Source organism: Arachis stenosperma, chromosome 3 (genome assembly GCF_014773155.1).
Source record: "Arachis stenosperma cultivar V10309 chromosome 3, arast.V10309.gnm1.PFL2, whole genome shotgun sequence".
Classification (NCBI taxonomy): Eukaryota; Viridiplantae; Streptophyta; class Magnoliopsida; order Fabales; family Fabaceae; genus Arachis; species Arachis stenosperma.
In genome coordinates this window covers 39,729,120-39,873,298 of record NC_080379.1, presented here as the reverse complement: position 1 = coordinate 39,873,298, position 144,179 = coordinate 39,729,120, and the positions used below count along the sequence as shown (strand labels likewise).

The window sequence follows — 144,179 nt, the reverse complement described above, 5'->3', positions numbered from 1 at the left end:
GAAACACAAGTGGAGATACAATAATTATTCCATGTTTTAAAGTTTTGAAATTGAAATCCCAGCAAGGAAGCAATCAGAGTTGCAGACATATCTCCCACCCTAAGGCTAAGGCTAAGGCTAAGGCGAAGGCTTTTTCGCTCACATAAGGTACAAAACAGTGCTTTGAGGTCCATAAGCTAAAACATTATTCTGAGTAACCACTAAAAACTAGTAAATACACAAACATATGGTAAATTTGTTAGTGCTGTTAGGCATATGAATTGGATTAATGTCAATCCTATACATCATACATGTCGTTGACATTTTGTGATAGTAATAGTATACTACAGTGTGCTTGTCTTTTTACCTACACACGCAAGCACCAATTTTATTTTTATTTTTAATCACCAGTTACACTAACCAATTCCAATTCAGTGTCCTTATTACAATTATTATTATTATTGTTATTACTAGCACTATCCTGAAAGAGTGTTTCCATTTCTTCTAAGCTCTTGCCTTTAGTCTCAGGCATAAATACATAAAAGAAAAGCGTAGCCACCACCATGACCCCTCCCAGCACAAAGAACATCCCTCCAAACGTTATCTTGTTAGAAATGCTGAGGAACGACAACGACACCACCCCGCTCACCAACCTATTCACCGATATTGCAAGGCTTGAACCTTGGGCCCGCAGCCTCATTGGAAATATCTCTGATGAGTACACCCATGTTATGGGCCCAAGCCCAATTGAAAAGAACGACACATCAGCACACGCGGCCACCACACACAACACTATGGCCCAAGCTGGCTTCCTACTTGACTCCCCAAGAAACTTCGACCCAAGGCCCAGACTAAACAAGGAAACCGCCATGCCAAGCGAGCCCAACAATATAAGAGGCCTTCTCCCAAACTTGTCCAAGTAGAGTGCGGAAATCAACACAAATGAACTCTTGGACAAGCCCATGATCACATTAACTCCAAAGAGCTGTTTCTTCCTTTTAATCCCGGCGGCCTTGAACACCTCCGGGAGGTAATATATGACGGCATCGTTGCCGGAGGCCTGCATGAAAAAGTTGATCCCTATGGCGGAGATCAGCATTCTCCGAACGGGCCAAGAGGGCCTTATTAGAAGTTCCTTCCAAACACCCTGCCCAGCCCAATCTTCTGCCGTAGCAACATGGGCTGCGGTTGGGCTTCCAGTTGGGCCTGTGACGAAGGACGCAGCCTTGGTTATTTCACGGAGCCTCAATTCAGCTTCGTCAGGATTGGATGAGATCTTGAGCAGAACTTTCTTTGCATCATCCACTCTTCCTTTCATGGCCAACCAACGTGGGGACTCGGGCATGGCTATGACGCCCAAGGCAATGGCAACCGCGGGTACGGCCGCCAGGCCCAACATGAGCCTCCAGCCAAGGTTCAATGGAAGGCCCGTGAGAGAATAGTTGACGATGTAGCCTAGGAGGATCCCAAGAGTTATGAAAACTTCGGGGAGGGAGGTGAGGAAGCCACGTTTCATGGCGGGGGATAGCTCGGCCGTGTAGAGCGGTGCAATCATGAGGGCTATGCCGACGCCGATGCCGGCGACAATTCTTCCGGCCAAGATGAAGTGGAAAGATGGGGCGAGACCCATGAAGAGTGCGCCCACTAGGAAGGTTGATGCGGCAAGGACTATGGTGTAGCGCCTTCCAATGAAATCGGAGGTTTTGCCGGAGGCCAGTGAGCCAATTAGGGAGAAGATGTTTAGGGTTCCGACCAAGACTTCCTCCTGCACCGACGATATTTTGAGGTTCTCTTTTATGAGCATGGCTGCCCCACTCATCACACCAATATCTGCATCCAATAATTCAAATATATAATAATAATTCAATTGAAATAATAAATAATATATATAGACTATTACTGACACTGACCGTAGCCTAGGAGGATGGAATTTGTGGATGCCAGAAGAGCACATAGAAGTGTGAATCTGTTGAGGCCACTCTTGCTTTGTCCACATGATTCTGCCGCCGAACCACCATCTTTGCTTTCCATTAATTCTTTATCGAGAGAGAGAGAAGTGTGCGTTTTCGAGATTATAGTAAAGAGTTGATTATTGGGGATGGGATCACAGGATGATGTAGCAACAACTAACAAGGGAGGAGATACGGACAAAAAACTGCTTCCTTCAAGCAATAAATGCATGATCCAGATGATGTGGCGAATTCGAACTAGGCCCCATTTCTGTCCAAACATACACACTCATCCCACGTTCACGGTTTTTGCTTACAATTACCTATGGCCATCCCCATCGCCATCGCTCACACTGTTTCCTTACTCCCTTTTCGTATTTTCGGTGGACGACACTTACGCACAGTATGGTGCAGTTTCATAAAGTTTTTAAAACTATTGTATTTTGAAAAGAATATACAATTGATGCATTTGTAATTTAAAAAAAATTATAAAAGTAGATATTAGATTCATGTATTTAAATAATTTTAAAAATAAATTATTTTTATTGACAAAAATGTTAGACAATTAAATTTTTTTAACTAACTTTTTATGTTCGCTTTGATTTTGGTTTTGGTTTTTTTTCTTTTTTTATCGTCGTAATCATTATATATCCCCCTCTTCCTTTTTTTTTCTTTATTCCTTTTGATTTTTTTAATTATTATCTTTTTCTTTTCTTTAATTTAATATCACACTATTAGTTTCGGAATATGAAAAGTAACATAAAAATTTTTTATTAAAGACACAAAAAATTTGTTAAAAATGACACAAAATTTTTTTATAAATGATTCAAAAATTTTTTAAAAAATTTTAGTGTCAAAATTAAATTTTTTGTTATGATTAAAAATTATTAGTGATAATTTTTTAATAAATTTTACATAATTTAAAGTTTTCATTCCTCCTCTTCCTGCTCTTTTTCATCATCATCATAATTATCTTTTTTTTTCTTATTTCACATTCTCATCATTTTTATTTTACTATTTTAATAAAAATTTGTATTACGATTAAAAAATTCTAATGTCAAAATTAAGAAACTTCTTATGTTATAATAAAAAATTTTAGTGCTATTTTATTGATAAATTCTACACAATTCAACTCATCGTCTTCTTCCTTCTCCTTCATCATCATCATCTTCTTCTTTTTTTTGTTTTCTTTTTTTACTCTCTTATAGTTCTTTTTATTTTACCATTTTAACAAGAATAGAAAAAAGCGAAAAATTAAACAAAGAAAAAAAATAAATAAAAATGAGCCAATAACCACTTGAAAGAAGAGGAGAAGAAATAAAAAAATAACAATATTAATACAACAATAAAAGAACCATAATAAAAAAAAGACGCACGAAGAAAAAAATAAATAAAAAAAGAAATGCGTGATTTATGGTCTTGCTGCTAATTTAAGGTGTAATAAATGTTTTATTATTCCATTCAGATTTTAACTATGAGTTATCTAACTTATATATTTAGGACATAAAATAAAGTTATAAATTAAATTTTTTTTTATAAAAAATGATGTAAAATTTAAATTTTCAATCTATTTATTATGCATTTATTAAAGTAAAATATTTAAAAATTTTATTACAAGCAACTTTAACTTGTATTTTTATGACACAGATTAATTAAACCCTTAATTAATATATGTTTTAAAATTATTAATTAAAAAATTCGTATAATAAAAATAAAAAAAATTAATTTTTTAATATATTTATTTTTTATTTGTTAAAATAAAAATTTAAAACTTTCATTAATAATAATTTTAATATATATTTTTAGAATTTAAAATTTAGAATATATATTAATTAAACTCTTTTAAAATGACATTTAGAAATAGGGTTTAACTAATATATATTTTAAGAGTATATAATAAATTTATTATTAATAAAAAAATTTAAATATTTTTAACTAAAATTTTTTTAATTTATAAATTTAACATATGCACTTAAGATACAAGGTAGATAAGCTCTTAAGAATATAAGTTTGTGCATATTAATTAAACTCTTTTTTAATGTACTACAACAAGTGTTACTGAACAGGAGATTCCATCTTAGGGTGTGTTTGGGGTTCACGTTGAGAAACAAAAAAGCTCGTTTGAACGTCTTGAACGCTACATTGTTATGTTTGGCAATTTTTTGGAACTCCTAACTCAGAATTGCTTTCACCTGTGAACGTACGTTCATGAGAAGCTAAAAATTCAAGCTTCTGCGTTCACGTTAGGAAAATTAATGACCATTGCAAGAGTTAAGTAACAAATTTATTTCATATCTACCAATTGTACCCTTCCTTTCTTCTATAAAAAGGATGTCTATAACCATATAATTTCACACAGTAGTAGTTCTCTTTATGTTCTTCGTTACAGAAACTTTTTTTTTATCAAACTCTTTTTCAGATTTGTTTCTATCACTGCCAAGTAAAGATTTTAATTTTCTTTTTAGTATTTTTTAGTTCTTTTTTTCATATTTTAATTTTTATGTTTTTTATTGTATTTTTTATTTATATGATAAATATTTTTTATATTATTTTTTTAGTGTTCTGATGTTATTTTTTTAATTTTCTATTGTTATATTTTTATTTTTTATTTATATGACAACTATTGTTGATATAAATTTTATTTTTATTAATTTTTATTATGTTTTGTTTATATAAATTATTTTTTCTATCCTTTATTGTACTATATTTATATTATGTATAAAATTTTTTATTTTTTTATTTGATTATATTCATATGAATTTTATTTTTTCTCTTTTATTATATTTCTTTTATTCATATGATATATATTGTTGGTTTTATATATATTGTTCTTATGAATTTTTATACATGAATTCTCGTTTTATATTTTATTATACTTTATTTTTGTTTTGGATGAAATTTTTTATTTTTTATTCGACTATGTAAAATTTATAATTATAATTTTCATATATTATATTTTATTGTAACTTTTTTTATAATATAGATTATTGATCCCATCAAAAAAGACAAACTAAATAAAAAATATTCATAAGTATTAATAAAATTATGAATGTTGGATGTCAAAAAAATCTTATAAAAATAAAATTATTGAGAATATGGTATAAAAAGGTTACATATTTAATTAAATACTCTTATATATATATATATATATATATATATATATATATATAATTTATATATATAATTTATATTTTTTAATAGAATAATGAATAACAATGAATTAATAAGTAAATATTAACTTTATTATAAAATAAATTAATAAGATATATTCAAATATTTAAAATAAAAATAATAGAATAATATAAAAAATTATTTTAATTGATGCCTCTTTTAGTAATTTTTCATCTAAAAGTGATTTTAAATAGTATAACCCAAACAACATTTATTTTACTATAATCAATTTTGATATAAAAATTGCCAAACATAAATCACGTCAACACAAACTTACTTTTCATCAAAAGTAAGTTTGCAAAATCACTTTTATGCAAACTCTCGTTTGCAAACTGAAATCCAAACACACACTTAGTAAAAATGCAGCGGCAGATTCCAAATTCCAAGCGACCTTTCCTGTGAGACACCTACTTGAAACTCAGAGAATCAGAATCATTCGGCAGTGTGTGTCCCTCAGGCCTCAACTATGCCTTCTGTAATCCAATACAAATGCATGTGCTATTTATGTATTAACTGTGCCATCCTTTTTCCAACATGCAATCTGTTATTTACCTAAATGCGATTCATGCTCCAATTCCTTTCCAAAAACATTGATTCCTTTTTCTAACCTAATGCTGGTTAGCAAACACACAAGTAGTAAATAAGTAGACAATAAATTTAAAATTTAAAACAAAATAAATTTAATTTAATTTATATTTTATTGCATCTTAAAAAGATATGAGATATTTAATCATAATTTCTTTTTTTTCCCCTCTAAACCCAAAGAAATTAAAAATGTACCGTTTTGTAGTTTAAAGATTTTAAAAGAATAAATCATTATTTTAACTATCAAAGATTTAGAATTTTGATACTAACAAAATTAATGATAAAAAAATAAAATTAATATTGTATTTATGAAAATTAAATTTTGTTTGACAAAAATATATATCAAATCGTTAACTTTTTGTTTATTCTATCAAAAAGACAAAAAAATGGAAGGGTTATGCTAGGTAATCAATGACTTTTTTGAACAACATGAACAACCACCAATCAAATAAAAACACGCTACACCTCCAAATTACTAACATAAATCTTAATATTAGAATAATCATCCGTACACCAAGTGAAATGAACATTCGATATATCTATTATTCACATTGTTTAGTATTTTCATTGTCTACCTATATTTTTCCAAAATTAAAATGACTTCAACGACTCTTAAGATTCACTCAGAGACTCTTTTGGATACCTTTTGCTTGGAACATAGAAAATAATAATACTCATAAGAAAGGAGGACGTTCTAAAAACTCCTTCGAACCTTCAAGAGACTGAACAAATGCCCAGAAATTTAGATGAAGTTGAGAGGGTACATCATTGATTTGAGTTAGAACTTAGAACCCCACACCACACTAGATCGAAGTGAATAAAAACTTCACACCTAATTCAGTAAAGAGTAAAGACATATGTATACATATAAAAGTATGACCAATCTCCCTAATTTTCACATACTCTATCATCCTATTTACATAGCATAAACTCAAATATTGCTTTTTCCTCATCCCTTACCCAACATCCTGAATCCAACTTTATGACAGATTCGACGTCATCAAACAAAGATACTTGAGTTTTTACATCGTCATTAACCCACCTATACAGACCATCACCCTTTATAATTTTCTTACCTGTATTCTTTATTATTTATGAAAAACCAAGACACACATCGACCTAACAGATGACACTCAGTAACGGACCAAGAATCTCGGGCTTACCCACACAACGAGTAAAATATCACCTATAAAGCCGAGCACACAACCCCGAAAAAAGACAGGTTTTGCTTTGAGTTTTATATTACCTTTATCGCACTTATAAAACCTCCAATTAACTTGAGCGTCGGAGTATCTTTTGTAGGTATTTTCGTCGTGGTGTTTTGACAAGACCAACGTGTAGCTCCCCAGCAGAGGCAGTACAGTGCTTGAAGACGCTATAACTCGGCGATCCTTACTCAAACGAACCACTTGGCGCTCACCGTGGGGCCGGAATTTATCTAATCCCACTATTTTTTTTGCCTAGTTTTTACTCTTTTTTGCAAGATTTCCAATCCTCAAACATGGCAGATAACGGGGTCCAACAGCCCACGCAAGCCGAGCTCTTAGCGCAAATCGCTGAACTTCAGGCCAAAGTCAGTAGACTGGCCAAACTATCCTCCAAAAATCAAAACGGAAAAAATGTCGAAGGAGATCCCAAGGGGTCGAACTCTTCAAACGCACAGCATAACTCCACGGAGCCATAAGAGATTATTCCACTAAAGGAGAAGCTCACACTCGAAAATCCTTTCTCTGAGGGCGTAATGAGTTTCCAGATGCCGAAGAATTTTGTGCTGCCAGCCGGACTCAAACCATACGAAGGATTCGGAGACCCAACTCCACATCAAAAAGTTCCAATCTATAATGTTCTTCAACGGTGCCTCTGACCCTATTCTCTGCCGATCCTTTCCAACTTACTTAGATGGTGTTATTTTACTTTGATTTTTTTAAGGTTACTGCAAGTTCTATCACTTGCTTCGAGGAGTTGGTGAGATCTTTTATTGACTACTTTGCAGCTTCTAAAATATATGTACACAGGTCGAACTATCTCCGCACCATTAAACAAGGTCCTCAAGAAAGTCTAAAGGACTACATGACGAGGTTTGCCAAGGCAACCATGGAAATCCCAGACCTCGACCCTAATGTACATCTCCACGCACTGAAAAGCGGCCTCATGCTAGGCAAGTTCCAAGAGATGATAGCCGTAACAAAACTCAGAACACTAGAAGAGTTTCGTGACAAGGCTGTGGGTCAGATGGAAATAGAGGAGTTCCGAGAAGCCAGAAAAGTGGACAAGCAAAAGCCTAGGTATGACGAAGAAAAATTCTCCAAAAGCACACGGGATAGAGACCTCAAAAGGCCCTTTAAGCTTATCCCAAAGTTCTACACTTACACCAGATTCAACACAAAGAAGAAAAACATAATAAAGGAAATCCTCCACGCCAAACTAATCAAGCCGCCTACCTGAGCAGGAAATTATCAAAACCAAAGGTTCATGGACAGAAGCAAGCATTGCTCCTTTCACCAAAAATACGGACACACCATGATGAGTGTGTAGTGGCCAAAGACCTACTGGAGAGACTGGCCCAACAAGGTCTCCTGGACAAGTATATCGAAGGACGTAAGACCAAAAGAGGCCAATTCTGACCGAGATGAAAATCCAAAAACATCAACTGAAAAGGACAAAGGAAAATGGGTATCTCCCAACCCACCAAGAGGCATCTCCAACTACATATCAGGAGGCTATGTGGGTGGAGGTAAAACAACCTCGGCAAGAAAATGAGGTTATCGGGCGATGCTAGCGATCGAAGGAACAACACACCCCAGAAAGGGAAAGTATCCAGACATCACAATAACATTCACTCAATCCGACCTCAAATTGACGAGCCCTAACCTCGATGATCCAGTGGTAATCTCCATCCAAGCTGGAGAACTGTTGGTAAGAAAAACATTACTAGATCCAGGTAGCAGTGCCGACGTCTTATTTTATTCTACTTTCAAGAAAATGAAATTATCAGAAAAAGTAATACAACCATCCCCTGAAGAACTGGTCAGTTTCTCCGGAGAAAAGGTCCCCATCATGGGACGTATATGGTTGAAAACGACAATGGGAGAGGACCCTTTGTCAAAATCACTTGATATCCAATATCTAATAGTAGATTATTATTGCCCTTATAATATCATCATCGTTCAGAGCAGTAGTGCCTACTTTATATTTGTGTGTTAAGTTTTCTGTGCAGGAAAATAGGATCGCAATTGTACATGCGGATCACCAAGAATCTTGCCAGTATTCTAACGCTAGCCTAAAGCAAAACTCGGCAAAGCAGACACCTCGGCCGCAGGTGTAGGTCATTCATAATACTGGCGAGGTCTTGACACTATCCAAACTTGATCCAACGGAGGATTTCAGAGAGAGACCTCGACCAATGGACAACCTCCAGCAAGTAATATTGATCGAAAATGAGGAGCAGTTCATATACATCGGAGAAGCTCTGGAGGGGGAAGAACGATCAAAGTTAATTTCAGTACTCCGAAGCAACGCCGATCTATTTGCGTGGACACCTGCCGACATGTCCGGAATAGATCCAGAGATCATCTGCCACAAGCTAGCTATCGACAAGGCAATCCGATCGGTTGCCCAGAAGAAAAGAAACCTCGGGGAAGAGAAAAAGCATGCAGCACTAGAGGAAACCAAGAAGCTCCTCAACGCGGGTTTCATCAAAGAGATCCGCTTCACCACATGGCTTTCCAATGTGGTAATGTTAAGAAAAAGCTCAGGTAAATAGCGCATGTGCGTCAACTTTACAAATTTAAATAAAGCCTGTCCTAAAGATGCTTATTCATTACATTGCATTGAAAAATTAGTAGATAATGCTTCCGATTTTAATAGCTTAAGTTTTATGGATGCATACTCTGGTTATAACCAGATCTTGATGCATCTAGAAGAACAAAGCAAAACGGCTTTCATTATGGAACATGGGAATTTTAGTTATAAGGTAATGCCCTTTGGTCTAAAGAATGCAGGTGCAACATATCAAAGACTAATGGACAAAGTATTCCAACAAATAGGTCGAAATATGGAAATTTATGTTGATGATATGGTAGCGAAAACACCAGCACAATGTTCGCATTGTAACGACCTATTGGAAGTCTTCAACCAAGTTCGAACATACAACATGAGGCTCAATCCAGAAAAATGCGCCTTCGGAGTCCAAGGAGGAAAATTCCTCGGCTTCATGCTGACTTTACGAGGAATTGAAGCAAATTCAGAGAAGTGTGATGCAATATTGAACATGGCAAGCCCGAAAACAAAAAAGGAAGTCCAGCAACTTGCAGGGAGGGTGGCTGCCTTGTCACGTTTCCTACATGTAGTAGCAAATCGATCGTATCACTTTTTTCAAACAAGCTCTAAAAATAAGAAGTTCGCATGGACCGAGGAATGTGAGAAATCTTTTGTCGAATTAAAACAGCTCTTAACATCACCCCCAATACTCCAGAGGCCAGAAATAGGTAAACCATTAAATTTATACTTATTAGTATCTAACCATGCTATAAGTTCTATTCTAATTGTTGAAACAGGAAAAACACAAAGGCCAGTGTTTGTCAGCAGAGTACTATAGGCAACAGAGACGAGATACTCAAAGATAGAACAGCTTGCACTAGCACTAGTCACCACAACAAGGAGACTGAGGCACTATTTTTAGAGCCATACAGTAATAGTACGAACTGATCAACCTTTGAGGCAAATATTAACCAGACCCGAGCTTGCTAGATGATTAATCAAGTGGTTTATCGAGCTCTCCAAGTTCGATATTCAATACTAGTCAAGAAAAACATTAAAATCGCAAATACTAGCCGACTTCATCTCAGAAATGATTGCCGAGATACAATCTGCAGAGACAACTTGGAATTTACACATAGATGGAGCATCAAACCGAGAAGGAAGTGGAGTAAGTGTACTACTAAGAGAGGGAGACAAAGTAATAGCCGAGCAATCATTACAATTCTGTTTTACTGCAAGCAATAACCAGGCAGAGTATGAGGCTTTACTGGCAGGATTAAAACTCATCCTACAATAACTTCGGATTCCTCGGATCACAGCCTACTGCGACTCTTTATTGGTAGTACAACAAATCAAAGGTGAATTCCAGGTAAAAGATCTTCTGTTAGAGAAGTATTGGCTCATAACAAAGGATCTCATTTCAAAATTTGATAAATTTGAAATCATTCATGTAAACTAAGAACAGAATACTAGAACAAATGTATTATCTAAATTAGTTACTACTAGACAAACAACACACACCGGCACTATCACAATTAACACTTGAGAAACCGAGCTTTGAACTAACTTATCTATTGAGCATCATACAGATAAAATATTGGAGGACACCTTTCCTTGAATATATCAATGCAGGGACCATACCAGAGGAAGAACCAAATCTAAATCTCTTTCTAAGAAATGCAAGTTTCTACACAATAATAGGAAACACCTTATACAGACGAGGATACTTATAACCACTCCTGAAATGCATCAACAAAGACGATGCCGATGTAGTAATGGCAGAAACACATGAGGGGGTATGCGGAAACCATATCGGAGGCCGAGCTCTAGCTGCTAAAATCTTACGAACAGGCTACTATTGGCCGACAATGAAAAGAGACTGCATTGCTAAAGTCAAGAAATGTGACGATTGTCAAAAGCATGCTACAATCTCAACAAGCCCATCCGAGAACTTACATACCCTAGAGGTAAGCTGGCCTTTCGACAGGTGGGGACTAGACATCCTCGGACCCCTTCCGAAAGCGCTAGGACAGGTAAAATTCCTTTTAGTATCCATTGATTACTTCTCAAAATGGATAAAAGCACAGCCATTGGCACGAATAACAGTTGAAAAGGCGAGATCTTTCTTATGGAAATACATCATATGTAGGTATGGCATACTAAGAGAAATAATCTTTGATAATGGAAGACAATTTACCAATCATAACCTCGCCTTGTTTCTGCAAAATTTTAATATTATACATCATTTTAGTTTGGTCAAACATCCACAAACAAATGGACAGGTCGAATCAGCTAACCGATTTGTTTTACAGGCTTTAAGGAAAAAGCTCGATGACACTAAAGCTGAATGGGCCGAGCTCATTCCAGCAATCATATGGAACTACAACACAACAACTTAATCAGCTACAAGGGAAACCCCCTTTCAAACTGGTATTTGGAGCAGAGACGCTCATACCTGTAGAGGTCGGCACACCCACCCTAAGGACCGAGCTATATGACCAACACCAAAATCCCAGCATGAGGATAACTGATAAACCCTATTTTTAGGGCTTATCTTATGCTTAATTTAGGGAATTTTATAACCTTTTACCCACATTTATGCAATGAAATAGCATGGTTTTGTATATTCTCCTTTAATTGTGCTTAAGAGTGAAAACATGCTTTTTAGGTCTTAAAATAGCTAAATCTAATTCACCTTGATTCCATTAGATGCCTTGATATGTTTGTTAAGTGATTTAAGGTTTAGGAGGCAAAGATTGGATCAAGGGAATGAAGAAAGAAAGCATGAAAAGTTGGAGAACTCATGAAGAAATGAAAGAATCGGAAAGCTGTTAAGCCGACCTCTTCGCACTTAAACGACCATAACTTGAGCTACAGAGGTCCAAATGATGCGGTTCTAGTTGGGTTGGAAAGCTAACATCTGGGGCTTCGAAACGATATAAGAATTGTCATAGTTGCATCGTGCATAGGGGTGCGCACGCGCACGGTACGCGGACACGCCGATGGTGGCACATGACCCACTTAATGCAACACGTGGCCAGCGAATTCTAAAGCCTTGTGGGCCCAATCCAACTCATTTCTGATGCTATTTAAGCCAAGGATTGAAGGGGGAATAAGGAGACTTTTCATACTTTAGAAGTTAGTTACCATTAGTTTTAGTTTAGCTTAGTTTTTGAGGGAAAGTTAGTTTTAGAGAGAGAAGCTCTCACTTCTCTCTAGGATTAGGATTAGGATTAGGTTTAGTTCTTAGATCTAGGTTTTCATTCATCTTCTTCTACTTCTATCTTTTAATTCCTTGTAGTTACATTCATTCTTCTTCTATTCTTTTGTTGTAATTTCCTTTATGTTGTTCTTATACTTTGTTGTAGATCTACTATTGTTCCTTCCATTTTCTTTCAATTCAATAAGAGGTAATTCATAATAATTGTTCTTCTTTGCTTTTCTATTGTTGATCTCTTGCCTTTGTAGTTAGATCTATCTTTAATTCTTGCAATTTATGTTGTTTACTTTTATTGCCTTGTATGTGTTTGTTGAAATGTCTCTTCTAGATATAGTGTAGATTTTGTTCCTCTTGGCCTAGGTAGAGTAATTAGTGACACTTGAGTTATCTAATTTCTTTGTTGATTGGTAATTGGAGAGATTGCTAATTGGTTTGGAGTACACTAAAGCTAGTCTTTCCTTGGGAGTTGGCTAGGACTTGTGGCTCAAGTCAATTCATCCACTTGACTTTCCTTTATTTAGTAAGGGTTAACTAAGTGGTAGCAATGAACAATTCTCATCACAATTGAGAAGGATAACTAGGATAGGACTTCTAATTTTCATACCTTGCCAAGAGCCTTTTATAGTTGTTAGTTTATTTTCATTGCCATTTACTTTCATGCTTCTTATCCAAAACCCCAAAACACATTTCTAACCAATAACAAGACACTTTATTGTAATTCCTAGGAAAAACGACCCGAGATTTCAATACTTCGGTTTATAAATTTAGGGGTTTGTTTTAGTGACAAACAACTTTTTGTATGAAAAGATTATTGTTGGTTTAGAGACTATACTTCAACAAGATTTCAATAGTGAAATTCTAAACCGTCAAAAATCTAGTCATCAAAATGGCGCCGTTGCCAGGGATTTGCAATGGTGTTATGTTATTGGTTATTGTACATATGTGAATATTGTGAATAGGTTTATCTTTTGTTTGTTTCCTAATTTTTGTTAGTTTTATTTTGTTCTCTCACTATGAATTCTCACTTTGGCTTTGAGTTTCGTTCTAATTGTGTTGTAGGAAATATGCACTTTAATGGCAACATGTACCATGGATGGAACCAACAAAGATGGGAGGAACCTCAAGGAATTGATCACTCCTATTGGCAACAACCTCCGGATACTTATAGGTATAATTTCCATCCTAATGCATGCCAATTTAACGGCTATGATGATTCTTTTTGTGACACTCAACAACCACCATCATATGCCTATGAATCTCATCCTCAACATGAACCTCAACCATTCTCACAAGCCTTTCATTACCAAACACCGCCCTATGACCCATATCCATCATATGACCAAGCACCCATACCATGCTCTTATGACCATTATGAGCAAGAACCCTTAGAACCACCACAACTCTATCAAGATTACTCCCAAGAACCACCTCAATACACACAATCTCCACAACCTTACCAAGAAGAACCACCTTCCTATTATGAACCCTCTCTCCAAAATGATGAACCTTCCTACCCACCCCAAGCCCCAATAGACGATTCTCTCACTTTGTTACTTCAAGGACAAGAGGCCATGAAGCGGGATACACTTGAGTTTGTGACCAACTTGACTAAGGTAGTGCACTCTTTAGCCTACCAATGTTTTAACACTCAAGGTACTTCCGTAGCCACATGCGAAAAATCTAAAGAAGAGCAAAGTATGAAGGAGAAATTGGAAAATTCGGTGGAAAAGGAAGAACCAAGTTTTGTTTTGGAACAATTGGAGGAGCCTATGATCATTGAAGAAAAGGAAGAGGTGGTTGAAGATTTAGGAGATGTTGAAAGTCCAAGGGAATGTAGCATCATAGAGCACTCTTCCAAGAAGCTTGATATTGATGTTGAGGAGGGTGCGCAACCTCCAAGGCATATCATCGTTGGAGACTTGGAAGAGGCTTATCAAGAGATGAATTCAATCATGGACGAATTTCTCTCTACAATGGAATCCTCTCCCATTGGACATGGAGTTGAAATTATAGAAGAGTGTGCACAACCTTCCAGACCCTTGGTGAGCAATGAGAAAGAGAGCTACCAAGAGGAAAACGTTGGCATGGTGTATATCGAAATTGAAGAATATGAAGAGGTTGACCAAGAAATGGATTCATTCATCAATGAATTCCTATCCAAAATTGAAACACCTCCCATTAGGCAAGAAATCAAAGTTCTTGAAGACAACACCAAGCCATGTGATAAAAGGGGAAAGGTTGAAATCGAGGAAGCTTGCAAAGAGGTGGAAATACACAAAGAAGAGCACAAGGAAGTAGACCTTGCACTGTCTAAGTGTGGGGAGGTCTCCCTCCCCAAGTCACCATCCAACACAACATTCAAGTGGGTAAAACTCTTATCCCTAAGCTTTACTTTCTCACTTGAATATGGTTTAATTGAAAATGATGGTCAACTTAGAGCTTTTTGTGGAGTTAAGAGTAGGAAAGAATTGTGTAGTGGTTGGAAACATCATTCTAAGCTCATGACGGTTGTAAGCTCAAAATTCAATAGCAATGGTTGGTGTAGAACCAAATTGCATGGGTCTAGGAAGTTGTTTGGAAGCTTCTTTGAGAATTCTAAGGTCATGCCACCCACATGGACTAATAATGATCAACTTAAAGATGGGTATAGAAACAAGATATGGGATCCCGGTATACATGAGGATCAACTTTGGGAGCCCCAAGCTTGTGAAGAACTCCATCAACACTTGGTGCAATGATAAACAAAATTTATCATGCCGATATAGAATTCAATAATGGATATAATCGTGAGTATAGTCTAATCGACACTCAAACTTCGCATCAAACAATCCTACAATCTATAACCGAGAGTACTAGTCTCCCGAGTCGTCCTCCCTTGGAATTGCTAGAGAATGCATCTTATTGATTAGGAAGCCTTGTTATGATTCTTTGAAGGTTTAGCAAAATAGATGACAAACAATCAATCTTTAGAAAGCTTGGCCTAGGGTTGGCATTAGAAATTCTATCCTTATAGTTCCTTCAATGATGATAACAATTAGGCCTTGCTTCATTTAGTTAACCCCTAGGTATAGAAGAAAGTCAAATGAGAGTAACTAACTTGAGTCACAAGTCCTAGTTTTACCTTAGGGAAATCTAGCTTTAGTGCACTCCAAATCAATTAGCAATTTCTAATTCCAAATCAACAATTGACATAAACTATTCAACTCTTTCTAATGGTCCAAACCCTATGCCAAGTAAGAAAATTTTACTCCATAACTAGTGTTGGCATTTTATCAAACAATTGATGAGCAAGGATGAAAGGCATAGTAAAAATGAGAAGAAAGTAGAATTGAAGTGCTTCAACACAAGGAACTAACAACAATTAATAAAGAACAACAATGGAAATGAACTTCTCAAGAAATTGATAAAATCCAAAACTACAAAGTTGAATCTAGGATCTATGAGGATTGAGCAATTACAAGCACTAATTGAGATTGGAGAAGAAGATCTATAACATGAACAAAGTAAATTGAGAATTGCAATGGATCTCACCAAAGAGTGATTGAAAATTCAGAAAATGGATGAAGATGAACCCTAATGAGAGCTTGGAATCTCTCTCTCTCTCTCTCCAAGAGTGTAACTAACAATAGCAAAATATCTAGAACAATCTAAAAAATGAGCAAAAGTCCCTTATCCCTTCAACCCCTGGTCTTCTTAAGCTCTTCCCGCCAAGGCACTTCCCCAAAATGAGATCTCCAACTGTCTCCATGCCCAGGTCACGTGACTCTTTAAAAAAAAATCATATTCGAGCATCGGCGCGCACGCGCAAAGCACGCGTGCGCGCCATTGGGGCATTTTGCAATGCGAGCGGAGGCGCAACGTACGCGCGCGCGCCCATGGGGATTATGGCCTAGCCGCTACGCATGCCGGCTCGTGGCTTGGCTTCTGGCTTTGACTTCTAGCTGCGTAATTCACGCAGGCGCGCCAAGTACGCGCACGCGCCCTTGCTGAAGTTCCCAAAGCTCAATTTCTCATGCTCCTTTCCTTTGCGCCCATTCTCCTTCTCTCTTCTGGTTCATCCCTGCCCTATATTCTGAAACCACTTAACACACAGGTCACGGCATCGAATGGCACCAAGAGAAGATTAGAAATGTATCTAATTTAGTGCAAAATAAGCATGTTTTCATCCATGAGGCAAAAATTAGGAAAGGAACACAAAGTCTTGTATTTTCATATGAAAGCGTGTGGAATCATTGATAAAACTCCTGAAATTAATACAAGATAAACCCTCAAAATGGGGTTTATCAACCTCCCCACACTTAGATTCTAGCATGTCCTCATGCTTAGAGAAATGCAAAAGACATGCCAAAGACCGAAGGATCATAAAGGTATAAGACTCATGATGTGCAACCTACTTACATGAATGCAACTATGACTAGTGATACTATCTACTTGGTTAGGAACAAATCAACCTTCCTAAGATACATGCAAGCATGTAGGGTACGATAGTGGCCAACATGTGGGACTTACCAATTTTCTGGCATCAAGTGCAATATACGCAACTTTGCATGAAGAATGCTCGTGAGAGCCGGGAACAAGAATTAGAGCTTTCGAACCCTCACCAGAAATATTTACACTCTATTCACTCAAGTGTTTAGGGTTGATTCTCTCAATTTTCTCCTAATCATGCTTTCCAAGGTTTGTTCCCCATCTAACAATCAACATTTATTCCATGCATGTGTACAAATATCATGAGGTCTTGTCTTTAGGTTGTAATGGGGCTAGGGTCAAGGTAGGATGCATATTTGGTTAAGTGAGCTTGAAATTTGGATCTTTTGATAAGCTTAAACTTCCCACCTAACCTATGACATCCTATACAATTAAGTTCTAACTTAACTACCCATTTTTCACTTTTGCACATACTCATGTATTTTCCTTTGATTATCACACATATGCATTGATTTTATTTGAACTTTACTTTGGGGCATTTTGTCCCCTTTTTATTTCTTTCTTTTTTTTCTTCTTTTTCTTTCTTTTTCTATTTTTTTCTTTTCCATATTATTTTCCTCTTTTTTTCTTTTCTTTTCTTTTTCTCATTTTTCTTTTTTTCTTTCTATAAACAAGAACCTCAATGCATAAGGTTTTACATTACCCAATTCCCAATATTTTCAATAACAATACAAAACTACCCCTTTTATTTACCCAATGTCCCAAGATTCCCACACTTGAATGGTACTCACACACACTAGCCTAAGCCAATCAAAGATCCAAATTAAGGACATTTATTGTTTTTCGCTTTAAGGCTTGTAATGTGCTAAATTAAGAACAAAGTGGGTTAAGCGTAGGCTCAAAGTTGGCTAACAATGGAAGATAAAAGGTAAGGCTATTTGGGTAAGTGAGCTAATGAAATGATGGCCTCAATCATATAAATGCACGAATACAAGGAATAATGGACATATAGACTCAAACAAAGCAAGGATCACACTCATAGAGAGAAAACAATTGCACACAAGAAGGAGAATAAGTGACTATAAGATGTAGCCACAAAACAAGGCTCAAAGCTCACTAGCTTGTGTTCTTAACTCAAAATCTATGTTCCAAAATACAATTCTTCAAGCAAGTTTGGCATCAAAATATTCAAAATTGGCAATGTCAAGGTTGCCCCAAAGTATTAGTTTCCTAAGAGAGAGTTTCATTGTTCCAACCAAGTAAACTTATCATGCAACCTATCCTGACTACAAATGAGTTCAAAGAACGAAAATTTATTCGGGTGTTACCTACGGAGATCGGTCAGCCGACCTCCCCACACTTAAAACTTAGCACGGTCCTCTGTGCTATAGGTGATGCGCAATGGGTGGCCGAGTCCCGAGTGTCCTTCATCTCCGTTGTCATCGCTATTTCCGCTTGAAGTTGCGGTGGATGTGGAGATATCAGGTTCCTCCATAGGTGGGGTGACAATGCTTAGAAGCTTCTTCACGTGAGCATATCGGCGCTGGTTACGCCTCTCATAACGATCCAACTTCTTGTGAAGGTCTTCAAGGCGTTGGGTGGCAGATTTTTGTGGTGCGGATGAGGTAGTGGTGTTGCGAGTTGAGTTGGTCAGTCCAAGGTCCTTGGTGACTTCCGGAGGCTTGAGGCACCTCTTGGTCGGAATAACATCTCCCTCGACCGGGATCGAGGTCCTCCTATCCTTAGCCTCTTGGTGGACATCGGCTGCCGCTACTAATTCGGTCACCATAGCAGGGAAGGATAAGTTTCCCTTAACATGAATACGCCCCATGGATTGGCGAATGGCATGCGAAATGTCGACCGGTTTCTCGGTTAGGATGCACCACACCAATAAGGCAAGCTCGGCGGTGATGGACGACCCATGGGTGCTCGGAAGCACGTAGTGAGCTAGGATTTGGGCCCATACCGCGGCTTCTTGAGTGAGGAAACGTGCATCTAAACCCTTTGGTCTTTGCTTTATGGTTCCCCGAATCCAAAATGCTTCAGTTAAAGCTATTACGCGAAGGATCGCGCTCCAATCAAACTTACGTTCGTTGCATGCTGACAAGACTTCTTGATAGGCGTCATATCCATCCGCTAATGGCCCAATATTAAGTACCCCTTGGATGGCTTCCACTGTGACTGACACTTGCTTTCGGCGCACAAAGACTGATGTGAGAAGGGGTGAGTGGTAGTTGGAGTAGAACTCCACCACCCATGATAAATTGACCTCCATTGGTTGCCTCAAGAGGAACCTCCATTGCCTCCGGTCAATGTGTGGCATCACTATCGGAGTGAGGTGGGCCGGTAGGACTAGAAGAGGCTCCGGGTGATAATTCCACTCAATCATCCTCGAATAAACAAGTTCACAGTAGCGGTTAGGGAACTTGTTTGAGTCCTTTGGAGGGTTGTTCTTCTCTAAAGCATCAACGGGGCCCGTAGCCTTCTTGAGGAGGGGCTTGACTGTTGGTTCTTGGCGCGCTCTGTTGACAGTTGGCTTCTTCGGGGCTTTCCCTTTGTTCTTTTTGATGACCATCCTGTGATAGTAAAGAAAGGAGATAACATTCAACCCAAAGAAGCGTAATTGAATGTGATTATGCAAATGAGAAATTGTGCCGTAAGAACATGGGTATCCTTATTACATGACAGTTGCAACATGTAACTAAGATAACATGTGATAAGCAAGGCAAATCATTGGCATGTGGTATAGGGGTAGTGTAAGCATGCAAGGAAAAGGCATGAGAAGCATACACCCTCAAATACCAAAAGCGGAAAGCAATTTATGAAATAGTGAGTGGGTAGATTGTAGAATGTGAGGGTGCACCCAAAAGTGACTAGTTAAGAAGCAATGAGTCACAATGAGTTCAAAAAAATCATGTATGCTTTTCCTCAAACACTTGGCGTGCATCCTTTTTGTAGTATGCAAATAGATGAGGGGGGGAAGCAATGTAACATTCCACAAACCAATATTAATCACTACAATGCACAGTGGTTGTAAGAAAATCATGCAACACATCTCATCTATCAATGCAAGAGAAGTTACGACCCAAGTGCCTATGAAGAGTTAATTGGAAAAGGAGCAAAAATACCCCAAAGAAGTGAGGGCCTCAAAAGAGGGAGGAGAAAAAGAAAGAGACTACCTAAAAGAGAATGAAATTAACTGACTGAGAAGCAAAAGAGAGAAGTAGAGCAAGAGGGAAGCCTAGTATAGTACCTTGAGAGAGATGGAAAAGGGTATGGGAGGGGAAGTTGTAGAGTGGAATGATGGGGAATGGAGGGAGCAATGTAGGGACCACCGGAGGTGGGTGGTCGCCAGAGGTGATGGTAGGAGGTGGGTGTTTGGAAGGGGAAATGGTAGTAGGTAAATGGGTAGTAGAGGAGGTAAGAAGAAAAAGGGAGGAGAAGAATGAAGGGAGCAAGTGTGCTCCCCTGTTATGTTTACGTCGGTCACCCACGCGTGCGCGCACGGTGCGCGCCCGCGCAGGGGAGCGGGATGGGGTAGTGGTGCGCGCGCGCACATTGCGCGCAGGCGCCCATGTGTTTGTGCTAGTAGCACAAGGATGGCTCAGAGGCGGCACAACTCTCTGGAAGGGGTACCAGAAGTTGGCTGCAGGGATGTTGGCGCGGGCGCGCACGGTGCGCGCACGCGGCAATGCGATTATGCCCCAGGCATGAGATGGGCCTGGGGTTGGCTTAACTCTCTGTGGTGTGGCCTAGAGGTTGGTGCAGGACAAGGGACGCGTGCGCGGCATGGGCGCGGGCGCGTGCCTTGTGTTGTGAGCATATGGACGCATTGGCGCCTAGTGCACGCACGCGGCAGAGGTGGTGGGCTGGTGGCTCAGTGCAGGCGCGAGAGTGGCCCAACTCTCTGGAATATGTACCAGGAGTGCACAGGGGCGATCGGCGCGCGCGCGCAAGGTGCGCTAGCGCGTCGATCTGCGGACTTATCAAAGAGTGCGTACGCGCCATGTGCGCGTACGCGTGATTGGTCTGTGCCTCAGGCATGGTGCTGGCGTAGTGTGGGCGCAACTTTCTGGAAAATGTATGTAGGGGTAATTTTTGCAATCCACGCGTCCGCACACGTCGCGCGTCCGCGTGGATTGTCGAAAATGCTTCATGGGCGCGTACGCGCCAGGTGCGCGCACGCGCGGAAGGGTGCTTTTTCAAAGTTTTCATGTTCTTGCACCACTTCAAGCATTCCAACCCTCCAACCAGTCACTTAAGCACTATAGAAGGATGATTTAACATGATAGAGTGCCAAATGAACTCAACAATTGAAACAAAATTTGAAATCAAACCTAGCTACAACGTCATCAAATACCTAGCTACCAAACATGAAGTCAAGTATTAAGCAAGTATCAATCAAAGAAGAATTCAATGGCTATGTACAAACGGTAGATCTTACCATGGTGGGGTGTCTCCCACCTAGCACTTTTGTTTACCGTCCTTAAGTTGGACTTCCACTAGCTCAAAGTTCTTGTTCAAGAGATGCATCCCTCAAGAGGAACACTTCAAATTCCTTGGAGTTCTTTCTTTGCTCACCATCGTACAATTTGAGACGGTGTCCATTTACTTTGAAAATGTCCGGACTTGATGGGTGGCGCAAGTGGTAGACCCCGTAAGGTTCTACTTTCTCTACTTGGTAAGGTCCATCCCATCTTGATCTAAGCTTTCCGGGTAGTAATCTCAACCTTGAGTTGTAAAGGAGGACTAGTTCACCGGGTCTAAATTCCCTTCTCCTAATGTTCTTGTCATGAATGGCTTTCATCTTTTCCTTGTAGAGTCTAGAATTGTCATAGGCTTCTAATCTTAAGCATTCCAATTCCGCCAATTGAAGCTTTCTCTCTACTCCGTCTCCACCCAAACTTAGATTGCATTCCTTTATGGCCCAATAAGCTTTGTGTTCGATTTCTACCGGTAAATGGCATGCCTTGCCATATACAAGTCTAAAAGGGCTCATGCCAATGGGCATTTTGTAAGCCGTTCGATATGCCCATAGTGCATCAGAGAGCTTAGTGCTCCAATCCTTCCTATTTGGCTTCACAATCCTTTCCAACACATGTTTAATTTCCCGGTTAGAAACCTCAGCTTGGCCGTTTGTCTGAGGGTGGTAGGCCGTAGCAACTTTGTGTGTGATGCCATACTTCCTCATGAGGCCGTCCATTTTTTTGTTGCAAAAGTGGGATCCTTGGTCACTTATGATTGCTCTTGGGGAGCCAAAACGACAAATGATATTGTTCCTCACAAAAGAATAAACAACATGAGCATCATCCGTTCGGGTGGGGATTGCCTCCACCCATTTTGACACATAATCGACGGCTAACAAAATGTAGAAAAAGCCATTGGAATTTGGAAATGGTCCCATGAAGTCGATTCCCCATACATCAAAGATTTCACAAAAAAGCATATTTTGTTGGGGGATTTCGTCCTTCTTAGAAATATTTCCAAACTGAATGCATTGGGGACAAGATTTGCAATAGAGGGAAGAATCTTTGAGAAGGGTTGGCCACCAAAATCCACAATCAAGGACCTTTCTTGACGTTCTTTGGGGGCCGTAGTGGCCACCTCCTTTGGAAGAATGGTAAGCGTCCAAGATTGCTTGGAATTCGGTTTGAGGTATGCACCGTCGCACTATTTGGTCCGCTCCACACCTCCACAAATAGGGATCGTCCCAAACATAGTATTTGGATTCGCTTTTCAGCTTATCCTTTTGATGTTTGTTGAGATTGGGAGGGAAGGTGCGTGAAACCAAGTAGTTTGCTATTGGGGCATACCAAGGAACTACTTCCGAGATTACGTGCAAACCATCTAGAGGAAAGGAGTCATTGATAGGAGTGGTGTCGCCTTTTGTGTGTTCGAGGCGACTTAGATGGTCCGCCACTAAGTTCTGGGAACCACTCCTATCCTTGATCTCCAAATCAAATTCTTGTAACAAAAGCACCCATCGAATTAATCTCGGTTTTGATTCCTTTTTGGCCAACAAATACTTTAATGCCGCGTGATCCGAGTACACTACTACCTTGGAACCAAGAAGATAGGCTCGGAACTTGTCCAAAGCAAAAACGATAGCTAAGAGTTCCTTTTCGGTAGTAGTGTAGTTGGATTGGGCTCCATCTAGTGTCTTGGAAGCATAAGCTATGACATAGGAAATCTTACCCTCGCGTTGTGCTAACGCGGCTCCTATCGCATAATTCGAGGCATCGCACATGATTTCAAATGGTTGAGTCCAATTCGGTCCTCGCACAATAGGAGCTTGTGTCAATGCCACTTTAAGTTTGTCGTATGCTTCCATACATTCCTTGCTCAGCTCAAATTCAGTGTCCTTTTGTAGTAGTCGAGAGAGAGGTAAGGCCACCTTGCTAAAGTCTTTGATGAATCTTCGGTAGAATCCTGTATGTCCAAGAAAAGAGCGGACTTCCCTCTCGGAGGAGGGGTAAGGTAAATGATGAGCGGATAATTTATACGCTTTTTGGCATTGTTTTTAGTATGTTTTTAGTATGATTTAGTTAGTTTTTAGTATATTTTTATTAGTTTTTAGTTAAAATTCACTTTTCTGGACTTTACTATGAGTTTGTGTGTTTTTCTGTGATTTCAGGTATTTTCTGGCTGAAATTGAGGGATCTGAGCAAAAATCTGATTTAGAGGCTGAAAAGGACTGCAGATGCTGTTGGATTCAGACCTCCCTACACTCGAAGTGGATTTTCTGGAGCTACAGAAGCCCAATTGGCGCGCTCTCAATGGCGTTGGAAAGTAGACATTCTGGGCTTTCCAGCAATGTATAATAGTCCATACTTTGTCCGAGGTTTGATGGCCCAAACCGGCGTTGCAAATCAGCCTCAGAATTTTCAGCGTTTAACGCTGGAACTGGCACAAAAATTGGAGTTAAACGCCCAAACTGGCATGAAAGCTGGCGTTTAACTCCAGAAAAGGTCTCTACACATGAAAGCTTCAATGCTCAGCCCAAGCACACACTAAGTGGACCCAGAAGTGGATTTTTACGTCATTTACTCATTCCTGTATACCCTAGGTTACTAGTTCACTATTAATAGGATCTTTTGACATTGTATCTGTACCTCATGACACTTTACACGTTTCTTTGTGTACTTCTTACAGCATGAGTCTCTAAACCCCATGGATGGGGGTGAGGAGCTCTGCTGTGTCTTGATGGATTAATGCAATTACTACTGTTTCTTATTCAATCATGCTTGCTTCTGTTCTAAGATATCACTTGCTCTTAACCCGGATGAATGTGATGACCCGTGACACTCATCATATTCTCAACTATGAACGCGTGCCTGACAACCACCTCTGTTCTACTTTAGATTGAGTAGATATCTCTTGGATTCTTTAATCAGAATCTTCGTGGTATAAGCTAGAATTGATGGCGGCATTCAAGAGAATCCGGAAGGTCTAAACCTTATCTGTGGTATTCTGAGTAGGATTCAATGATTGAATGACTGTGACGAACTTCAAACTCCTGAGGGCGGGGTGTTAGTGACAGACGCAAAAGAATCATTGGATTCTATTCCGGCCTGATTGAGAACCGACAGATGGATAGCCGTGCCGTGACAGGGTGCGTTGAACATTTCCACTGAGAGGATGGGAGGTAGCCATTGACAACGGTGAAACCCTACATACAGCTTGCCATGGAAAGAGCCTTGCGTGTTTGATGAAGAAGACAGTAGGAAAGCAGAGATTCAGAAGATGGAGCATCTCCAAAACCTCAACCTATTCTCCATTACTGCATAACAAGTACTTATTTCATGTTCTTTTGCTTTTCACAATCAACCCTGATAATTTCTGATATCCTGACTAAGATTTACAAGATAACCATAGCTTGCTTCAAGCCGACAATCTCCGTGGGATCGACCCTTACTCACGTAAGGTATTACTTGGACGACCCAGTGCACTTGCTGGTTAGTTGTGCGGGGTTGCAAAAGTGTGATTGCAATTTCGTGCACCAAGTTTTTGGCTCCGTTGCCGGGGATTGTTCGAGTTTGGACAACTGACGGCTTATCTTGTTGCTTAGATTAGGACTGTTTTATTTTTGTTGGTTTAGAGTCTTTTAGTTGAGTCTAGTTTCATATTTTAAGTTTGGTGTCAATTGCATGCTTTTGTTTTTCTTCTAATTTTCGAATTTGCATGTCTTTAGTCCCTTTTGATCCGTAAAAATTCTAAGTTTGGTGTCCTCTTTGTGTTTTTCCGTTAAAATTTTCGAAAAATTGTGTTTGATTTTCTAAAAATTTTAAGTTTGGTGTCATTTTGTGTTTTTCTCTTTCTTCATTTCAAAAATCAAATCTTTTTCATAAAATTTTCCTCAATCATATCTTTCTAATTGCTAATCTCAAAATCTTTTCTATTAACTAATTGATTCAGTTTTCAATTTGCTTTGATCTTATTTTCTTTTAATTTTCGAATTTTTATTTTATTTTTCTTTTGTTTTATTTTATTTTATCTTTTTCGGATAATTCAAAAAAAAAAAAACAAAATTTATCTATTTGCAATCCATATCATTTCCCTTTATCCATTATGGACCTAAGTGGGATTGATCAGTCCAGAAGGACTCTGGGGTCATATGCCAACCCCATTACAGCTGCATATGGGAGTAGTATCTGTACACCTCCCATCAAAGCAAGCAGCTTTGAGCTAAATCCTCAACTCATTATCATAGTGCAGCAAAATTGCCAGTATTCCGGTCTTCCACAGGAAGAACCTACTGAGTTTCTGGCACAGTTCTTACAAATTGCTGACACAGTACATGATAAAGAGGTGGATCAGGATGTCTACAGACTATTACTGTTTCCATTTGCTGTAAAAGATCAAGCTAAAAGGTGGTTGAATAACCAACCTACAGCAAGCATAAAGACATGGAAACAGTTATCAGACAAATTCCTGAATCATTTTTACCCTCCAAAGAGGATGACACAGCTAAGGCTGGACATCCAAGGCTTTAAACAAGAGGATAATGAATCCCTTTATAATGCCTGGGAGAGGTATAGAGGTATGCTAAGAAAATGCCCCTCTGAAATGTTTCAGAGTGGGTACAGTTAGACATCTTCTACTATGGGCTTACAGAAAAAGCTCAGATGTCTTTAGACCACTCAGCTGGTGGATCTATACACATGAGGAAGACAATTGAAGAGGCTCAAGAGCTTATAGACACTGTTGCTAGAAACCAATATTTATACTCTAGCAATGAGTTCTCTCCAAAAGAGGAAGTCATGGCAGTAGTCACTGATCCTAATCCTCAAGAACAGATGATTGAGCTTAATCAACAATTGCTCCTGATGACAGAACAGTTAGCAGAATTTAAAGAGATGCTCCATGAAACTAAAGTTGCTAACAAGAACATAGAACTGCAGTTGAATCAAGCAAAACAGCAGATATCTAAACAGATAACAGGAGAGTGTCAAGCAGTTCAACTGAGGAGTGGAAAGACACTGAACAACACCACTCAAAAGAGTAAAAAGTCAAATAAGGAACAATTGATAGAGGATAACCAAACCACTGTTCAAAATCCCTCTGAGGACAGTAAGAGCCCAGAGAGAAATGCTAGTGGCGTTCAAACGCCAGGAAGGGAGGGAAAGCTGGCGTTAAACGCCCATTCCCTGCCCAGTTCTGGCGTTCAAACGCCAGAAAAGGGGGAAAAGTTGGCGTTTAACGCCCATTTTCCACCCAATCCTGGCGTTCAGACGCCAAGGGAGGATCAGACACCTGAGAGTGCTGACAGTAATCCCTCTAAAAAGGAGTCTTCAACCACTTCTGTAAGGAACAAGCCTGCAGCAACTAAGGTTGAAGAATATAAAGCCAAGATGCCTTATCCTCAGAAACTCCGCCAAGCGGAGCAGGATAAGCAATTTGCCTGCTTTGCAGATTATCTAAGGACTCTTGAAATAAAGATTCTGTTCGCAGAGGCACTTGAGCAAATACCTTCTTATGCTAAGTTCATGAAAGAGATCTTAAGTCATAAGAAGGATTGGAGAGAAGCTGAAAAAGTATTTCTCACTGAAGAATGCAGTGCAGTCATTCTGAAAAGCTTACCAGAAAAGCTTCAAGATCCAGGAAGCTTTATGATACCATGCACATTAGAAGGTGCTTGCACCAAGACAGCCCTATGTGATCTTGGAGCAAGCATCAATCTAATACCTGCATCTACTATCAGAAAGCTTGGGTTGACTGGAGAAGTCAAACCAACCCGGATATGCCTCCAACTTGCTGATGGCTCCATTAAACATCCATCAGGCATAATAGAGGATATGATTGTCAAGGTTGGGCCATTTGCCTTTCCAACTGACTTTGTGGTGCTGGAAATGGAGGAGCACAAGAGTGCAACTCTCATTCTAGGAAGACCTTTCCTAGCAACTGGACGAACTCTCATTGATGTACAAAAAGGGGAAGTAACCCTGAGAGTCAATGAGGATGAGTTCAAGTTGAATGCTGTGAAAGCTATGCAGCATCCAGACACACCAAATGACTGCATGGGCGCTGACATTATTGACTCTTTGGTGGAAGAGATCAATATGACTGAAAGCCTAGAATCAGAGCTTGAAGACATCTTCAAGGATGCTCAGCCTGACCAAGAAGAACCACAGGAAACAAAGGAATTTTCGAAAATTCCTCAGGAGGAGGATAAGCCTCCCAAACCTGAACTCAAACCACTACTACCATCCCTGAAGTATGCATTTCTGGGAGAGGGTGACACTTTTCCAGTGATTATAAGCTCTGCTTTGAATCCACAGGAAGAGGAAGCACTGATTCAAGTGCTAAGGACACACAAGACAGCTCTTGGGTGGTCCATAAGTGATCTTAAGGGCATTAGCCCAGCTAGATGCATACACAAGATCCTGTTGGAGGATAATGCCAAACCAGTGGTCCAACCACAGAGGAGGCTAAATCCAGCCATGAAGGAGGTGGTGCAGAAAGAGGTCACTAAATTACTAGAGGCTGGGATTATTTATCCTATTTCTGATAGCCCCTGGGTGAGCCCTGTCCAAGTTGTCCCCAAAAAGGGAGGCATGACAGTGGTTCATAATGAAAAAAATGAACTGGTTCCTACAAGAACAGTCACAGGGTGGCGTATGTGTATTGACTATAGAAGGCTCAATACAGCCACCAGAAAGGATCATTTTCCTTTACCATTCATAGACCAAATGCTAGAAAGACTAGCTGGTCATGATTATTACTGCTTTTTGGATGGCTATTCAGGTTACAACCAAATTGCAGTAGATCCTCATGATCAAGAGAAAACAGCATTTACTTGCCCTTCTGGCGTGTTTGCCTACAGGAGGATGCCTTTTGGTCTGTGTAATGCTCCTGCAACCTTTCAGAGATGCATGTTATCCATCTTCTCTGATATGGTGGAGAAATTTTTGGAAGTCTTCATGGATGATTTCTCAGTATATGGAGACTCATTCAGCTCCTGTCTTAATCACCTAGCACTTGTCCTGAAAAGGTGCCAAAAGACTAACCTGGTTTTAAACTGGGAGAAATGTCACTTTATGGTGACTGAAGGAATTGTCCTTGGGCACAAAATTTCAAGCAGGGGAATAGAGGTGGATAAGGCAAAGGTAGAGGTAATTGAAAAATTACCACCACCTGCCAATGTTAAGGCAATCAGAAGCTTTTTGGGGCATGCAGGATTCTACAGAAGGTTCATAAAGGATTTTTCGAAAATTGCAAAACCTTTGAGTAACCTGCTAGCTGCTGACACGCCATTTGTGTTTGACACACAGTGTCAGCAGGCGTTTGAGACCCTGAAAGCTAAGCTGGTCACAGCACCAGTCATCTCTGCACCAGATTGGACATTGCCATTTGAATTAATGTGTGATGCCAGTGACCATGCCATTGGTGCAGTGTTGGGACAGAGGCATAACAAGCTTCTGCACGTCATTTATTATGCCAGCCGTGTTCTAAATGATGCATAGAAGAATTACACAACCACAGAAAAAGAATTACTTGCAGTGGTCTATGCCATTGACAAGTTTAGATCTTATCTAGTGGGATCAAAGGTGATTGTGTACACTGACCATGCTGCTCTTAAATACTTACTCACAAAGCAGGATTCAAAACCCAGGCTTATAAGATGGGTGTTGCTTCTGCAAGAGTTTGATATAGAAATAAGAGACAGAAAAGGGACAGAGAACCAAGTAGCTGATCATCTGTCCCGAATAGAACCAGTAGCTAGGACGTCCCTCCCTTCTACTGAGATCTCTGAGACTTTCCCAGATGAGCAACTCTTTGCCATTCAGGAAGCTCCATGGTTTGCAGATATTGCAAACTATAAAGCTGTGAGGTTCATACCCCAGGAGTACAGCAGAGTGCAAAGAAAGAAATTAATTTCAGATGCCAAGTACTACCTATGGGATGAGCCATATCTCTTTAAGAGATGTGCAGACGGAATGATCCGCAGATGTGTACCCAGAGAAGAAGCACAAAGGATCCTATGGCATTGCCATGGATCACAGTATGGAGGACATTTTGGAAGTAAGCGAACAGCCACTAAAGTCCTCCAATGTGGCTTCTACTGGCCTACTCTCTATAAAGATTCCCGAGAGTTTGTGCGTAACTGTGACAGTTGCCAAAGAGCTGGTAACTTGCCTCACGGATATGCCATGCCTCAACAAGGGATATTAGAGATAGAATTGTTTGATGTATGGAGAATTGACTTCATGGGTCCATTCCCACCATCATACTCAAACACTTACATTCTGGTGGCAGTGGACTATGTATCTAAGTGGGTAGAAGCAATTGCTACACCCACTAATGATACCAAGACCATGCTGAAATTCCTCCAGAAACACATCTTCAGCAGGTTTGGTGTTCCCAGAGTACTAATCAGTGACGGGGGCACTCATTTCTGCAATAGACAGCTATACTCTGCTATGGTCAGATATGGAATTAGCCACAAAGTGGCAACTCCGTATCATCCACAGACAAATGGGCAAGCTGAAGTCTCTAACAGAGAACTAAAAAGAATCCTAGAACGGACTGTGATAGCCCGAAGAAAGGATTGGGCAAAGAGTCTGGATGATGCTCTGTGGGCATACAGAACAGCATTCAAGACTCCTATAGGAACCTCTCCATACCAACTGGTGTATGGGAAGGCCTGTCATCTGCCCGTGGAACTGGAACATAAAGCCTACTGGGCAACCAGATTCCTAAATATGGATGCTCAGTTAGCTGGTGAAAAAAGATTGCTCCAGTTAAATGAGCTAGAGGAGTTCAGACTCAATGCCTTTGAAAATGCAAAAATTTATAAGGAAAAGGCAAAGAAGTGGCATGACAAGAAGTTGTCAACCAGAGTCTTTGAGCCAGGACAAAAAGTTCTGCTCTTCAACTCTAGGCTCAGATTGTTTCCAGGAAAACTTAAATCCCGGTGGAGGGGTCCGTATGTGATTACAGGAGTGTCACCATATGGATATGTTGAACTTCAGGATATTGATTCTGACAAAAAGTTCATTGTTAATGGGCAAAGAATCAAGCATTATCTTGAAGGCAATTTTGAGCAGGAATGCTCAAAACTGAGACTTGAGTGATTCTCAGTAAAGGTCCAGCTAAAGACAGTAAAGAAGCGCTTGCTGGGAGGCAACCCAGTCATTAGCAGGTTATATATTTTGTTTTTACAAAGGCAAATATCAAAAATGAAGGAATTCACAGAGTTACAGAAGGATTCAGCGCAAAAAGCAGAGAAAAAGAGCTTACTGGCGAAAAAACGCCAGTAAGGGGCATTTTGGGCGTTAAACGCCAAAATGGGCACCATTCTGGGCGTTTAACGCCAGTAAAGGTGCCATTTTGGGCGTTAAACGCCAGAATGGGCACCATTCTGGGCGTTTAACGCCAGGTGTGCAACATCCTGGGCGTTTAGCAAAACGCCCAGTGATAAAGGGAATTCTGGCGTTTAACGCCAGCCAGGGCACCTGGCTGGGCGTTAAACGCCCACAATGGGCAACAAATGGGCGTTAAACGCCAGAATGGATGCCATTCTGGGCGTTTAACGCCAGAAAGGTGGGGGACCAAGATTTTGTTTTCCAATCAAATTTTTTTCAATCTTTCCTTTTTTTACCCATACTTTTCCACATGAACCCATCTCAACCTTTCATCATTCACTTTCAAATCCTCAAAAAAATTAAAATCATTCTTCAAATCTCTCTCAAATCAATCCCAAATCTTGTTCAAAAACTTACCCTTCTCTCAAATTCTCTCCATATCTTCTCAAATCTCCTTTCAATTTCTTTCGAAATCTCCTTCCCCCCTTATAAAAACACGTTCGGCCTCACCATTCCCCCACACCATTCGAATTTTCTCTCCTCCTCTCTCTCCTCCTTCCTTTCTTTTGCTTGAGGACAAGCAAACCTCTAAGTTTGGTGTGCTTTTCCGTGATCACTAAAGCCAAGATTCATCAAGATCATGGCTCCTAAGGGAAAACAAACCAATTTAAGAGGAAAGAAAGAGAATAATCCAAAGAATCTTTGGAATAAAGAGAAGTTCTTAACCAAAGAACATGAAGACCATTATCACAAAATAATGGGTCTGAGGTCAGTGATCCCAGAAGTAAAATTTGATCTGAAAGAAGATGAATATCCGGGGATCCAAGAGCAAATCCGAAACAGAGGATGGGAAGTTCTAACCAATCTTGAGATAAAGGTTGGAAGGAATATGGTTCAGGAATTCTACTCAAATCTGTGGCTAACAGATAAGCAGAGAATGACTGGAACCGCTTACCATACTTACAGAACCATGGTCAGAGGGAAAGTTATGTACTTCCATCTGGACAAAATAAGAGAAATCTTCAAATTGCCTCAACTGCAAGATGATCCTGAATCCTTTAATAGGAGAATGGTGAGAGTAGATAAAGGGTTGGATCAAGTTCTAGAGGACATATGCCTCCCTGGAACTAAGTGGATAACCAATTCAAAGGGTGTCCCAAACCAACTCAAGAGGGGAGACCTCAAACCAATTGCAAGAGGTTGGCTAGACTTTATTGGGCGTTCCATATTCCCCACTAGCAACCGTTCTGAGGTCACTATCAAGAGAGCAGTGATGATTCATTGCATTATGCTTGGAAAAGAAGTGGAGGTTCATCATGTGATTGCTTGTGAGATCTACACAATTGCAAATAAGAATTCCACTGAAGCCAAACTGGCTTACCCAAGCTTGATCTCCTTGCTCTGTAAAGAGGCTAGGGTAAAGATGGGAGTAGATGAATTCATACCCATTGAACATCCAATCACCAAGAAGTCAATGGAAGGACAAATGCAAGACAACTCTATCAAAAGGAGGGCGCAGGAGTTCCTCCCTGAATTTCCTGAAATTGGCTACTGGGCCAGCCTAGAAGCATCTATCACCAAGTTGCAAGAGACTATAGAGCAACTTAAGGAAGAACAGCAGAATCAGAACTGCATGCTCTGCAAATTGCTGAAGGAACAAGAGAAGCAGGGGCGTGAACTTCAAGAACTGAAACGCCAAAAGTTCTTCCCTCAATTTGAGGGAGCATCCACTTCTCAAAATCAAGGTTGTTGAGTCCTAACTCTGTGAAAAACCTCTATCATTAGGAGCCTATTTAAATTTTTGTTTTCTATTTTTAGTCTCATCTTATATCTATTTTTGAGTCTTGTTCTTAATTCATAATTAATAAAATTTAGAATTCATGTCTTAAAGCTATGAATGTCCTATGAATCCATCACCTCTCTTAAATGAAAAATGCTTTAATCACAAAAGAACAAGAAGTACAGGATTTCGAATTTATCCTTGAAACTAGTTGAATTAGTTTGATGTGGTGACAATACTTTTTGTTTTCTGAATGAATGCTTGAACAGTGCATATGTCTTTTGAATTTGTTGTTTTGAGAATGTTAAAATTGTTGGCTCTTGAAAGAATGAGAGAAAAAGAGAACTGTTATTGAGGATCTAAAAAATCATCAGATTGATTCTTGAAGCTAGAAAAAGCAGTGAATACAAAAAAAAAATTTCGAAAAAAAAGAGAGAAAAATAAAAGAAAGAAATAAAGTTGTGAACCAAGGCAAAAAGAGTGTGCTTAAGAACCCTGGACACCTCTAATTGGGGACTCTAGCAAAGCTGGATCACAATCTGAAAAGGTTCACCCAATTATGTGTCTGTGGCATGTATGTATCCGGTGGTAATACTGGAAGACAGAGTGCTTTGGGCCACAGCCAAGACTCATACACTAGCTATGTTCAAGAATCATTATACTTAACTAGGAGAATCAATAACACTATCTGAGTTCTGAGTTCCTAAAGATTCCAATCATTCTGAACTTCAAAGGATAAAGTGAGATGCCAAAACTGTTCGGAAGCAAAAAGCTACTGGTCCCGCTCATCTAATTGGAACTATGTTTCTTTGATATTTTGGAGTCTATAGTATATTCTCTTCTTTTTATTCTATTTTGATTTTCAGTTGCTTGGGGACAAGCAACAATTTAAGTTTGGTGTTGTGATGAGCGGATAATTTATACGCTTTTTGGCATTGTTTTTAGTATGTTTTTAGTATGATTTAGTTAGTTTTTAGTATATTTTTATTAGTTTTTAGTTAAAATTCACTTTTCTGGACTTTACTATGAGTTTGTGTGTTTTTCTGTGATTTTAGGTATTTTCTGGCTGAAATTGAGGGATCTGAGCAAAAATCTGATTTAGAGGCTGAAAAGGACTGCAGATGCTGTTGGATTCTGACCTCCCTGCACTCGAAGTGGATTTTCTGGAGCTACAGAAGCCCAATTGGCGCGCTCTTAACGGCGTTGGAAAGTAGACATTCTGGGCTTTCCAGCAATGTATAATAGTCCATACTTTGTCCGAGGTTTGATGGCCCAAACCGGCGTTGCAAATCAGCCTCAGAATTTCCAGCGTTTAACGCTGGAACTGGCACAAAAATTGGAGTTAAACGCCCAAACTGGCATGAAAGCTGGCGTTTAACTCCAGAAAAGGTCTCTACACATGAAAGCTTCAATGCTCAGCCCAAGCACACACTAAGTGGACCCAGAAGTGGATTTTTACGTCATTTACTCATTCCTGTATACCCTAGGTTACTAGTTCACTATTAATAGGATCTTTTGACATTGTATCTGTACCTCATGACACTTTACACGTTTCTTTGTGTACTTCTTACAGCATGAGTCTCTAAACCCCATGGTTGGGGGTGAGGAGCTCTGCTGTGTCTTGATGGATTAATGCAATTACTACTGTTTCTTATTCAATCATGCTTGCTTCCGTTCTAAGATATCACTTGCTCTTAACCCGGATGAATGTGATGACCCGTGACACTCATCATATTCTCAACTATGAACGTGTGCCTGACAACCACCTCTGTTCTACTTTAGATTGAGTAGATATCTCTTGGATTCTTTAATCAGAATCTTCGTGGTATAAGCTAGAATTGATGGCGGCATTCAAGAGAAACCGGAAGGTCTAAACCTTGTCTGTGGTATTCTGAGTAGGATTCAATGATTGAATGACTGTGACGAACTTCAAACTCCTGAGGGCGGGGTGTTAGTGACAGACGCAAAAGAATCATTGGATTCTATTCCGGCCTGATTGAGAACCGACAGATGGATAGCCGTGCCGTGACAGGGTGCGTTGAACATTTCCACTGAGAGGATGGGAGGTAGCCATTGACAACGGTGAAACCCTACATACAGCTTGCCATGGAAAGAGCCTTGCGTGTTTGATGAAGAAGACAGTAGGAAAGCAGAGATTCAGAAGATGGAGCATCTCCAAAACCTCAACCTATTCTCCATTACTGCATAACAAGTACTTATTTCATGTTCTTTTGCTTTTCACAATCAACCCTGATAATTTATGATATCCTGACTAAGATTTACAAGATAACCATAGCTTGCTTCAAGCCGACAATCTCCGTGGGATCGACCCTTACTCACGTAAGGTATTACTTGGATGACCCAGTGCACTTGCTGGTTAGTTGTGCGGGGTTGCAAAAGTGTGATTACAATTTCGTGCACCAGTAAACTAGATATGACATTTATTTTTGCTGGATCTACGGAGATGCCTTCCTTTGAAACTATGTGTCCCAAAACAATGCCTTGTTTGACCATGAAATGACATTTTTCAAAATTTAAGACAAGGTTTATTTTGGTGCATCTCTCTAAGACTTTTTCAAGGTTACCTAAGCAATGATCAAATGAATCACCGTACACACTAAATTCATCCATGAAAACTTCCATACATTGTTCTAGAAAGTCCACAAATAAGCTCATCATGCATCTTTGAAACGTTGCCGGTGCGTTGCATAGGCCAAATGGCATACGCTTGTAAGAATACGTTCCAAAGGGGCAAGTAAATGTGGTTTTTTCTTTGTCCTCTAGAGCAATGTGTATTTGGAAGTATCCGGAGTAACCGTCAAGAAAGCAATAATATGATTTACCGGCTAGTCGATCAAGCATTTGATCAATGAACGGTAGTGGGAAGTGATCTTTTCTTGTGGCCGCATTCAACCTTCGGTAGTCTATGCATACTCTCTAAGAATTTTGCACTCTTGTTGCTATAAGTTCACCGCTTTCATTTTTTATTGTGGTCACCCCGGATTTCTTTGGCACCACTTGGACCGGGCTTACCCACTCGCTATCCGAGATTGGATAGATGATGTCCGCGTCAAGTAGCCTAGTGACCTCTTTTTTCACAACCTCAAGAATGGTTGGATTAAGTCTCCTTTGAGGTTGTCGGACCGGTCTTGCTCCTTCTTCAAGAAATATGCGGTGCTCGCATACTTGGGGGATTATTCCCACTAGATCCGCCAAACTCCACCCGATTCCCCTTTTATTTTTCCTCAAGACATCTATCAACTTTTCTTCTTGTTGAGGAGTTAGCTCTTTTGCGATTATCACGGGGAGCTTTTGGGCTTCATCAAGATATGAGTACTTTAGGTGGGGTGGTAGTGGCTTCAATTCCATCTTTTTGTCATTATTTGAGGTTTGAGTTTCCGGATGGTTTGTATGGTGTGTGGTGTTTAATTTGCTTGGATCTTCATTTGCTTCTTCAATCATGTATTTCTCATCTAACTTTGCAAGATGCACTTTAGCAACAATGTTATCAATTGGGTCACACCGGGATAGAGAGTGATTCTCCGGTGGATGCTTCATTGCTTCTTCTAGGCTAAAACTTACGACTCTCCCATCTATCTCAAATGAGTAGGTTCCCGAGTAGGCATCTAGCTTAAATCTAGAAGTTCTTAAAAATGGTCTTCCAAGTAGGATGGATGATGCTCTCTTGATTTCGCTTGATGGCATTTCAAGGACATAGAAGTCAATCGGAAACACCAACCCTTTGATATTCACCAATACATCTTCCGCAACACCCGTCACGGTTATTATGCTTTTATCCGCTAGGACAAATCTTACTGTCGACCTTTTTAGTGGTGGTAACTTCAATACCCGGTAGACGGAGAGAGGCATGATGCTAACACATGCTCCGAGGTCACACATACAATCTATGAATTAAACTCCATTGACGGTGCAAGTGACCATACAAGGGCCCGGATCATCACACTTCTCGGGCAATGCTCCCATTAAAGCGGAAATAGAACTCCCCAATGGGATGGTTTCCAATTCAAGAATCCTATCCTTGTTCATGCATAGATCTTTAAGGAATTTTGCATATCTAGGCACTTGATGGATAGCATCAAAGAGGGGGATGGTTACCTCGACTTTCTTGAACGTTTCTATCATTTTGGGGTCGAGTTCTACGCGCTTCCTAGCTTTCTTTGTAAGTGTTGGAAATGGGAGTGGTTGAGCAATTTCTTCTTCCAAGGTTCTCTTGGTCTTGGGGGTCTCTTTTGTTAGTTGAGCTTCTTCATCCTCAACTATGACTTGTGGTGTCTCCTCTTCCACTACCTCTTCTATATCGATTCTCTCCTCCTCTTGAGCGATTGTGATGAGATTTGAATCCTTTGCTCCCTTCTCTTTTAATTGTGTTCCGGATCTTAGGGTGATGGCATTGATGCCTCCCTTAGGATTGGGTTGGGGTTGAGAGGGAATGACGCTTTGGATTGGGGGTTGAGGAGTAGGATTTGATGGTGTATCCATGCGTACAAGAAGAGCTTGTAGTGTAGAGGTGAGGCCGGTGAGACCGGAAGCAAGTGTGTTTTGTAGTTCCTTTTGGCCTTGGATGATGGTCCGGAGTGTATCATCTTGGTTAGAGGGGGCGGATGGATATATGAGTTGAAGAGCTTGTGATTGGTTGGGTGGTGGTCTTTGATGTGGTGGTTGGTATGTTTGGTAATTCCTTTGTGGATTTTGTTGGTTATATGGTTGATGTTGTTGGTTGTATGGTGGATTTTGTTGGTTGAATGGTGGCCGGTTTTGTGAGTTGTTATTCCATCTTTGACCTCCTCCATTGTTGTTGTTGTCCCTATTCCCTTGTTGATGATTATCTCTCCAATTTTGATTGTGATTCCCACTCCCTTGATTGTAGCTTCCTCCTTGATAAGGGTGCCCTTGGTTAGGATTGCCTTGGTAGTACCCTTGATTTGGGCGGTCATAGAAATTATGGGTAGCCGCCAAAGTGTTGTCTTCTTGAAGGCTTGGGCACTCATCCGTGTAGTGGGAATAGCAAGAACAAATGCCACACACTTTCTGAGGGACCAATTGTTGGTTGTATTGTTGAGGGGGTGGAGAGTGTTGTTGATATGGTTGAGGTTGTTGTCGTTGTTGTTGGCTCAATTAGAGTTGCTTCAAGATGGATGTCATTTCACTCAAGGATTTGGTTAGAGCGGTGGTTTCGCTACTAGTTGATATCTCATTCACGGTTCTTGGGCAGTTGACTCTTCGTCTCATATGTTGATTGGATTCGGCTAGGTCAATGATAAGTTGCCATGCCTCCTCCGCTGTTTTATATTTAGACAAAGAACCATTGCTAGAGGTGTCCAAGAGAGTTCTATCTTGTTCTCGCATCCCTTGACATATGTATCCAAGCAACACTTGAGTGTCAAGCATGTGATTAGGGCATGCATCTAGTAGCTTACGAAACCGTTCCCAATACTCGTATAGTGGTTCCGTTTCACCTTGTACAATACATGACATTTTCTTTCTTAGCCTATCCATCTTCTCCAGGGGCAAGAATTTATCCAAGAATCCTCGTCTAAGCAAGTCCCAATCGGAGGTGACTTCACTAGATAAAGTGTAGAACCATTCCTTAGCCTTGTCCTCAAGAGAGAAAGGGAAAGCAAACAACCATATAGCAACCTCATCGGATCCTTCCCGTCTAGTTGTTGAGCATATACGATGAAAGTCTTTGAGATGTTGAATAGGATTTTGTGCGGGAAGCCCATGGAATTTGGGTAGGAGGTTGATCAAAGCGGTCTTAAGTTCAAACTTTGCATTCAAATTGGGGTGAGTTACATGAAGTGGTTGAAGGACATAATCCGGTGCACCCGCTTCCTTGATAGTAACTCTCCTCGGAGCATCCATGGCGTTGGTACCTAAAACAAAAGAGGAGTTGTTAGTGATATTGATGGGCGAATGATTATTGCCTTCTTTGAGTGACGGTTCAATGTTCACTTTTAGTAAGGTGGTTGAGGTGGTGAAAATCTTTTCACCTTTTCCAAACTTTAACCGCTTCCAAGCTTGTCTAATATGAAGCAAAGTTCGTTCTATTTCCGGATCAAAGGGGACTAAGCTCGGATTCGGTTGTGAACGCGTCATGCAATGAAGGAGAAGTAAAACTCATGGTAACGATGAGGGGTTAGTCACTTGAACAAAGAATTGCAATGAAATGCAACTATGTACATATACACACATTTACTCTAAACAATAACATGGCACACTAAGCAAATTCCCCGGCAACGGCGCCATTTTGATAAACGAAATTTATCATGCCGATATAGAATTCAATAATGGATATAATCGTGAGTATAGTCTAATCGACACTCAAACTTTGCATCAAACAATCCTACAATCTATAACCGAGAGTACTAGTCTCCCGAGTCGTCCTCCCTTGGAATTGCTAGAGAATGCATCTTATTGATTAGGAAGCCTTGTTATGATTCTTTGAAGGTTTAGCAAAATAGATGACAAACAATCAATCTTTAGAAAGCTTGGCCTAGGGTTGGCATTAGAAATTCTATCCTTATAGTTCCTTCAATGATGACAACAATTAGGCCTTGCTTTATTTAGTTAACCCCTAGGTATAGAGGAAAGTCAAATGAGAGTAACTAACTTGAGTCACAAGTCCTAGTTTTACCTTAGGAAAATCTAGCTTTAGTGCACTCCAAGTCAATTAGCAATTTCTAATTCCAAATCAACAATTGACATAAACTATTCAACTCTTTCTAATGGTCCAAACCTTATGCCAAGTAAGAAACTTTTACTCCATAACTAGTGTTGGCATTTTATCAAACAATTGATGAGCAAGGATGAAAGGCATAGTAAAAATGAGAAGAAAGTAGAATTGAAGTGCTTCAACACAAGGAACTAACAACAATTAACAAAGAACAACAATGGAAATGAACTTCTCAAGAAATTGATAAAATCCAAAACTACAAAGTTGAATCTAGGATCTATGAGGATTGAGCAATTACAAGCACTAATTGAGATTGGAGAAGAAGATCTATAACATGAACAAAGTAAATTGAGAATTGCAATGGATCTCACCAAAGAGTGATTGAAAATTCAGAAAATGGATGAAGATGAACCCTAATGAGAGCTTGGAATCTCTCTCTCTCTCTCTCTCCAAGAGTGTAACTAACAATAGCAAAAATCTAGAACAATCTAAAAAATGAGTAAAAGTCCCTTAACCCTTCAACCCCTGGTCTTCTTAAGCTCTTCCCGCCAAGGCACTTCCCCAAAATGAGATCTCCAACTGTCTCCACGCCCAGGTCACGTGACTCTTTAAAAAAAATCATATTCGAGCATCGGCGCGCACGCGCAAAGCACGCGTGCGCGCCACTAGGGCATTTTGCAATGCGAGCGAAGGCGCAACGTACGCGCGCGCGCCCATGGGGATTATGGCCTAGCCGCTACGCATGCCGGCTCGTGGCTTGGCTTCTGGCTTTGACTTCTAGCTGCGCAATTCACGCGGGCGCGCCAAGTACGCGCACGCGCCCTTGCTGAAGTTCCCAAAGCTCAATTTCTCATGCTCCTTTCCTTTGCGCCCATTCTCCTTCTCTCTTCTGGTTCATCCCTGCCCTATATTCTGAAACCACTTAACACACAGGTCACGGCATCGAATGGCACCAAGAGAAGATTATAAATGTATCTAATTTAGTGCAAAATAAGCAGGTTTTCATCCATGAGGAAAAAATTAGGAAAGGAACACAAAGTCTTGTATTTTCATATGAAAGCGTGTGGAATCATTGATAAAACCCCTGAAATTAATACAAGATAAACCCTCAAAATTTGGTTTATCATGCAACAAATAGGAAGTCTTGGGGCACAATGGAGAACCAAGCATTGGTGGGAGTTCCAAGATGAGTACAAGCATAAGCCACCTTGAGAGGAGCTCCCTATAAGTCCAACTTAAGGACAATAAACAAAAGTGCTAGGTGGGAGACACCCCACCATGGTAACATCTTTTCATTTTCTTTCTTTGTAAATATTGGTAGAATTAGTTTAATTTCATGTTTTTATTGGTTTGTTAAGTTTAGGTAGAAGTATAATATGATAAATAAGGTTTTAGGGTGTTTTGGTAGTTGTTTGGAGGATTGAAAGGCTTGGATTGGTGAAAGAACTTAGAAAAAATGTTTGAAAAACAGAACACCATCCACGCGTGCGCGCACATAACGCGTACGCGCACTTGCGCATTTTTCGACCATCCATGCGGACGCGCACTGCACGTGAACGCGTGGATGCAAAAAAAAATTTGACCCCAGCCAAAAACCCGAGAGTTAGGCCTGCACTGTGCGAACATTGGGCCTAAGGCACAAGTCTGTGCACGCGTGCGCGCACCTGGCGCGTACGCGCACATGATCTTAAATTCGCAATACACGCGCACGCACACTTTGCGTGCACGCGTCGATTGCACAATCTGCACCCCCAGTACTTTTACCCGAGAGTTGTGCCACTTTTGGGCCGACATTATGCCTCTCGCCTAACTCGACGCACGCGTGCACGCATCTGGCTATCGTACGCGTCCTTCAACCAATATGCACATCGACGCGTAAGCACGCATGACGCGTACACGTCGGTAAAAAAAAAAAAGAGAGAGCTTTTTTTTTCTCCCCTTCTATTTTCTTTTGCTTATCACATTCGCATACTTCTACTCTTCCCATTTTCATTTAGTTTTTGTAGCATGTTTTCGTTTTTTTTAAGTCATTTTAATAATGGTGTTGCATCCTCCTACTCAATTGTTGAGGATTCCTTGCTTTACTTTGGTGCCTCTTGACTTGTTTCATATTGTTGGGTGATGTTTCTCTTCAAATCAATGCTCAATCTTTTATGCACTTGTATTCTTTGTGCATTGATATGACCTTATATTGTCTTTCATGGCCCACTCTCTCTTGTTCAAACTTGATGCTCATCATGCTTTTCATGCTTTGACATTACTCTTGCATAAAGTATCATTGATATGCCATTTTCTCTTATTGTTTCCTCCTCTACATGTTGTAGCTACCATGTAGTAGAGAACCATACTCCTACTTGGCATTAACCCCCGCCTATGTTCTATTTGCTTTCATATCTTTGTCATAGGCTTAATATTCCTTTCCTTTTCTACCCTTTTAGGTTGGCCACCAAGGAGGGAGAAAGGAAAAGCTTTTAAATGGGGCAACAAACAAGTCATCTGCATAACCTTTTGAAGGAGCTCATCAATTATAGCAACCCATCCACCTTGCTCTTCTTTGCATGCACCGAGGACGGTGCAATCTTCAAGTGTGGGGAGGTCGTTTGACCGATCTCCATGGGTAACAATTTCCTTTTCAACACCAATGTTAGTTAGTTATTGCATTGCATGATAGGTTGCATGTTAGTTAGAATTTGTGCATATTTTTACCACTTCTTTTTTTTTTGTTAGGACTACTTGGTTAGGGTGATGATTTTTTCCCAAGAAACCGTTTTAGGGCAACCTACCAATTTGAAAAATTTTTTGTTGAACTTGCTTGAAAGAATGTATTTTGGAACATGGTTTTTGAGCTAAGAACACAAGCTTGCGAGATTCGAGCCTAATGGTGTGGTTACATCTTATAACCACTTATTTTCCTTCTTGTATGTAATTGTTCTCTTTCTATGATTGTAATCTTTGATTTGTTTGAATCTATATGTCCCATTGTTCCTTGTATTCATGCATTTATATGATTGAGGCCATCATTTCATTAGCTCACTTACCCAAATGGCCTTACCTTTTATCTTCCTTTGTTAGCCAAATTTGAGTCTACGATTAACCCACTTTGTTCTTAATTTTAGCACATTACAAGCCTTAAAGCGAAAAACAATAAATGTCCTTAATTTGGATCTTTGATTGGCTTAGGATAGTGTGTGTGAGTATCATTCAAGTGTGGGAATCTTGGGACATTGGGTGAATAAAAGGGTAGTTTTGTATTATTACTGTAAATATTGGGAATTGGGTACATACTCATGTATTGATCAAATGTAAAACCTTATGCATTGATGCTCTTGTAAAAAAAATGAGAAAAAGAAAAGAAAAAGAAAAAAACAATATGAAAAAAAAAATATAGAAAAAAAATGTATATAGAAAAATAAAAGAAAAAAAAAGAAAAGCAATAAAGGGGACAAAATGCCCCAAAGTGAAGCTCAATAAGAATCAATGCATAAGTGTTGTGAAATGAAAAGAAAATGCATGAGTATGTGAAAAAGTGAAGAATGGGTAGTTAGATTAGTACTTAATTGTATAGGTCATTATATAGGTTAGGTGAGAAATTTTAAGTTAATCAAAGATTCAAATCCTAAGTCCACTAGCCATATATGACCCTACCTTAACCCTAGCCCCATTACAACCTAAAGAACAGACCTCATGATACATGTATGCATGCATTGAATAATTGTTGATTATTAGAAGAAAAACAAATCTTGGAAAGCATGATTAGGGGAGAATTGAGAGAATCAACCCCAAACACCGAGCGACTAGAGTGCAAACACTTCCGGTGAGGGTTCGATGCTCGACTCCTTGATTCCCGGCTTTCATGAGCGCCCTTCTTGCAAGTCTACTTGAACTTCATTTTTTATACTAAAATTGGTAGGATTCATGAATCGTCATATGACCTTAACCCTACCCGTTTATACATGCTCTTGGAGGATTGATTTATTTTTAACCAAGTAGGTAAAACTATTTTACATCTAGTTGCATTCATGTAAATAGGATGCGTATAGATAGGTTACATTGAATAAATGTTGATGCCCTTTGCTTTCTCTTGGCTTAAGCATGAGGACATGCTTGGTTTAAGTGTGGGGAGGTTGATAAACCCCATTTGTAGGGCTTATCTTATGCTTGATTTATGAGATTTTATAACCTTTTACCCACATTTATGCAATGAAATAGCATGATTTTGTATATTCTCCTTTAATTGTGCTTAAGAGTGAAAACATGCTTTTTAGGTCTTAAAATAGCTAAATCTAATTCACCTTGATTCCATTAGATGCCTTGTATGTTTGTTAAGTGATTTAAGGTTTAGGAGGCAAAGATTGGATCAAGGGAATGAAGAAAGAAAGCATGAAAAGTTGGAGAACTCATGAAGAAATGAAAGAACCGGAAAGCTGTCAAGCCGACCTCTTCGCACTTAAACGACCATAACTTGAGCTACAGAAGTCCAAATGATGCGGTTCTAGTTGGGTTGGAAAGCTAACATCCGGGGCTTCGAAACAATATAAGATTTGCCATAGTTGCATCGTGCATAGGGGTGCGCACACGCACGGTACGCGGACACGCCGATGGTGGCACATGACCCACTTAATGCAACACGTGGCCAGCGAATTCTAAAGCCTTATGGGCCCAATCCAACTCATTTCTGATGCTATTTAAGCCAAGGATTGAAGGGGGAATAAAGAGACTTTTCATACTTTAGAAGTTAGTTACCATTAGTTTTAGTTTAGCTTAGTTTTGGAGGGAAAGTTAGTTTTAGAGAGAGAAGCTCTCACTTCTCTCTAGGATTAGGATTAGGATTAGGTTTAGTTTTTAGATCTAGGTTTTCATTCATCTTCTTCTACTTCTATCTTTCAATTCCTTGTAGTTACATTCATTCTTCTTCTATTCTTTTGTTGTAATTTCCTTTATGTTGTTCTTATACTTTGTTCTAGATCTACTATTGTTCCTTCCATTTTCTTTCAATTCAATAAGAGGTAATTCATAATAATTGTTCTTCTTTGATTTTCTATTGTTGATCTCTTGCCTTTGTAGTTAGATCTCTCTTTAATTCTTGCAATTTATGTTGTTTACTTTTATTGCCTTGTATGTGTTTGTTGAAATGCCTCTTCTAGATATAGTGTAGATTTTGTTCCTCTTGGCCTAGTTAGAGTAATTAGTGACACTTGAGTTATCTAATTCCTTTGTTGATTGGTAATTGGAGTGCACTAAAGCTAGTCTTTCCTTGGGAGTTGGCTAGGACTTGTGGCTCAAGTCAATTCATCCACTTGACTTTTCTTTATTTAGTAAGGGTTAACTAAGTGGTAGCAATGAACAATTCTCATCACAATTGAGAAGGATAACTAGGATAGGACTTCTAATTTTCATACCTTGCCAAGAGCTTTTTATAGTTGTTAGTTTATTTTCATTGCCATTTACTTTCATGCTTCTTATCCAAAACCCCAAAACATATTTCTAACCAATAACAAGACACTTTATTGTAATTCCTAGGGAAAACGACCCGAGGTTTCAATATTTCGGTTTATAAATTTAGGGGTTTGTTTTAGTGACAAACAACTTTTGTATGAAAAGATTATTGTTGGTTTAGAGACTATACTTCAACGAGATTTCAATAGTGAAATTCTAAACCGTCAAAAATCTAGTCATCAATAACCGACTTAGACCTAGTAGAGGAGGAACGAGACATGGCAATAATAAGACAACGAGCAACGAAACAACTCATAAAGAAGAGACATGATAAGAAAGTCGTCCCCAGAATATTTGAAGAAGGAGAACTCGTCCTTCAAAAAACAGAAGAAGCAAGAAAACCACAAGCCCATGGAAAGCTATTAGCAAACTGGGAGGAGCTGCTCCGAGTTGCACAAGTCCTCGGACTGTGAGCTTACAAATTAGAAACACTTAAAGGAGACCCAATTCCAGGGACATGGAATGTGTCTTCCTTAAGGAAGTACCAATCATGACATGTAATACAAGCAGCGAATGAAGGTACTCTTTTTTCCTCTTCGGAAGTTTTTTCCCACAAAATTGGATTTTATTAGAAGAGGGTTTTAACGAGGTCGGACACCACAATTTATTGTACAAAAGCCATTACCATTTCTATCAATCCAATCTCTACTTTATCATAATTCTGATATCAAACAACCACGAACGTAGCATAATTGAATATATTTTACATTAAAAAAAAAACAGTCAAATACTACTATTAAAAATAGTCCAAGCTTCATACTTAGAAACCAGTCAAAATAATCCGAGCTTCATACTCAGAAATCAATCAACATAATCTGACCTTCATACTCGAAAATATTCAAAAGACCATACAACAAATAAACAGTCAAGCAAATGTGTATCTAAAACAAAAGGCTATACACGAATAAACAAAACAAGGAAAAGTCATGAAAGCAAAGTAATCTTTCCTCTTCCGCCATTCCTTCGTCATCTATAAGTTTGTTGTTCACAACGACCTTAGTTGCATCAAGCTTTGAAACATCAAATTCAGGGAATAACATCATGATTTGAGAAACAGCCCGATCAAAGCCTTGCGCAAAGGCCTCATAGACCCCACTCTCCAACTCTTTTATCCTGGACTCCAGCTGCACATTCTCGGCTTTTACAGTCTTTGCTTGCTCAGCAGAGGAAAGCTGCAGGCGCCTCTCTTCGGCAAGCTCCGATTCTTTTTGTCTCAAGGATGAAGAAAGCTCAAGGATTGCTTTCTCTTTCTCGTGCACAGCGGAAGACAGCTCGGCTATGTCCAGAGTTTCCTTCTGCTCCTTCTCAAGAGCAAGCTCTTGAGCCCTGCCAATAGCCACGATACAAACACCAATCACCTAGGAGAGAGAGAAAACAAAGCAGTAACGATAAAAACCAAGGGCGAGAAAACCCTAAAAAAACAATTAGGCATACCTACAGGAATCGACTTACCCCACCACGGCCGACCTCATTAATCATCTTCATATCACCAGAAAAACGACAAAGCTCGTTAGCCATGGTAGTGAATGGAAAAAGCTTTGCCCATAATGACCTAGCATGCTCATCATCAACATAACCATGAAGTCCCTTTTGGGATTCATAGGCAGCCTCGACCATTTGCAAGTTGGCCGAGGAATCTCTCTTGACCTCAACTACCTCAGTGACATTACCTTTTGCTTTGCCTCTTTTTCTTTTTGGTTTAGGGCTCGGCCCAGGTTTGACAACAGCAGCCCCATCATCATTTTCTGCGTTAGAAGAAACCCCTTTTTCATTCTGTCTTCGCTGGCTAAAGAAAAATTTCAACCCAGCAGTGGTGATGGTGGGGGCTTTCTCGGCTACAAAACAGACAAAAGCTAAAGTTAGATCAAATAACCAAAAAGAACTACAAAATACAACAACTTGGATTACCTATATAATCCAACACAGCCTGCCTATCAGTATCCCACTTTAACAATTAAGCAATTGACAACAACCCCTTCGAACCCAACGTTTCAAAAACAAACTCCATGACAATATCATCATCAGGAAACCTATCATCTACATCCAACACTTGGTACGGTTCCAGACACCACGACAAGGAGAACCTCTCCACAAGGTGTTCGTTCAAATAAAAGAGGAATTCCTCAGGAACGCTCCTAACTTTAACAAACATGGACTTAAAATCTTTGAAAGAGGATTTGTATAAGCCAAATATCGCACAACGGGGATAGCTACTCAGGTAACCCACAACCCTCGACCCACCCCCTTAGCTTGGAACAACGAAAAGAACAACCTAAGAGAAGGAGGACGACCTAGCAGCTCCATTAATATCTGAAAAGCCCTGACAAACCCCCAAGAATTAGGATGAAGCTGAGTCGGAGCACAGTTTAACCAGTACAAGACCCCACACTCAAATTCAGTAAAAGGGAGTCTAACACCTAACTCAGTAAAAAAGCAACTATACATATAGAAGAAAGACCAATCACTCAACCGGTCACAAACACGATCATCTTTTTGACAAGGTAACAGTTCTATCTTAATATTACTTCCCTCCCTCACCCATATATCCGACCCTAACAACTTTACGGACTCATCATCATCAAACTGAGAGGCGTAGCCCCTAACTCTAGCATCAACCCAATTACACGGGTCTCATTCATCAACGATGACATTCCCCTTTTCCATTAGGAATAAGTAGAAACAGCAAGCAAGAAATAATAAAAAGAAAAAAATCAGCACTGACCTTTCTTACTCATTCTGTGAAAAGGGAAAACAAGTTTCTCAGGAAAATCAATAGTATCCAGAAATGAAGCCAAAGGTTACAAGAAGAGATAATTCCAAATGGTTACAAAACCAAAAGCTTTTTAATTTGGACCGTCCAAATAAAAAGCATTAACTCACACCAAAATCGAACGAACAGGGATACCTAGAGAAGCGGGACACGTTTCACATCCATTAAGTCATAAAGGCGCGAAGGACAAGACAGCCATTAAATGCAAAAACGTTTGAAATCCCGTACAGAACCAAGATGAGCTTGAGGGCTACAGATGGCCAATACGAACATCAAATCTAGCGGCCGAGGTATATGCAAAAGCCATGAAAAGCTCGCCTTGGTTCTGTCCAAACCAAGGCAAATTTGGGGGTTATGATACGTAACCTATACCTCGGCCACCTAGGCCATCCAAGAAACTCGGAATAACAAGATAAGGTTGGACCCAAAAATTTGAATAACCAAACGTGGTCAGAGAAATTAACTCACCTCAAACGGCACTCAGTAATGGTCAAAGAATCTCGGGCTTGCCCACACAACGAGTAAAATATCACCTATAAAGCTAAGCACACAAGCCCAAAAAAAGACAGGTTCTGCTTTGAGTTTTATATTACTTTTATCGCATTTATAAAACCTCCCATTAACTTAAGCATCAGAGTATTTTTTGCAGGTATTCTTGTCGCAGTATTTTGACCAGGACTGATGTGTAGCTCCCCAGCAGAGGCAGTACAGTGCTCGGAGACGCTATAAGATCCTTACTCGGAGGAACCAGAACCAAACTTATCCTTTAGCGAATAACCAAGTTAACTTTAAGGGCTACCACCTATGACACGCTAAATTAAAATATCAGTTCACCTATCGAGTTATACCTAAATCCTTGTACAAAGTTTAACCTACTTCTTCGATAAATAAGTTAAGTTTGAGGGTTGATCCGATATTTATATCTCGGAACTAATTAGTTATAGCTTGGTAAACATGTTGAACAAAAGATAAGATTTTAAGTATAATGACACTGTGAACCTTCACATGTCACCATTAATAATTCGAAAAAGTAGTCAAAATAGATATTAAGAGCTCCATACACATCCTCATCTTAGAGAAAATAGAACGATGTCTCCTCTTGAAGCTAAGTGACGAGAATAATATACAAAAAACAATAACATAAAAATTAGTATTTTTATATTTTGTTTGATAATAAATTAAAATACATTATAAAAATTTAATTTATTCTCAGTTTTTTCATTCAAAAAATAAAAAAATATAATAATAAAAAATATAATTATAATAAATAAATAAATAAATAAATAAAAATAAAATATATTTTTTATTAATATTTTTTATTTAAATTCAATATTTTTATTTATATATTTTATTTGTCAAATATAATTTTATATCTTTATATTCGTGTATTCGGTATTTTATATATATAAACAATCACAGCGTAATAGGCACTGTTTTCCTTATTTTTCAATTTTCATTATCTTTGTACAATCATTAATGGCTATACCATTTGCATCGTTGTGCCAGCAAGCTCCTTGCATAATCCTTATCACACCATTATGCGTGTGTTTGGATTACAGTTTACAAATAGGAGTTTACATAAAATTGATTTTGCAAATTTAATTTTAATAAAAAAATAAGTTTGTGTTAAGGTAATTTATGTTTAGTCACCTTTATATCAAAATAGATTATAATAAAATAAATATTATTTAGATTACATTACTCAAAATTACTTTTACATAAAAATTACTAAAATAGACATTAACTTAAATAATTTTTTTGTATATTATCTTATTATTTTAATTTAGATATTTGAATAGATCTTATTAATTAATTTTATAATAAAATTAATATTTATATACTAAAATAAAAATAATATATAAAAAGTGACAAAATATATTTTTAATTAAAACTAACAAAATACAAATTTTAGAGAGTACTAAGAATAATAAAAAATTAAATATTTATCTTAGTAGTGATTAAAATAAATCAAAAAAAATTTATGATATTTTTTGTATGATATATTTTTAGTATTTTTAGTACTCTTTTTTAGTATGCTATAATTTATTATTATTATTATTATTATTATTATTATTATTATTATTATTATTATTTATAATTAATTTTTTGTTTAATTTACTTTACTTAATAGAATCAATAAATTATATTATAAAAAGATAATAAAAAATAATACAAAAAAATTACAATTATCAAAGTGTATAATATCAAATAAATAATTAATAAAAAATAAAAATAATAAATAAAAAAAAAGGAGAGTTCATATAAATAAAAATAATAAGAATTTCATAAATAATACTATAACATATATAAAGAATAAAGTTAGTATAAGATAAATAAAAATTGAATATTAATAACTAAAAATTCGTTGATAAAACGCAAAAGTTTAAAATAATTATTTCTTGTAAACATAATTTTAAATACAACTAGTATGCCCTATTAATAACTAAACACCATTTAATTTGTCCGTTCGTAGTTCAATTCGTTAATTTTAGGTTAGTCGAAACGAAATTCTCCATCATACCTTTTAAAAATTTTATTACTTGATTAGGGCATGGATTAATCGGATCCTAATAAAGAATTCAAGTCATATATAGTTACTTACTTTGCTTAACAAGATTTCAAATTAATTAAGCACCAGCGTCACAGAATTAAAATTCGGTCAACACCCACCAAAAACTTGATATATGTTGTAAAATAAATAAGTGAAAAAATCTTAAATGGTTTTTAATAATTACTTTAAAAGATAATAAAACTCTTAACAAAAATAAAATTCTTTTTGGTTTTTAATATTTATTTTTGTCAATATTTTTCTCTTTTGGGGTTAATAAAATATGTCTACGTGATACGTTAAATTGCTAATTTATCTGTTAAGTATTGTTATGCATATTTTTAGTAAAATCTGACTTGATTCGATATTTGTAATCTGACAGCAAAAACTACTCTTTTACGAATACCAATTTTTTATATACACCAAAGACTCTACTTTTGAACGAAACAAAATGAACCAAATGATGAAATTAAACTAAAATTAAAATTACTTTGAAATTGAAATTATAGAACATAAAGTAAATAACTTTAATTTAAAGAAAGTAACAAAATATCTTTAACATTGTCAAAGAACTTTGAAATGTAATGACAATATATGATTTAAAGAAGAAAAAAAATAACTTTGCGAAGGAAAGAAAATTGTAAGAAGGAAAATTATAAGAAATTTAAAAGAAAAAAATAAAGACATGAATGAAAAGACGTGGAAGGAATCCTACAGAAAAAAAAACTCTTGGCAGACTCAAAAAGTCGTTAGAGATGTGAGTGTACGAGAATATTTTTTGAAGACAAATTCTAACTTCTTACTTCTTCAGAGCCTCGTTTATTTAGAGTCCAATTCGACTAATTTTATGCTGCCAAATATCATCTTCGTTAAGCTAGAAAAATAACTTTTCCTTGAATTAACCTCCTTGCAAGTTCGATTAACACTCCTTTGATTCATCGAATTCTTCAACTAACAAATTGCCTCCTAAAATTATTATTATCATCGAAATCCTAAGATGCAATTATTAATCCTAAATAAGTTTTAGCTTAAATTTTAGATAAAAAAAATAAAAAAGAGAAAAATCTCGTAGGCATATTTAATAACCGTCTTTATTAGCACGATCTCATTAATCACGCACGTCCCACATGTCACCAATTAATTACTCCTTTCTCTCTTTCTTCTGCACTTCAGTTTTCAGAATTATTTAATTAAAACTTCTCTTCCTCCAAAATGCCTTTTTACCTTCTCCTTCCATAATCATTTTTGCGAAGAATTTCAAACTTCAAACTTTACCATTTTTTTGTATTTTCCTGGTACGTTCCACCTCGTCTTAACCTCTTGCCATTTTAAAAAATTTTATTTTCTTTATTGATTTTCTGTTAAACTTCCTATTCGTAAAAACCTAATCTTTGAAAGTTTGCACATTGTCATACAAATTTTTCTTTCTCAATTTTATTAAATTCAGAAAACTAACAATTGAATCCATTTCTATTCAAACTGTATAGAAATGGATGCCTCAACTTCACTTACGACTGCTTCAACTAAAGCTAATGGAAAACAAACATCAGAGTAAGAAAAAGTGCAAACAACCATAAGTGTTTCTGCACAATCAAATTTGAAGATCCTTTCAAATTCTGCAAATATTGTTATTGAAGACCTGATCGATACTGGAAATGACAAAAAGGTATTTTTTTCCTTTCTTTGTTACGAACTTCACTATTTCCTCGGCCTCCTAAATTCTCTTGAACAAGCAAAGAAAGTCTCTCACTATTTTTTGAGTTACGAAGGCCAAGACTTGCTAACTACACAAAATCTATTCGTAGCTCCTTTTATCGACCATGCTCGGCCATTCTGCAACAATCTAAAAATTATTTTCAAGAATGCAAATTTTCTCTTTTAGTTAAAAGACTTCAACCCTCCAAGAAAAATGAATGGAAGTTTTGAGAAATTTATGATCTTCTTCGACTCTCACATTACCAACTTCTGACACACCATTAGGGGATTGGAGCTGCATTATACTTTTGGAACAAAACTACTAACAACTTTAACTTACCATGTGGTATGGTCAGGCCTACACTCTTTGATGTAGTAGCCATTATTGGGCTCTCACCAATTGGTCATGTGCTTACGTTTGACATGAAACTTGGGCACAAGTACAATAATATTGAAAAAAGCTCTTATAGAGAATCCATTAAACAAAATATGGAAGAAGAGAATATCCCTATCACAGAGGATGAACATGTAGCCTTCTTATGCTACTGGCTCAACGCCATAGTGTTTTTCTCAAGAAGTGTTTTGATGTAAAAATTGTACATTACACTGGTTGCTCTTATTCATGAAAAATGCAAACTCAACCTAGCCAAATTACTCTTAGGCAATCTTTACGATGAGTTAGGGCAGATGGTTGACATTCTTTGAAGTAACTCTTCCATTAGTGCCAGAGGACCTCTTTAGTTATTACAATTTTAGTTAAACGCTGTCTTCGAAAAGTACATGAAACTTAAAGGAGTGGCTCCTTCAGAAAGGAGAAGTATCGAAGGAGTTAGATTGGTAACCCTGCAACAAATTTTTTCTCATTCAAACTCTACTGACAAACTCTTCTGGGAAGCATTCTCAAAGCTTCACTCGAGCACTATTTTTTAAAATAAAAACTTAAATTTTGCTCCTTATGTTGATTGCAAATGTGGAACAACTTGGTTTCGACATCCCATAGTTTGAAAGGATGAAGAGTTAATGCACAACGCCTGAATGATGAAACTTCCTCACTATTCAAGTAATACCAATAGACACTTCTCAATACAAGAAAGATTAGTTCTAAGTCACTCTTCATGCTCCTCACTATGTAACAAGACAAATGAGTTTTTTCCCAAGCCATTCTAGTACCATTCCCAAGCAAGAGTCCTCCTCTCTTCCAGATAAACTTTAAGAGGAAGAACAAAGTTGACATGTGTCTCGAACAAAATGAGAAACGTCAAAGTAGTTACTTCCCTCTTTCTTTTACTCACGGTGGTTATGTCACAAAATCTTTTGTGGAATGGTGGAACAACTATTACTCCTGCTACAATTGATCACTAGAAGACATCTCCAAGGGACTTATAAAATCTTTTTCAAGCGTCATCAAAGTACCAACCTCCAAGACTTCAAAGAGAAAAGTTGAACCATCATAGCATCAGAAAAGGAAAAAGGTACAAAGAATTTCACCAAAAGTCATCCAAACCAACAAGGTAACTTGAAAAAATTTCATCCTATCTTCTTTTATAAAATTTCATATATTATCCCTTATTAATCAATTAAATGTTTCTCGCAACAAAAATTCCAATTTAGGAGAGTTTTCCTGTTCAAAAAACCACTGATAAGTCTACTCACTTACCTACTGAAGAAACTCCTAACAATTCTAATTACTCTTTCACTACTGCTTCAAGCACGTCAAGCTTTAAAAAGACTACCACAAGCTCTACGCACACTTCAAACTTGTCATCTCGAGAGATCGAGGTATTTTAATAATCTTTAACTATTTTGTTTCACAAAATTATATTATCATATATTAACACTACTTTCAACACTTATAATCTAACCACTACAAGTCAAAAAATCCTTAAAGAGCCACCTTTAGTAAACATAATGCCAACCAAAACCAAATCTCCTAACAAGAAAATCAAAAAACTTTCACCATTATCCTTATCAAGCAAACACATCTTGTCGCATTATTTGCACAATAAAAAAGAAGTCAATCAATCTATCAAGGGAATAGATTTTGAAAACCAACAAGAACAAGGGGGCTCTTTGAAAACTTAAATACTTTTTTTATTAAATATAGAATGTGAGTTAAAATATAAATTTGGATACATAAAGTATGATATGCTTAATAGGTTATTTGAAATGCAGGGGAAGGACCTACTCTAAATTGACATGCAAAGATGAAGATTGTTGTAGAAACTGCAAAAAGATTAGTGTATCTTCACGATGATTGTATGTAAAAAGTGATCCTCTTATATGAAATTTAATTAAACATGAGGTTGTTGAATAATTTAAATAAGAAAATCCACTTTCACTTTGATGCATTAAGCGTTAATGTAATTCGTTATGATAATTTGAATGTTTAGGTCATCCCAATATCATCCATCGAAATATCAAGGCTGCCAACATCCTCCTTGATTTTAACTTTGAAGTAAAGGTATGGTGTGTTGTTGTTGTTGGTGTTTGTTTGTTGAAAAGAGAAATATAATTGAGTCTTGGTTCATAAGTTTAATTTCAGATACGACAGTTAATTTCCCTTTCATGTGTTGTGAGGTTACTAATTTTGGTCTTGCTAAGTTATGTTCTAATGTGACTAGAGGTGATGTTTACACTAGAATGATGGGAACTGTAAAGTAAGGACTAAGTTGAACTTACAACTTAGTTCGTTATGATCCAAAAGTAAGAACAAAATTAAAATTGCTATTGCAGATATCTGGCTCTAGAATATGTTTCAAGTGGAATACTAACAAAGAAAGCAGATGTTTTCTCCTTTGGAGTAATGCTTCTGGAGTTAATCACCGGACGTCAACCAATTGATTCAAGTCATACATTCGTTGATGTTAGTTCGGTAGGATGGGTAAGTCATGTGAAAAGAAGAAGCAAAATTCTTCTTTTAGTTTGAAGTCAACAAAAATGGCTAGAGGTTACAAGTGATACAAGTCGAGCATGATGAAGTTTCAAGAAAATTAAAGAACATTATAGAACTTAAGCTTGGTCTAGAATCAAGTATGATGCAATGGTTCTTATCAAGTTAGAAGACTCATGAAACTACGTGCAAGTTGTCCAATTTGCATAGTCAAAGTTCTAGTCAAAATTTGTAACTTGAAGATAAGTTAGCTTTGTTGCAATCTTTAACTTAGACAAAGAATGAGTTGTTACATAAGTTGATATTTATCAACTTGTCATACAACTTGATAAAGATGAATATGAAAAAAGACTCTAGTACACACACTTGTGCAATTTGTGCACAACTTGATCAACTTGTAAACCAAATGTACCTCTACAAAATACTATATTTAGGGAGTTAAGGCATTTGTTAATGTATGTCATATTTTGCATAGAATTAGTGAGTAAAACTTAGAGAGAAAAGTAGTAAGGTCTCTCATATGTGTAATTCCTTTGTATGAATTTCCATAATACGTTAAAGAGTATTATAGACTTCTCTATGTATTGTGAGAGATTGTAATTACACCACTTTGTCATATTATTTTTACTATTATCTATATTCTTGTTCAATTTTATGTATTTCTCGTATACAAATTATCATTGTGTTATTTTGTCCATATTAACTCTAGCACCTAACAATGGTATAAGAGCTTTAGGTTCTTAATCTTCCATTACAAAGGGCAAGTTGGCGTCAGAACCATGGCAACAAAATTTAAGATTGAGAAATTCAATGGGAATAACTTTTTCCTTTGGAAACTGAAGATCAAGGTAATTTTGAGAAAGGAGAATTGCTTAGAAACAATAGAAGGCAGGCCTACTAACACTCCTGATGACAAGTGGAAAGAGATAGAGGGAAACACTGTTACCAATTTATACTTGGCTATGGCAAATTCCGTATTATCAAGCATCTCGAAGAAACCGATAACAAAGAAAATTTGGGAGGCACTCACTAAGTTGCACGAGGCAAAGTCACTTCACAATAGGATATTCATGAAAGGAGGCTCTATAATCTTCGTATGAGTGAATCTACATTGGTGACGGATCACATCAACAATTTTAATACTATATTTTCACAATTGACAGTCATGGAGTGTCAAATTGTAGAAAATGAACGTGTTGAACTTCTTCTCCAAAATTTACCAGACTCGTATGATCAACATCACAAATAACAATATTGTTGATCAACTTCGATTTGATGATGTTGTTGCCACTATTCTTGAAGAAGAAAGCAGGTACAAAAATAAAGATGATCAAACGAAAAGTTCTAAGCAAGCAGGAGCTTTGTCAGTGATGAGAGACAAATCAACAGAACGTGGCTCTAGTGAGAGTCAATGTCGTGGTAGATCAAGGTCTCGAAAGAAGAACTTTACTTGTTAAAGATTGTTGGTTCAATAAGAAGAACACAGAGAAATATGCTAATGCAACTACCTCACATGGTTGTGTTGCAAACACCTCTGATGATGGAGATGTCTTGTGCTGTTATTGGTCATGAAGACAATAAACCACTAGCTGATGTTTGACTATTGGATTCTACAGCAACATATTTCATGACTCCACATCATGGGTAGTTTAGCACTTATGAACCTATTTCAAAAGGATTTATACTCATGGAAGGTGATCATGCCTTAGAAATTATGGGAATCGGTACCATCAAAATTAAGATGTTTGATGGTTTCATCCATATAGTTCAAGGTGTAAGACATGTGAATGGCCTGAGAAAAAATTTGTTATCTGTTGTGTTGTTGGATTGTCAAGGGTACAAGATTAATATTGAAAATGGATCGTGGAAGGTGACTAATGGTGCTCGTGTGATCAAGAAAGCAAAACGGCTAACAACCAATCTCTACTTGTTTTCTAGAGATACAATTCAAGATGCAGAAGCATCAGTTGCATTTTCAGACCAAGAAGACACAACGATGTTGTGGCATCGCAAATTAGGCCATATATCAGAATGTGGTCTATAGGTTTTTGCAAAACGTAATCTCCTTTTAGGGCTCAAAATGGTGAATTTACCTTTGTTTGAGCATTGTGTGACAAGCAAGCAACATAGATTAAAGTTTGAAAGATCAACCGCTAGAAATAAACATATACTAGACTTGATTCATTCTGATGTGTAGGAATCACCAGAATTATCACTAGGAGGAGCAAAATATTTTATCTCCTTAGATGATTAGTCACGAAGAATGTGGGTATTTTCCATCAAGAAGAAGTCAGATATGTTTCCAGTATTCAAGGTGTTTAAATCACGTATAGAGCTTGAAACTGGGAAGAAAATAAAGTTCTTGAGGACAGACAACGGAGGAGAATACACTGATGGTGATTCATTGCATTTTGCAAGCACGAGGGTATTCAGAGGCAATTCACAGTTGCATATACACCTCAACAAAATGTTGTTGCAAAAAAGATTAATAGAACTCTTCTAGAAAGAACTCGAGCTATGTTGCGGACTACAGGATTAGCCAAGTCTTTTTGGGTAGAAGCAGTCAAAACAGCCTGCTACGTGATTAACAGATCGTTATCAACAGCAATTAGGTTGAAAACTCCAATCGAGATATGGCAAGGTAAGCCATCTGATTATTCTTTTCTCTATATGTTTGGATATCCTGTTATGTAATGTTCAATACCCAAGAAAGAACAAAATTTAATCCTAAATCAAGAGAGTGTATCTTTTTGGGTATGCTGACAATGTAAAGGGGTATCGTTTGTGGGACTCCATTGCCCACAAAGTTATTATCAGTAGATATGTTATATTTGTTGAAAACGAGTTACAAAAGGAGCAAGAATACAATAGTAGAACTGAAGAAACTACTACAATATACATGAATAATAAGTCTAGAGAAAATGACTCTTCTAAAGCAGAACTTGAGCAAGTTATACAAGGACCAGCTGAAGTTCACAGAATAACACGTGAACTGAGAAAACCATCATGGCATGCCGATTATGTCATGACTTACCATGATGCATATTGTTTTGTTATTGAAGATAGAGAACCATCAACCTTTTAAGAGGATGTTGAAAGTCTATATTCTTCGTTATGGATGACTGCCATGTAAGAAGAAATGGAAGCACTACGCAGAACAAGATGTGGGAGCTTGTCCCACTTCCGGACAGAAGGAAAGCAATTGATAACAAATGGGTTTACAAAATAAAGTGTGACAATCGCAACCAGATAGAACGTTATCGTGCAAGACTTGTGGTGAAGGAATTTTCTCGGAAAGAAGGTATTGATTTCAATAAAATTTTACTCTAGTAGTTAGAATTTCTACAATAAGAGTAGTTCTTGCTATATGTGCTATGTATGACTTACATCTAGAGCAACTAGATGTAAGACTACATTTTTTCATGGTGAATTTGAAGAAGAAATATATATGCTCCAACCAAGTAGGCACCGAGAAGGCTTTGAAGAATCGGGAAAAGAAAACTTAGTTTGCAAGTTAACCAAATCTATGTACGGCTTAAAATAGGCACCGAGATATTGGTATAAGATATTTGATTCCTTCATTATTATCCTTGATTACAACGGACTTCAGTCAAACCATTGTACTTATTATAAGAGATCTAGTAATGGTGATTTCATCATTCTACTGTTGTACATGGATGACATGTTGGTGATAGACCCCAACAAAGATCGTATCCAGGAATTAAAGGCTTAGTTGGCTATGGAGTTCGATACGAAGGATTTGGGGCCAGTAAACAAGATTTTGAGGATGCATATTTTTCGAGACAGAAAAGATAGGAAGATTTGGATATCCCTAGAAAATTACTTGAGGAAGGTCTTGCGGCGCTTCAACATGCAAGAGGATCCTATTAATTTTAAATTATCTTGTGAGATGTGTCCTAGCAGTGAAGCAGAGAAGATATAAATGTCTCGAGTACCATATCCATCTGCAGTGGAAAGCCTTATGTACGCCATGATTTGTATCAGACTAGGGATGGCAATTTCCCCCGGCGGGACAGGTATCCGCGAGGAATTACCCGCCGGGGGACAGATTTGGGAATCATTTTCTCTCCGCGGGGACGGGGGACGAGTATCCGTCTAATAAACGGGGCGGGGAGAGAGGTACCCGCCCCGTGATACCCGTAAAGTATCCGTATAGATGAAATTACATAAATATCCTTTTATATATATTATGATAGAAACCTAAAAACCTAACTCACGCCTCTGTCTTACTCCCTTACTCCCTCATCAGATCACTCTCACTCTCTCAGGTCTCACCCTATTCCTCTTCCTTCCTCTCGTGCCGGTGTGGCTCCTTGCTTGGTTCTCACAGCGTTGGCGCCGCCTGCACCCGTGTCGCCTCTACTCCGCAAAGACGAAACTGCTCCAGCCATGCCCCTGCCATCATCATCTTCTTCAGATCTGTCATCACCAGCCATGCCTCTGCGTCTAGAGGAGAGGAAAGTCGTCTTCACGCTGTGCGCCTGAGGAGAACCGTCGCAGTTTTCGTTACCGTCCAGAGGAGAGTTGTCTTCGTTGTTGCCGTCATAGGAGCGAGATCTGCCTTCGTCCCCGTCCAGAGAAGATCGTCCTTCATCGCCGTCAGAGGAGAGCCACTGCTGCTCACTTTCCTCCTCTCACTGCATCGCTCACTGCTTCCTGGTCGAAGCTTCGCCTCTGGTCCACCTCTGCTTTGCCGTTTTAATGTATATTTTGATTTTTAATTGATGAAATTCCTTTGGATTGAATTTTATTACTATGAAATTGGATTTAGAATTAGGTTTTGAATTCTGTTAATTGGTAAATTTGGATTTAGAGATTGATTTTGTTGCTATGAAATTGAATTTAGGGTTTGGAGTTTGAACTCTTATTGAAAAATTGGGAAATTGGATTACAGTACTGAGTGTGGGTTTAAACTATGTATATTTTATTTTTCAATTTTGCTGTTTTTTTATATGTTTTTGAATTTTTTTTAAAAATCCGTGGATATCTGCGGAGACCCCGATCCCCGGCGGATACGGGGTCCCCGTTACCTGTCGCGGGGACGGGGACGGATTATGGGTGGTGGGGGCAGGGGACGGGGGACGGGGGGCATGTCCCCGCCCCATGGAGACCCGTTGCCATTCCTATATCAGACCAGATATCGCTCAATCTGTCGGGATGGTCAGCAGATTGATGGCAAATTCGAAAAAAGAGCACTGGAGTGCTGTGAAGAGGATTCTGAGATATATCAAAGGAACTTTTAATGTTATTTTATATTTTGGAGGATCTGAATTTACCATCAAAGGTTATGTTGACTCTGATTTCGCAGGAAAATTTGACAAAAGAAAATCCACTATGAGCTATGTGTTCACACTTGCAAGAGGTGTAGTAAGTTGGTTAATGGTTAATGGAAGAACTTGGGCACAATCAAGGATATGATTCCAATATTTTGTGACAGTCAGAGTGCCTTGCACATCACAAGGAATCAAGTCTTTCACTCAAGAACGAAGCACATAGGCATTCAATATCATTTTGTTCATGAAGTAGTGGAGGAAGGAAAAGTGGATATGCAAAAAATTCACACCAATGATAATCTTGCAGATATCATGATAAAACCAATCAATACAGATAAATTTGATTGTGCAGATCTTCTCTTGGCCTGTTGAAAATATGAACAGCAAGAATACATTATACACCAAAAGAATAATTGAGTGGGAGATTGTGAAAAAAGAAAGAACAAAATTCTTCTTTTGCTTTGAAGTCAACAAAAATGGCTAGAGGTTACAAGTGATACAAGTGGAGCATGATGAAGTTTCAAAAAAATAAAAGAACATTACAAAACTTAAGCTTGGTCTAGAATCAAGTATGATGCAAATGGTTTTTATCAAGTTAGAAGACTGATGAAACTACTTGCAAGTTGTCCAACTTGCATAGTCAAAATGCTAGTCAAAATTTGCAACTTGAAAATAAGTTAGCTTAGTTGCAATCTTTGACTTAGTCAAAGAATGAGTTGTTACATAAGTTGATATTTATCGACTTGTCATACAACTTGATAAAGATGAATATGAAAGAAGACTCTAGTATACACACTTCTGTAATTGTTGTGCAATTTTATCAACTTGTAAACCAAATGCACCTCCACAAAATATTATATATAAAGGGGTTAAAGCATTTGCTAATGTATGCTATGTTTTGTATAGAATTAATGAGTGAAATTTAGAGAAAAAAGTAGTAAGGCCTCTCATATGTGTAATTCCTTTATATGAATTTCTATAATACATAAGAGAGTATTATAGACTTTTCTATGTATTGTGAGAAATTATAATTTTATCACTTTATCATATTATTTCTACTATTGTTTATATTCTTATTCAGTTCCATCTATTTCTCGTCTATAAATTATGTTGTATTATTTTGTCCCTATTAACTGTCTGGTACCTATCAATTCATGTATTCCTATTTTCTTTTAGGCCAATTCTATGATGCCTACGAGTTTTTGCTTAAATTTTGCCTAACTTACTTTTTGTAATAAATTTTTATTTTTTAAAAATTATTTATTCTTATATGTTCTAAATTAAATAATAACTTTTAACCATTTTTAGTAAATAGGCACTACATTTTAGGCACCATAGCATTCACCTTTCTTTTATTGCTATTGATAGTGAGTCTGCATGTATCTGATCATGTTGTCAGGCAATGCCTTTGCTGAAACGTGCTTTACAGAGTAATGCTTTTGATGCTGTGGTTGATTCAAGGCTCCAGAATCTATATGAACCCTCTGAGATGGCTCGCATGGTGGTATGTGCAGCCGCTTCCTTACGTTATTCAGCTGATCGCCCATATTTTGATTATTGCGAGCATAATTTTAATATGACTTGTCTCCAATGCACTGTATGGTGCAGATAGTTTGTGCACTGAAGGGAGATGCGTCTCAAGTTGCTGAGTGCACTTCTAATGTAAGCTTAGATTGTGGCTGCACAGTACAAGCAAGACATGATCAAAATGTTCGCAAGAACGATTAGTGAGGTTAATGAACCCATAAGTTGGCGGAACTAACTCATCTGAACAACGACCGTGGCTACGCAAACCTCGTGAGTTGACCACTGTTACTATTTCTTACAATGTGAACAATGGATATATTGAGACAACAATACTTCCATTGTAAAATACTTAATTAATTTCGATATTATCTTGTAAATAAAAATAATATATACTGTTTGTAAAACATTATTTATCTACAAATTAGATACAAATGCATATAAACAATTTTGATATTATCTTAAACAAATGAAGTGAGTTATTTTCTAGTTGTTGCCTTGTTGGGCATTATCAAAATAGCAAAACACCTGCCATGAAAGCTTAAGGCATTGAAGTAAAACACAGACTTGGCAAGGTTCTCACACAGCAAGTTTCTTGATCAAGCTGGATTCGTCAGGTCCTCACAGTATTTTACTCTTGAATTACGGTAACCCGTTCTTAATTTAAAGCTTAATATGCATATAGCTAAACACAAACAACTTACATATCTATTTCTGTTGAATGAGTAGATAAGAACGTTTCAGATGCATAATTTCTTCATCTGACTCCAAGTATCCCAAGAACAAAACATAATTGATTTCTCATCACCTTATCTGACTATCTTCCTAAGATGACCATAGTTGAAACGCTCCAATTTATCTATGCTACAGGAAAATTTCTCTAGAGGCTACTGTTACAATAAATTAAATAACACAGCTATAATAAGTTGGCCAATCTACCAGCGCCTAATCCTTTCCTTCGCCGCCGTCGCTTTTGGCGAATGCGCCAAAAACATAATAGCAGAAAACCTGCCACGAAAGATAAAGCATTGAAGCGCAAAACGGATATACTAATCTAAAATTGAATGAGCAACAATCAAGTGTTCACTAACCCGTTGCTGCAACTACAGCTGGTACAAGCCAGTTAATACCAACAAGCTTAGGTGCATCAAGCTGCAAGATAAATGGGAAAATTTTAGATTATCAGCCATATGCACTATCTACTGGTATCATACTACAACAAACATGAAAAAGATAAAGTGATTATAATTTCTTGCCTCATCTCCATAGAATAGGCCCAAGTACGTATTCCCAACGGAGTCACCCTTGTTCCGTGTGTTAAATATTCGATTCCTTCTAGAAGAAGTAGCCAGAGTTGAGTTCAACCCTCTTCCCAAATCAATGAGAGGATAACCAGGCAACTTTTTTGTTCTTCCTTGAAGCTGCAGACTATAGCCCTTGGTTCCCCATACTTCAAATCTTGTGTCAGTTCGGCAAATCAAATCCTTTCCCACAACCGCCGAATATGTTGAGAAATTGACATCAGTCCTCCGAGATGGCAACTGATTATCATCTTCGTACAACGAAATGTCTAGTTTAACTGAATTGGAGAACAGCACAGGATCCCTTGCATCTGTACTAGTAAAATCAAGCATTTTCTTTAGGAGCCAGTAACAATTAGTGACCATATGGCTACTGTCCAAACAATTAGAATCCCCGTAAACAGCTATGCGACCTTCACCCATCTCTGTGAAACCAAGAATTGGAGAGTCGGGCTGTTTCAACCAAAACACACCACTATAATTTAAGAAAGCTTCTCAATGTCAACATTAAATGTTAAACTCAAGAACACTAAAAGTAAAAAACTAACTTTCAAGATGATGCCGTATAAGAATAAAATAAAATAAAATAAAATAAAATATCATAGAATGAAGCCATAAAAAGATTGCTTGACTAGTATAAATTTTAATATATAACGCAATTATAGAGTGCTCTATTAAGTTAACTCACTTTGGTTTCAGAATTCAACAGCACATTCTGAGTGGCTCCACTCTCGGAACTATCCAAGAAGGGAAAGCTATGTACATGGCCACCTCTAGGAAACCTCACAATATTTGTTCCAGAAGCATATCGGCTTTGCTCACCTAAAAGCGAAAAATCACCATTCAGGATCTTGTCTCCAAAAGCAATCCCAAATGGAGCCAAAAGATCATTCAGTGCTGGAATATTTGATCCTCCAGTAACAGGGGTCCACCAACTTCGTGTATTGTCATCAAAAAATCTCATCTTCACCATAGTATCTACATTATACCACTCAGCAAAGATGGCTAGCCCCAATCCAGTATACATGACATCGTCTCTAAGTTTCTCAATCTCCTCGGGGAAGTACTCATCTTCAAGATCTACCATCAAAAGTGTTCCATATTGACGAGCATCAAAGCATGTAAGAGGAGATCCAAGTGTTTCAACATAATAATCAGCATCTCTTAACATGTTGAACATAATGTGAAAATTCGTATGCAGATGATCACCATGCCAGTCAAGAATATCATTTCGAACATCCAAGGAATCTCTCGGAATGTAACCAGGTGGGTATTTAATACTATGAAACTGATCCCACAAAATTCGTTTGGATCGAGGTGGTGTTGGTACCACTTTCAACTTCAATTGAAGCACACAAATGCTAGTTTGAGGGCGCTCTCCTTGAGCAGGTGGGCTAGAAACCGTAAGGGTTACATTGCCTTCAATAATTCCAGAAAACTGGGCACCTTCTTCCTTGATTTGCATGTGAAGTGCTAAATAACCAGTCCAAGGCCAGATAATCTCTGAATGTGTAAAATGAATGCTTAAAAGATTCCCCACCTCATCAGAAGGATGCCATGTTGGTGGGCCTTCGACATAGCCAATAACACCCATTCCATTCAAAATGGTGGCATTGAAGATGACAGGCATAGATCCTGCATAGAGTGGTTGGCGACAAAAAGGCCATGTGTAAGGACAATCTGTATAATCAAGGATGTTGGGGAAGATACTTGCCCTAGGCTTGTAGCTCTTAAGAATCCCATATGATTCGAGCCTGACAATTATGTTAACAAGTAAGAATACATAAATGAAATTATTAAAGAATCTAAAGGTAAAATCATTATTAATTTATTATAGTGGAAATGGCAATGGTAATGACGATGATCACCATATCAAAGTTCAAAATAAGACAAAGACAAAAAGATAGGGGACCCGTCAAAAAGTGGAACTTACAAATCAACTCGGCCAGCACCTTGCTCAAACATGTTAGGCCCAGAGAGCTTTGCAGCACCCTCAACCAATGCTTGTTTCATACTTGCTGGGTTTAAGATGTCTTTTCGATCGGATGCAGGGATGATACTTACAAGCAAGCACACAACACCGGCAACTACAGGACTTGCTACACTTGTTCCTGATAAGCTTTTGCAACCCTTGCTAATCTTGGATCCCATTATGTCCCGTCCGTATGCAACTATGTCTGGCTTCACACGACCATAACTGTAAGGTCCAGAGGTTATTAGAAATTCAAACACAATGATCTTAAGTATTAAAAAACCAACTTTGCATTTAAATGGCATCTTTTTTAACAAGAATCAGCAGAACCCAACTATTACCAAGAGATTGAAAGTAGATGATACAACCAGACGAAATATCTATTGTATGATGAACTCAAAAAAGTACAAATGCTAAAAAGGAAGTAAGTGCAAGAAATCCTCATCAAACCTGTATTGGGAGAAGGATCCATGAAATATAAGTAGAAATAAATAAGTAAACATTACCCATGAGGGAGTTCCCAAGTACTCATGCCACGTGAGGAAAATGAAGCAATATGGTCACTATAGTCAATGCCACCAACGCCAATAACATCACTTTGATCAGCTGGATTGTTCAAAGTTCCATAAAGTGGTCCATCATTTCCAATTGCAGAGACCATGATTATATTATTTGCTGTTATTTCCCATATCTGGTCAACAATTTATCAAAATAACACTTTGTAAGAGGAAATTTCTTACTCAATTGTCAACAAAAGATGGTTTCTTTACACATAATAGTTATGTTATATAAATTTAAAACCAATCTATATTCTTTAAATCTTAATATCACATCAAACATATAATGTTATCAAATTAAAAAGCAAGAATGGATGGATAAAAGAAAATTACCTTCTCAACAAATGGAAGATCCAAATAATCAGGTCCACCAATGCTCAAGTTTAGCACATCCATATTGGTTGCAATTGCATAGTTGAAGGCATCAAGGAACCATGATGTGTATGAAACCTGCAATAGGCTGAATGAATTCTTCTCAAAATATTGCCAAATATTACAAAATAATAGTATTATTAGCATAAGAACTGCGAAACGTATGCAACTTAGTTATGACAGGCCTTTATCAGCTGTCAACAATTTGTGACAACTGCAGTAAAAAACACATGTACATTCCCCTATTCAGATCTTGTTGATGATTTCTTGGTTAGTAACCATATGACAATGGGCATTTAATGAGTAAACAAACAATGAAGATAGTTTTGGCTAACTGAAACTCAAATGTAGTCAAGGAAAAGAACAGTGAGTGTGACAAGAATATCCAACAGGCATTACCTGTGCATCAGTGAAAACACGAAATGCATAAATCTCTGTATCAGGTGCAAAACCAAGGCACTCTGCGTCTACCCCAGCAATAACACCAGCAACAAAGGTCCCGTGTCCAAGATTATCATTTAACGTATCCTCATTGGTCCAATTTGTTCGTTCCTGTAAATGTCCTCAACACTAAGAACAACCAAAGAACAAAACATCTCCAAACAATCGTGGTAATAACAGTTCCAAGAATCAATACCTTGATGTTACGAAAATGAGGGTGATCAGCTCGAATGCCTGTATCAAATATAGCCATTTTGACTTTTGCACCTGTGTACCCTTTTGCCCAGAGATCCTCCGCCCCAAACATGGAAGTCACTTGAGATCTCTGCCACAAGAAGACACAAATACAAGTCTCACTGTGTGTGTGTGTGTGTCTCTGAGTTATCTACATTCCCTTTCCCCACTGATTGAAATATAACGAACGCGCAAATAGACAACTTATCCTTAAACTTACACATTAATTCTTAATCCAGAAAGCTCTAATAAAATCTAATCCATTTTAGAAACAAGAAAGACTAACCATATGAAACAAATTTTATGACTTTAAGATTGAATCTTCACCTGCATCAAGAGTTGGCGTCCCAACTTGACGGAAGAGTTTCGAGTGAAGGAGCAATGGGGTGGTTCATCATCTCCATCTCTATATGGTTCCTCGGTAAACGACATGGACGTGAATATCTTGCCAGGGCGCTTCTTGCCATCGACAAAGGCACCACCTTTGCCTTTGTGGGTGCGATCCTTGTGGAGAAGACCCCTGGTGTAGCTCATGTCCAAATGCAAGTCCTTGACCAGTGGCAGAGCCTCAATCTGTCGAATCAATCCATCCTCAACAGAAACCAAGGCAAAGTCGGTGGGGAACTTGGCGGCAGGGTTGTGGCGGTGGATCCAGTGCCAGCCTCGGGATCGGAGGTTGGATTCCAGATAGGAGCGGTGGTGGTGGGCGGTCTTGTAGTGGCGGAACCGCACGATGTAGTTGCGGCGAGAGGGGGTTCCATGGTCGGTAGAATTTGGGGGTAGGGTTTGGGATGGGTTAGGGGAAGAAGGTTGAGATTGAAAGTGGAAATGGTAGAGAAAGAGGGCGATGAATATGAAGAAGATGGAGAGAGAAAAGGCGGAGCTGCTTTGGGTGGAAGCCATGGTTGTTAAGGATGAAGAAGGAGGAGGATGTGGTGGTGATTGGGGTTGTTTGCATTGGTTTAGTTCACGTGGGAGGTAGCTGCTAGCTGCTAGCTACTAGCTACTAGCTACATCGGATACTACGAACTGGTAAGTGTTCGGCTTGTCTATAAAGCGTTAAGGACACCAACACAGACACTGTTTCGTTGTTGAATTGAATCTGGTTTTGTTTGTAAAGTACATCTCCGAATCATCACCACATTCAGGGTGCCTGCCCCTGCCCTCTCCTTTTTCTTCTCTCTCCTTTCAAAAAGCATTAGAAATGAAAGTGGTGTTTTTTTTTTAACCATTTTTTAGCTTAAAAATTATTAATATTGGTGGCGATTTGAAGTTTAATCCCAATTAGTCCAATCCACATGGGTAAGCATGTAAATTTTGTATATTTTACGGCACATATACAAATTGAATCAAACTAGTTATACTTGATAAGTAAGACTTTGGATTTGAATTTCTATAGACTTGATTTTGTAGAATTAACTATGATAATTTTACCAAAAAAATTATCTGAAGTATATTCACCTTCTTTTTAATTGTCCAACATATAATATTCGTTTATTTATAAAATACCAAAAATACTCCTGTTCTCTTCTCTAATTCTCCCCAACCTAGAACCTATATTCATCTCTCTTTTCTCAGCATGTGGCAATTAGCTAACAAGCATAAGTCAAAAGAAGGTCCCAAATGGAGGTGGCATAAGCCGTTATAATAAGTTCATTTTTAATTACCAGTTACCAGACACAAGAATTCTGGGGGCTGGGATAAAAATCAGATAAACAAAATATTTAAATACTAATCAATAAATGCATCATGTTGAGTTTCACCTATGTTTACTCAATGTATGTATGTAGGGTTAGAAACCATTTTGATACTACAGTGAATTTCCAGAACAAGGTTCATGGAGGAGAACCAGGAGTAAAAATATCAATAATCTTTTCATGAGCATTGGCTTATTGGCTTCTTTTTTCACGGGAAGAATGAAATGGTTTAAACCACTGTTTCCAAGGTGCATCCTTCTGTTGCTCCAACCAAGAGAGGAAAGCACTATCCAGCAGGCAGAACAAGTTCACATAGAGAAGCTGGTACTTCACAGGAACATACCGGAAATTGAAGACCTGCACAAATGGCCACACACCACCTTCTACAATCAAAGCTGGGAAAAAGTTGTTCTTCAAGTCTTCCTTCACCTGAGGAATAGTCTTGCCTGAGCATAATCCTATGTAAGTAAAGAACACAAACAAATGGATCGGACCAAATATGATGCCATCCATTGCTACTTTCGTGGCTACAGCTCGCGCAGACTTTGGCATAAGGTGAAGCTTAAGTCTTATGAATTTGTCCAAACCCTCATACCTACATGAAAAATTGGCATGAGACAGTTAGCAAATTGCTACTATCATGACTTAATTCAACGATGTTTCACCCTCTTTTGGTACACTTGAGAATCATATGTTCTAAATGGAATTTCAATTTGACAAGTAGTTTTCAATTGTAACCAAACATTAGGCAATAGGCAAGCCTGGAATCTATTTCGAAATAAGCCCTAGTCAACTAAGAACATGCACATCAAAGAGGGATATAAATCAAAATCGATTCAGAAACAGTTATCGGATTCCTTGACAAATTGAGATCTATGTGAATCACTGACGCGACATTGAAGAAATGAGGAGAATGAGAAATAGGTAGGTACCAGAAGTGGCCAACAGGTCCAACGAAACCGAATCCAAACATACTTGTAACAGCAACGCGGTTCCAGTTTATAACAAATTTAGGTTCTTCATCCTACCAAATGCAAGGGAACGGAAATTGGTGAGTGAAACCCACAGCAGAGACGATAATAACAATATAAAAGAGTTGAGTTGCGAGTTGCGAGTTGCGAGTTGCGAGTTGGATACCGTGGCAGAGAGTTGAAGACGCTTCTTGGCGGCGGAGTGAGTAATATATTGAGCAGTGACGTCACCAACAGCCCAGAGGACGCCGGAGCTGATGACCTGGGTCTTGACGGGATGAACAGAAAGGCAATTCTGGTACCATTTCCACGCCTTCAGCATCATCCTACCTACACCTAATCCTCCTCGCTTTCTCAACTTACAAGACGTTTTTGACCATTCTGCTCAGCATTTTGGGCCAACATAACCCCATTTTGGGCCTTTACTTGGGACGTTGATTGAAAAGGCCTTTTTAATACCGTGTGACTCAGGTCCAAAAAGGGCCTTATTCTTAATTTCTAATTCCTAAATTATGTACTAAAATGAGGCTATTGAGAAATAATGTTACTTGTACACTAAAATCAGTTACTAAAGTCAGTCACTAATATTAAATAAATATAAATACATATTACAAATAAATTAAATCACACATATATTTATACACAAATACATTGATAATAGATTTTAGTTAATTTTAGTGTATGGATAGCATTTTTTATTAGAAGTTTAGGATTCTTATATCTACTTAAAACTATAGTTATCAGAATTGAACCAGTTGGACTATTGGATCCTATTGATTTAACCGATAAGTTACTAGCTAAACCGATTAATTCGGTCTCACAAAAATAAAAAAAAATAATCGAAATTTACAATTAAAATTTAAAACACATACTAACATTTTAACAACAATTGTCTTCATTTCTAAAAGTAACTAATTTAAGACTTATTTTTAATACTTTCCATAGAAAATAATTATGACTAGGACTTTCAAAAGCATATTATTATAAATCCTTCATGCACAGAATATGAATTAATTCAGCTAAATCTATTTGTCAAAGTCGTGTGATGCAGATAAAAGAGATAGAAAAATGTAACACCTTACTACACAAATCCTTACGTTATAGTCGTAAATCAGAGGTGGTGATGCATTACGATACCTAAAAGCAAAAAAGAACATACATAATGTTCTTGTATGAATACCTGGAGGGAGAGCTCGGTCTCTGGGAATCAACACTGAGTTGTTATCTTCGGTGCCGACTTTTGAGCATTGTGGTAATCTAAGCTTTACTCCAAAAGGATGTCCAATCGCGTAGAGCTTTGAGCAAGAAACAAGGGGGGAGTGTACCTGCAAAGGCACTTCGAAACTTAAGACAGTATTGAGAATTCAATGTGTCCTTTTAGGATGGAAGATCATACCTTTTATGGGTGGCTATATGCAAGTCGGTTATGCTTCTGCTTTATTGCCTGTATTAAAGAGCAATAATAAGGGTGAGATGTTAGGTTGGACGTTTCACATTTGGAAAGCAGTCCGTTTAGTTGAGTTGTAACATAAGTGGCCGATTAATAACGTTGATTGCCAATTAATAACTGTAATGCCAAACTATAACGCCAGCTTTCTGAATAATAACGTGAATAATTTTGAGTTATGAATGATAATGCCGATTTATGATGTTGGATTTGTAATGGCGAGACATAGCCCCCAAGCTAAGCCTGAGAAAATGTTAAATGAAGCAGGTTGAGCTTTAAATGGATCATAAGTCGGCTTATTTAGTGATGTTATAGGTCGGCGACCGGATTGGCCTTGAAACCCCCAGTTCAAGATGCTTCATTTGAAAAATTAAATGTGTGTCAGTAAGAGAGAGAAAGATTTTGAATGTTAATTAATGAATGTGCATATTCTCTATGCGCATGATGGCTTTTGATATGACTGATATGATTGTTTAGTGGAATTGAGAAGTGATTTGTAGTGGGAAGTTAATAGTTTTTGGAATCCAAGGGGTTTTGTGTGTTTGTTCAATGTATGTGTGTTTATCAGTTGCATTTGGAGCAAAAATGAGCAAAAGAGGTATGCTACTTCTCTCTTCATCTCTATAACTTCTGGTCTTCTTCTTCTGGCTTTTATTCCCCTTTTGTTTTTGTTCAAATGGGTTTTGAGAAAGAGAAGAAAGATAAATTTGATTGGTCATATAATTGGGTGAGTGATGATATTAGGAAATAATGCTCGCTGTTCTTGGATGAAGAATCTGTGAAAGAGATAGACAAGGAAAAAGTTTCGAAGGGTGGTTCTAGTGTTTCGTTTGAGCTGCTTCCCTATGTTTCTAGTGATCGTGTTTTCCATAGGAAGGAGGGGTTTGAGTTTTTCTATATGTATAGCTGTGTGTTGGAGGAATTGAGGGTGAAGCTTCCGTTTAGTGAGTTTAAGTGTCAGGTGTTAAGGTAATTGAACTGTGCACCATCTCAATTGCATCCTAATGGGTGGGCTTATCTTTGTGCTTTTGAGATTTTGATAGAATTTCTGGAGGAGGCACCTACAGTGAAGTTGTTTTTCTCCTTGTTTCAAGCAAAAGGTGTTTAGAAGGGGGTGTGGGTGAACTTGAATAGTTCACCAAGGTTTGTTGTATTCAAAATTTACAAATCCTCTTTTAAGAATTTTAAGAAAATATATTTGAAGGTGAGGAGTGTTTAAGGTGACTTCCCGTTTTATATGGACGAGCATTTTGGGAGAGAGTCCCAATTTGGTGGTGCTCGGAGCCGCAGAGTATTCTGGGGCCAGAGGTTATAAGTGCAAGAAATAAGTGTATCATTGAGTATTTGGTTAAAGCTATTGATTGGAAGGAATTAATTTCGGTGTTTGACTTGCTTCAATGGGACGAGAATAGGGGAGCGGTGATAGAGTATTTAGGTGAGTTATGTGATGTTGTAGATTGAGTGGGATTGTATAGTTGTTCTAATTTTTTACTTTGCTTTTTGGTAGGTGGGAAATATCCTGGTATGTCTGCTGCAAGTTTAAGAGCTCGGGAGAAGAATAAAGGTCTTGACAAAGAGGGTTTTTCATCAAAAGCGGAGAAGGTTGGCACTGAAGAGGTTAATCAGCCAAAGCCAAAAAGGAAAAAGATAATTTTGAAAAAGAAGAAAGCAGACGTAGTGGATTTGTTGGAAGATTCTAAAGACGGGATAGAGGTTTCGGCCGAGGAACTACAGAGGTTTTATGATAATCAGAAAAAAATTGCACGAGGTTATTTATCAGAGTGAGGGTTCCTCTCTTTGGGGGAAAGATTGTCCTTTCATGATTACTGCCGATGAAGTTTGCCAGACTCTTGTCGATGTTATTTTGGCTGAAGAGGTGGGAGATGTAGCTATTGATCAGTACATGCAAGTAATGTGCCATCCTTTGTTTGTTTTGGTTGATAATTTTATGGATGTCCTTGTTTGCGAATTTTGCTTTTGTTTGTGTAAGGTTGTTGGTCTGCGGCTTGCCAGTTTAGGGCGTAGCCGAGAAAAGAAACATCGTCAAGTGGCCGAGCAGAAACTTGATGTGAGGTTGGAGGAACAGTTGAGCTTGAAGATTGCAAGGGTTACAGAGCTGGAGCTGAGCTTGAGAAAGATTTAAAATTAATGTGGAAGAATTATGCAAAAGAGGTGGAAGATGTTAAAAAGAAGGAGGCGGATCTGTCGAGTATGAGTACTCAGGTGGTGGAGTTGACTGCTGAGTTAAAAAGTTTAGAAAAGAGTAAGGAGACAACGATCCTGGACTCTTTTATTGAGGGGTTTGAGCGAGCTTCTCTACAAGCCAGGTTCTTAGCTCCTAATATTGATTTTGATCAGATGGATCCCGGTAAGATTGTTCGTGATGGGGTTATGGTTGAGGATGATGGTGCTGAAGAGAAGGGGGATGAAAATGTTCAATAGGTTGTGGTTTGTTGTATTTTTTGATAAACTAATTTTGCTCTTGAGTTGAGCTTGTTTTGTGTTTTGGTATTGCTTCCTATAGACAGTGGTTTATGGTGCTTCTGACTTCATGCTTTTATGCATGTTATTGTATGTTTAACAGCATTTATCTGTTTTTGTTTAGCCATATTGCTTTTGATAGGGATAAAACGTAACGTAGCGTTTCTTAATAGGCACAGACTTTATTTGTTTTGTAACCTGTTAAATGGTCGGCACTGTAGTTTGGTAGATTTGAATGGTTGGTTTCCGAGTATTGCTCAGCAATTTGTTTAGTTCAGAATAATCTGATTATGGGTAAGATCGGTTATTTTTTACTGAGAAATTCCAAGTGGTCAATAAGATCGGATATTTGTTTAGATTGACTTGTGGGATTCAGATAAAAAATCAGACTTTTGATTGAATGGTTGTTTCCGAATGATTGGTATTTGGTTAAATTGTTTGATCGTAGTGGTCGGATTCTTATGTATATCGGATATTTGTTCAATTTGAATGATCGGCTGCCGCTTTAGATAGGATTTTTAAATGATCGGATTCCGAGTTAGATCGGATATTTGTTTGATGGAATGATCGGATTTCGAGTTAGAGCGGATATTTTTTTGATTGAATTTCTGTTTTAAGGTCGGCTATCGGATTGATTGATTGTATACGAGTTATCAGGTTACGATTAGGATCGGTTATCGGATTGATAGATTCTAAATGATCTGTTTTGGAATATGATGAATTAATTGTTTAATTGATAGTATCCGAAAGGTCATATCGAGAGTGTAGGTCAGCATTATATGAATGTTATAAATGAAGGGGAAGTATGGAATGGAAAAAATAATGAGTTGAGGAACCTTTGATTTCAAAGGCCCAGGTAGGCTAACCTCGTTAAAACCTCTCCAAGCAAAACACTTGTGGGAAAAATCTTGGTAGTAGGAAAAAGAGTACTGGCCTGTCCTTGGTATTAACTGTAATATGACTTTAAAGAAGATACATTCCAAGTGTTAGGGAGATCTTTACCCTCTAAGATTTGTAATCAGCAAGTTCCATTGCCGATGACTTCTGTGACTCGGTACGGGCCTTCCCAATTAGCTGCTAATTTGTCATGTGTTGATGGTCTTCTAGCTGCTTCTGTTTTAGTGAGGACAAGGTCGTTTACTTGGAAAGACCTTGGGTGAAGTCTTTGGTTATATCTTCGGGCTATGTGCTGTTGCATGGCCAAATGTTTGACTACTGTGGACGATTTGAGTTCTTCTATGAGGTCAAGTTTGGATTGTCGAGCTATGTCTTTTGTAGTTTGGTCGGCCAATTCAGTGCGCAGTGAGGATTGGGAGATCTCCACTGGTATCATTGTGTCTGAACCATAGACTAGCCGGAAGGATGTTTCCTTCGTGGTTGAGTGAATGGTGGTGTTGTATCCCCATATGATCTCTAGGATAAGCTCGGCCTAGAGGCCTTTTGCATCATCCAGTTTCTTTCTTATAGCATGTAGTATTACTTTATTTGCAGCTTCTGCTAGCCCGTTTGTTTGTGGATGCTCTACTGATGAAAAGTGTTGTTTGATTTTCAAGTCCTGCAAGAAGGATGTGAATTTTTTATCAGCAAACTGGTGACCATTATCTGTGATAATGTGCCGAGGAATGCTAAATCGACAAATAATATATTTCCAAACAAAAGAAAGCATTTATTGTGATGTAATCTTGGCTAGAGGCTGTGCCTCTATCCATTTGGAAGAATAATCAATTGCTACAACCAGGAATTTTACCTGTCCTGATGCTGTGGGGAAAGGGCCGAGGATATCAATGCCCCATTGGTTGAACGGCCAACTTACCTCGGAATAGTGTAGGAGTTTGGCCGGGAGATGTGTGATCGGATTGTGTTTCTGGCAGTTGTAACATCTTTTAACTTTTGCTTGACAATCCTGTCGTATTGTTGGCCAATATAATCCAACTCTGAGGATTTTTGAAGACAGACTTCGGGCTTCAAGGTGTGTACCACAGATCCCTTCATGCGCCTCGGCAAGTGCAAGCTCAGCTTCTGATCTGCAAAGACACTTTAGTAATGGACGAGAGAATCCTCGTCTATATAGGCAATTATTATAAATTGTAAAAAATGAGGCTTGTCGGCGAAAGTGTCGAGCATTTTCGATGTCACCTGGCAAGATCCTTATCCGAAGATAGTCTATGTATGGAGATCTCCAATCTGCTTCCTGTGTTACACTTAAGATTTGTGTGAGTTCAATGCTTGGCTTAAGCAGTGTTGACTGATAAAGGGATGACCCGTTTGGTTGAGTACTGGCAAGTTTAGACAGAATATCAGCTCGGCCATTACTCTCCCTTGGTATGTGCTGTATTTCGTATTTAGAAAATTTTGAAAGTAAATTTTGTACGATGTCCAGGTATTTAGAAAGCAAAGGGTCATTTACTTGGTATAAGTTGTTTACCTGCTGGACGATAAGTAAAGAGTCGCAATATACCTTAAGTTCGGTGATGTTTAGGTCGGCAGCGAGTCTAAGGCCAGCAATTAGGGCTTCATACTCACTTTGATTGTTGCTTGCTTTAAATGAAAAATTGAGGGAATGTTCAATGACGTTGCCGTGGCTATCATCAAGTATTATACCTGCTCCACATCCTTGTAGGTTGGAGGACCCATCGACGTATAAAGAACATTTGATGTAATCTTCGGTTGTGTTTGGTACTGAGAACTCGGCGATGAAGACAGCCAAGAATTGGGACTTCATAGATGTTCGGCCTTCGTACTTGATATTAACTTTTGATAGCTCCACCGACCATTTTACTAGTCGGCCAGCCAACTCAGGTTTCTGAAGGACTTGTCACAAAGGGTGATCTGTCCGAACATGGATTTCATGGCTCTGAAAATATGGTCGGAGTCTTCTCGCCGAGAAGACAAGGGCTAGGGCCAGCTTTTCAATGGTCGAATATCGAAGCTCGGTATTCTGCAATGTTTTGCTGGTAAAATAGATCGGGAACTGCTTCTTTTCCCTTTCTGCAACAAGTGCCGAACTTATAGCCCAATTAGTGACAGATAAATATAAGAATAATGGTTCCCCCTGAAGGGGTGATAAACCACTATTTTATGGTTTATATTGTGTTTAATTGAGTTGTTTTTATTAAGTCTTTACCCACTTATTCATATTATTAGCATGTATTTACAATTCCTTCCCAAAATTGTTCCATGATTGAAAACTTGCTTCCTAGAGATCTTTTAATTACGTATTTTAAATCTCCTTTATACCATTCGATGCCGTGATCTATGTGTTAAGTGTTTCAAGCCTCATAGGGCAGGAATGGTTTAGAGAATAGAGATGAAGCTTGCAAAAATGGAAGGAACACAAGAAACTAAGGGGATGACCCGCGAACACCGACGCGGACGCGTGGCTCACGCGACCGCGTGAAATGGAGAAAATAATAGTGATGCGTTCGCGTGCCTAACGCGAACGCGTGGATTGGAAGCTGCACGAGTGACACGAACGCGTGGACAACGCGTACGCATGGCAAGGAAAAATGCTGAATGACGCGCACGCGTGGACGACGCATACGCGTGACATGCGCGATCTGCAGAATTAACAGAAAACGCTAGAGGCCATTTCGAGCCGCGTTTTGACCCAGATTTCAGCCCAGAAACACAGATTAAAGTCAGGGAACATGCAGAGACTCAACATATCAGATCATACACACAATTTTAGGTTTAGAAGTAGTTTTTAGAGAGAGAGGTTCTCTCCTCTCTCTTAGGATTTAGGATTAGGATTCCTCTTAAAGGAATTAGGATTTCTTCTTCTCAATTTTTAGGTTCAATGTTCCTTTTACTTATTTTCTCAATTTGGTTTATGAACTCTTTATGTTTGGATTGATTTTCTTTTATTAATGCAGTTTGAGGTATTTCAGATCTATGATTTTATTTAGCTTTTTACATTCTTAGCTTTGGTTGATTAATTGGAGACACTTGAGTTATCAAACTCAGCTGTTGATTGAAATTGGAATTACTGATTGATCTGGATCACTCTAAAGCTAGTCCTTCCATAAGGATTGACTAGGACTTGAGGATCAAGCTAATTAGTCCACTTGACCTTCTTTTGTTTAGTAAAGGCTTACCAAGTGGGATTAAAACCCAATTCTCATCACACCTGATAAGGATAACTAGGATAGGACTTTTAATTTTCATACCTTGCCAAGAGTTTTCCTATTATTAATTTATTTCCTGCAATTTATTTCTCTTGTTCAAACCTTTAAAAACCCAAAAATACTGTTTTCCATAACCAATAATAAAACACACCTCCCTGCAATTCTTTGAGAAGACGACCCGAGGTTTGAATACTTCGGTATTTATTTTTATTGGGTTTGCTTAAGTGACAAACAAAACTTTTGTACGAAAGGATTCTCTGTTGGTTTAGAAACTATATTTACAACGCGATCATATTTGTGAAATTCTTTACCGATAGAAAATCCGATCGTCAAGGGGGGTTTGTAAGATTGGCGGTTTTAAAAGATTTTCTTTAATAATTTTGAATGCTTGTTTGCAGTCATCGGTCCATTGGAAAGCTTTTTTATTTTTTAAAGTTTGGAAAGAAATATAGAGATTTAGAAGCAAGGCAAGGTAAAAATCTAGAGAGGGCAGCAAGTCTCCCTGTTAACCGCTGGACTTCTTTGATGGTTTGTGGGCTTGTCATGTCTAAAACAGCTCAGAATTTTTTTAGATTTGCCTTGATACCTCGGCTAGTGAGCAAGAAGCCGAGGAATTTGCCGCTCTAGACCCCAAATGCGCACTTCTTGGAATTTAACCGCATGTTGTATTTTCTTAGTTGTCCGAAGATTTCTGCGAGGTCATCAAGGTGATTGTTGCCAATTTTTGTCTTGGCGACCATATCGTTAACGTAGACCTCAATGTTTCTGCCGATCTGTTTGGCGAAGACTTTGTCCATTAGACGTTGATATGTTGCACCTGCATTCTTAAGGCCAAATGGCATGACTTTATAACAATAGTTTCCATATTCAGTAATAAAGGCTATTTTATTTTGATCGGATGGATGCATTTGGATCTGGTTATGACCAGAATATGCATCCATAAAGCTGAGTTTTTCATAACCAGAGGCATTATCGACTAAGCAATCAATAGAGGGCAAATGATAGGAATCTTTGGGGCATGCTTTATTGAGATCGGTGAAATCAACAGATATGCGCCATTTACCATTATGTTTTTTCACCATGACGACATTCGCCAGCCATGTTGTGAATCTGATTTCTTGGATGAAGTCTGCATTGATGAGCTTCTTGGTTTCTGATGCGTGAGCATCTTTTCTATCTTTTTCTAGTGATTACATCTAATTTGTTGAGTTTAATAAAGAATTAATTATCTTTTAGTCAATATGGATGCTACTTTGAGTCTTTTGCAATTTTATTTATTTTAGGTAGCATTCGACTGGATTTGATGGAGTTTTCTGCAGCACAAGAACAAAAGGAGATGGCAGCGAGGAGCGACGCGTACGCGTGACTGACGCGTGCGCGTGACTTGGAGCTTTTCATGGCGACGCGTGCGCGTGACTAACGAGTATGCGTGATTTGAAGATTTGCTCAACGACGCATGCGCGTGACCGACGCGTTTGCGTGACTTGCGAAAAATACCATCGACGCGTACGCGTGACATCTGCCACGTGCAGAAAAACGCTGGGGGCGATTTCTGGGCTGTTTTGACCCAGTTTTTAGCCCAGAAAACACAGATTAGAAGCTGCATAATGGACAAAACAAGTGGTCCCGACCCATCAACTGAAGACTTACTGATTATTTTGATTTAAATTCAAATCTTATTTTTAGGAAAAGATATTATTTTTAATTTTAGATAATTAGATTTTAAATTTATTAGGATTAGTTATAAAAAGGAATTCCATTAGTTAATTTTAGATGCCATCAGATTGGAACTCTGTACATTTTACCAGAATCTTTATTTTCTTCTCTGAACTATGAGCAGCTAAATTTCCATTGTTAAGGTTAGGAGCTCTGTCTATTTGTATGGATTGATTTTATTGCTTTTTCTATTTTAATTCATGTGTGGATTTATAATTTAAGAATTGTTTTCGCTTTTTATCTCATGAATTTGGGTGGAACAGAAGTACGACCCTCTTTCTATTTGAGTTCTTGTAAAACTTGGAAAAGCTCTTTACTTGAAAACATATTCTCCTAAATTTTAATTATTTGGATTTAACAGGATACGTGACATATAATCCTCTTATTTTTGGAAAATTATAATTTTTTTTGTGGCATATAAACTGGATTTGAACTTCACCCTCTAATTGGAATTAATTGACTAAGGTATTGGCAGTCGATGAATTTTAGAGGAGACTAGAAAGGTCTAAGGAATTAGGGTCTAGTCACATATAGTTTGCCATAAATTAAATCTTACATGATTAAAATAGTTAGTAAGAAAAGTTAATCCGAAAAAATAGATAACTCCGAAGCCTTAACTGTCTTTCCAATATTTTATTTTCAACTTACTTACTTGCGTACCTGCCTTCTGATATTTCCAAATTTAAACCCTTTGAATATCTCAAAACCCTTTTCTGCTTGCCTAACTAAGCCAATCAATCAATTATTGTTGCTTGATCCATCAATCCTCGTGGGATCGACCCTTACTCACGTAAGGTATTACTTGGTACGACCCGGTGCACTTGCCGGATAGTTCGTGGGTTATAAACACCACATCAGTTTCTTCCAAGGAAGCTTGTTTTCGGTCATGGCCGAAGTTTCTCTTTTTCTGTGCTACTAGTCAGACAGATGGATCTAATGCCAACTTATGAGATATGATGGATGGATCGATGCCTGGCATATCAGTTGGGGTCCAAGCAAACAAGTCGGCATTTTGCTGTAAGAATGCTCGGAATGACGATTTTTCTTCTAAGGATAATGTTGGGCCGACGTATGTGAATTTGTCCATGCTTTTTGTGAAATAGATTTTATGCAGGTCTTCTGTTGGGGTTGGTCTTTCAATGGTTCCTGCTCTGGGATCAAGGTCGGCCACGATTGGTAGGTCGTTCATGTTGTCGATGTTGTGAACATGGGCTTTTGTGTTTCAGTTAGATCTTTTGAGATTGTTGTTGTAGCATTCCCTGGCTTCTCGGGCATCACTGTGAATGGTTGCAATTGTGTTATCCTACAAAGAGAACTTAACACAGAGTTGAATTGTAGATACTATAGCGCCAAACCTATTTAAGAAAGGTCGACCAAGTATTAAATTGTAAGGACTAAAGCAATCAACGACTAAGTACTGAATGTCTGAAGTTTTTGACGAGGGAAACTCACCGAGTGTGGTTTGTAACCACACAGAGCCCATGACCAAGACTCTCTCACCTGAGAAACCTACCAGGTCTCCAGTGGAAGGTTGGATGATATTACTGCTTAGTTTCATTTTCTGGAATATGGAGTAAAATAGAATGTTGGCACTGCTTCCTGGGTCTAATAACACTTTTTTGACTAGGAGATCTCTGAGCTGCAAGGCTATTACGACCGGGTCGTCTAGATTTGCTACACTGTTGTTATGATCGGCTGTCTAGAATGTTATCTGTGGAGATTGTGGTAGTGTCTGCTGTTGAGTTTGATCAGCGTTGATGGATAGCTGGTACACGAAATCGTGAGTTCACACTTTTCTCACAACTCTGCGTAGCTGACCAGCAAGTGCACTGGGTCGTCCAAGTAATACCTTACGTGAGTAAGGATCGATCCCACGGAGATTGTCGGCTTGAAGCAAGCTATGGTTATCTTGTAAATCTCAGTCAGGAAGATTCAAATGGTTATGAGGTTTTAATGATAAAAAAAGAAAAAACATAAAATAGGATATAGATACTTATGCAATTCATTGGTGGGAACTTCAGATAAGCGTATGGAGATGCTTTATTCCCTCTGAGCCTCTGCTTTACTATTGTCCTCATCCAATCATGCGTACTCCCTTCCATGGCAAGCTGTATGTTGGTGGATCACCGTTGTCAATGGCTACCATCCGTCCTATCAGTGAAAACATATTCGCTACGGCTTCCCACATGGCTAATCAGCTGTCGGTTCTCGATCGTGTCGGAATAAGATCCATTGATCCTTTTGCACACTGTCACTGCACCCAACAGTCACAAGTTTGAAGCTCGTCATAGTCATCCCATCCCAGATCCTACTCGGAATACCACAGACAAGGTTTAGACTTTTTGGATCTCAAGAATGCTGCCAATTGGTTCTTGCTTATACCACGAAGACTCTGATCTCACAGAATAGAAGGCTCTGTTGTCAGGAGAGGCAACCATGCGTCGTGAACCAGGAGGCTAAGAGATACACACTTAAGCTCTTGCAGATAGAACAGAGATGGTTGTCAGGCATGCGTTCATAAGGGGGGATGATGATGAGCATCACGGATCATCACATCCATCAGGTTGAAGTACGAGTGAATATCTTAGAATAAGAATAAGCGTGAATTGAATAGAAAAAAATAGTACTTCGTATTGATTCATAAGGAACAGCAGAGCTCCACACCTTAATCTATGAGGTGTAGAAACTCCACCGTTGAAAATACATAAGTGATGAAGGTCCAGGCATGGCCGAATGGCCAGCCCCCAAAACGTGATCAAGAGATCAAAAGTAATCCAAAGATAGTCTCAAAAATGATCTAAAGATATGAATACAATAGTAAAAAGTGCTATTTATACTAAACTAGTAAACTAGGTTTACAGAGAATGAGTAACTAAGTGTAGATAGTGCAGAAATCCACTTCCGGGGCCCACTTGGTGTGTGTTTGGGCTGAGCATTGAAGCTTTCACGTGCATAGGCTCTTCTTGGAGTTTAAACACCAGTTTTGGTGCCAGTTTGGGCGTTTAACTCCAACTCTAGTGCCAGTTCTGGCGTTTTACGCCAGAAAAGGGTCTCTGACCGGAATTTAGACGCCAGTTTGGGCCATCAAATCTCAGGCAAAATATGAACTATTATACATTGCTGGAAAGCCCAAGATGTCTACTTTCCAACGCAATTGAGAGTGCGCTAATTGGGCTTTTGTAGCTCCAGAAAATCCACTTCGAGTGCAGGAAGGTCAGAATCCAACAGCATCTTCAGTCCTTTCTCAGCCTCTGAATTAGATTTTTGCTCAGGTCCCTCAATTTCAGCCAGAAAATACCTGAAATCACAGAAAAATACACAAACTCATAGTAAAGTCCAGAAATGTTATTTTTGTATAAAAACTAATAAAAATATACTAAAAAGTAACTAAAACATATTAGAAACTATGTAAAAACAATGCCAAAAAGCGTATAAATTATCCGCTCATCAATAGCATAGCTCGGTAAGATCGCTTTCTTGCCGAACTTGTGGTTCCCCCACCTGCAAAACCTCTGGAAATACACTTAATAATATGCCTTGGTTGGTCGGGATGGCTGGTGTCTGGCCGATCTTTATCTAGGCCATGCTGTGTCGCTGAGTGTTGTTCACCGAGGTGTTTGTTCGTCACTGTATGTGGCCGCCGATGTATTTATCCAGGTGGCCTTGTCGAGCTAATCGCTCCAGAAGGTCTTTGGCGATGACACACTCATCTGTAGTGTGTCCGTGCTTTTGGTGGAAAGAGCAGTATTTTGATCTGTCCGCGCCTTTTGAATTTGGATAACTGCCAGCTTTTCTTGGCGGTTTGATCAACTTCGAATTCAAGATCTCCTTGATGATATCATCGCACTTGGTGTTGAATTGAGTGTAGGACTCATATCGCGAAGTCGGTTTGAAGTTTTTCTTTTTGTCTCGAGTTCTGTCGTCGTCTCTATAATGAGGCTTTTCTGTTTTTCGAGCTTGCCGGAGTTCCTCAATGTCGATCTGACCTTTAGCCTTTTCAGGAACTCTACCATAGTATTAGGTTTGGCTACAACAATAGTTTCCTGGAATTTTCCTAGTTGCAGTCCGCTTTTTATGGCGTGCAGTTCCACCTCGGGGTGGAGGTCGGGTATACTCATGGCTATCTTTGTGAAGCGCATCATGTACTCCTTGAGACTTTCGTGCTAGCCTTGCTTGATTGTGTTCAGGTAATCGAAGTCATATAGGTAGATGGCCGATCCAGCAAAGTTCTCCTCAAAGGATTTTGATATGTCTCGAAATCGAGAAATAGAACCTGCAAGAAAAGAACAAAACCACTCAAGTGCAGGACCGTCTAAGTAAGATGGAAAGCAACGACATAAAACTTTATCAGATGCACCGTTTACTATCATTATGGAGGTGAACTTCTTGATGTATTTCTTCGGATCACCCAACCCATCATAGGGAGTTAGGGTGGTCGGCAGAGTGAACCTTCGGGGTAGCACGAAGTTCATCACCACGGCCGTGAATGGTCCAAGGGAGCTTTCCTGATCGTCATTCTTGTTGTCTTGCCGAGCTTCCTTGTTATGCTCGGGTTGCTCTTCTTCCTGTCGAGCAGTGTTTGAGACGTGTATTGGCCCTGACTACTGCTCGGCTTCTTCTGTTTGTTCTTGCCGATCATTGTTGATTTCGATTCACGTGTTATTCAAGTTGGCAATTTGCTATGCCATTCTTTGGTTCTCCTCGGTCATGCGCTGGTTGGCTTGCCATAACTCAGTCACCATTTGAAGGAGTTCGGACAGTGTGGGTGAAAGTTGTTCAGCCATGACTCAGGTGAGAACCTCGAGGCTGATGATATATGGAAGGGATTATATTCTCAGCCCCACGGTGGGTGCCAATTGTTCTTGTATAGATACCTGGAGGGAGAGCTCAGTCTCTGAGAATCAACGCCGAGTTGTTATCTTCGGTGCCGTTGATGATTGGATTTTTGACGGTTTAGAATTCACAAATGAATTCTCGTTGCAAGTATAGTTTCTAAACCAATCACTAATCCTTTCATACAAAAAGTTGTTTGTCACTAAAACAAACCCCTAAATTTATAAACCGAAGTATTGGACCTCGGGTCGTTCTCCCTAGGAATTACAATAAAGTGTCTTGTTATTGGTTGTGAGTTATTTTGGGGTTTTGATATGAAACATGAAAGATAAATGGCAAAAAGTAAACTAATGGCTAAAAAGATCTTGGCAAGGGTTGGTGGTCAAGGATCTCTATCCTAATCACTAACCACAATATGAGAATTGGCAAGGATTAATCTCACTAAATCATCCTCTAACTAATAGTAAAGGAAAGTCAAATGAGCTATATCAATCCTAGTCCATAAGTCCTAACTCTCCACTAATTCAATTGGTGAGAACTAGAGTCAATGGCTCCCAATCATCAATCACTTGGACATTAGTAACTCAAGAGGTCCTAAGTTACCTTTCCAAGCCAAGAGTATAAAATTCTACTCTAAAATCCAACCAAGCATTTCATCAAACACTTGGAAGGCATAAAAGGAAAACATAGTAAATCAACAACAAGAACAAAACCTAACAACAATTATTGCAAGGAATTAATAACAACAAATCAAAAGGAACACAATTATTATGATTTACCTTGAATTGAATTGAAAGAGAAAGGAAGGAACAAAAGTAGATCTACACCAAAACACAAGAACAACATAAAGGAAATTACAACAAAAGAATAGAAGAAGAATGAATGTAACTACAAGGAATTGAGAAGATAGAAGTAGAAGAAGATGAATCTAAATCTAGATCTAAGAACTAAACCCAATCCTAATCCTAATCCTAGAGAGAAGTGAGAGCTTCTCTCTCTAGAAACTAACTCTAACTACTAAACTAATCCTAATGTGTGTGTAATGATTGGAATTCCCTTTGCTCTTCAATCCTTGGCTTTAAATAGCATCTTTGGCGCCAAAATTGGTTAGGATTGGGCCCCACAACCCTTCAGAATTCGTTGGCCACGTTTTCATTAAAAAATCATAAACCAACATCGACGCGTACGCGCACATCACGCGTACGCGTCCATGGGGTAATTCGCAGGTGCGCGCAAGCGCCAGGTGCGCGCGCGCGTCCATGGGCGAGTTCAACTTCTTTGACTTTTCATGATTTCTCCACTTTGCATGCTTTCCCTCTTCACTCCTTTGATCCATTCCTAGCCTTTTCAATCTGAAATCACTAACAAACATATCAAGGCATCTAGTGGAATCAAAGGGAGATTAAAACCATCAAATTAAGGGTTGAAAAGCATGTTTTCACATCTAAGCACAAATAAGGAGACAATCACAAAACCATGCTATTTCAATGGATAAATGAGGGTAAAAGGTTATAAAATCCCCTAAAATCAATACAAGATAAACCGTCAAAACGGGGTTTGTCAGCCGCCCTTTGAACTTTGTGGTAATCCGAGCTTTACTCCAAAGGGATGTCCAATCGCGTAGAGCTTTGAGCAAGAAACAAGGGGGAGTGTACCTGCAAAGGCACTCCGAAGCTTAAGTCAGTATTGAGAATTCTATGTGTCCTTTTAGGATGGAAGATCATACCTTTTATGGGTGGTTATGTGCAAGTCGGTTATGATTCTGCTTTATTGCCTGTATTAAAGAGCAATAATAAGGGTGAGATGTTAGGTTGGACGTTTCACATTTGAAAAGTAGTCCGTTTAGCTGAGTTGTAACGTAAGTGGCCGATTAATGACATTGATTGTCGATTAATAACTGTAATACCGAACTATAACGCCAGCTTTCTAAATAATAACGTGAATAATGCCGAGTTATGAATGATAATGCCGATTTATGATGTTGGATTTGTAACGGCCAGATCACATAATATTTGAAAAACACTCGAAGCATCAAAGATAAGAAGCGTCGAAAATAGTACTAGTCTTGACCTGCGAAGAAAAGACCAATTAAAAAATTACAAAACTAAAAGTGTACAAAATACATCATGTTTCTCCAAATAAAACCTCTAAGAGGAATATGCAATACAGTATTCAAAAGAGGAGAAAAATACTAAATAAGCCAAAATAAAGTCAAAAGATAAATCTTCTTCACTTCGCCAATGGGTCCTGTACTCTCAACAAGATGTGCCACGTCTTATATATGAAAAACAGAAATTTCATGATGGGTAAGAACCCAAATATTTTTGGTAGGATAATAGTTCCAAATAGAAACTATATAAAGTGACATAAATCTACTAGACAATCCTAATCTCCAAATATACAAGTTCAAGCCTAGGGTCAAATGGTGCGGTATTTTATAACCCACAAACTAACCGGCAAGTGCACTGGGTCATACCAAGTAATACCTTACGTGAGTAAGGGTCGATCCCACGATGATTGATGGACTAAGCAACAATGGTTAAGTGATTGGCTTAGTTAGTCAAACAGAAAAGAGTGTTTTGGTATTCAAAGAGCATTAAACAGTAAATTAAGAATTTCAGAAAGCAAGCAGCAATGAGTTGGTAATAAAATATGGAAAAAACGGTTAAGGTTTCAGAATTATCTATTTTTCTGAATTTACTTTTCTTACTAACTATTTTAATAATGAGGATTTAATTTATGGCAAACTGTATGTGACTAGACCCTAATTCCTTAGACCTTCCTAGTCTCCTCTAAAATTCATTAACTGCCAATTCCTTGGTTAATTAATTCCAATTAGAGGGTGATAATCAATTTCTAGTTTATATGCCACAAAAACTCCAATTACCCAAGAAATAAAAGGATTATATGTCACGTATCCTGTTAAATTCAGATAATTAAAATTTAGGAGAATTTGTTTTCAAGCTGTTGTTCAAGTATAGAGCTTTTCCAAGTTATACAAGAACTCAAATAGAAGGAGGGTCATACTTCCGTTCCACCCAACTTCATAAAATAAAGAGCGAAAACAATTCTTAAATTATAAATCCATGCATAAATTAAAATAGAAAAAGCAATAAAATCAATCCATACAAATAGACAGAGCTCCTAACCTTAACAATGGAGGATTAGTTGCTCATGGTTCAGAGAGAAAATAAGGATTGTCAAAATGTACAGAGTTCCCATCTGATGGCATCTAATTCCTATTTATAACTAATCCTAATAAATTTAAAAGCTAATTATCTAAAGTTAAAAATAATATCTTTTTCTAAAAAATAAGATTTGAATTTAAATTCAAATTAATTAACAAGTCTTCAGCTGATGGGTGGGGACCACTTGTTTTGTCCATTCTGCAGCGTCTAATATGTGTTTTCTGGGCTGAAAACTGGGTCAAAACAGCCCAAAAATTGCCCCCAGCATTTTTTTGCGTTTTCTACGCGTACGCGTCAGTCACGCGTACGCGTCAGTCACGCGTACGCGTCGATGGTCTTTTTCGCAAGTCACGCGGACGCGTCGCTGAGCAAATCTTCAAATCACGTGTACGCGTCAGTCACGCGCACGCGTCGCCATGCAAAGATCCAAATCACGCGTACGCATCAGTCACGCATACGCGTCGCTCCTTGCTGCCATCTCCTTTGATTCTTGTGTTGCAGAAACTCCATCAAATTCCAGCCGAATGCTACCTAAAATAAACAGTATTGCACAAAACTCAAAATAGCATCCATAGTGGCTAAAATATAATTAATTCTTTATTAAACTCAACAATTAGATGTAAATTCACTAGGAAAAGATAGGAAAGATGCTCACGCATCATCAAACTAATCTGTTTAAGGGTAAATTCGTCTAAAGTAATTGTACTCTTTTCATTACTAGTCTCATCAGTACTAAACAATCATCCTAATCAATGTTTTCAGTTTCATAAGTCTTAATAATCTCATTAGTCTCAATAATCCTAGTAAATATCAATATTCTCAAAGAATCTTCAACAATCTCATTAGTCTTAATACATTATCACATTCTCATAAATCTCAAAGAAATCAACCACAAACATTAATCAATACAGGATTAATTCGCTAAGTTTAACATATTCTGAACTAGCACCAATCTCATTCATTCTCATAGTCATAATCATCATTAATCCCAAGTCTCAAGTTTCAATGGTAAAATCATACACAAACAATAAGCATCACAAAGCAAACACAATTAGAGAGCAATTATAGTAAGTATTACAATTAGCAGTTAAACAGAAATATACAGTCAGACAAACCAAACACATGTGCACACCTAAACAATAGCAAACAAATGCATATGGTGCATGCCTGCCCTAATGGCCGTGAGCTCACTTGTCAGTTATAATGCCAAACTTGACACACATCCGGTAGCTAACCCAGATATGAAACACCACAATACGGAGCAAGTGGGATCAAACCACAACCCTTGTATCTTACCCGCTTAACCCAGAGCAAGTGGGACAGAGCCATGATCCTTGCATCTTATCTAGGCAGGTGTTTCAAATCTTAATCTGGAGCAAGTGAGACAAACCACAATCCTTGCATCTTATCCAAGTGTCTCAAATCTTAATCCGGAGCAAGTGGGACTAGACCACAACTTTTGCATCTTACCCAGGTATTTCAAATCTTAACTCGGAGCAAGTGGGACTAAGCTACAATCCTTGCATCTTACCCAAATATTTCAAATTTTAACCCGGAGCAAGTGGAAAAAATTATCATATGCATTGGTCATCACAGCATGAAGATTAAGACATTACTTCCAACACAACACCATCATTGTCAAAACAAACCAACTCTTTGAGGCAAATTCTAACAAGACCTGAGGTATCTGAACGATTGGTAAAATGTTCAATCGAGCTATCTGAGTTCAACGTTAATTACGAACCTCAGACCGCCCTGAAAGCACAATCCTTGGCTAACTTTATAGCCGAATTTGCCACACAAGTAGAACAAGTTGACGTCTGGCATCTATATGTTGATGGTGCCGCCAACACAGAGAGATCAAGAGCAGAGGTATTGCTCACCAACCAACATGACTTACATACTGAGCAATCAACTTAGTTCTCTTTTCCAACAAGTAATAACTAGGCGGAGTATGAAGCATTACTAGCCGGACTCCGACTGGCTCAGCCCTTAAACTTCACTCATATACAGGTATATTGTGACTCATTACTAGTAGTCCAATAGATAACAAGTAATTTCCAAGTCTGAGACCAGTTACTTGATAAATACTTCGCAATGGTAAAAGACCTCGTCTCTCTCAGTTCAACTCATTTCAAATTACACATATAACTCGGAAACATAATATTTGAGTTGATGCATTATCCAAATTGGCAACAACTAGAAAACACATGCATGAATCTATTTTTTTCAACTCACCCTTTCTGAGCCTAGTATTAGCAACAAAGTTATTTTGTCCATTTCACAGGTTTAGGATTGGAGAGAACTATAGAAGCAATATATACGAATAGGAGACATACTAGCTGGAATAACAAACCCAACCATATTCAAAAGATGAGCAAGTTCATTTACAATGGTTGGAGACAAATTATACAAAAGAGGATTCTCACAACCACTTTTGCATTGTTTGGGGAAAGATGAAAGCAACCTCGTCATGACGGAAGTCCATGATGGGGTGTGTGATAATTACATCGGCGACATGAGTCTAACATCATAGATAACAAGAGTAAGGTATTACTGGCCGACGATGAAACAAGACTATATCAACAAAGTCAAATGCTGCATAGCTGTTGACACTGCTCAGTCATTCATAACCCAGCCGAGTTATTACACACCTTGGAGGTAAGTTGGCCTTTTTACAAGTGGGGGTTAGACATCCTCAGACCATTTTCCAAAGCCCCTGGCCAAATAAAATTCTTACTAGTTGCAATTGACTACTTCTCAAAATAGATAGAAGCAAAACCATTGGAAAAAATAGGTGCCGAGAAAATTAAGTCATTTCTTTGGAAAAAAATTATATGTTGTTTGGGATTACCTTATGCTATCATAACTAACAATGGTCGAGAGTTTATAGACCAAAACTTAGCAACATTTTTTATAGGGGTTTCATATAAAACATCACCTATCTTCTATCAAACATCCACAACAAATGGGTTGGCCAAAACTCAAAACAAGGTAATCCTCCAGGCTTTAAGGAAAAAGCTAGGAGACACCAAAGGCCAATGGGCAGAACTCATCCCAGAAATTCTTTGGAGATACAATACTACCATACAAACCACCACACAAGAAACACCTTTTCAACTTGTTTACGGCGCAGATGCAATGATCCCAGTAGAGATTGCCCAGAACTCAAGATGCGCTGACCACACTACCTCAGCTGAGAACGACAACACACGACAACTGGAGTTAGACACAATAGACGAGGAAAGGGAGAAAGCAACAATAAGGCACCAGGCCATGCAAACTATAATTCAAAGGAAATACAATAAAAGGGTTCATCTCCGAGCATTCCTTGAAGGAGATCTTGTCCTCAGACGCACGGAAGAAGCGAAGAAGCCACCAACTCACGGCAAGCTCACCCCAATATGGGAATGCCCTTACCAAGTAACACAAGTCCTCGGCAAGGGACCATACAAACTCCAAACACTACAAGGTGCCAACATCCCCAGTATTTGGAATGTTTCGTCACTCAAACTTTACTTTACTTAAAATGACATAGGAAAGGGGAGATACTCTTTTTCCTACTCACAAGCTTTTTTTCCACATTGGATTTTTCTTGGAGAGGTTTTAATGAGGTCCCCCACATGCATTATATCATTCGTATGTACCTTACTCAAATTTCATTATAAATAATACGATGCTATGTCAATCAATACACGATATTAAAATAGCAAATCAAATGAAAATCCTTACACGGACATAACTACTGACCACAAAATAAAAGCAACAAAAGTTTGGCGAACAAACTAACATCGTCAAATAGCTAATACAAATAACTATGAATGACTATACTATACTACACAAACAAAGTGTTCCAAACAAAACATAACAAGAAGAAATCTCAATTACTCTTCTTGGCTAACAGTAATGCTTTCATCTTAGTTCTTCGCCAGCACATCATCATCCAACAGCTCGCCATTAGATACAATTTTTGTGACATCAAACCTCGAAATATCCACATCAGGCACAATCACCTCAACTTGGGCCATAGCTCGATCAAAACCACGTGTAAAAGCACTCAATAGTTCATCTTCCAATTCAGCAATCCTTGCTTTAGCTTTTCTCCCTCAGTAACATTCAACTCCAACTCATTTCTGACCCTTTTTGCCTCACTCTCCGAATTCTTTAAGTTCTCCTTCAAATCCTTCACTTCCGTCTTTAATCTTCTCATTTTTTCATCTTTTTTCCTTCATAGAATCCCTCAACTTTTTATAGCATCAACATTATCACCCTCCAAAATAGCGTCCAACTAAGTTGTTTGACCAATCGACATCAACCGACCGCCAATGACTTTAGTATCAACCATATCAGATGCAGGTTAACATATACAAATAAAACACAGTATCAAAACATGGTAATAAAAAATAACTCTCTTACAAGTACCGAGCTACACCAATCTTACCAGCTTCATCTCAATTTTCACATCAGCATCAACCTACGCAAACTCATCGCAGCAGGCATAAAAGGATAACTTTTTGTCCACAAAGAATTCATGGGGTCCTCTTTATACTCATGAAGAACCAGCTGACTCTCATGAGCAGTGTTGATCTCCTCAGTCGTAAACACCCCACTATTCTCCTTCATCTCAGTCAAATCAACAACTTTTGACGATGTATTTCCTCTTTTTCTCTTCAAATTCTCCTCCTGGTAGGCCACAGAATGAGCACCGTCCATCTTACTGCCTTTTGCCACATTAATGGAAGATCCTTCTTTCTCGTTCTTCTTCACCTTATTACAAAGGCCTTCAAATTAGCAGTAGTCAGAGTCGAGGCTTTATCATCTAAAACACAAAGTACAAATACAACAATTTAATCTCATTGCAATCACTCCAAAATCACAAGATAAAACATGCAAACTTAGATTACCTAAATACTCCTCCATTACCTCTCTATCTCTTTCAAACTTCAACAAACTAGAAATTGATAATAACTCTGACGATGACATTACAGACACCAAAAAATCTAGAATATAATACTCACTTTTCACCTTATTTTCACAATTCAAAATCTATTTTGGTTCTGGAGACCAGAACACATGAAATCTTTTACTCATCAATGAGTCCAAAAAAAAAAAGGATATAACTCCTCACTAATCTGAACTTTTACAAACATCTCTTTAAAGTCCTTAAATGAGGACTTATACTGGCTAAAGATGCTACGTCCTGAGTAACTACTCAAATTCACCCAAGCCCTTTTTCATACGCCCTTCGCCTGAAATAAAGAAAAAAAATCCTAAAGACAGGTAGCACTCCAGATATTCCATCAAACACTAAAAAGCTTGCACATAGGCCTAAGATTTAGGATGCAGTTGTGTCGGAGCACAGCTCAATTGAGACAGAACTCCATGTTCGAAATTTGAAAATAGAAGTCTCATGGCCAGCTTTGTCAACATGCAAGTATATAAATAAAAGTAAGACCACCCCCTTTCATATACTCTATCACTTTCCCTACAAGGTAAAAACTTCACCTCCAATTGTTCACCATTTTTTATCCACATCACTTCATTCAATTGAAACACTAAACTCATTGTGCTAAAAATTGAAACTCGACTATTTATGTCACCATCAACCCAACTATATGGGTCCCCATCGACAACAGCTATTTTCTTCTTTCCCATAACCCGACAAAACCCACAAAAGACAGACAACACCAAATCCGACAAACAAACACTAACCTTTTTTACTCATGGTTTTCTCTTCCTTCATAAACGGTACAACTCTAGGAAGACATAGTTTACAAGATATTTATCTTACTTGGAAGTTATTAAGACAACAAAAGCACATACACTCTCTCTCTTCCCACTAACCGAACGTTTCTTATCACAAAAAACTACCAAATAGAATCCGCCATCCCTAACCACGACCCATACTAACGGTTCAAAACAAAAAAAATAATGTTGACCTTAGGGGCTCACAACTATACTCTCTCTGAAATATACTCCAAACCGAGGATATAAAAAAGCTCAACTTGTTTATATTTTACAAGCTAAGTTTGGGAGTTGTGAACTATACCTACAACTTCGGTAGCGAAGTTGACAAATGAGTATATATCGAAAAGAGCCAACAAATCAATAACGTTCCAAAAGCCAAAGTTTAAGCAATCAATAACACACGATAAACACAACCTAATATTCAAAATTCGAAATATACTAAATCACCTGAATAATAGGGACCACGAAGTATAAAGCTATTACAAAGTGGTAAGCTATGTCACCTATAAAAAATGAAGGCATCAAATGAACAAGACACAACAAAAAAGTGGTATCAAAAGAACAGAAGAAAAAGAGCTTTTTATTTCTAAAAATTTTACTAACTTGAACATCAGAGTATTTTCTACAAGACTTCGAATAGATTGGAGTTTCACCGAGCAAAAAGGAAAGGCCAGCAACGTCGAACAAATAGTGCGCTCAAAGAGTCAGAACTATATACCTCAGCTGGATCATTGGTCTACATAGAACAGTTTTGTTTATGGGTTTGAATATGGTAGCTCAAAGTTGTTTTTGAGAGATAGAGATACAAAGAGATAACATAAAGGTGATAAAAGCTCTGAATTCTACAAATACTTATGTTGGATTTTTTATAACAATTATTGTAACTTTATGAATTATAAAGTCCTTTTGCATAGATTTAGGTTTTCAAATTCGTAGTAACACACATTAGGGGTGTGCATGGGTCAGGTGAAATCGGGTTTGATGTGACCAAGACTTGACCCGAAATATATACCGGGCCTATTTATTAGACCCGAACCCGACCCTAGACCCGATGAAACCTATATACTTTCGAGCCACGAATTATACCAGGTAAAAACTGGGTCGTTAACATTACATTGCCTTGATACCTTCTTATAAGCTAGCATGTGAAAATATCCAAATTTCTAATACTCTAACCATTATTTGACATGGTAAAATTTACTTAAAAAATATAACAAGAACCAACTCTTTTCTAAAATTAAAGCATAATCATAATCAATACTAATATTGTCTAATAACACCAAATATTTAAATCAATACAAATACCACAATATTATGCATTAATTAGGCTAAAATCTTATGCATTTTAAATATAAAACATTAACTTATAGTCTTATAATAACTAATAACACAAAATATTTAGGTTTACAATACTTAAATTCCACATAAGAATAGCCATCATCCATTACTAATAACAAAAAATATTAGTTGTGTATGATAACCGGGCCACCGAGCCGATTTTGGGTGACCCGAGCTAGCCATGGCCCGAACCCGACCCAAAATAATGATCGAGTCTATTTTTGAGACCCTTATCCAGCCCTAGACCCGGTAAAATCACACCAAATTAGCCTCTAAAGTGTTTAGGACCGGGTTGGGTCTTCAGGTCGGGTCGGGCCATGCACACCCCTACCATATACTTGCTAGTTGCTATTGGGTGTTACATAATCCATTCGTAGTACTAAGTTATTTTGGAAGAGACTCTTATAGAAATTTGTAATATGATTTATTTAGACGTCTTAAACCTTTTTTTCTTAATATAACTATATTTTATTTTTAAAAAATGTATAATTTTTGTATACTTTTTTTTGTGTGTTTACATATGAAAGAAAAGAAAAAGAAATAAAAAGAAAAAGAGAAAAATAAAAAATTAAGTTAATTGGCTTAATTTCTATCTAGATATATAAAATGATGAAGTTCATTCTGATACTGAAGTCACTTTACTCACTTTTCTATATCCAAGACAGTAATTTTAGCTATAAAATTAACTACATGACTAACTGTTTTTTGAATTATGATGGTATAAATTTTTCGATTCTAACTTATAATTTTTAATTTTTGGGTTAATTACTAAAAATATCTCCGAAATTTTTAAACGCGGACAAAAATATATCCGAATTTTACTCTCGACAAAAATATTTTTAAATAATTTAAAAAACAACAACAATACCAAATACCAAATAGTAAATATATATTTTTAAAAAATGTCTTAGAGATTGAATTTTGATGTAATTTTTTACAAGAATAATTAAAAAAATGAGATATTATTATTATTAAAATTTGGTATTTTTTCTAAGTATATATTTTTTGTGATTTTTTAAAAGTATTATTATTTGTTAACAAAAAAATTACAAAAAATATATACTCAACGAAAAATTACCAAATTTTAAGGATAATAATATCTCATTTTTATAATCATACTTGAAAAAAATTATATCAAAATTCAATCTCTAATATATTTTTTGAGAAATACATATTTAATGTTAGATAATCTTACAAAAAGACTAACATTAAATATATATTTCTTAAAAAATACATTAACAATTGATGCAATTTTTTGTAGGTACAATTAGCAAAATAAAATATTATTATTCTTAAAATTTGGTGATTTTTTGTTAAGAATATATTGTTTTGTGATTTTTTAAAAGTATTATTGATTGTTAACAAAAAAAAATTATAAAAAATATATAATTAATAAAAAATTATCAATTTTTATGTATAATAATATCTTTTTTTATAATCATACTTGTAAAATTTTTTATCAAAATTCAATTTTTAAGATATTTTTTAAAAATATATATTTAATGTTGGATATTATTATATTTTTAAATTATTTGAAAATATTTTTATCGATAGTAAAATTTAAATGTATTTTTGTTAGCGTTTAAATAATTCAAAAATAGTTTTAGCGATTAACCAATAAATTTTTTTACTAGGTATTTTTTGAGAATAATATGCTTCCTTAATTTATAATAAAAGAATATTGTACTTGAATAAACAAAAATATTGTATTTTATAATGAGTTAATCGGTGTAGTTATTTTCTTGTTATGATGTGGCAGTGCAGGTTAAGGAGCGGCGCACCCTTCGCACATTCTAGAGATTTGACCGTTTCAGCGCATCACCCAAAACCCTAGTTGCCTCTCAACCCCTCTTTATAAAGCATCCTCCTATTCCTCCTATTTCCCTTACGCCTCGTCTAAAATCTAAATCTAACATCTAGTCTAGGGTTTTTACATCTACTTCCAAGCTTCAAAGATCGGATCTTTATTCTATTCATTCTTCGTCACCGTCTTCAATTTTATTTTACAATCAATCAAACTCATGTATTTGGGACCGTGACGATTATTGTGATTAGGTCTCGTTCGTCGTAATTGGCCTTATCGGCCTTGCCGACCATTCTGCTATATCACCACCCATATTCTGAGTCCCTTTTTTCTGCAACCATTTCCTTATTTTTCTTTAATTTTCGATTTTTTGTTGCAAAGGCTCGTGCTTTTTCAATTGGCCAATGATTAAAATTACAAAAAAGACAAGCATATGTCTGAAGTAATTCGTGTGGATCAATCTAATCTTCTCTATGAGGCCGATCAAATTCCAGAATTTAGCTGAAAATTTTAAGTTTTTGTACTTTATTTCTTCCATTATGTCTTGTTTTTGCTGCATAGACTTAAATGCGTGATTTTACTTTTTCCCTCAGATACCCAAATGCTTTTCTTGCCAGTGATGAAGGTTTATAATAAATGGGTAATGTATGATATTCCATGATTTCAATATAACTGCTGCTTTCCTTCTGAGGCCTGTGTTTTTTATAATTAGGAAGTCATTGCTCTTGTTTGTTTGCGATTTTCTTTTCACATGTTTTGTTGATGTTATTCTGCAATGTTCGGTTGAATAACCCAAAATGTATTGATCTGTGCGATGGTTTTCATAAGGGGGTCATATGATGATTAGAAATGCATAGTTCAGATGATTTTTCTGTGATTAATTTCTTGTTTTAGTCTTTCGCTCCTATCTGATGACTCCTCATGTTATTTCATCGCACTTCCTTATCTGTTCTAGTTTCTCATGTTTCCATTTTAGATTAACAAGTTATTAAAATCACATCAATTGTCCTGAAGTTGTATTTTTTTGTTGCTGATTATAATTTTGGAATGAAATGTATATGGGACTTTACGTCTGCCCCTTTAGCAGTGTTTCTGATTGCTTTAGGGATGAACATGTCCCTAACATTTAATTTACCATCCAATCACTTTGTCAGTTTGTTTTCCTTTCATATCTCGCTGATCATTATAGGATGGAATATTTTAAATTTTACTAACTCATTAACTGTTTAAGTATGTTTTCCCATGTTGGATAGGTTTTATTGTTCTAAGTCTTAGTGGCATGCATTTATTGTATTTGAGTAGTTTCTGTCGATGATGATATCCTGTAAGGCTTGTTTCTCAAAACATTCGCAGTGGCCGCCCAAGAGCTTTCGCCTTCGCCAGGCTCGAGAGCTAATGCTGTTTATATCCTTCCTTGGATGTCTGAGCTTTCAAAACTAATATTTCAACTACTTTCTAGTTTATTTGTACATATAATGTTGCTTGAGTACAATGTGTGTGGCTTATTGCTACCTTGAGTTTTTTATCTGCTTTAATATTTACTTGGATGTTTAAGATTTTGTTTATTCGAACTTCTCGTTGATTCTGGTTTTGATTTGTCTTGTTCTATATTTTGTTAGATGGTTTAGTGCGCTCAAGTTTAAATGGCCAATGATGATAAATCCAAAGGCTTGTTTCTCTAAACATTCGCAGTGGCCGCCTAAGAGCTTTCGCCTTCGCCAGGCTTGAGAGCTTGTGCTGCTTTAATCCTTCCTTGGATGTCTGAGGTCACTTAATTTGCCAAAATTTGTCATTAATATAGTTTTTGCTGGTTTTTTGGTTAATGTTACGGTTTCTAGTAAAATGTTTGTTTTCAGGATTATTTTGTTGAAGAAAACACTTACTTCGGTGCGGTAGCCTATGGTTGGAGCTTTAGTAATGAAAATAATACATAAGAGGGTACATTGAAATCAAGAGGATTGACATTAGGCTATGTTTGGGGCCTGTTGCCGCGTTTTACATTTTAAAAAAGGAAAAAATGGGACCTTATCGATCGGGCAAAAATCCCTTTAAATCTGAACCACCAATCACATTAACATCTTCCACGTGAAGGGAAAATAGAAAGATTATTTTGAAGAAGTTTATGGTTAAAGGGTGGAACTGATTAAGCTAAATAGCCAATGGCAATAATACACAATTAATATGAAGGGATTTTAATCAGAGTTTGAGGCTTTGAGCATGAAATTAGCCTCTCTTCCAAGATACGTGCCTCCAACTCCGAACTCCACTGAACATGCCGAGTATCTACAAAAATAAGCAGAATGTCTTCATTTTTTGTTAATTTGTATTGGTTACTAAATATTTTTGACATTTTTGAATCGCCAATTTTAAAAATTGGAATTGAATTAGAAAAGAGGTCAAAAATTGGTTGGTTGAATTGAAGAGTAATCTGACCGGTTTTCCAAAAATTTTCAAAATGAAAAATTTTCAGACGAAAAATTGTATGACAACTCTGATGCGAAAAATTTTCCTTTTTAGTGTCCCAAAAAAGGAAATCTCAAGGCGACTATGAAATCTCAGGATCTTGAAACTGGAAGCTCAAGCTGCTATTTTCTCCTTTTTCAAGCGCATGTAGTCCCTTTCCTATACAATCGCCCCATTCCATTCTGCTCTCTTGCAGTGGACAAAGGAGGCGGTGGCAAACATGTGCGGATAAGACTTATAAGTGGTTATAAGGTGCAAAGGGGAGAGGTGCTCTAGAATCGAAAGGGAGTTAAAGAGGGAGAAGGAAGGAGACTAAATTGAAAGAGGTTTGCTGCCATAAAGGAAGATGTGATTTTTAGTTTCGATTCCTTTTTCTAGAGGATTAAATGAGGGCACAGATTTGGTGCACCAATGTGTTGAAAAATCTGTATGTAAATTTTTTTTCTTTGGGTCTATTCGGTTATAATTTTTAAGAATGGGGTGTTTTCTTAATTTTCTTTATCTATTCGGTTAACCTCCTTACCTCCATTTTTGTCTCTTAATTTTTCTGGATCTAAAGTCTGAAATCGCAAAATCGGAGTGTCGCTATGTGGCATGTGGCTGGTAGTAGTGTAAGGTGGCTCAACCACTATCTCTGGTATTTTTGTCCTAGTTTGATGCTAGCTTTGGTGCCTTTGGCTAAAGTTTTGCATCCTTAAAGCTTCTTCGTAATAAAATTGATTAGAATATCAAATTGATTTGAAGCTTATCAGCAAGGCTTATAAATTGAAGTTCCTGAAGAAAACATTTCCTCTGAAGGTTATGCCTCTGTTCCGAACAAAAGAAAACACCAAGTCCGCAAGGCATAAGTCGTAACTGATTTCATGGGGTAACGGTCAGATATCACAATGGAAAACCGCTGAATCCCAGCAAAATAATGTCATAATGAGTACTTAATGTCGGAAAAACGGCATCCCAAAAGGCAAAGACTAAAAAGGGGAGGTCAACACCAAGTAAATATACGAAACTCTCTTATAACTGATTTTAGCATCGGAGTGTCTTGCAAGTTGTTTTTTCGGTCTGCACTTGACGAAATTGAGATTTTCAGTCTCCACCTCTCCAGATTGTGACCTCACTTCGAGCACGAACAGCCTCCATCCATTATATTAATTCTACCCTAAACACGCACAACATTTAATCTTATCCAACCTCCAAACATCCCAATATAAAACATTCATAGTACTGGTAGAGTAAACTTTGTGCAAAGAGAAAAAAATTTTGAAACTCTAGCTCAGTTCTTATTAGATTGGTATTACATTTTTCTAGTTGTAATCTACTCTTAAAAATGGAGGATAAACATGTTATCTTATAAAAATGTGACTTTTTTGTCCTTGCTTGTGATTCTGCTGAGAGGTGTTCGAATTACTGATTCAACTGATGTCTCACAAGAAAGATTTGCAAAGATTACACCAAATATTAGCATGTCAAAGGAATCTGAGCCACATGATGCTCTAGTTGTCGGAAGAAATAAAGATCTAGTCACACTTTACATTTCAAATGGATCTGCCAATGTTAATTCTTCTCTATGAAGCACAGACTGTGTCTGCGTGTCAGACACATTTCGGACACGACACTCGCCGATACTCGACACGTGTGTCTGTTGTGTTTAAATCGTGTCTCATTAAAAAATAAAAAATTCTTCTCTGTACACACTTAGACACACTTAAATACCATCACGTGTCAGTGTGTCCGGTTTTATTTTTAATATATATTTTTAAAATAAATTTAGATATAGTATATATTATTATTTATTAAAACAAAAAATATTTTAAATACTTAATATAATTAAAATAAAACATTAAAAATAATTTAAAAAATTAATTTATATTTTAATATCAATAAAATATTAAAATATCATTATGATTTATCTAAATAATACTTTATACTTTATATGTATATGTGTCCCCGTCTCATGTAAGATTTTAAAATTCATATGTCGATGTGTTTCGTATTGTATTGTATCCGGTGTCTGCGTTAGTGTCCGTCCATCATAGATTCTTCTTCTTCCTTGGCCACGGTTGAAATTCCAGTTTCTCTACGCTTCCCGTGTGGTCTGGATGACACTTCACTAGTGAATACTGTATCTAATAATTCACCTAGTTTAGTGACGGTTCCAAAGAACATCTTTGTGCACAAGAATAATATATTCTAGGAGCTTTTTTTTCAATAAAGAAAGTATATTTTGATCTTTCATGGACCAAGATTTTTTATAAATCGTGGCCATTGAAAATTTGAACTAATGACTAAGATTTAAATTTTTTATTAATTATATAATAATTATATTTATATTCAAATATTATAAAATATAATCTTATTTTAAAATTTTACTTTTGTCCCTTTTTATTTTTGTTCTAATATCTTCTATCATTTTAAAATTTTTCTTCATTTAGCATCTTTTTTACTATCTTTCACCCTTCCTTAACTACTAACCACCACTTTCTATTCTCTTTTTCTTTTCTCCATCCATCTATTGATCATGTCCAAAGTCCACAATCTTCTAAAGCACAGTGCTTCCAATCCCAAACTTTGTCTTCTTCTCGGCCTTGCCTCACCACTGCCATTCTTCTTCTCACCGTATAAGGCAGAGTAGGGAGATAGACATAAGGGAAAGAAGCCGAGTCTGTAGCCTTAAATGAAACCATATGTGCATTTTGTTAATATTGAAAGTATGAGGAGTGTATGAAATTAATCTCACATTAAAGAAAACAAGGAAGCGTGAAAAGTTTATAAGCCGAAAGACTCTTTAATTAATAATCTTAAGGTTTTAAGTTAGATATGGTGTTTTTTTATGTTATGTTATACGTAATATTGGTTCAAGAGTTCCAAGGTCATCAGCTCGTGGGGCTGCATACTCCAGATCTTATAGGTTAAACATGACTCCTAGAGAATTACAAAAATACGAAGTTCTCTTTTCTCCTTTCGTTCTCTTCTTTTTGATTTTGACTTGGTTGGCAGGGTCAGGGCCTTTCTCGCTGGGCGAGCGCATCCGATTGATTCTAAAGTCCTTTCCTAAACCACTTCCCGTTCAGTTGCTGAAAGATAGAGAGAACCTTTCTAAATGAGATTGAGTTCCACGAATATGCAAGCTAGAAAGATGCTATTTGCTGCTATTCCATCTATTTGTGCATTTAGTTCAAAGAAGATCTCAATCTATAATGAAGAAATGATAGTAGCTCGTTGTTTTATAGGCTTCATCATATTCAGTCGGAAGAGTTTAGGTAAGACTTTCAAAGTGACTCTCGACGGGAGAATCCAGGCTATTCAGGAAGAATCGCAGCAATTCCCCCATCCTAACGAAGTAGTTCCTCCGGAATCTAATGAACAACAACGATTACTTAGGATCAGTTTGCGAATTTGTGGGACCGTAGTAGAATCATTACCAATGGCACGCTGTGCGCCTAAGTGCGAAAAGACAGTGCAAGCTTTGTTATGCCGAAACCTAAATGTTAAGTCAGCAACACTTCCAAATGCCACTTCCTCCCGTCGCATCCGTCTTCAGGACGATCTAGGCACAAAGTTTAACTTATTAGTTAGGAGGAAATTTTGCCCCCAGTGTATCTCGAAAGCAGAAAAAATAGAACTCATTCGAGAGAGCTTGGTGGTCTTAAGAATAAATAAGACGAATAGAATCTAATTCATGTTCATGCTAACAGAAGAGCGGATCCAATACAATGTCAATATTTGCTCCTTCGACAAAGAGTTCTTCTATGCCTTTCTATTTGTTTTATTGAGTTGCATTGAACTAAGAAAAAGACTTAATGGACGAAGAAGAATATTAGACCCAAAATTTGCAATTCCAAATGCTTAATTACAGATACAAGTGATAGAGTGCCATGAAAGAATGGTCATATTTTAAAATAGTTTACTGAAAATTTATAGTACTGGAACCTTCACCACCCATTCTTTCATAATTAGTAATAATAATATGAAAAGGAGAAAAAATTAGTTATAATATTATAATGTTGGTTGCACAACAGTAAATAGTGTGTTGGTTGCTATCGTTATGGAGAAAGATAAGGATACAGTAAATGGTGTGATAGTTGCTACCATTATAGAGAAAAACAAGAGGAAGAAGATGATAGTATCCTGTCTCTATAAACAAACGTAACCTAATTTACTATCTTTTATATATATATATATATATATATATATATATATATATATATATATATATATTTTTTTTTCATTTGGACCATCAAGGTCCCCAATATATCTTTCCCTACCTAAGACAACCAACCTTGAAATATTAAATAGGTTGTATTCGAATTACTCATCTCTTCCATGTATGTTAACAATGGCATTCGTACGACATATATTCAATTATATATTTCATTGTTTAATTTATACAATTCAATATGATCTTATTTTTGACATTTAGAGTTTCAAATATAGTACACAAAGCACTTTCGAATATGTTCCCTTATATTCGAATATATGAGAAGTTATAATGTGTACTATAAATTAAAGAATTAAAAAATGTTTAATGTTTAAGGAGAAGAGAGAAGAGGATGTTCCATTCCAACTTAAGGGAAATTTCAATGATTTTCTATTTCATAAGTAGGGCTGATTTTGCAATTTTGGAATTTCAGCTTGTTCCGTGTGTTCATGGAATGATAGGGAAGTAGAGCCCCATATTGGCTTGTTGACAATCATGACTCGGTTTCTCAAATAAGTTAAAATCTTGACTAGTTAATTAGCATTGGATTTCAACTTGTACCACTTACTCTTGCAGTGTGAATTGCAGAATAACAACAGAAATGAAAAACACAAAAAAATATTTTAGAAAAGTTTGTCAATTACTCGTTTCTTTCCTTCTCCAACTAATAGGATACATAGGAATACATAAATAAGAATTGATGTACTGAAGAATACATAGGATACAAAAATTACAAAATTCACAATATCCTTTCAGTTAAAGTGGGCATCATTGAGAAGAAACTAGAGTAGTTGTGTCCTGCTTGGTTTCAACGGGACATGTATCCTCCGAAACAGTGCCGGCTATTCTATTTGGAGGCCAGTATCGGAACACTGATCTTCCGATGATATTCTTGGCTGGCAACGGACCCCTAACAAAACCAAATCACACCAACATTTAAGGAACAAGAAAGGAAATAACAATAGTCACTAGCCAGATAGTATGCATATGCATTATTCTGATTTGTGAACATTACCACACATGGGAATCATAGCTATTATTGCGGTTGTCCCCCATCACAAAGACGTAGTTTTCCGGAACACGCTGCAAGAACAATATCATCAGTTAATGAAATGCAAGGTCAATTAACAGTAGTCAATGATAGAAATTAGTTAAGCCGGAAACAAATATGCCGCCTTCTGCATAAGGATGCCAACCACTCTCTTATATTCCAAAGATGATGCAGTGATTAGTCCCCAGTACTCTTAGCATACCACATTGCACAAAGGGATAGAAGGAGTCTCAGAGAACCGAGTTTTAATGCAGAAGGGGGAACTTACAGTGGGCTTCATCTCATAAGAAGGTGGTTCAAGGATGAACTTTTCACTCCTCTCAACCCCGTTAACTATGAGATGACCTTTGCGAACCTGCAATGATTCAGTTGTTAGCCTTTAAGAGACCAAGAATATGATTCAAAAAAAAAAAAAGACAAGTTCTCAAGCCTAGGTTGTAACTGAATACTAACTGCAAGATCCTACAGTCGTCAAGAAACATTAAGGCTATTGATGGAAATACACGTAGAGAACACAGTATACATAGTAAGCTAAATAGGTTGTTTGGTCACAAAGTAGAACACTGCAAGATATACCAGATATTGAACAAACAATGAAAGACCATCATTAAGCAATGGGAGTGTCAATCTCAAAAATCTACCTCCACAATATCACCTCCCTTTGCAATAATCCGTTTTATGAAAACATCATCATCAGTATATCCAACTTCTTGAAGGACCGGAGGACTTTTGAATATCACTATGTCATTTGCACATGGCTTTCTAAAGTAGTATGAAACCTGAAAAAAAGGAAGATGTTTACATAGAGTAACTTCAACACATTACATCTGTCAAAATCTATTGAAGATAGCCTATATATATATGATATTGTTCCAACTTTTGAGACCATCAGCTTAACATTCACTTTTTGTTTTTTTTGTTTTTTTGTTTTTTTTTTGGGGGGGGGGGGGGGGGGGGGGGTGTTACAATTTCTTATTGCAGTTGTCAACTTAACATAATCTCATTGCAAAAATTATAGTAAACACCTCAGCAAAAATTATTCTGCTTCAACAGAAAATCAATCAAGTTACCAGCATATTAAATTTTATTGATTAATGCATATTGCATCGTGAACTTCTATAAACAAAAACATGTTTACACCATAAATTTCCAAAATTAGTATGTAAGATGACTAAGCTTCCATGTTACCTGTGCCTGCCAGGCTCCCTATATGCTATAAGGCACTAAATTCCAACTAGGTAACTGGTGATAAATTACAGAATGAAAGAGGAAAACTTAACTTAAAGCCGTTGTTTTGTAAAGTTTTCTTGTCAATAATTATAGTTGGGGCAGTTAAAATGCAAAGCTTATTACAAGTTCAAGCACATCATTGTGAAACTCCTAAAATATAGCAACGAAGTTACTACCTTTTCAGCAACAATTCGATCTCCAACATCAAAGGTAGGATACATTGACAGCGAAGGAATGTACCTCGGCTCAGCCACGAACGCACGAAACGCAAGCGATATAGCCAGAGCCGCGAACACCGTCTTTGCGTCATCGGAATTGAAATTCAACCATTCTGGCAAGGGCCCCGAAGACCCTTCTTTCTTCTTAACTTCTCTCTTATCCCCACCATCGCCATCGTCGTCGCCGCCGCCGCCACCTCCGCCGTCGGAGTCCAAAACCACCTTAACCTCTTCCCCAGGATCCTTCAAGACTTTGCAGTGTATCCTCCGGGACGGGATTCTATGGTTCTGTACCCTAGAGAGAAGAGAGAGAGTGGCTTTGAAGTGGTGCGAGAAGTGGCAGTGACACTCTGTTCGTGAAGTTAAACTGAAATTTAGGGTTCCGATGGATTTGAAGAGGTGGGCATGCTCCAAGTTAGGGTTTTGAAGCGATGGCAGTGACGGGAAGATAGACAGAGAAGGCATATCTTCAGTCTTCGTTTGTTGCTCAGTCTGTTACACTCTGTTGCTGCCAACAAATAAAATCTGTTCTTCAGTTTTTGGTGCTCTTTATCTTCTTCACTTCACTTCGTAGGGGGTTTAGACTTTAGTATTGAACTATTCATATATGCCAAGTGTTATACTAGCTTTTACATAGGCTGTCTCATTTTTTTTTTTAGCTTTTGCCAATGCAATTTCAAATAGGATTCCGCTACGATTTCAGATCTAGCGCTGTAATACCATGTTATGATACTGCTCATTTCAAAAATTTCAATTGATTAAAAAATGTAACATTAATGATTATATCTCTAATATTCTATAAACTTCCATTGTACACATTGTATAAATATTTCATTAGTTTGTGAAAAAATATTAAAAATTTGTAAAGAATGATTGGTTTGTGAAAATATTTTTTTATTTTTATTTTTATTTTTTGAAAATAATTTATTTTTAACTTTTTCATATTTTAAAAAATGTAATTGGTTTGTGAAAAGAAGATTATTTTTAAATATCGAAAATAATGAAAATATATTTGGTTGGTTTATTTTTAAAATATATTTTCAATATTTTAAAATCATTAAACTATATTTTTATTAAAGTATGATTTTAGTTATTTAATTTTTTATTAAATTAATAATTAATTTTTATATGGTATCAATATGAAATAAATTATCATTTTATTAGTTGGTTTTATATTTTCTATGACACTATATAACAATAAAAAATATCAATTGAAACTAAAATTAGCTCTACACCAATCGAATCAATTAATTAATATCAAAATTTATTGATGTAAATAAATTTTTTAATAAATAATTTAGTAAGTAAATAATAAATAAATAAATATTAAAGTTAAAAAAAATTTAAAATAAAAAACCAACTTTCTCGTCAATGTTTTTAAGTTTGTATGTATTCTTTTAATTTTTATTATCGATACTTTCATAATTGATATAATTTAAAAAATTATTTTTATAACAAAATTATTTTTTAAAATGAAAAAATGAAGGTTAAAAATAAAGAAATTTAATAAATACATATTGATTCAAAAAGTACGTACTCAAGGATGTGTCTAAATTCATATTTTAATTCTAATTAGAGATTTATTTTTTCTTTAATTATCTCGTCTATTTACTCAAAGATATAAAAATCAAGCCTAAAATAATATATTGTTTTCAAGTGTGGTATAGAAAATTGTAATTTTAGAGTTGCATACGTTGTTTTGAAGAAGAAAAAGAAAAAGAAATGCAGAGGACCATAGAGTCATATAATTGATTTTGACTTTCCTAGTTTCAATGTATAATAATATTAAGAACATGTTCTGATCTGTATTTGCAAGTGAATGTGATTCCCCTAAGATTATGAATTATATAGAGTAAGTATAGTGATGTGCATACTTGTATCCTATTTTTGATACCTAAATTAACTAATTAAAAATTAGTAGTAACAAAGGAGAGTTACCTGTAAGTAGGGGTGTTCGCGGTGCGGTTTGGTTCGGTTTTTGAAGGAAAAGTCATCCGATTCGATCGTTTATTTAAGCAGCGGTTCGGTTTGGTTTGGTTTTTTTCAAAGTCATCCGAACCAAACCAAACCAATTAAAATCGGTTTGATTTGATTCGGTTTGTTCGGTTTTTTCAATCAAATAAAAAAAATTCTACCATACTATTATGCAATGTCGTAAGATTGAAATCAACAAGCCAAAATACACAATAGCTAACAAAGTCTTGATCTAATGAAATATAACGACAATAGAATTCAAATACGACAATTAAAGAAGTTTAATAGCTCAACAGTCAACACAACTGAAAATAAAAAAAAAATTGTCATTAAACTGATAGCAATTAGCAAAGTTATGGTGTCTTCTTCTCCAATAAAATAGCTAAAACTTCATAATGCAAACCAACCTGAAATTAAAAAAAAAAAAACAAATTAAACAAGCAATAAACCAAACAAGCAATGAACAAGCAATAAACCTTTATACCAACAAATTAAACTTGGCAATAAACAGCAAGCACCAAGCAGCAATAACCATTAACCATTAACCAGCAAAGTCACTAATAACCATTAACCATTAACCAAGCAGCAATAACCATTAACCATCAAACTGTATTCATGGGAACAAACTGAACATTGAACAAAGTCACAAACTGAACAAACTGAACAATAACCATTGAACAATAACCATTAACCAGCCCTAAACCAACAATAAACCAAACAGAACAAAACTTGAAAATGTGAACAAACAATGAACAATTAAACCAGCAATAAACACTAAACAGAATTGGCAAATTGAAGAAGCAATGAACAAATTGAACAAGGTTTAGTGACACCAAAACAAGGTTTAAGCAACTCCTTCTAACATTCTAAAAGAGCTGCTGACGAAAGGTATGTGGTAAGGCCCAGGAGGTTAGTGACACCAAAACATTGCAAGGTTTATGAAAGGAAACCAGGAATTCATCAAACTTTTAGCCAATTCCTCCAGAGGATCAGATCGTCCATCATGACCTTCCGTTAAATCACTTCAAATCCCCATACAAAATCCAAGTTAATACAAGTGTGATGATTCCAACAGGTAATTTTATCAACGATAAATTAAACAGCTTTCAGATTTAATCTGAAGGCGGCACAATCATACAATTGAAGGTCAAAATAGCTTTAAGAACTCATCCACGGTGGGATTAAGAAATCCTTTAAACCGTAATTAAAGAGGAAATCAGTCAAACAAACACCTGAGCGTATAACAGAAATGAACCAGACCTAAAACACGGAATTTCCAAACAATTAAATTTCAATTTCATCATGCAACACCTCCTGATACAACCAACAACATAGACCAGCAAGCAGCAATACCAACAACAAGGCAAGAATGCATCAGTAGAGTTTACCTGAATAGATGGCTCGGGCTCCATATGCACTTGAAGGCTTTCTGGGTGGAGGCGGTGAGGTACCCAGAAACGCTGCTGGGTGGAGGCTTTCTTGGTGGAGGCGGTGACGTCGGAGGCTCGGAGGTGGTGAGGTCGGAGGTCCTGTGGGTGGGTGGGTGACTGGGTCTTCGTCCTCGTCTTCGCGGTGGGTGGGTGACTGCTGGCTTGAGTGGCTTCGACTTCGAGTTTCAGGGAGAAGGAGTGAAGAAGGTGGGTGACTGCTGGCCGTTTGGGTGCGTGGGTGGGTGGGTGAATGCTGGGCGCTGGCCGTTTGGGTGAGTGGCCGAGATGTGGTGGCTGGCTCCGATCTGGGGTTTCGGCGGCGGGGTTAGGTTTCCATGGGGGGAGGGGAGGGACTCGCGCAGCTGTAGCCTGTGCCCTGTAACGCGTTTGGGGGGGGGGTGGGGTGGGGGTATGTGGGTGGGCGGTGTTTTAATTTTAGGGTTTTATTAAGAACCGGTTCGGTTCGGTTCGGTTCGGGTTTTGGTGGCAAAAATCGAAAACCGAACCGAACCGCAAAATATCACTTTTTTTCGGTTTTTTTAGTTTTTGATTTTTAATTTTTTCGGTTCGATCCATCGATTTAGTTCGGTCCGAATCGATTTTGAACACCCCTACATGTAAGTACATATTAAATTGGAATTAATTTAAGTGTTTGTGAATTGTGATTGAAGTTTTCGAACATGATGTGATGGCTAAAATTGATGTCTCAGCGTCTTCTCTTACTTGATGTCTTGTTTCTCTGATCATCATTTTTCTATCAACTAATTCTCCCAACTGGACGGCTTGAGCCCAGAGTCACCATGCTTTCAGTTTCAGAATCAGAGGTAACAACAATAATTCACAAATTATACTCATTCTTTCTCTCACCCTATATATATGCCTGCTTTTTCCATCCATTTTCTTCTGCTATTAAGCATAATTTTTTTTCCAGCAAGTTTATTAGATCATGTATATCATTATTGAATAGTGTCGGTGAAAGACGATAGTGACATTTATTTTCTCTATGGTGCTACTGATGAATATATATGTCAAATATGTTTTGGACTGTATGAGGTGTTTATACTGGAATTGCAATTGAAGTTCTGTGTTATATGTGTACCTCTTGTTAAGTAGTCTCTTTAATTTTCTCCGTTGATGAATAATCCATTAAATCAGTGATGAATCTGTTTTAGAGAGAATGAAGCACAGATTTTATATTTGTGATTATTAGTTTCCGTTTGGTCATAAACTTTTAATTTAATAAAAAATAATCAAAATGAATACCTACCTATGCTCTTATTATGAGAGTTTATTGTTATCTTTCTATCTGCAAGTGAAATTTTGCATTTTCCGGATGGACTTGCATGAATAAATGAATATACTGTGAAATTTAATTTGTACCTAAAATAAATGAGTATACAAAAGGAGTAGAATAATTTTTTTCCTTTCGATCGGTACATATAACTATAATGAATTTTTCACCGAAATATGTATAATTTAGAGTGACATCTCAGGTTAACTCGTAACAACTTCTGTATTGGATAAACTAATACAGCCCACCATTTTATCTTTTTATAGTGCTGCAAACCTTTTTGCTTCACTAATTTTCACGAGTATTATTATTAAGGCAGGTCTTTGACTCTTTGGTGGCCAAAGTTATAGTGGCTAAAAATAGCTAAGTTTAGACTGACTAATTAACACATGATACGTGGAAAGTTAGGTGGAAGTTGGTAGTTAAAATGATGAGTCTATTGTTAGTGATTACTAAAGGACAAAAAAGTAAATAAACTAACCAAAATGATGTATATATCATGTGGACTTGTTTTTAAAGAAAAAAATCTATTAGTATTTTTTGAGTGGATAATTTCAAAACTTTAATGGTTGGGTTTAGTGTGAAAATCTATTATAATGTTGGATCAATAAAAGGTCATGAACTATTAATGATAAAAATAATTTTAAAAAAATAAGAACTAAATCATGTAATATTTATGTGAGCTCTTATTATTAATATATTTGTGTCATGAATTATATGAATATATAAATTTATAAAGTATTAAAATTTTATAATTAAATATTTTTATTTTGAATAAAAATAATTATTAAATAGTATTGTTGATTTATCATAGTTATTATTATTTTTGTTCTTGTTATTATTTATATTATTATTATTATTAAAAGAGAAATAATAATTTTATTAATGTTATGTCCTAATATTTTTAGAATCACACTGTATAAATCTGGTTAGACTTTTATAAAATTTTTTATTATAATTATTTGTTATTTTAAAATTTCAAATGTAAAAAACTTATACTGAAATACCACATTAGAAGGTTATATATAGGTTATTAATTTTTTTTCGAAAACAAAATTTATGGTTTAAATTTATATGTTTGTGGATATGTAATTTTATTTAAGTTGCAGTTAAATACAAAATCTGAATTTCAGTTTTTATTCATTTTTATTCTGTTTTTATCTTTTATTGTAATATGTATGAGATAGTTGCAGCCTCGATCATCTAAATATTTTGAAAAACTATGTCTACATATGGAATATATATCTAAGAAAATAAAAAATATTATATAATTTAGTAACTTTATATGTATTAATTTTTTATTATGTAATGAATTTATATTTTAATTATTTAGATCTCTAATATTTTTTATTTAACCAATTTAATATCATACACTCAAATTTATGTACTTATCAAATTAGTTTTTATGTATTTATCCCTATATCTAATTTTAAGAAAAATTGTTTGTTCTTTTAATAATAACATATTTAGCATTTATATTATTATATAAAATCTTAGTAATAACTTACAAAATTATGTTATGGTAATTATATTGTGTATTTTAGATGTTATTTTCTTGTAAAAAAAATACTCAATTTTTTGTTTAATTTTATATTCTTAAAAAAAAAACAAAATAAACCTAACTTTTTTTATCTTAACTTATTTAATTCCAGCTACCATTTTATTTTAATATTCGTATCTTATATTTGATAACAGTGTTATACCTTTTAAATAATTAATAATTTATAATTTTTTCAAGTAATTTTAATTAATAATTTTTGTAACTAAATACACTATAAATTTTTGGTCCATCATAATTTTATAATATATTATCGATATTGTTGTCTCTTTTATGTAATTGTCATATAAAAAATGATATTATAAAAATAATTTATAAGATTTTTTTATATTTGGATAAAATCAATTCAATAACTATATATTATTCCTAAATTACTTTTATGTAATGAAAAAATCTAAAAACAAAAGTTAAAAAAATTGTCTATAATTCAACCCCTCCATATTAAAAATCTTAGATCCGTCTTTGGTAATCTAAATACAAAAATATTTTATACACTATTATGATTAAAATATCTTTTACCATAATTTTACATGAATATCCTTAAAAAATACGAGTGGCTCTTTTTTTTATATTTTTACGTTTTCTGCTTGTCAATGCTCATTTCTTCTTTAGTTTTAAAAGTTATATCATGGAATTAACAAATAATATGTATAATCATGGATATACAAATTAAAAAACAAAGAATTTTTAGTTAAATAAAAATTAACAAATTAATATTGTAAAAAACTATAAACGTTGATAAAAACTAATAAATTTACTTCACAAATCGTGGTGGTTTTGTAGATTTTATATTTGTTTCTTTAAAATTTTATACAAGGACCACATTTTATATAAATATTAAGAGAAAAAACAAAATTAATAGTAAATTCAGTTTTAAGACAATCTGGTATAATTGATTTTCAATTAGTTTATTTAAATAAGTTATAGAAGGTATGGCATTATAAATTTAAGATTTACGGACGTTGATTTTAGTGAATTCACAAAGTAAAAAAGTAAATCTTATTAATAAAACTATTACGAAGATTTTTAATAAGAGCAGTGCTATATAACTAACAAGTATTATCATTTTTTGTCCGCACTTAGTCGGTAATAATTTGTACTTATATTTATAGAGATTTTATACACAATAAATATACAATTTACACATATGCTTATTAAAATTGTGCACATACACATAAATCATTACCATTTGCACTCAAAATTTGTAGAGTTTGAACATATAAATTAATAAAATTTATCTGTTTAAAATAATTTTGTATTTATATTCACCAAAAAATGAACAAAACTACTAAAAATTACCAATTTTCAATAATAATAATAATAATAATAATAATAATAATTATAATAATAATAATAATAACAAAAATAATAATAACTATGATAATATCAATAATACTGTGTAATAGTTACTTTTATTCAAAATAAAAATATTTTCTTATAAAATTTTAACACTTTATAAATTTATACTCTCATATAATCATGTCACAAATACATTAATAGTAAGATCTCACATAAATATTACATGATTTAGTTCTTGTTTTTTTTATTACTTTCATTATTAATAATTTATGACCTTTTATTGATCTAACATTATAATAGATTTTCACACTAAAACCTAATCATTAAAGTTTTGGAATTATCCACTTAAAAAATATTACCAGATTTTTTCTTTCAAAACAAAAGCCCACATGATATACACATTATTTTGGTCCTTCTATTTACTCTTTTACCCTATTACTCACTAACAATAAAGCCTATCACTCTAACTAACAACTTTCACCCAACTCTACACATGTTATGTGTTTATTGGTCAGTCAGAATTTAGCCACTTTTAGTCACTATAACCTTGGCTACCAAAGAACTACCCTTATTATTAAAGGGTATAAGTGTATGTACAACAGTACATAGATGAATATATAGGGACAAAGGATGAATGCATGCAGTGTAAATAAAGAATGAATAATTGGAATTGGAATTGGAATTGGAATAGTCGGCACATAGCAAGTAGGCTCTGGATTTTGGAGTCAGTCTCTACATTTAATTTGTTTGCTTCTTGACTGGTATCGCGACTTACCATTCTCTTTCAAAATTTGTCTCTTGTTGGATCTTGTTATTTTGTTATCATGATAATTATATTGAGAGAATTAAGGCATGTCTAGATATATATGTTTAGAGCTATTGAAAGAAGAGGAACAAGGCAAGGATGACCACAATCAACACAGAGGTAGACTATATGGGGCAGCAGCAGCAGAATCATGGTGCTGACAACTGTAGTAATAGACGTTGCGATGAAGAACGGCGACAACGATCTTCTACAATCCTAGGAGAGCAAGGAGGCAAAGGTGTTATGTGGTGATGAGTGATGACAAAAGCAATGGCGGAGGTGCTGAGTATGCTGCAGGGTGGATAATAGAAGGAGTGAATACCCCATCCGACCCCTGACAATTATCTCGAAAGGACAACGAGGCCCCAAAGAAAAAAAACACCCAATTCGGCCCCTGATAAATTTTTTTGGGACTGATTAGCCCCTGTACCAAAAAAAAATAACATTGATTTTTTTTTGCACAGGAGCTTCGTTGTCCTTTCGAGGTAATTGTCAGGGGCCGGGTTGGATTTTTTTTTTGTCAGAGACCGGGTTGGAGTTTTTTTTGTCAGAGACCTCGTTGTCTTTCGAGGTAATTGTCAGGAGCTGATTTGGATTTTTCTCTAATAGGAAAGGGAAAGACCCCTCTTCAAAAGAATGTTTTAAAAGGAAAGGAAAAAATTTTGGAAAAATAAAAATATAAAAGATAAAATATATAATTATGAACTTATATATAAAGAAAATGATCAATTTGTAATTATCTTTGTGATGATCTATCTTACTCTCACATAAATGTGAAAGTGTAAAATCTTTGGCCTTAAAAACATAACTATTTTAATAAATAACTTTTTATCATAATTATTTCACCGATTAGGTGTAAATTGTAAAAGCAACCCATGATATGCACAACTAAAGTTATTTGAGACTCGAACAAAAAACTAGAATCCTCTGCGCCTGGAATTATCAAAACTATATTTCAAACAAACTAACTTTTACACCTTAATACACAGAAAAAAAAATATTACATATGCCATCAGAACCTCATAAGCTCCTAAAAGAGCAAACTATAATGCCCATTAGCCTCGTCATCTTATCTCATGTCTACTTGAATCCAAAGGAACACGAGAATCCAGGGTTGATAGGATTTGCGGCATGGACATGCCTCCAGAAACGACAATCTCTGCAAAACTTAGCACATGTTAATATATTGGAAGGAATTAAATTAGATTGGATTAGTTTTACAATTTAATGTTTGCTTGTATTCCCACTTAAAATGGAATATATTTGTTTATTGTTTCAACATGAACGCATGAGTTGGCCTACAGATGTTAGTTTGAGTAACACTCAAACTGCAACATGACTGGAGACCATGTTCTGGTTTGCACAGAACGCATTCAGAGTATCTGATTGAAGTGTAAATACAAATACCATTATCCCAGTCCTTTAAATAATTAGGAGTAAATAATTAAGGCTGCTGTTTACTCTCACTTCTATAATAAACACCCTGAATAATTTCCAAAACTATAACTCACCGATCCCTTCCCGGACTGATAAGTTTGGTCTAATGACATCCCTGGTGTTGATAAGAAATATGTCACCAATATAAAGATGGTTTGTTGGAACATAGACACAGCATAGCTCCTCATCTCCAGCATAATTCTGTGAAATAATAAACTACATAAACATATTTTCATTTATTAACCCAAGTACAGATTGTTTAAATCTCTGGTAATCATAAAACATTTTCACTTATTAACACAAGAACTGACTTGGAAACCAAAATTATATAAAATAAACCTATACAGATGGCTACATGGCAAGTTGGCAACCAAAATTATCAGAAGAATAATGTAATATTAATTAACCCAATAGAGAAACATCAGCTATAGGTGCTAAAGAATATAAACAGATCATAAATTCGTAACACATTAATTCATAGTGCATTATCATATGGACCAGTACTACTACATATATCACCAGCAACACATGGATCACCACACTATCAGTAAGTGTTAAGCAATGGAATAGTTCAAACTATTAAATATGCAGACTGACACAAATCCATTGAAAAACAACATTTACGAAAATAAGCAACTTTAAAATAGTGACATCATGGCTTTCACAATTGAAATATATTCAACCAAAGATGAAATAAAATTTTCTGAATTTATAAGCTATCAAACATAGAGGTGTATAAGAAACCTGAAGGACGACTGATGAGGTGATAAATCCAAATGCATATTCACCAATACGTGGATGCCGAATAATGGCTACTTCCTTGAAAGCTTGCGTATTTTGATCTGTGATAAACGTATATGTTAACAAAAGTAGATCCCACCCAACAGTACACTCTTATAAACATCACAATATCAGTGTTGGGTCGCTAAACACACCTGGTGAGATAGCAGCGCTAATCTGCTTGGAGGCATTATAGATATGACGAACTAGGGGCATTCGCTTGATAAACCACTCCCCGAGTCCCAGGACAGATGCACCCAACCATGATGACATGAAAACCCCAATCAAGAAGATGAAAGTTATTGACGTTACAAATCCAAGACCTGAACACACCCTAGCCATTAGCAACTAATATCAACATGTAAAGGTTAAAAGTGGAGTATCATAAAAATAGAAACTCTTACCGAAAATATTAATGCCAAGTTGAGCATAGATTGGAGAGAAAAACCCATCCACAAAATGAATAAACCACCATGTTATGTAAAAGGTGATTGCAATTGGAAAAAGAATGACACTGCAAAACATAAGAACAGTAATCTATCACCAATTCACCACAACAGGTAACTACAGGAATTCATACACTTGGTTGCCAGTGCTATTATTCAGGTATAGTGTCCCGGAACCGGAATAGAACCTAAATGACAAGATAAAATACAAAAAAACACAGGCATGTGCTAATAAAAAGGAAAGATGGCATAATAGACCATATTATAAAACAAAGCAACTGAAAGTCTAAAAGGTTGGAACATGAAGACAGCCATGAGACACCTAAGATACGCACAAATAGAAAGATGAATACTGGATAAGAATGAAAATTCTTTGCCGTAAGCCTCCTAAATAGAATCATCTTTGATGACTTAAATATAATAATAACAATAACTTTCTCCATCTCTTATTCTTCTAAAATCAACCACAGGGATAGTATTGAGGACTGTATATATTTTTACTCTAAACATCATGGGGAATTGGGAATACAAGGGCTATAGTTTGGCTAGTATGGCTCTATAAACAATTCGGAGATTCATGATCAGAGAGAGAGAGAAAGAGAGAGAGAGAGAGAAGCATCGAAAGATTCCTTCAGGAAATAGTAATAACTAAATGAAGATCAAGGCGCAGTGTACACATTCATTCAATATTTAACGGAGGTATAATGACATAGCACTTATCCAAGCGTTTAACCGGAGCACGATGGTGTGAAGAAAGAGTTACCCACCATCCAGTCATGAACTTTTTTGAAGCCCAGCTCCTAACAACTTTGTAAAAAGTCTACAAATTAACAAGAGAGAACACAAGGCAGTTTGTCAGACAAAAACTCATTCATAAATGCCGAGAAATTCACATAACAGAAAGTGTCAGATAACTCTTGCTAGATATTCAATCAAAATCCACGATAAAATACACTCCAATACACGAGAATGCAAATTCAATGAAATTACACAAATCGCTTAATTCTATCACCAAAATGGGGGGAATTAAAAAGAGGATTATGTTGTGAAATTTTATTATCTATACTGGTATGAATTTCAAAGCAACGAGCTCATCGAGTGATATGAAAAGAAATGAATCAAAATTGAAGTTCATAAAATCCCTAAATTGAGTCCAAAAAAAAGTCAAAGAAGCTCCTAACACAGCAAGCATAAACAAGTGAAACCCTAAAAGAGTTGAGGAAGAAATCGTGACCTCGCGACCAGCATGATGCACAGAAGAGGAGGAGGAGGAAGACGGTGATGGCTTGGAGGAGGCGCCTTCATCGCCGGAATCACCGACGGGGATAAGAAGCTCTCGATCTCTATCTCTGTTCGCCATAGCTTTTTCCTCGGCCATCACTTCAGATATAGAAAGCCCACTAACGACGCCGCCGTTTCGAGATTCCGGATGCACAGAACCTTCTTTCTGCAACTTTGGTTCTGAAACCGATAGATTCAGAAATGACAATATTTTCCAAATTAGCTCAAAAGTTGAAAATTTGAAATAATAATACTTATTTATTTAAATTATATTAATTGGTTATTTCGATATTTCTCTTACGCGTGAGTCGTGACGCCCCGCTTGTAACGCCTTTTGTCTTCTTTTTCCCGTCGTGCCTTGTGAGTTGTGAGGGATTAAGTTAACTCAGGTGAAGCGAAAATTCAGAGAGTAATGCTGAGCTATTAGAATTTATTTTTTTTTCCACTAATAATTAGTTAATAATGTTGGATTATTAAAAATATATTGTTGAATTGTTAAATTAAAAAATTAGATTGATGATTAAAAATATTATAAAAATAATAAATTTTATTGATTCTTAGACTTTTTTCGTAAAATAAGAATAGAAAAAAGAAAAATATCAAAAAAAAAAAACGAAAAGAAAAAGAAAAAGAACTATCCTACTTAGTATAATTTTAGTTTAATTAGTTTATTAACTTATTAATAAATTGAGAACTAGGCGAGGTGGGTAAATTTATTTCATCCACTTAGTTAATTTATTTAATTATTTAATAAATTGGCTACTTAATCATAGTAGATTAGTAGTAAACTAATTAGTAAAAAATTAGATATTAAATTGTACCACTCTTTTTCATTAAATTTTTTTTTTTAAATAAGTTTAATATAAAATTGGACCGATTAGTAACCAAAAATATATACAAATTATTGATTAAAATACCCTTAAACTGAAAGTAGAGTCTAAGTTACTACATTGATTCATGTGGTTGATTGTTGTAGGTAGTTAGGGACTGAATGTATATTATGAGGGACCGTGGGAGGATGTGTAGTTTAGTCTATGTTAGTTTTGAATTTTGATCACAGGTGCTTGTGTAGATACATCAGTTTGTCGCTGTCAAGTGTGGTTATGAGTTGTCACTTGTCACTAATAATCCAATGTTTGTGCTAATTCTATTTAGTGAGTGTCCATCTGACTAGCTAAGAGAGGCCGTTGTGCAACCATGCATCTCAATCTCAAATATAAGAAATGAGGCATGTTTTTTAGAGAGGGATTCAGTGTGGCTGCAAAGTTCCCAAGCCTATCTCTAATCTCTTGGTTGAATTTGTCAAGATGAAGAGTCGAGATTGCGTAAGTGTGATGAGGTATGAGAATTTAGAAGAGTCAATGCTGTGTTTCAGTTGGTCTCATGATCTCATCCATATAAGGCGGCACAGTACACAATGTAATGCACCACCTCTGATAACATTTTTCTCCCCCCTTCTTTAAAATTTAAATTAGTTAGATATATATTATCAGATTATTTATTTTAATAAATAAAATAAATATAATAATTACTGAATTAAATAATTTAAAAAATATCAAAATCTGCATTCTTTATTTATCTCATTTACACTGTAAACGAGATAAGATACGTTAGTTTGACACGTGTGTTTACACTATAAACGAGATACGTAGATGCTTATTTCGTTAGGCATGTGGATGCCTATAAGTATATGTCGTTCACAACGTGTTCTGGGCTCCACTTTGATCTTGTCAACCCACTTTCTCGCCTATATTATCTCTTTCTGACTATATTATAGACTGATAGTGCGATGGCGTGCTAGACGGGGAACAACGAAGATATCAATAGGCTGAATGAGACATTGCACTACGCCGGGGCAGCCAACTTTGAGGTTAGTTTAGTTCTGTTTAATTCTTTGCAATCCCATATGGTACTTATTTTGTATGTGACCATGGTTAGGGTAGTCGCGTATAACCAGAACATAGTTTGTAGTATATCTCTAGTAGAAATTTAGAACTCTTTTTTCTTGTGGAAGGTTGTTAGGACATAATTATTAGTTTGAAATTCTGTTTTACTTGTTCTAGGTTGTTACTACTTACATCATTCTACTTAGGTTTCATTTAGTATGTAATATGTAATTTAGAAATATGTATAAGTTTGAAACATAGATATATGTTCTTAAGTCAAAGTAGCAAGTTAAAAAAAATATTTATTTAACTTTAATTTTGTATATCATACTAAATTGATTTAATGAAAAAACTACAAAAGAGTTTAAGAATTCAATAAATAAAAAATTTAAAATTATTTTCGTATAAAGCTGAATTTGTTTTATTTTTCAGAGGCCTCGTCTTCTACTACCTCGTCGAGTGAGTCATACCCTTCCTCCACCGGATGCCATCGTTCCGTATCTGACTGAGGCTGGATTCGGCGACACGGTACCCTTCAAGAATTTCACTTTTGACAATTCTCTGATTTCAGCATTTGTGAAGCGATGGTGATGAGCGAATAATTTATACGTTTTTTGGCATTGTTTTTAGGTAGTTTTTAGTATGATCAAGCTACTTTTAGGGATATTTTCACTAGTTTTAATGCTAAATTCACATTTCTGGACTTTACTATGAGTTTGTGTGTTTTTCTGTGATTTCAGGTATTTTCTGGCTGAAATTGAGGGATCTGAGCAAAACTCTGATAGGAGGCTGACAAAGGACTGCTGATGCTGTTGGAATCTGACCTCCCTGCACTCGAAATGGATTTTCTGGAGCTACAGAACTCTAAATGGCGCGCTCTTAACGGCGTTGGAAATTAGACATCCAGAGCTTTCCAGCAATATATAATAGTCTATACTTTATTCGTGATTAGATGACGTAAACTGGCGCTCAACGCCAGTTCCATGTTGCTGTCTGGAGTCAAACGCCAGAAACACGTCACGAACCGGAGTTGAACGCCCAAAACACGTTACAACTTGACGTTCAACTCCAAAAGAAGCCTCAACTCGTGGATAGATCAAGCTCAGCCGAAACATACACCAAGTGGGCCCTGGAAGTGGATTTATGCATCAATTACTTACTCTTGTAAACCCTAGTAGCTAGTCTAGTATAAATAGGATAGTTTACTATTGTATTAGACATCTTGGGACGTTTAGTTCTCAAATCATGGGGGCTGGTCATTCGGCCATGCCTGGACCTTTCACTTATGTATTTTCAACGGTGGAGTTTCTACACACCATAGATTAAGGGTATGGAGCTTTGCTGTACCTCAAGTTTCAATGCAATTACTATTATTTTCTATCCAATTCGATTTATTCCTGTTCTAAGATATTCGTTGCACTTCAACTTGATGAATGTGATGATCCGTGACACTCATCATCATTCTCACCTATGAACGCGCATGACTGACAACCACTTCCGTTCTATCTTAGGCCGGGCGCATATCTCTTGGATTCCTTAATCAGAATCTTCGTGGTATAAGCTAGAATTGATGGCGGCATTCAAGAGAATTTGAAAAGTCTAAACCTTGTCTGTGGTATTCCGAGTAGGATTCGAAGATTGAATGACTGTGACGAGCTTCAAACTCCTGAAGGTTGGGCATTAGTGACAGACGCAAAAGAATCACTGGATTCTATTCCAACCTGATTGAGAACCGACAGATGATTAGCCGTGCCGTGACAGAGCATTTGGACCTTTTTCACTAAGAGAATGGGATGTAGCCATTGACAACAGTGATGCCCTACATACAGCTTGCCATGGAAAGGAAAAAGAAGGATTGGATGGATGCAGTAGGAAAGCAGAAATTCAGAAGGAGCACAGCATCTCCATACACCTATCTAATTCCCACCATTGAATTATATAAGTAACTATTTTCTATTTATTTATTATTACTATTCAAAAATCCAATAACCTTTTACTATCCTCCTGACTGAGATTTACAAGATGACCATAGCTTGCTTCATACCAACAATCTCTGTGGGATCGACCCTTACTCACGTAAGGTTTATTACTTGGACGACCCAGTACACTTGCTGGTTAGTTGAGCGGAGTTGTGAAAAGAAAGTGCTGAGTTAATAGATGCACATACCAAAGTGCCATTGTTGATGATCACAATTTCGTCCACCAAATTTTTAGCGCCGTTGCCGGGGATTGTTCGAATTACGATTACGTGCAACTACAGCGCCAAGTTTTTTTGATCCGGCAACAGCACCAGGTTTTTGGCGCCGTTGCCGGGAATTGTTCGAGTATGGACAACTGACAGTTCATCTTGTTGCTCAGATTAGGTAATTTTCTTTTCAAAAATTTTCAAAAAATTTTTTATTCCTATTTTCGAAATTTTTTTTTAAAATAAATCATTCAATGGTTTCAAAACATTTAAGAATGGATTCCAGAGTTTCATGAAGCATGTTGAATCCTGGCTGGCTGTAAAGCCATATCCAAACTCCTTTGGGATTGGTCTTCAACTAATCACCACAATGCATGTAATTCCATCCTAAAGCTGACTGGCTATTAAGCCATGTCAAACCCTTTGATTGGAGCTTTGGGCTAACATTGAAAGATTCCTGGAATTCTTCTTAAAAATTTTGAATTTCTTATTTTCTTTTTCCATATGTTTTTCGAAAAAAAATATTTTAAATAAAAAAAACCAAAAATATTTTGTGTTTCTTGTTTGAGTCTTGAGTCAATTTTTAAGTTTGGTGTCAATTGCATGCTTTAAAAATTTTTCTTGCATTTTTCGAAAATTCATGCATTCATGGTGTTCTTCATGATCTTCAAGTTGTTCTTGACAAGTCTTCTTGTTTGATCTTGATGATTTCTTGTTTTGTGTTGTATGTTGTTTTTCATATGCATTTTTGCATTCATAGTGTCCATGCATTAAAGAATTCTAAGTTTGATGTCTTGCATGTTTTCTTTGCATAAAAATTTTTTCAAAAATATGTTCTTCATGTTCATCATGATCTTCAAAGTGTTCTTGGTGTTCATCTTGACATTCATAGTGTTCTTGCATGCATCATGAGTTTTGATTCATAATTTTTATGTTGTGAGTCATTTCTGTTGTTTTTCTCTCTCATCATTAAAAATTCAAAAATCAAAAAATATCTTTTCCTTAATTTTCTCATAATTTTCGAAAATTTGAGTTGACTTAGTCAAAAATTTTTTAAAATTAGTTGTTTCTTACAAGTCAAGTCAAATTTTCAATTTTAAAAATCCTATCTTTTCAAAACTTTTTCAAAAAATCAAATCTTTTTCATTTTTATCTTATTAATTTCAAAAATTTTAAAATTATTTTCAAAATATTTTTCTTAATTTTATTTCAAATTTTCGAAATTACACTAACAATTAATGTGATTGATTCAAAAATTTGAAGTTTGTTACTTTCTTGTTAAGAAAGGTTCAATCTTTAAATTCTAGAATCATATCTTTTAGTTTCTTGTTAGTTAAGTAATTAATTTTAATTTTAAAAATTTAAATCTTTTTCATCTTATCCTTTTATCATATCTTTTTCAAAATTTTATCTTTTTCAAAAATTTGATTTCAAAATATCTTATCTAACTTCTTATTTTCTTATCTTTTCAAATTTGACTTTAATATCTTTTTCAACTAACTATTTGACTTTTTGTTTGTTTCTTATCTTTTTCAAAACCACCTAACTACTTCTCCCTCTCTAATTTTCGAAAATATCTCATCCCTTTTTCAAAATTCTTTTTAAATTAACTAATTGTTTTAAATTTTAATTTTAATTATATCTTATCTTTAATTTTCGAAAATCATTTAACTACTTTTTCAAAATTATTTTCGAATTCTCCCTCTCTTCTCTTCTTCTATTTATTTATTTATTCACTAACACTTCTCTTCACCTCTCTTCATCTCCAATCACTGCCTCTATCCTCACCCTTGTGATTGGATCCTCCACTTTTATTCCTTTCTTCTTCTACTAACAATAAGGAACCTCTTTACTGTGACATAGAGAATTTCTCTTTCTTTTCTTGTTCTCTTCTTCCCTATATGAGTAGGAACAAGGAAAAAGGCATTCTTGTTGAAGCTGATCCTGAACCTGAAAGGACTCTGAAGAGGAAACTAAGAGAAGCTAAATTACAACAATCCAGAGACAACCTTTCTGAAATTTTCGAACAAGAGAAGGAGATGGCAGCCGAACCCAACAACAATAATGCAAGGAGAATGCTAGGTGATTTCACTAAACCAACGTCTAAATTTGATGGAAGAAGCATCTCTATTCCGGCCATTGGAGCAAACAATTTTGAGCTGAAACCTCAATTAGTAGCTCTAATGCAACAGAACTGCAAGTTTTATGGACTTTCATCTGAAGATCCTTACCAGTTTTTAACTGAGTTCTTGCAGATTTGTGAGACTGTAAAGACGAATGAAGTAGATCCTGAAGTCTACAGGCTCATGCTTTTCCCTTTTGCTATAAGAGACATAGCTAGAACATGGCTAGACTCACAACCTAAAGATAGCCTGGACTCTTGGGATAAGCTGGTCACGGCCTTCTTGGATAAATTCTTTTCTCCTCAAAAGCTGAGCAAGCTTAGAGTAGATGTTCAAACCTTCAAGCAAAAAGATGGTGAATCCCTCTATGAAGCTTGGGAAAGATACAAGCAGATGACCAAAAAGTGTCCTTCTGACATGTTTTCAGAATGGACCATATTAGATATATTCTATTATGGTCTATCTGAGTTTTTCAAAATGTCATTGGACCATTCTGCAGGTGGATCCATTCACTTAAAGAAAACGCCTACAAAAGCTCAAGAACTTATTGACATGGTTGCAAATAATCAATTCATGTACACTTCTGAGAGGAATTCCGTGAATAATGGGACGCCTCAGAGGAAGGGAGTTCTTGAAATTGATGCTCTGAATGCCATATTGGCTCAGAACAAAGTGTTAACTCATCAAGTCAACATGATTTCTCAAAGTTTGAATGGATGGAAAAATGCATCCAACAGTACTAAAGAGGCAGCTTCTGAAGAAGCTTATGATCCTGAGAACCCTGCAATAGCAGAGGTAAATTACATGGGTGAACCTTATGGAAACACCTATAATTCATCATGGAGAAATCATCCAAATTTCTCATGGAAGGATCAACAAAAGCCTCAACAAGGCTTTAATAATGGTGGAAGAAACAGGCTAAGCAATAACAAGCCTTTTCTATCATCTTCTCAGCAACAGACAGAGAATTCTGAGCAGAGCCCCTCTAACTTAGCAAATTTAGTCTCTGATCTGTCTAAGGCCACTTTAAGTTTCATGAGTTAAACAAGGTCCTCCATCAGAAATTTGGAGGCACAAGTGGGCCAGCTGCGTAAGAAAGTCACTGAAACTCCTCCCAGTACTCTCCCAAATAATATAGAAGAGAATCCAAGAGGAGAGTGCAAAGCCATTGATGTAATCAATATGGCCGAATGCACAAGGGAGGAGAAAGACGAAAATCCTAGTGAGGAAGACCTCCTGGGACGTCTCTCAAACAAGAAGGAGTTTCCTATTGAGGACCTAAAGGAATCTGAGACTCATATAGAGACCATAGAGATTCCATTAAATCTCCTTCTGCCATTCATGAGCTCTGAAGATTACTCTTCCTCTGAAGAAGATGAAGATGTGACTGGAGAGCAAGTTACTCAATATCTAGGAGCCATCATGAAGCTGAATGCCAAGTTGTTTGGTAATGAGACTTGGGAAGGTGAACCTCCCTTGCTCATTAGTGAACTTGATACATGGCTTCAGCAAACCTTACCTCAAAAGAAACAAGATCCTGGCAAATTCTTAATACCCTGTACCATAGGTACCATGACCTTTGAAAAAGCTCTGTGTGACCTAGGGTCAGGCATAAATCTTATGCCACTCTCTGTAATGGAGAAGCTAGGGATCACTGAGGTTCTCATTACAATTGGCGGACAAGTCAGTAAGACAAGCTTATGGATTAGTAGAGGACGTGTTGGTAAAGGTTGAAGGCCTTTACATCCCTGCTGATTTCATAATCTTAGACACTAGGAAGGAGGAGGATGAATGCATCATCCTTGGAAGACCTTTCCTAGCCACAGCAGAAGCTGTGATAGTTGTTAACAGAGGAAAATTAGTCCTTCAATTGAATGGGGACTACCTTGTGTTTAAGGCACACGGCTATCCTTCTGTAACAAGGGAGAGTAAGCATGCAGAGCTTCTCTCAATACAGAGTCAGACAAAGCTCCCACAATCAAACTCTAAGTTTGGTGTTGGGAGGCCACAACCAAACTCTAAGTTTGGTGTTGAACCCCCACATTCAAACTCTAAGTTTGGTGTTGGGAGGTCCTAACATTGACCTGATCACCTTTGTGGCTCCATGAGAGCCCACTGTCAAGCTATTGACATTAAAGAAGCGCTTGTTGGGAGGCAACCTAATTTTTATTTATCTAATTTTATTTTATTTTCATTATTCTTTTATGTTTTATTAGGTTCATGATCATGTGGAGTCACGAAAAAATATTAAAATTAAAAACAGAATCAAAAATAGCAGAAGAAAAATCACACCTTGGAGGAAGGACTTACTGGCGTTTAAACGCCAGTAAGGTGCATCTGGCTGGCGTTCAACGCCAGAACAGAGCATGGATCTGGCGCTGAACGCCAGAAACATGCTATACATGGGCGTTGAACACCCAGAACGTGCATCACTTCGGCGTTTAAACGCCAGAATGGTATGCAAAGGCATTTTACATGCCTAATTGGTGCAGGGATGTAAATCCTTGACATCTCAGGATCTGTGGACCCCACAGGATCCCCACCTACCTCACCCTCTCTCTCTCCATTCATAGTCATCCCTTCTGTTTTTCATACACCACTCACATCTATCCACTCTTTCCCATACACCCCACCTACCTTTAAAATTCAAATCCTCTTTCCCACCCAATCCCACCCATATAGCCGAATACACACATCCCTCCATCTCCTCCATATCTTATTCTTATTCTTCATCTTTTCTTTCTTCTCTTGCTCGAGGGCGAGCAATTTTCTAAGTTTGGTGTGGTAAAAGCATAGCTTTTTTGCTTTTCCATAACCATTGATGGCACCTAAGGCCAGAGAAACCTCAAAAAAAAAAAAAAAGAAAAAAAGGAAGACAAAAGCTTCCACCTCTGAGTCATGGGAGATGGAAAGATTCATCTCAAGGGTCCATAACTCAGTAGAAGAGCATTTGACTGCACATCAAGAGAGCATGAGAAATTTCCTCATCAAGAAATCCCTGAGATACCTCAGAGGATACATGTTCCTCCACATAATTATTGGAAACAACTAAGGATAGGAACACCAAAATCACTAGGGATCATGCAACAGAAGCAAGGAAGAGACATAAAGGAGCTCAAAAAGCACCATTGGACCTTCAAAAGGCACCACCCTCACTAAGGTGGACTCATTCCTTAACTTCCTTGTTCTTATCTCTGTTTTTCGATTTTTTTTATGTTATATGTTTATCTATGTTTTGTGTCTCTACTTCATGATCATTAGTAGTTAGTAACTATGTCTTAAAGCTATGAATAATTCCATTAATCCTTCACCTCTCTTAAAATGAAAAATATTTTTAATTCAAAAGAACAAGAAGTACATAAATTTTGAAAATTGTCCTTGAATCTAGTTTAATTATATTGATGTGGTGACAATACTTTTTGTTTTCTGAATGAATGCTTAAACAGTGCATATTTTTGATCTTGTTGTTTATGAATGTTAAAATTGTTGGCTCTTGAAAGAATGATGAACAAAGAGAAATGTTATTGACAATATGAAAAATCATGAAAATTGATTCTTGAAGCAAGAAAAAGCAGTGAAAAAGCAAAAGCTTGTGAAAAAAATTGGCGAAAAATAAATAGAAAGAAAAAGAAAAAGCAAGCAGAAAACGCCAATAGCCCTTAAAACCAAAAGGCAAGGGTAAAAAGGATCCAAGGCTTTGAGCATCAATGGATAGGAGGGCCCAAGAAAATAAAATCCAGGCCTAAGCGGCTAAATCAAGCTATCCCTAACCATGTGCTTGTGGCATGCAGGTCCAAGTGAAAAGCTCGAGACTGAGTGGTTAAAGTCGTGATCCAAAGCAAAAAGAGTGTGCTTAAGAGCTCTGGACACCTCTAACTGGGGATTCTAGCAAAGCTGAGTCACAATCTGAAAAGGTTCACCCACTCATGTGTCTGTGGCATTTATGTATCCGGTGGTAATACTGGAAAACAAAATGCTTAGGACCACGGCCAAGACTCATAAAAGTAGCTGTGTTCAAGAATCAACAAACTTAACTAGGAGAATCAATAACACTATCTGAAATTCTAAGTTCCTATAGAAGCCAATCATTCTAGACTTCAAAGGAAAAAGTGAGATGCCAAAACTGTTCAGAAGCAAAAAGCTACAAGTCCCGCTCATCTAATTAGAATTAATATTCATTGATATTTTGAGATTTATAGTATATTCTCTACTTTTTATCCTAATTGATTTTCAGTTGCTTGGGGACAAGCAACAATTTAAGTTTGGTGTTGTGATGAGCGGATAATTTTATACGCTTTTTGGCATTGTTTTTAGGTAGTTTTTAGTATGATCAAGCTACTTTTAGGGATATTTTCATTAGTTTTAATGCTAAATTCACATTTCTGGACTTCACTATGAGTTTGTGTATTTTTCTATGATTTCAGGTATTTTCTGGCTGAAATTGAGGGACCTGAGCAAAACTCTGATAGGAGGCTGACAAAGGACTGTTGATGCTGTTGGAATCTGACCTCCCTGCACTCGAAATGAATTTTCTGGAGCTACAGAACTCTAAATAGCGCGCTCTCAATGGATTTGGAAAGTAGACATCCAGAGCTTTCTAGCAATATATAATAGTTCATACTTTATTCGTGATTAGACGACGTAAACTGGCGCTCAATGCTAGTTCCATGTTGCTGTCTGGAGTCAAACGCCAGAAACACGTCACGAACCGGAGTTGAACGCCCAAAAGACGTTACAACTTGACGTTCAACTCCAAAAGAAGCCTCAACTCGTGGATAGATCAAGCTCAGCCCAAACATACACCAAGTGGGCCCTGGAAGTGGATTTATGCATCAATTACTTACTCCTGTAAACCCTAATAGCTAGTCTAGTATAAATAGGATAGTTTACTATTGTATTAGACATCTTGGGACGTTTAGTTCTCAGATCATGGGGACTGGCCATTCGGCCATGCCTGGACCTTTCACTTATGTATTTTCAACGGTGGAGTTTCTACACACCATAGATTAAGGGTGTGGAGCTTTGCTGTACCTCAAGTTTCAATGCAATTACTATTATTTTCTATCCAATTCGATTTATTCCTGTTCTAAGATATTCGTTGCACTTCAACTTGATGAATGTGATGATCCGTGACACTCATCATCATTCTCACCTATGAACGCGCGTGACTGACAACCACTTCCGTTCTATCTTAGGCCGGGCGCATATCTCTTGGATTCCTTAATCAGAATCTTCGTGGTATAAGCTAGAATTGATGGCGGCATTCAAGAGAATCCAGAAAGTCTAAACCTTGTCTGTGGTATTACGAGTAGGATTCGAAGATTGAATGACTGTGACGAGCTTCAAACTCCTGAAGGCTGGGCGTTAGTGACAGACGCAAAAGAATCACTGGATTCTATTCCAACCTGATTGAGAACCGACAGATGATTAGCCGTGCCGTGACAGAGCATTTGGACCTTTTTCACTAAGAGAATGGGATGTAGCCATTGACAACAGTGATGCCCTACATACAGCTTGCCATGGAAAGGAGAAAGAAGGATTGGATGGATGTAGTAGGAAAGCAGAAATTCAGAAGGAGCACAGCATCTCCATACACCTATCTGAAATTCCCACCATTGAATTATATAAGTAACTATTTTCTATTTATTTATTATTACTATTCAAAAATCCAATAACCTTTTACTATCCGCCTGACTGAGATTTACAAGATGACTATAGCTTGCTTCATACCAACAATCTCTGTGGGATCGACCCTTACTCACGTAAGGTTTATTACTTGGACGACCCAGTACACTTGCTGGTTAGTTGAGCGGAGTTGTGAAAAGAAAGTGCTGAGTTAATAGATGCACATACCAAAGCGCCATTGTTGATGATCACAAATCCGTGCACCAGATGGCGTCTGGAGACGCACACGTTTCATCTCCCGTGGGGTAAGGTCATGATCACCCTGCAAGACATGGTGTACTACCTAGGCCTACGCGCACACGAGGTGCCAGTTGGGGGTGCCTCTATGACTTCGGTAGGTGGTATGACATGGAAACGTGGGCGCTGGTGGAGCAGCTGCTTGGTGCGAGGCCTCCCATGGCTCCACAGCAGGCGGCGCGAAAGAAGGAATCCTTCATGATCAAGCTGGTTTGGTTGCAGGATCGTGTCCGCTAGATGCCTCCTATGGACGGCCCGGAGACCCTTCGACAGTACACCAAATACTACATTGTGTTATTGATCAGAGGATATCTGATGATGGACAAGTCGAAAAATTTGGTCCACATGCGTTGGGTGCCTCTTCTCCAGGACTTTGGGCAGTGTCGGTGATAAACCACTATTTTATGGTTTATCTTATACTCAATTGAGTGGTTTTTATCAACTCTTTACTCACTTATTCATACAATTCGCATGTTTTACATTTTCCTTCCTGATTTTGTGCTATGATTGAAAACATGCTTCTTTGATCTTATATTTACTTATTATTAATCCTCTCTTATTACCATTAGATGCCTTGATATGTGTGTTAAGTGTTTTCAGATATTATAAGGCAGGAATGGCTTGGAGGATGGAAAGGAAGCATGCAAAAGTGGAAGGAATGCAAGAAGTTGGAGAAATTGCTAAGCTGTCCAGCCTGACCTCTTCGCACTCAAACGGATATAACTTTAGCTACAAAGGTCCAAACGACGCGGTTTCAGTTGCGTTAGAAAGCTAACGTCCGGGGCTTCAATTTGATATATAATTTTCCATAGCTGCCCCGATGTCAGGCGACACGAACGCGTGGGTCACGCGGACGCATGGCCTGGCAGAAACGCAACCCACGCGGCCGCGTGGACGACGTGGCCGCGTCACTCTTCTGCGATCTGTATGGACTAGAAAGCGCTGAGAGTGAATTCTGGGCTGCTTTTGACCTAGTTTTCAGCCCAGAACACACAGATTAGAGGCTATAAAGTGGGGGAATGTATGCATTCATAATTATTCACTAATAATTCACTTTTGATGTTTTAGATGTAGTTTTAGAGAGAGAGAGTCTCTCTCTCTCTTAGGATTAGGATTTAGGACTTCTCTTAGTTTTTAAGAGTGACTCTCGATCCCAGGTTTAATATTCCTTTTACTTTATATTTCTCTTCCATTTGGAATACTCTAATGCTTTTACTTGTATCTGATTTATGTTGCCCAATTGGCTTATGAACTTTTCATGTTAAGATTTACATATTTTATTTAATATTATTTGAGGTATTCCAGTAGATTTACTTTTTCCCCTTTTGGTCTTGGTTAAGAAATCAGTAACTCAGGAAGTTATCCAACTCAACAGCATAATTGATAATTGTTATCTCCTCTAATTGAATTGAACTTCAATAATCCCAATCTTTTCTTAGGAATTAACTCGGATTTGAAGATCAAACTAATTAGTCACTTGACCTTCCTCTACTTTAAGTAAGGGTTAACTAAGTGAAATTAAGATTCAATTTTTATTATCATTGATAAGGATGATTTGGTATGGACTTCCAATTTCTTATACCTTTCCAAGAGATTCTATTGTTATTATTTTATTTTATTTTACTTGTCATTCAACATATTCCCTCCTTACCTCCTAAACCCCAATTTACAACTCATAACCAATAATAAGAACATACCTCCCTGCAATTCCTTGAGAAGACGACCCGAGGTTTGAATACTCGGTTAACAATTTTTAAAGGCGTTTGTTACTTGTGACACCCAAACGTTTGTACGAAGGGATTTCTGTCGGTTTAGAGACTATATCTACAACGCGACTGTTTTTAATAAATTCTTTACTGACAAAAATCCTAACGTCAAAATGGCGCCGTTGTCGGGGAATTGCAAACGTGTGCCTTATTATTGGTTGTTGTAAATATTTTTCAAAAAAAATATATATATATATATATATATATATATATATATTTTTTTTATTTTAATTGTTTATCTGTTTTAGCTCTTCCCTCTTATTTCTGATATCTAGTATGAATTCTCACCCCTCTCGCTTTGAGTTTGGTTCTAACTTTGTTGAAGGAAATAGAAATCACAGCAGGAATATGCATCAAGGTCAGACCAATCAAGGATGGATGAAGCCAAGAGGATCTAATCAACCCTTTAGGCAACAACACCCTCCGAGATATCCTGGACAAAGACCATTCTACAATGCATACCCAGCTGAAAGATACGGTGGACAACCTTGTAACTACCAACAAGCCCCACCCCGTGCATATAGGCCACCCTTTCAACATAACCTCGAACTACCACACTCACAAGTTTCTTTTCATCATTCGCCACCATATGATCCTTCCTTACCCCAGTACCAACCCAATCACTCCCAATCACCACCACCCTATTTTGTATCATGTCCAAGTCCGGCAACCCGAGAAGCAGAAGTTTTCCTAAAGGAAATAGTAGATAATCTTCAAACCACCATTCGACAACTGGAGCAAGCAGTAATTCAATGGGTTTCTAGGCGCTCAAATATACAAGAATCAGCCACAACTCCATGTGGACAGTCTAATGAAGAGCGGAGCATGAAAGAGATACCGAAACTCCAGTGGACAAGACAGGAAATGAATTTGTACTAGAACAAGTAGAAGAAGTTGTCATTGTTCAAGAAGAAGAGTTGGTTGAAGATCTAGGAGATGCTGAACCTCCATGGGAATCCGGAGCTGAGGATAACTCCGTTAGGGACGTTACAGTTGATGTTGAGGAGGGTGTACAACCTCTAAAGCATATCATGGTTGAAGACTTTGAAGGAGACGATCAAGAAATGGATTCAATCATTAATGAATTCTTATATACATTTGAATCCTCTCCCATTGGACTTGACATGGAGATTATAGAAGAAGAAACACAACCTCCCTTGTCCTTGGTGAACACTGAAGAAGAGATTGAATTGGAAGAAATCCACCAAGAGGAAGAGGTTGATATTGAAGAAGATTGCCAAGAGGTGGAAGATGTCGAAGAAGAGCACAAGGGAGTGGAGCTTGCACGTTCATTAGAAACACCTCCCCCTAAGTTGCCATCATCCTTTACAACATTCAAGTGGGTGAAATTCATATCCCCTAGCTTTCTAATTCCACTTGAATACGGGCTACTGGAGACGGATGGTCAACTTAGAGCTCTCTGTGGTATTAAGAGTAAGAAAAAGATGGTCAGTGATAAGATTTATCCTGCAAGGTTCAACTTGGTTGTGTGCTCAACATTCAAACGCAAAGGTTGGTTTAGAGCTCAACTGACTGGGTCTAGGAAGTTGTTTGGCAGCTCTAGTGAGAATTCAGATTGCTTGCTACCCGGATGGAATCATGATGATCTACACAAAGACGGGTGCAAAGGCAAGGTCTGGGACCCCGGAATCAATTCTATCAATCACCACTCTTGAGGCCTTGTCACTTGCTTTAACTTACTTGAAGGCTTTCTGCGCCTAGTTTGGGACCCCGGAGGCTACTGGAAGTACAAACATTGGTGGGGATTCCTGGATCAGTACAAGCATAAACCACCATAACAGGAAGCTCACCAATTGTCCAACTTAAGGACTTTAACTAAAAGTGCTAGGTGGGAGACAAGCCACCATGGTATGATCGTTCCTTTTGCAATTTTAATTTTATTCAGTTTTATTTGTTTTTGAGTTTTATTTTATTTTATTGAACCGGGAATCATGCATAGCATTCACATTAAGCATTGCATTCTGCATACTGCATAAAAAAAAAATTTCTACGCGACGCGACCGCATCAGCGACGCGTCCGCGTCGCAAGGGGAGAAAAAAAAAACGAACAGAGAGTCAAGCTGGAGCGTGGCTGGAGGCGTGCTGGTGCACGAAATTGCAATTACACTTTTGCAACTCCGCACAACTAACCAGCAAGTGCACTGGGTCGTCCAAGTAATACCTTACGTGAGTAAGGGTCGATCCCACGGAGATTGTCGGCTTGAAGCAAGCTATGGTTATCTTGTAAATCTTAGTCAGGATATCAGAAATTATCAGGGTTGATTGTGAAAAGCAAAAGAACATGAAATAAGTACTTGTTATGCAGTAATGGAGAATAGGTTGAGGTTTCGGAGATGCTCCATCTTCTGAATCTCTGCTTTCCTACTGTCTTTTTCATCAAACACGCAAGGCTCCTTCCATGGCAAGCTGTATGTAGGGTTTCACCGTTGTCAGTGGCTACCTCCCATCCTCTCAGTGGAAATGTTCAACGCACCCTGTCACGGCACGGCTATCCATCTGTCGGTTCTCAATCAGGCCGGAATAGAATCCAGTGATTCTTTTGCGTCTGTCACTAACGCCCCGCCTTCAGGAGTTTGAAGCTCATCACAGTCATTCAATCATTGAATCCTACTCAGAATACCACAGACAAGGTTTAGACCTTCCGGATTCTCTTGAATGCCGCCATCAGTTCTAGCTTATACCACGAAGATTTTGATTAAAGAATCCAAGAGATATCTACTTAATCTAAGGTAGAACGGCGGTGGTTGTCAGGCACGCGTTCATGGTTGAGAATGATGATGAGTGTCACGGATCATCACATTCATCCGGTTTAAGAACAAGTAATATCTTAGAATGGAAGCAAGCATGCTTGAATGAAAAACAGTAGTAATTGCATTAATCCATCAAGACACAGCAGAGCTCCTCACCCCCAACCATGGGGTTTAGAGACTCATGCCGTGGAAGGTACACAAAGAAACGTGTAAAGTGTCATGAGGTACAGATACAATGTCAAAAGATCCTATTAATAGTAAACTAGTAACTTAAGGTTTACAGAAATGAGTAAATGACAGAAAAATCCACTTCCGGGCCCACTTGGTGTGTGCTTGGGCTGAGCATTGAAGCTTTCATGTGTAGAGACCTTTTTTGGAGTTAAACGCCAGCTTTCATGCCAGTTTGGGCGTTTAACTCCAAGTTTTATGCCAGTTCCAGCGTTAAACGCTGGAAATTCTGAGGCTGAATTGCCACGCCGGTTTGGGCCATCAAATCTTGGGAAAAGTATGGACTATTATACATTTCTGGAAAGCCCAGGATGTCTACTTTCCAATGCCGTTGAGAGCGCGCCAATTGGGGTTCTGTAGCTCCAGAAAATCCACTTCGAGTGCAGGGAGGTCAGAATCCAACAGCATCTGCAGTCCTTTTCAGTCTCTGAATCAGATTTTTGCTCAGGACTCTCAATTTCAGCCAAAAAATACCTGAAATCACAGAAAAACACACAAACTCATAGTAAAGTCCAAAAAAGTGAATTTTAACTAAAAACTAATAAAAATATACTAAAAACTAACTAGATCATACTAAAAACATACTAAAAACAATGCCAAAAAGCGTACAAATTATCCGCTCATCACAACACCAAACTTAAATTGTTGCTTGTCCCCAAGCAACTGTAAATCAAAATAGAATAAAAAGAAGAGAATATACTATAGACTCCAAAATATCAAAGAAACATAGTTCCAATTAGATGAGCGGGACTAGTAGCTTTTTGCTTCCGAACAGTTTTGGCATCTCACTCTATCCTTTGAAGTTCAGAATGATTGGCATCTATAAGAACTCAGAACTCAGATAATGTTATTGATTCTCCTAGTTAAATATAATGATTCTTGAACATAGCTAGTGTATGAGTCTTGGCTGTGGCCCAAAGCACTCTGTTTTCCAGTATTACCACCGGATACATACATGCCACAGACACATAATTGGATGAACCTTCTTAGATTGTGACTCAGCTTTGCTAGAGTCCCCAATTAGAGGTGTCCAGGGTTCTTAAGCACACTCTTTTTGCCTTGGTTCACAACTTTAATTTTTTCTTTTTCTCTTTTTTTTCAAAATTTTTTTTTTGTATTCACTGCTTTTTCTTGCTTCAAGAATCACTTTGATGATTTTTCAGATCCTCAATAACAGTTCTCCTTTTTCATCATTCTTTCAAGAGCCAACAATTTTAACATTCTTAAAACATCAATTTCAAAAGACATATGCACTGTTCAAGCATTCATTCGGAAAACAAAAATTATTGTCACCACATCAAGCTAATTCAACTAGTTTCAAGGATAAATTTCGAAATCCTATACTTCTTGTTCTTTTGTGATTAAAGCATTTTTCATTTAAGAGAGGTAATGGATTCATAGGACATTCATAGCTTTAAGACATGAATTTTAAATTTTATTAATTATGAATTAAGAACAAGACTCAAAGATAGATATAAGATGAGACTAAAAAAAAAGATAAAAATAGAAAACAAAATAAAAAAAACGCAAAAAATAGGCTCCTAATGATAGAGGTTTTCACAGAGTTAGAACTCAACAACCTTGATTTTGAGAAGTGGATGCTCCCTTAACTTGAGAGGAGAGCTTTTGGCGTTTCATCTCTTGGAGTTCACGCCCCTGCATCTCTTGCTCCCTCCATTGACTTCTTGGTGATTGGATGTTCAATGGGTATGAATTCATCTGCTCCCATCTTTACCTCAGCCTCTTTACAGAGCAAGGAGATCAAGCTTGGGTAAGCCAATTTGGTTACAGTGGAATCCTTATTTGCAATTGTGTAGATCTCACAAGCAATCACATGATGAACCTCCACTTCTTTTCCAAGCATAATGCAATGAATCATCACTGCTCTCTTGATAGTGACCTCAGAACGGTTGCTAGTGGGCAATATGGAACGCCCAATAAAGTCTAGCCAACCTCTTGCAATTGGTTTGAGGTCTCCCCTCTTGAGTTGGTTTGGGACACCCTTAGAATTGGTTATCCACTTAGTTCCAGGGAGGCATATGTCCTCTAGAACTTGATCCAACCCTTTATCTGCTCTCACCATTCTCCTATTAAAGGAGTCAGGATCATCTTGCAGTTGAGGCAATTTGAAGATTTCTCTTATTTTGTCCAGATGGAAGTACATAACTTTCCCTCTGACCATGGTTCTGTAGGTATGGTAAGCAGTTCCAGTCATTCTCTGCTTATCTGTTAACCACAGATTTGAGTAGAATTCCTGAACCATGTTCCTTCCAACCTTTATCTCAGGATTGGTTAGAACTTCCCATCCTCTGTTTCGAATTTGCTCTTGGATCCCCGGATATTCATCTTCTTTCAGATCAAATTTAACTTCCGGGATCACTGACCTCAGACCCATTATCTTGTGATAATGGTCTTCATGTTCTTTGGTTAAGAACTTCTCTTGATTCCAAAGATTCTTTGGATTATTCTCTTTCTTTCCTCTTAAATTGGTTTGTTTTCCCTTAGGAGCCATGATCTTGATGAATCTTGGCTTAGTGATCACGAAAAAGCACACCAAACTTAGAGGTTTGCTTGTCCTTAAGCAAAAGAAAGGAAGGAAGAGAGAGAGAGGAGAAGCAAATTCGAATGGTGTGGGCAATTAGGGGTCCAAACGTGTATTTATAAGGTGGGGAGGAGAGATTTCGAAAAAAAAGAAAAGTTTGAAAGAAGATTTGAGAAGATATGGAAAGAATTTGAGAGAAGGGTGAGTTTTTGAACAAGAGTTGGAATTGATTTGAAATAGATTTGAAGAATGGTTTTGATTTTTGAAGATTTGAAAGTGAATGATGAATGGTTGAAGTGTGATTTTGTAGAAAAGTATGGGTAAGAAAAGGAAAGTTTGAAAAAAATTGGTTTGAAAACAAAATTGTGGTCCCCCCACCTTTCTGGCGTTAAACGCCCAGAATGGCACCCATTCTGGCGTTTAACGCCCATTTGTTGCCCCTTTTGGGCGTTTAACGCCCAGCCAGGTGCCCTGACTGGCGTTAAACGCCAGAATTCCTTTATCACTGGGCGTTTTTCTAAACGCCCAGGATGCTGCACACCTGGCGTTAAACGCCCAGAATGGTGCCCATTCTGGCGTTTAACGCCCAAAATGGCACATTTACTGGCGTTAAACGCCCAGAATGGTGCCCATTCTGGCGTTTAACGCCCAAAATGCCCCTTACTGGCGTTTTTTCGCCAGTAAGCTCTTTTTCTCTACTTTTTGAGCTGAATCCTTCTGTAACTCTGTGAATTCCTTCATTTTTTTGATACTTGCCTCTGTAAAAACAAATCATGTAACCTCCTAATGACTGGGTTGCCTCCCAGCAAGCGCTTCTTTACTGTCTTTAGCTGGACCTTTACTGAGAATCACTCAAGTCTCAGTTTTGAGCATTCCTGCTCAAAATTGCTTTCAAGATAATGCTTGATTCTCTGTCCATTAACAATGAACTTTTTGTCAGAATCAATGTCTTGAAGCTCAACATATCCATATGGTGACACTCCTGTAATCACATACGGACCCCTCCACCGGGATTTAAGTTTTCCTGGAAACAATCTGAGCCTAGAGTTGAAGAGCAAAACTTTTTGTCCTGGCTCAAAGACTCTGGTTGACAATTTCTTGTCATGCCATTTCTTTGCCTTTTCCTTATAAATTTTTGCATTTTCAAAGGCATTGAGTCTGAACTCTTCTAGCTCATTTAGCTGGAGCAATCTTTTTTCACCAGCCAACTGAGCATCAGTTTTTAGGAATCTTGTTGCCCAGTAGGCTTTATGTTCCAGTTCCACGGGCAGATGACAGGCCTTCCCATACACCAGTTGGTATGGAGAGGTTCCTATAGGAGTCTTGAATGCTGTTCTGTATGCCCACAGAGCATCATCCAAGCTCTTTGCCCAATCCTTTCTTCGGGCTATCACAGTCCGTTCTAGGATTCTTTTTAGCTCTCTATTAGAGACTTCAGCTTGCCCATTTATCTGTGGATGATACGGAGTTGCCACTTTGTGGCTAATTCCATATCTAACCATAGCAGAGTATAGCTGTCTATTGCAGAAATGAGTGCCCCCGTCACTGATTAGTACTCTGGGAACACCAAACCTGCTGAAGATGTGTTTCTGGAGGAATTTCAGCACGGTCTTGGTATCATTAGTGGGTGTAGCAATTGCTTCTACCCACTTAGATACATAGTCCACTGCCACCAGAATGTAAGTGTTTGAGTATGATGGTGGGAATGGACCCATGAAGTCAATTCCCCATACATCAAACAATTCTATTTCTAATATCCCTTGTTGAGGCATGGCATATCCGTGAGGCAAGTTACCAGCTCTTTGGCAACTGTCACAGTTACGCACAAACTCTCGGGAATCTTTATAGAGAGTAGGCCAGTAGAAGCCACATTGGAGGACTTTAGTGGCTGTTCGCTCACTTCCAAAATGTCCTCCATACTGTGATCCATGGCAATGCCATAGGATCCTTTGTGCTTCTTCTCTGGGTACACATCTGCGGATCACTCCGTCTGCACATCTCTTAAAGAGATATGGCTCATCCCATAGGTAGTACTTGGCATCTGAAATTAATTTCTTTCTTTGCACTCTGCTGTACTCCTGGGGTATGAACTTCACAGCTTTATAGTTTGCAATATTTGCAAACCATGGAGCTTCCTGAATGGCAAAGAGTTGCTCATCTGGGAAAGTCTCAGAGATCTCAGTAGAAGGGAGGGACGCCCCAGCTACTGGTTCTATTCGGGACAGATGATCAGCTACTTGGTTCTCTGTCCCTTTTCTGTCTCTTATTTCTATATCAAACTCTTGCAAAAGCAACACCCATCTTATTAGCCTGGGTTTTGAATCCTGCTTTGTGAGTAAGTATTTAAGAGCAGCATGGTCAGTGTACACAATCACTTTGGATCCTACTAGATAAGATCTAAACTTGTCAATGGCATAGACCACTGCAAGTAATTCTTTTTCTGTGGTTGTGTAATTCTTCTGTGCATCATTTAGAACACGGCTAGCATAATAAATGACATGCAAAAGTTTGTTATGCCTCTGTCCCAACACTGCACCAATGGCATGGTCATTGGCATCACACATTAATTCAAATGGCAATGTCCAATCTGGTGCAGAGATGACTGGTGCTGTGACCAGCTTAGCTTTCAGGGTCTCAAACGCCTGCAGACATTGTGTGTCAAACACAAATGGTGTGTCAGCAGCTAGCAGATTACTCAGAGGTTTTGCAATTTTCGAAAAATCCTTTATGAACCTTCTGTAGAATCCTGCATGCCCCAGAAAGCTTCTGATTGCTTTAACATTGGCAGGTGGTGGTAATTTTTCAATTACCTCTACCTTTGCCTTATCCACCTCTATTCCCCTGCTTGAAATTTTGTGCCCAAGGACAATTCCTTCAGTCACCATAAAGTGACATTTCTCCCAGTTTAAAACCAGGTTAGTCTCTTGGCACCTTTTCAGGACAAGTGCTAGGTGATTAAGACAGGAGCTGAATGAGTCTCTATATACTGAGAAGTCATCCATGAAGACTTCCAGGAATTTCTCCACCATATCAGAGAAGATGGATAGCATGCATCTCTGAAAGGTTGCAGGAGCATTACACAGACCAAAAGGCATCCTTCTGTAGGCAAACACGCCAGAAGGGCAAGTAAATGCTGTTTTCTCTTGGTCCTGAGGATTTACTGCAATTTGGTTGTAACCTGAATAGCCATCCAAAAAGCAGTAATAATCATGACCAGCTAGTCTTTCTAGCATTTGGTCTATGAATGGTAAAGGAAAATGATCCTTTCTGGTGGCTGTATTGAGCCTTCTGTAGTCAATACACATACGCCACCCTGTGACTGTTCTTGTAGGAACCAGTTCATTTTTTTCATTATGAACCACTGTCATGCCTCCCTTTTTGGGGACAACTTGGACAGGGCTCACCCAGGGGCTATCAGAAATGGGATAAATAATCCTAGCCTCTAGTAATTTAGTGACCTCTTTTTGCACCACCTCCTTCATGGCTGGATTTAGCCTCCTCTGTGGTTGGACCACTGGTTTGGCATTATCCTCCAACAGGATCTTGTGCATGCATCTAGCTGGGCTAATGCCCTTAAGATCACTTATGGACCACCCAAGAGCTGTCTTGTGTGTCCTTAGCACTTGAATCAGTGCTTCCTCTTCCTGTGGATTTAAAGCAGAGCTTATAATCACTGGAAAAGTGTCACTCTTTCCCAGAAATGCATACTTCAGGGATGGTGGTAGTGGTTTGAGTTTAGGTTTGGGAGGCTTATCCTCCTCCTGAGGAATTTTCGAAAATTCCTTTGTTTCCTGTGGTTCTTTTTGATCAGGCTGAGCATCCTTGAAGATGTCTTCAAGCTCTGATTCTAGGCTTTCAGTCATATTGATCTCTTCCACCAAAGAATCAATAATGTCAGCGCCCATGCAGTCATTTGGTGTGTCTGGATGCTGCATAGCTTTTACAGCATTCAACTTGAACTCATCCTCATTGACTCTCAGGGTTACTTCCCCTTTTTGTACATCAATGAGAGTTCGTCCAGTTGCTAGGAAAGGTCTTCCTAGAATGAGAGTTGCACTCTTGTGCTCCTCCATTTCCAGCACCACAAAGTCAGTTGGAAAGGCGAATGGCCCAACCTTGACAATCATATCCTCTATTATGCCTGATGGGTGTTTAATGGAGCCATCAGCAAGTTGGAGGCATATCCGGGTTGGTTTGACTTCTCCAGTCAACCCAAGCTTTCTGATAGTGGATGCAGGTATTAGATTGATGCTTGCTCCAAGATCACATAGGGCTGTCTTGGTGCAAGCACCTTCTAATGTGCATGGTATCATAAAGCTTCCTGGATCTTGAAGCTTTTCTGGTAAGCTTTTCAGAATGACTGCACTGCATTCTTCAGTGAGAAATACTTTTTCAGTTTCTCTCCAATCCTTCTTATGACTTAAGATCTCTTTCATGAACTTAGCATAAGAAGGTATTTGCTCAAGTGCCTCTGCAAACGGAATCTTTATTTCAAGAGTCCTTAGATAGTCTGCAAAGCGGGCAAATTGCTTATCCTGTTCCGCTTGGCGGAGTTTTTGAGGATAAGGCATCTTGGCCTTATAGTCTTCAACTTTAGATGCTGCAGGTTTATTCCTTACAGAAGTGGTTGAGGAGGCCTTGTTAGAGGGATTACTGTCAGCACTCTCAGGTGTCTGACCTTCCCTTGGCGTCTGAACGCCAGGAATGGGTGAAGATTGGGCGTTAAACGCCAACTTCTCTCCCTTTTCTGGCGTTTGAATGCCAGAACTGGGCAGGGAATGGGCGTTTAACGCCAGCTTTCCTTCCCCTTCTGGCGTTTGAACGCCACTAGCATTCCTCTCTGGGCTCTTACTGTTCTCAGAGGGATTTTGGATAGTGGTTTGGTTATCCTCTGTCAATTTTTCCTTGTTTGGCTTTTTGCTCTTTTGAGCAGTGGTATTCAGTGTCTTCCCACTCCTCAGTTGAACTGCTTGACATTCCTCTGTTATCTGTTTAGATATTTGCTGTTTTGCTTGATTCAACTGCAGTTCTATGTTCTTGTTAGCAACTTTAGTTTCATAGAGCATCTCTTTAAATTCTGCTAACTGTTCTGTCATCAGGAGCAATTGCTGATTAAGCTCAATCATCTGTTCTTGAGGATTAGGGTCAGTGACTACTGTCATGACTTCCTCTTCTAGAGAGAACTCATTGCTAGAGTACAAATATTGGTTTCTAGCAACAGTGTCTATAAGCTCTTGAGCTTCTTCAATTGTCTTCCTCATGTGTATAGATCCACCAGCTGAGTGGTCTAAAGACATCTGAGCTTTTTCTGTAAGCCCATAGTAGAAGATGTCTAACTGTACCCACTCTGAAAACATTTCAGAGGGGCATTTTCTTAGCATACCTCTATACCTCTCCCAGGCATTATAAAGGGATTCATTATCCTCTTGTTTAAAGCCTTGGATGTCCAGCCTTAGCTGTGTCATCCTCTTTGGAGGGTAAAAATGATTCAGGAATTTGTCTGATAACTGTTTCCATGTCTTTATGCTTGCTGTAGGTTGGTTATTCAACCACCTTTTAGCTTGATCTTTTACAGCAAATGGAAACAGTAATAGTCTGTAGACATCCTGATCCACCTCTTTATCATGTACTGTGTCAGCAATTTGTAAGAACTGTGCCAGAAACTCAGTAGGCTCTTCCTGAGGAAGGCCGGAATACTGGCAATTTTGCTGCACTATGATAATGAGTTGAGGATTTAGCTCAAAGCTGCTTGCTTTGATGGGAGGCGTGCAGATGCTACTCCCATATGCAGCTGTAATGGGGTTAGCATATGACCCCAGAGTCCTTCTGGACTGATCAATCCCACTTAGGTCCATAATGGATAAAGGAAAATGATATGGACTGCCAATAGATAAATTTTGTTTTTGTTTTTGTTTTTTTTTTGAGTTAACCGAAAAATAAAATAAAAACAAAAGGAAAATAAAAAAAAAATTCGAAAATTGAAAGAAAATAAGATCAAAGCAAATTGAAAACTGAATCAAGCAGTTAATTAAGAAGATTTTGAGATTAGCAATTAGAAAGATATGATTGAAAATTTTTTTATGAAAAAGATTTGATTTTTGAAAAGAGGAAAGAGAAAAACAACAAAATTGACACCAAACTTAGAACTTTTACGGATCAAAAAGGGATTAAGGACATGCAAAATCGAAAATTAAAAGAAAAACAAAAGCATGTGATGCCAAGGCATCTTAGGCTAGTTTCACTAGCATTTTTCTGTTAGTTTTAGTTGTTTTATGCATTTTCTTGAGCTTAAAGTAACCAAGAATGGTTAAATGAATAACAAAGCAATGAACCATCCAAACAGTATGATTTTGATGCAAATTCCATGAGTTTTTAGTTATATTACTTGAATGCTATGAATGGAAGATTTCTCATGAAATTTTGCAAGACTTTGATGCAGTTGTTTGGATGATTTCAGGGAAGAAGAGGCTAGGCAAGGAAGCAACAAAATCAATAAAGGAAGCTTGAATATCACATGTGGAGTTTAAGTTCCAGTTTAAGCTTAAACTGGAACTTAAACTGCCAAGCCATATAATGCTGGGAACTATCAGTGGCGTTTAAGATCCAGTTTAAGCTTAAACTGGAGCTTAAACGCCAAAATCATGAAAGCTGAGGAAAGGCTGAAAGTGGCGTTTAACCTCCAGTTTAACCTTAAACTGGAAGTTAAACGCCAGAAATGAGAAATGCACCAGGGAGCCATTTCCACGTTTAAGCTTCAGTTTAACCTTAAACTGAAGCTTAAACGTGTTCGACCAAATTCACACTCCAGGGTTGCTTTCTTCATTTCCACGCTTAAGCTCCAGTTTAACCTTAAACTGAAGCTTAAACGTGTTCGACTACTTTACCCTCCAGGGTTGCTTTCTTCCATTTCCACGTTTAAGCTTCAGTTTAACCTTAAACTGAAGCTTAAACGTGCTTGAGTTATACCACCTCCAGGAGTGTCCAACGTTTAAGTTCCAGTTTAAGCTTAAACTGGAACTTAAACGTGCTTCCACAAAAGGCATCACTGGAAGTGTCTGGCGTTTAAGTTGCAGTTTAAGCTTAAACTGCAACTTAAATGCCACTATTTGAAAAGGTTTCTGGGCCAAAGATATTGCAGTTTAAGTTAGCATTTGAGCACAAACATTAACTTAAACGTACTCTGGTATGAAACCCAATTGAATATCATGGTTTATGGGATTGGGCCTGAAGAATTGATGAGTCTGGAATTTTAATTTGTTGAGTCATGTGTCATTACTTGATTATCACTAAGTTGGCTCAATGAATGTTACAGAATTGGATCAGCAGCCTCATCAGGATTATGGATCATAAACCCAAAGCAAAAGGAAATCAGGGAAAGGCCTCAAAGCCCAAGAAACACAACAGAAGCTCAATTTAGAAAGTGTATAAATAGGATAGAATTTAAGTTAGTAAAGGACTTTTGATCATTTTTCTAGTTTTCATACTTT

At 37.3% G+C, this 144,179-nt stretch overlaps 8 protein-coding genes, 1 long non-coding RNA gene and 6 other non-coding genes across 16 annotated transcripts; 9 read left to right on the top strand and 6 right to left on the bottom strand.

Annotated features, from left to right (window-relative positions):
• Positions 1-243: 243 nt before the first annotated feature.
• Positions 244-2,132, bottom strand: LOC130969767 (probable polyol transporter 6). The gene is made up of 2 exons (XM_057895650.1): positions 1,890-2,132; positions 244-1,809 (listed from the first exon to the last, which is right to left on the bottom strand). The coding sequence occupies exons 1-2, from the start codon at positions 2,008-2,010 to the stop codon at positions 380-382; spliced, it is 1,551 nt and encodes a 516-aa protein (XP_057751633.1). The 5' UTR covers positions 2,011-2,132; the 3' UTR covers positions 244-379.
• Positions 2,133-54,083: 51,951 nt separating this feature from the next.
• LOC130965949 (proline-rich receptor-like protein kinase PERK1) lies at positions 54,084-56,226 on the top strand. Its single transcript, XM_057890705.1, has 6 exons — positions 54,084-54,135; positions 54,270-54,340; positions 54,457-54,536; positions 54,613-54,760; positions 55,612-55,863; positions 55,954-56,226. The coding sequence occupies exons 1-6, from the start codon at positions 54,084-54,086 to the stop codon at positions 56,224-56,226; spliced, it is 876 nt and encodes a 291-aa protein (XP_057746688.1).
• A 1,657-nt stretch (positions 56,227-57,883) lies between these two features.
• LOC130965948 (uncharacterized mitochondrial protein AtMg00820-like) lies at positions 57,884-58,275 on the top strand. Its single transcript, XM_057890704.1, has 2 exons — positions 57,884-58,070; positions 58,163-58,275. Exons 1-2 carry the CDS (start codon positions 57,884-57,886, stop codon positions 58,273-58,275), a joined length of 300 nt encoding a protein of 99 aa, XP_057746687.1.
• A 4,023-nt stretch (positions 58,276-62,298) lies between these two features.
• On the bottom strand, positions 62,299-67,641 carry LOC130968837 (subtilisin-like protease SBT6.1). Its single transcript, XM_057894310.1, has 10 exons — positions 66,792-67,641; positions 66,427-66,555; positions 66,189-66,341; positions 65,751-65,867; positions 65,367-65,551; positions 64,822-65,085; positions 63,577-64,642; positions 62,844-63,341; positions 62,679-62,739; positions 62,299-62,595 (listed from the first exon to the last, which is right to left on the bottom strand). Exons 1-10 carry the CDS (start codon positions 67,365-67,367, stop codon positions 62,504-62,506), a joined length of 3,141 nt encoding a protein of 1,046 aa, XP_057750293.1. The 5' UTR covers positions 67,368-67,641; the 3' UTR covers positions 62,299-62,503.
• A 535-nt stretch (positions 67,642-68,176) lies between these two features.
• LOC130967601 (protein SYM1-like) lies at positions 68,177-69,482 on the bottom strand. Its single transcript, XM_057892531.1, has 3 exons — positions 69,299-69,482; positions 69,094-69,185; positions 68,177-68,756 (listed from the first exon to the last, which is right to left on the bottom strand). Exons 1-3 carry the CDS (start codon positions 69,455-69,457, stop codon positions 68,354-68,356), a joined length of 654 nt encoding a protein of 217 aa, XP_057748514.1. The 5' UTR covers positions 69,458-69,482; the 3' UTR covers positions 68,177-68,353.
• A 26,427-nt stretch (positions 69,483-95,909) lies between these two features.
• Positions 95,910-98,802, top strand: LOC130969049 (uncharacterized). The gene is made up of 2 exons (XR_009081769.1): positions 95,910-96,451; positions 97,431-98,802. It is a non-coding gene; the product is annotated as an uncharacterized LOC130969049 (long non-coding RNA).
• LOC130972359 (small nucleolar RNA Z43) lies at positions 96,038-96,135 on the top strand. Its single transcript, XR_009083542.1, has one exon. It is a non-coding gene; the product is annotated as a small nucleolar RNA Z43 (small nucleolar RNA).
• Positions 96,639-96,731, top strand: LOC130972356 (small nucleolar RNA snR60/Z15/Z230/Z193/J17). The gene has a single exon (XR_009083540.1). It is a non-coding gene; the product is annotated as a small nucleolar RNA snR60/Z15/Z230/Z193/J17 (small nucleolar RNA).
• LOC130972368 (small nucleolar RNA snoR99) lies at positions 96,908-97,012 on the top strand. Its single transcript, XR_009083551.1, has one exon. It is a non-coding gene; the product is annotated as a small nucleolar RNA snoR99 (small nucleolar RNA).
• On the top strand, positions 97,118-97,241 carry LOC130971978 (small nucleolar RNA SNORD14). The gene has a single exon (XR_009083185.1). It is a non-coding gene; the product is annotated as a small nucleolar RNA SNORD14 (small nucleolar RNA).
• Positions 97,457-97,580, top strand: LOC130971862 (small nucleolar RNA SNORD14). Its single transcript, XR_009083067.1, has one exon. It is a non-coding gene; the product is annotated as a small nucleolar RNA SNORD14 (small nucleolar RNA).
• Positions 98,803-101,183: 2,381 nt separating the features above from the next.
• Positions 101,184-101,987, top strand: LOC130969704 (ATP synthase protein MI25). The gene has a single exon (XM_057895557.1). The coding sequence runs from the start codon at positions 101,372-101,374 to the stop codon at positions 101,945-101,947; it is 576 nt and encodes a 191-aa protein (XP_057751540.1). The 5' UTR covers positions 101,184-101,371; the 3' UTR covers positions 101,948-101,987.
• A 1,084-nt stretch (positions 101,988-103,071) lies between these two features.
• Positions 103,072-105,555, bottom strand: LOC130967490 (chloroplast processing peptidase-like). Its single transcript, XM_057892369.1, has 5 exons — positions 104,927-105,555; positions 104,162-104,299; positions 103,789-103,875; positions 103,485-103,552; positions 103,072-103,379 (listed from the first exon to the last, which is right to left on the bottom strand). The coding sequence occupies exons 1-5, from the start codon at positions 105,431-105,433 to the stop codon at positions 103,238-103,240; spliced, it is 942 nt and encodes a 313-aa protein (XP_057748352.1). The 5' UTR covers positions 105,434-105,555; the 3' UTR covers positions 103,072-103,237.
• An 8,566-nt stretch (positions 105,556-114,121) lies between these two features.
• Positions 114,122-117,659, bottom strand: LOC130970128 (protein LIKE COV 1-like). Of its 2 annotated transcripts, XM_057896123.1 has the most exons (8): positions 117,571-117,659; positions 117,223-117,449; positions 116,756-116,808; positions 115,947-116,056; positions 115,698-115,865; positions 115,507-115,604; positions 114,837-114,963; positions 114,122-114,484 (listed from the first exon to the last, which is right to left on the bottom strand). In XM_057896123.1, exons 2-8 carry the CDS (start codon positions 117,364-117,366, stop codon positions 114,390-114,392), a joined length of 795 nt encoding a protein of 264 aa, XP_057752106.1. In that variant the 5' UTR covers positions 117,367-117,449; positions 117,571-117,659; the 3' UTR covers positions 114,122-114,389. The 2 variants fall into 2 exon arrangements, with proteins under 2 accessions (XP_057752106.1, XP_057752105.1); XM_057896122.1 differs by lacking the exon at positions 117,571-117,659 and having other exon boundaries at positions 117,223-117,509.
• Positions 117,660-123,778: 6,119 nt separating this feature from the next.
• LOC130971469 (small nucleolar RNA R71) lies at positions 123,779-123,882 on the bottom strand. Its single transcript, XR_009082687.1, has one exon. It is a non-coding gene; the product is annotated as a small nucleolar RNA R71 (small nucleolar RNA).
• Positions 123,883-144,179: the final 20,297 nt, after the last annotated feature.

Coding starts and splice junctions, on each gene's coding strand:
- LOC130969767 (XM_057895650.1), bottom strand. CDS start 2,010: ATGGAAAGCAAAGATGGTGGTTCGGCGGCAGAATCATGTGGACAAAGC. Junction 1,810..1,889: donor TTCCATCCTCCTAGGCTACG/GTCAGTGTCAGT, acceptor TATTGGATGCAG/ATATTGGTGTGATGAGTGGG.
- LOC130965949 (XM_057890705.1), top strand. CDS start 54,084: ATGAAGATTGTTGTAGAAACTGCAAAAAGATTAGTGTATCTTCACGAT. Junction 54,537..54,612: donor AGAATGATGGGAACTGTAAA/GTAAGGACTAAG, acceptor TTGCTATTGCAG/ATATCTGGCTCTAGAATATG. Junction 55,864..55,953: donor AAGGAGGCTCTATAATCTTC/GTATGAGTGAAT, acceptor GTCAAATTGTAG/AAAATGAACGTGTTGAACTT.
- LOC130965948 (XM_057890704.1), top strand. CDS start 57,884: ATGGATGACTGCCATGTAAGAAGAAATGGAAGCACTACGCAGAACAAG. Junction 58,071..58,162: donor GGAATTTTCTCGGAAAGAAG/GTATTGATTTCA, acceptor ACTTACATCTAG/AGCAACTAGATGTAAGACTA.
- LOC130968837 (XM_057894310.1), bottom strand. CDS start 67,367: ATGGCTTCCACCCAAAGCAGCTCCGCCTTTTCTCTCTCCATCTTCTTC. Junction 64,643..64,821: donor GGTGCTGGCCGAGTTGATTT/GTAAGTTCCACT, acceptor CATAATTGTCAG/GCTCGAATCATATGGGATTC. Junction 63,342..63,576: donor TGTTGAATTCTGAAACCAAA/GTGAGTTAACTT, acceptor TGGTTGAAACAG/CCCGACTCTCCAATTCTTGG.
- LOC130967601 (XM_057892531.1), bottom strand. CDS start 69,457: ATGATGCTGAAGGCGTGGAAATGGTACCAGAATTGCCTTTCTGTTCAT. Junction 69,186..69,298: donor GTCTTCAACTCTCTGCCACG/GTATCCAACTCG, acceptor TGCATTTGGTAG/GATGAAGAACCTAAATTTGT. Junction 68,757..69,093: donor GGACCTGTTGGCCACTTCTG/GTACCTACCTAT, acceptor TTTTTCATGTAG/GTATGAGGGTTTGGACAAAT.
- LOC130969704 (XM_057895557.1), top strand. CDS start 101,372: ATGAGATTGAGTTCCACGAATATGCAAGCTAGAAAGATGCTATTTGCT.
- LOC130967490 (XM_057892369.1), bottom strand. CDS start 105,433: ATGCCTTCTCTGTCTATCTTCCCGTCACTGCCATCGCTTCAAAACCCT. Junction 103,553..103,788: donor CTTATGAGATGAAGCCCACT/GTAAGTTCCCCC, acceptor TTGTTCTTGCAG/CGTGTTCCGGAAAACTACGT. Junction 103,380..103,484: donor AGCTATGATTCCCATGTGTG/GTAATGTTCACA, acceptor TGGTTTTGTTAG/GGGTCCGTTGCCAGCCAAGA.
- LOC130970128 (XM_057896123.1), bottom strand. CDS start 117,366: ATGGCCGAGGAAAAAGCTATGGCGAACAGAGATAGAGATCGAGAGCTT. Junction 116,057..116,755: donor AAAAAGTTCATGACTGGATG/GTGGGTAACTCT, acceptor TATGTTTTGCAG/TGTCATTCTTTTTCCAATTG. Junction 115,605..115,697: donor TAGCGCTGCTATCTCACCAG/GTGTGTTTAGCG, acceptor CGTTTATCACAG/ATCAAAATACGCAAGCTTTC.